This window comes from Bos indicus x Bos taurus, chromosome X, assembly GCF_003369695.1.
Source record: "Bos indicus x Bos taurus breed Angus x Brahman F1 hybrid chromosome X, Bos_hybrid_MaternalHap_v2.0, whole genome shotgun sequence".
NCBI classification, from domain to species: Eukaryota; Metazoa; Chordata; class Mammalia; order Artiodactyla; family Bovidae; genus Bos; species Bos indicus x Bos taurus.
In genome coordinates this window covers 56,150,249-56,294,427 of record NC_040105.1, presented here as the reverse complement: position 1 = coordinate 56,294,427, position 144,179 = coordinate 56,150,249, and the positions used below count along the sequence as shown (strand labels likewise).

At 41.6% G+C, this 144,179-nt stretch overlaps 2 protein-coding genes and 1 pseudogene across 7 annotated transcripts; 1 reads left to right on the top strand and 2 right to left on the bottom strand.

Moving 5' to 3' along the window:
• Positions 1-26,209: 26,209 nt before the first annotated feature.
• Positions 26,210-26,521, bottom strand: LOC113886690 (annotated as a pseudogene).
• Positions 26,522-50,675: 24,154 nt separating this feature from the next.
• AKAP4 (A-kinase anchoring protein 4) lies at positions 50,676-69,279 on the bottom strand. Of its 3 annotated transcripts, none has more exons than XM_027534536.1 (6): positions 69,109-69,279; positions 67,346-67,441; positions 55,279-55,329; positions 54,952-55,053; positions 51,270-53,411; positions 50,676-51,040 (listed from the first exon to the last, which is right to left on the bottom strand). In XM_027534536.1, the coding sequence occupies exons 1-6, from the start codon at positions 69,142-69,144 to the stop codon at positions 50,885-50,887; spliced, it is 2,583 nt and encodes an 860-aa protein (XP_027390337.1). In that variant the 5' UTR covers positions 69,145-69,279; the 3' UTR covers positions 50,676-50,884. The 3 variants fall into 3 exon arrangements, with proteins under 3 accessions (XP_027390337.1, XP_027390338.1, XP_027390336.1); XM_027534537.1 differs by lacking the exon at positions 69,109-69,279 and adding an exon at positions 68,333-68,503; XM_027534535.1 differs by lacking the exon at positions 69,109-69,279 and adding an exon at positions 67,863-68,117.
• Positions 69,280-74,085: 4,806 nt separating this feature from the next.
• On the top strand, positions 74,086-134,875 carry CCNB3 (cyclin B3). 4 transcript variants are annotated; one of them, XM_027534389.1, is made up of 12 exons: positions 74,086-74,143; positions 89,858-89,986; positions 94,221-94,307; positions 104,157-104,287; positions 106,034-108,809; positions 109,598-109,693; positions 110,939-111,031; positions 126,400-126,537; positions 130,005-130,160; positions 131,247-131,396; positions 134,217-134,347; positions 134,570-134,875. In XM_027534389.1, exons 2-12 carry the CDS (start codon positions 89,894-89,896, stop codon positions 134,640-134,642), a joined length of 3,924 nt encoding a protein of 1,307 aa, XP_027390190.1. In that variant the 5' UTR covers positions 74,086-74,143; positions 89,858-89,893; the 3' UTR covers positions 134,643-134,875. The 4 variants fall into 4 exon arrangements, 3 of the variants coding, with proteins under 3 accessions (XP_027390190.1, XP_027390189.1, XP_027390191.1); XM_027534388.1 differs by lacking the exon at positions 74,086-74,143 and adding an exon at positions 85,495-85,603; XM_027534390.1 differs by lacking the exons at positions 74,086-74,143; positions 110,939-111,031 and adding an exon at positions 85,502-85,603.
• The last annotated feature ends 9,304 nt before the right edge of the window (positions 134,876-144,179 follow it).

Sequence of the window (144,179 nt, the reverse complement as noted above, 5' to 3'; positions counted from 1 at the left end):
AAAACAAATATACTAACCTAAAAATGCATAAAGCATAAATGTACAGCCAAAAGTTATTATAAAGTAAACATCATGTGATCACCACCCAGGCAAGAAATATAGCATTGCCAACAGCATCCCAGAAGTACCACCTGGGATGGCCAACTCTCTTGATTTGTCTTGAACTGTTATAGTTTAGGAAGTCCTAAAGTTCAGCCCAGGTGGTGCTAGGGGTAAAGAATCCGCCTACCAAGGCAGGAGACAGAAGAGATCCGGGTTTGATCCTAGGGTTGGGAAGATCCCCTGGAGAAGGAAATTGCAACACACTCCAGTATTCTTGATGGAGAATCCCATGGACAGAGGAGCTTGGGAGGCTACAGACCATGGGGTCACAAAGAGTTGGACATGACTGAGAAACTAACACATTGACTTTTACTTTCAAATCTCAGGAAACCCCTCCTTGGGATGTAAAAAGTCTCGATTTTCAGTGATGGTTGCTAAAGATTGTCGGAGGTGGGGAGGTGGGGTATAAAACCTGTATGGTAACCACCCAAAACAGAGAGTGAAAACAACACAATTTTTAGTGTTAAATGGATATGGTATTGATTATCTGCCTTCCGTAGTTGTGGCTGATTTTTTCCCCTGGCTGCTGATATTGATAACCATGATTTTGGTCCACAGTAATGAATCATTCACTGTTGCATCACTCTGAATGAATAATGGATGTTTCATTGTTGCATCACTCTGAATGATGCCACTTCAGTGCATTATAATCATGAGCATTAATAGTTTTTGACTTTGCCTGTACTTTGTTGTCTTTTGTATTGAAATAGTGCTAGTTTAACCTTTAACATTGTTAATATTGTCACCATGTGCCTTAGTCTACTTAGGCTGCAGTAACAAAATACACATAGACTGGCTTAAGAAAATAGAAATTAATTTCTCATGATTTTGGTGGCTAGGAAGTCCAAGATCAAGATGTAGGCAAGTTTATTTTCTTCTGAGGCCTCTCTCCTGGCTTGTAGATTGCTGCCTTCTCCCTGTGTCCTTACATGGTCTTTCCTCTGTAAAGCATGCATTTCTGGTATCTCCCCATGTGTCCAAATTTCCTTTTGTTATAGGGGCACAGTTAGATTGGATCAGAGCCCACCCTAACAACCTTAATCACCCCTTTAAAGGTCCTATCTCCACATACAGCCACATTCTTTGATACTGGGAGTTGGGCCTTCAACATACGAATTTGGGAGGAATGCATATTCTGTAAGAAAGCAGATAATGAAAATGAGAACCATTATAATACCAATGCTAGCATCACTGAAAAGAAGGATAAACTATTGTGTTGTTTTAGACAGATGAAAAACACTTACAGTTGGATTAGGGAGGCAAATAACCCAAACAGGACCTATTATGCAATATAAAGAATTTGGGACTGGGCATGGTGAAGAAGGCTGTGTGAAACCATATATGGAGACTGAGACTTGTAAGGCCTGGATGAGACTGGCCAGTGCTTCAAAAGTTTCCCCCAAAGATGTCACCGCTCAGTTGAAAATAATAACCACTGAATTAGCATGGACATACAGCACAAATGAACATTCGTTATCATGTTATCCCTTTGTTTACTCTATGAAACTGCCTAGATTTACATACCCTGATTCAGACGTTGCAATTCTAGGCAAACAAAAGGGGGACATTTTGATGACAGATATGTTGGTCCCTTGACAACAGATATGTCGGTCGCTTGGGTTTCCCTGGTGGCTCAGATGGTAAACAATCTGACTGCAATGTGGGAGACCCAGGTTTGATTCCTGGATTGGGAAGATCCCCTGAGAAGGGAATGGCAACCCACTCCAGTACTCTTGCCTGGAGAATCCCATAGACGGAGGAGCCTGGTGGGCTACAGTCCATGGGATCACAAAGAATTGGACACGACTGAGCGACTAACACACACACGCACATGTTGGTCCCTTACAGAATGCTTTTTACAGCGTATCAAATGATGAGTCTGATCTCAGCAAGAAAAAATATTCCTCTTAGTCATTAGGTACTTCAACGTTTTTAAAAAAGTAGAATTTCCTATTGTTTTTTGATAGCTGTGAAGATGTTAATGAAACCACAGAAAGCAGAATAATACAAACTAGATTTTGCTCATATATCTGCATATTCAGCACACAGTACACACATAAATTTTGAAAAGTCCATTCAGTCTATAAATTTTCTAAAGAAAATGAAAATATTTTGCCTGTTCAAAGTCCTGCACACCCCATGCACAGTGCTGCTTAAAAGGAGGGTGTTTTGCTTACTTGTGAAATTAGAACTTTCATAATGAAAGTTTTGAGTCATTTTCAATTTCTTCAAAACATGCAGAAGCACATAATGAGATGTCTTAGTTTATAGAAATGGAAGGAGACAGCCTCCTTACATGTGCTGACAAGATACCTATGGTTGTTAATCATGGGAAAGGTGCTAAAATGTCAACCTGGCATAATGTCAGAATTTCAAAGTATAGGACAAGAAGTATGCTGCTGCTGCTAAGCTACTTCAGTCGTGTCCGACTCTGTGCGACCCCATAGACAGCAGCCCACAAGGCTCCCTCGTCCCTGGGATTCTCCAGGCAAGAACACTGGAGTGGGTTGCCATTTCCTTCTCCAATGCATGAAAGAGAAAACTGAAAGTGAAGCTCAGTCGTGTCCGACTCTTCGTGACCCCATGGACTGCAGCCCACCAGGCTCCTCCATCCATGGGATTTTCCAGGCAAGAATATTGGAGTGGGTCGCCATTGCCTTCTCCGGAAAAGAAGTATGTCTTTCTCTATTTTAAAAAGGCCCTGCAGAATGTGAATAGAGAAAAAGATGATAATAAAATATAAATGAATTTGCTGTTTCTCTGAAAATGTCTGAAGATCTTTGAAAAGGTCATTTGAAGTATAGAAGATGATGAACTCCCTGCACCCCAGCTGTTCAGTGTTATGTGTTCAGTTCAGTTCAGTCGCTCAGTCATGTCCGACTCTTTGCGACCCCATGAATCGCAGCACACCAGGCCTCCCTGTCTATCACCAACTCCCGGAGATCACCCAGACTAATGTCCATCGAGTCAGTGATGCCATCCAGCCATCTCATCCTCTGTCGTCCCCTTCTCCTCCTGCCCCCAATCCCTCCCAGCATCAGAGTCTTTTCCAATGAGTCAACTCTTCGCATGAGGTGGCCAAAGTACTGGAGTTTCAGCTTTAGCATCATTCCCTCCAAAGAAATCCCAGGGCTGATCTCCTTCAGAATGGACTGGTTGGATCTCCTTGCAGTCCAAGGGACTCTCAAGAGTCTTCTCCAACACCACAGTTCAAAAGCATCAATTCTTCGGTGCTCAGCCTTCTTCACAGTCCAACTCTCACATCCATACATGACCACAGGAAAAACCATAGCCTTGACTAGACAAAACTTTGTTGGCAGAGTAATGTCTCTGCTTTTGAATATGCTATCTAGGTTGGTCATAACTTTTCTTCCAAGGAGTAAGTGTCTTTAAATGTCATGGCTGCAGTCACCATCTGCAGTGATTTTGGAGCCCCCAAAAATAATGTCTGACACTGTTTGCACTGTTTCCCCATCTATTTCCCATGAAGTGATGGGACCGGATGCCATGATCTTCATTTTCTGAATGTTGAGCTTTAAGCCAACTTTTTCACTCTCCACTTTCACTTTCAGCAAGAGGCTTTCTAGTTCCTCTTCACTTTCTGCCGTAAGGGTGGTGTCATCTGCATATCTGAGGTTATTGATATTTCTCCCGGCAACCTTGATTCCAGCTTGTGCTTCTTCCAGTCCAGCATTTCTAATGATGTACTCTGCATATAAGTTAAATAAGCAGGGTGACAATATACAGCCTTGACGAACTCCTTTTCCTATTTGGAGCCAGTCTGTTGTTCATGTCCATTTCTAACTGTTGCTTCCTGACCTGCATACAGATTTCTCAAGAGGCAGATCAGGTGGTCTGGTATTCACATCTCTTTCAGAATTTTCTACAGTTTATTGTGATCCATACAGTCAAAGGCTTTGGCATAGTCATTAAAGCAGAAATAGATGTTTTTTTGCAACTCTCTTGCTTTTTCCATGATCCAGTGGATGTTGGCAATTTGATCTCTGGTTCTTCTGCCTTTTCTAAAACCAGCTTGAACATCAGGAAGTTCACGGTTCACATATTGCTGAAGCCTGGCTTGGAGAATTTTGAGCATTATTTACTAGCATGTGAGATGAGTGCAACTGTGTGGTAGTTTGAGCATTCTTTGGCATTGCCTTTCTTTGGGATTGGAATGAAAACTGACCTTTTCCAGTCCTGTGGCCACTGCTGAGTTTTCCAAGTTGGCTGGCATATTGAGTGCAGCACTTTCATAGCATCATCTTTCAGATTTTGAAATAGATCCACTGGAATTCTACCACCTCCACTAGCTTTGTTCATAGTGATGCTTTCTAAGGCCCACTTGACTTCACATTCCAGGATGTCTGGCTCTAGGTGAGTGATCACACTGTCGTGATTATCTGGGTCGTGAAGATCTTTTTTGTACAGTTCTTCTGTGTATTCTTGCCACCTCTTTTTAATATCTTCTGCTTCTGTCAGGTCCATACCATTTCTGTCCTTTATCGAGCCCATCTTTGCATGAAATGTTCCCTTGGTATCTCTGATTTTCTTGAAGAGATCTCTAGTCTTTCCTATTCTGTTGTTTTCCTCTATTTCTTTGCATTGATCACTGAAGAAGGCTTTCTTATCTCTTCTTGCTGTTCTTTCGAACTCTGCATTCAGATGCTTATATCTTTCCTTTTCTCCTTTGCTTTTCACTTCTCTTCTTTTCACAGCTATTTGTAGGGCCTCCCCAGACAACCATTTTTCTTTTTTGCATTTCTTTTCCATGGGAATGGTCTTGATCCCTGTCTCCCGTACAATGTCACGAACCTCAGTCCATAGTTCATCAGGCACTCTATCTATCCGATCTAGGCCCTTAAATCTATTTCTCACTTCCACTGTATAATCATAAGGGATTTGATTTAGGTCATACCTGAATAGTCTAGTGGTTTTCCCTACTTTCTTCAATTTCAGTCTGAATTTGGCAATAAGGAGTTCATGATCTGAGCCACAGTCAGCTCCTGGTCTTGTTTTTGTTGACTGTACAGAGCTTCTCCATCTTTGGTTGCAAAGAATATGATCAATCTGATTTTGGTGTTGACCATCTGGTGATGTCCATGTATAGAGTCTTCTCTTGTGTTGTTGGAAGAGGGTGTTTGTTATGACCAGTGCATTTTCTTGGCAAAACTCTAATAGTCTTTGCCCAGCTTCATTCCGTATTCCAAGGCCAAATTTGCCTGTTACTCCAGGTGTTTCTTGACTTCCTACTTTTGCATTCCTGTCCCCTATAATGAAAAGGACATCTTTTTTGGGTGTTAGTTCTAAACGGTCTTGTAGGTCTTCATAGAACCGTTCAACTTCAGCTTCTTCAGTGTTACTGGTTGGGACATGGACTTGTATTACTGTGATATTGAATGGTTTGCCTTGGAAATGAACAGAGATCATTCTGTCGTTCTTGAGATTGCATTCAAGTACTGCATTTTGGCCTCTTTTTTTGACCATGATGGCTACTCCATTTCTTCTGAGGGATTCCTGCCTGCAGTAGTAGATATAATGGTCATCTAAGTTAAATTCACCCATTCCAGTCCATTTTAGTTTGCTGATTCCTAGAATGTCGACATTCACTCTTGCCATCTCTTGTTTGACCACTTCTAATTTGCCTTGATTCATGGACCTGACATTCCAGGTTCCTATGCAATATTGTTCTTTACAGTATCGGACCTTGCTTCTATCACCAGTCACATCCACAGCTGGGTATTGTTTTTGCTTTGGCTCCATCCCTTCATCCTTTCTGGAGTTATTTCTCCACTGAGCTTCAGTAGCATATTGGGCACTTACTGACCTGGGGAGTTCCTCTTTCAGTATGTGTATGTTGCAACAAAAAAATTCATATGGCAAAAAAGAGACTCATTTTTGGGGGGGAAAAATTATGAAGAGATGTTCCACAGAAGGGCAGCCACATTAAACAGGACTTCCTTAATTTCTTTAATAAAAGTGTAACTTATCTGGAATCCAACTTCAGCTTTTATTTCATGCTTTTGAACCATTTTTCCTGAAAAAAGGGATATTTATGACATCTAATTTGTTTCAGAGAATTAAAAAATGATAGCCTTGTTAAGACAAATAGTCCATATATAAATTTAAAGATGCCAAAGACCTAATTGACAAATAGCTGATTTCCCCAAAACACTTTTTTTTAGTCCTTCTGCTCCAGAAGTCTTAATTCAGCTCTGACTTAGAGTGTGAAGGTGGAGGATGAAGTGTGTACTAAAATGTGGCTTGCTAGTGATCTCAGGAGGCAAGTTTATACATACCTCCATCTAAGGACAGTTCTAGTTATGAGCAAGCTGGGAATCAATAGTTACAGCCTTGGATTCTATTACTCCCCATCTGAGCTAACCTCCGAACTTCTGTTGACTCTGTTCTCACATTAGTCAAAGGCAGATCCCCATTTCCCTCTAAGAGCTCAGAAATGGAGAGGAGTGTGGGGATGGGAAAACAAGTTCACTGCTCTTGATCTCTTCCTTCTCTCTTCCTTCTGAAAATTATCTCTTCTACTTTGGGAATCACTAGATATTTATTCAACAAATCTAGATTGGAGCCAGAGATTCTTTTTCACTCTTTAGAAATCAAAGTTCTCATTGGGCAGGGAGCCAAGTGTCTGTGTATGTTGGCCTGTAAGGGATGGAAGGGATGAGGTAGCTGGGGTTGGTGATTAAGAAAAACTTGGTTTCTTTCTTTGGCCAGTACTCAGGTTAGCTTATGGGAAAGTAGGTTTGTTTCCTGAGGTCTGCCTACAGGAGGGAAATAAATTCTGTCTTCAGAGGAAACCGACAAGCCCTAGGAACCAGGAGTGAAAACATAGAAGTCCAAGAAGCAAGCCCCGCTCTGCAGGCTGTTTTTCCCTTCCAGCCATCGTAGTTGCTTCCATAGAACAGCCCTGCTATCCTACTGTCCCGGAATTGTGTTTTCCTTGGTTCTCTGTTGCAGACTGTAAAGTGGAGTGGGCACTCGTGAGGAGACTGGGGAGACAGCCTTTTACGCACTCACTCCATCCCTCAAATCACACCCCACCCTTTTCCCTGTCTTGCTCAGAGATGTATCTGCAAAATGGGGCTGATGATACCTTACTGGGTTGTTGAGAGGATTAACTGCAAGTGTAGTTGAAGTGCCCAGGCCCCAGATTCCCAGTGCCTGTAGGTTCTATGGGAATCAAGAGATGCCAGGCCCAGGCCCTTGAAAACTAAGAAATTTGCCCTCCTTTCCATCTACAATGAAAATGATAGTAAACATTTATCACTTTACATACGTTAACACATTTCAGTCTCCCTAACAGCCTTCTGAGTTAGGAACTATTATCCCCATTTATGCAGAACCCATGATGTGAAACTTGAGACCCAGAGAGGTGAACTAACTTGGACTCACACAACCAGTAAGTGATAGAGTCACTATTTGGACCCAGCTAGTCTGGCTGCAGTGTCTATTACCTGGGAGGCTCCCAGGCTGAATGCATCTTCTGCTCTTGCCCCTATCTGCAGAGTTCATTCCCAGGATGTGACAGTACCTACTGTTCCCACCTCAGGGATGGGAGCACACAGAGCACCCAAAAGCCCCACTTTGCCTGCTGGTCCTTTCTGAGCAAAACAAATAAGCTTAGTTCCATTACCACCACTGTTTACCCACGAGACAACAGTTAAGCCAAGATATGAATCTCAGACCTGCCCAAATTCACATTTGGGTCATAGAGAAGGAACCTCAAAACCCAAGTCCTTCAGGAGTAAAGTATGGAGGGAGTGAGGTTATGGCTGGAGCTAATGAGCCTCAAGAATGTGAAGATTAACTCCTGCTGGTGCCAGACCCTCCCCATGGGTGCCAGTGGTCCACCCTCTAGGACTCCCAGTTTCCCTCACCTGAGAAATGGCATGGCAAAATATACAAACAGGTGAGTGATGGAGGCATCCTGCAGCACTAAACGGGTTTTGGTTGCTCTGATGAATCCTAAGGACTAATGCGACTTTGCCCCCTCCACCACCAGGCCTGCGCTGCCTCTTCCTGTCCCTTGTTACTGTAGCCTGCAGGCATATGAATCTTTGCTAATACTGCTGGCAGATGTCTTGAGGCAGGAAAGGGAACCCCAGCTGGGAGGGAAACTGCAATCTGAAAGGGACCCTGGCAGTTGCCTAGCAACCATCAGACCATACAATAGTCTTGAGAAGTGTTTGTCTCCTTTGGCTGTCTGCTCACAGGAAAGCAGACTGGGAAAATGTAGGGGGTTGGGGTGGGAGGACTAGTGTCAAAGAGTCTTTCTTTGACCAAACTTTAGTCGCACTCCAACTATCTTGTCAACTAGGCCCTGACTTTTTGAGCTTCTGTGTTCCTCTGTGCAGCATCCAATTTTAGCAAGAATCCTGCTAAGTCTGTTTAACCAGAATGCACCTCCTATCTGATCACCCTCAATATTTGATGGAATTCTGCATTCTCTACCACCCCCCAGGTGATGTCTGATCACCCAGACTGCTTTCAGTTAGATTCCTGTTGGTTCAGTGTAGCCAGTATCCCCCCTTACCCATGATGTTTCCTCTTAGTTGTTTTTCATCTGCTGATATACCAGCCCAAACCCTGTTCCTTGATTACAAATCCTGACTTTTTCTTGTTATATTCCAAGTTAAGCCCAATCTCTCTCCCCCATGGCTGACTCCATTGTAGTAATTCCTCAATAAAGTCTGCCTTGCTGTCTTTAACAAGTGTCATGAATATTTTTTTTCATGAATACTTGCAAGATAAGGAGCTGAAATCACCAAGCACAGAGTGAGGCTTTCCTCAGAAAAAGCACCATTTGGTGAAGTTTGTATATGGTCAAATAATTTTTAACAGCTAACTGGAGTAGCATTGCTAGCCAGCTAGCTAGACGTAGACAGCTCCTCTTGCTCTCCACAGGTTGCCAGACTTCTAGAAAATTAAGAAGCAGGCTGGGTCCTTTCTCCACATGTACAGCTTTTTCTGTTTGAGATTATTTCCTGTCTTATTATTACATCATCATCTTGGCTACAAGGTCTGCATTGGGCACTTTCCTACCGGACGTGGATCTCAGCCAAGTGATGGGAAAAAGAATAAAGGCTTTGTGTCTAGAATATATAAAGACCTCTTACAACTCAATAATAAAAAGATAAATAACTCAATCAAAAGATGAGCAAAGAATTTGAATGTACAATTCTCTAAATGAGATATATGAATGGCCCCAAAACAAAAGATGCTCTGACATCATTAGCTATCGAGGAAATGCTGCAAATCAAAATTACAGTGAGATACTACTTTACATCTACTAGGATGGCTAGAACAAAAAAAGATAACAAGTGTTGACATGGAAGAAACCCCCAGTAAAAATGGCCATCATCAAAAAATCCACAAACAATAAATGCTAGAGAGGATGTGGAGAGAAGGGAACCCTCCTACACTGTTGGTGGGAATGTAAACTGGTACAGCCATTATGGAGAGCAGTGTGGAGGTTCCTTAAAAAACTAAAAATAGAGCTACCATATGACCCTGCAATTCCACTACTGGACATAAACCCAGAGAAAAACATGATCTGAAAGGACGCATGTTCCCCAATGTTCATTGTGGCACAGTTTACAATAACCAAGAAATGGAAGCAACCTAAAAGTCCACTGAAAGAGGAATGGATGAAGAAGATGTGGTACGTACACACAATGGAATATTATGCAGCCATTAAAAAGAGTGAAGCAATGCCATTTGCAGCAACATGGATGGACCCAGAGATTATCATACTGAGTGAAGTAAATCAGAGAAGAAGAAATATGACATCCCTTATGTGTGGAATCTAAAAAGAAATGATACAAATAAAAATGATACAAAAAAAGAACTTACAAAATAGAGACTCATAGACTTAGAAAACAAACTTATGGTTGCAGGGGGGAAGGATGGGAGGAAGGGATAGTCAGAGGGTTTGGAATAAACATGTACACGCTGCTATATTTAAAATGGATAACCAACAAGGACCCCTATGGTATGGCACATGGAACCCTGCTCAATGTTATGGGGCATCCTGGATGGGAGGGGAGTTTGGGGGAGAATGGATCCATGTATATGTATGGCTGAATCCCTTCACTGTTTGCCTGAAACTATCACAACATTGCTTGTTAACTGACTGTGTGTGTGCTCAGTTGTGTCTGACTTTTTGTGACCCCATGAACTGTAGCCCGCCAGTCTCCTCTGTCCATGGACTTTTCCAGGCAAGAATACTGGAGAGGGTTGCCATTTCCTACCTCAGTGGATCTTCCCAATCCAGGGATTGAAGCTGTGTCTCTTGTGTCTCCTGCACTGGCAGGCAGATTCTTTACCATTGTGTCACATGGGAAACCCAATACAAAATAAAAAGTTTTTAGAAAACACTAAAAAGGTAAAAATAAAGCTATCAAATCAATCCAATTAAAAAAAGAAATAGAAACACTTATACACTGTTGGTGGGAACATAAAATAGTATATCCACTTTGAAAAATAGTCTGGTGGTTCCTTGAATGATTGAACGTAAAGTTATCATATGACCCAGCAATTCCACTTCTAGGTATATACCCAAAAGAAATGAAAACATATGCCTGCACATAAACTTGTACATGAATGTTTCAGTTCAGTTCAGTTGAGTTCAGTCACTCAGTCGTGTCTGACTCTTTGCGATCCCATGAATCGCAGCACGCCAGGCCTCCCTGTTCATCTTCAACTCCCAGAGTTTACTCAAACTCACGTCCATCGAGTCGGTGATGCCATTCAGCCATCTCATCCTCTGTCGTCCCCTTCTCCTCCTGCCCCCAATCCCTCCCGGCATCAGAGTCTTTTCCAATGAGTCAACTCTTCGCATGAGGTGGCCAAAGTACTGGAGTTTCAGCTTTAGCATCAGTCCTTCCAATGAACACCCAGGACTGATCTCCTTTAGAATGGACTGGTTGGATCTCCTTGCAGTCCGAGGGACTCTCAAGAGTCTTCTCCAACACCACAGTTCGTTTACAAGAGCATTATTCATAATAAGAAAAAGGTGAAAACAACCTAAATGTCCATCAACAGACAAATGGATAAGCAAAATATGGTATCCATGCAATGAAATATTATTCAGCTATAAAAAGGACTGAAGTACTGATACTTATGCTACAACATAGATGAATCTTGAAAACATATGCTAAGTAAAGGAAGCAAGTCACAAGAAAACCTGTATACTATATGATTCCACTCATATGAAAGTTCAGAAAAGGGAAATACATAGAGACAGAAAGGAGATTAGTAGATGTTTAGGGTTGGAAGAGGGAATGGAGATATGGAGGGATGGTTTCTTTTTTTAAATTATTTATTTATTAATTTAGCTGCCTGGGGTCTTAGTTGCAGCATGTGGGATCTTTTGCTGCAGTGCATAGACTCTCTAGTTGTGGCGCACAGGCTCAGCGGTTTAGTGTGGACTTAACTTGCTCTGTGGCATGTGGGATCTTAGTTCCCTGACCAGGGATTGAACCTGTGTCCCTTGCATTGTGAGGCAGATTCTTAACCATTGGACCACAGGGATATCCCTAACTGGTTTCTTCTTGATGTGATGAAAATGTTCTAATATTAACTGTGATGGTTATACATATCTGTGAATAAGTCACTGAACTGTACATAGTTTATTACACACACACACACACACACACACACACACACACACACACACACCTAGTAACTCCATAATATGCCAATCATGAGCTAGTTTTCAGCAGTTACCTTCCCTTGATCATAGCTGAATAACAATGTAATTAATTGGAAAACAGGGAAACCAGAGACATGGCTAGAAATGACCTCACACAGCCTATACCATTGCAATATAATCGTCAAGTTCAGTGGAGTTTGTAAAGCTGGTTCAGTTCTGCTCCCCTTGGCAGAAATTCTCACGTTTGTAAAAATGGGATCAATAAGTTCCTAGTTTGAATTGTCAATGGCTTTATCCAGAATATCACTGGCAACTGGTTACTGTAACACCAGCCCAACTTTTTCTGCCCCCATGCTGAGGCACTTCCAATTGTAGATAATACTGTAGGTTGCTGTCCCCATACTGAACTTGAACTTCTCCAGGAAAGTTTTGTTCTCCATAAGATTCACTGCATTGAACACGTCAAACCCTTTCATTTTGGTGAGAACGAGGGTATTACTCATGAGTTCTAGAAGAGGGGTCTGAGTATGAACATTGTAGAAAGAATATGCAGACTTTAGACTCTTGTGAGGCAGATGGTTCATGATGGTGAGCAGAAGTGTATAAAAGTTCAGGAAATCTATCACCTCACTATTCACATTCTCCACCACAAAACTGTTAATGATAGAACTTCGACAATGTTCTGTAGAACCAGTGTTCCACATCCTCCTGGCTCATGACTGTTGTGACCCAAAACTGCTTCAGGTACTGGGTGAGGAGCTGGTGCACTACGAGTATGTTCTTTTTTCCCATTGGTCACACCCCAGCTGTCTTGAGAGTCTCTGGCAGCTGGTAGAGCTTCATAGTGCACTGCATGGTCAGAATTCAAGTGGAAGAACTTCACTTCAATCAGCTTCCATGGGTTTAGGGACCAAGGCCAGTACCTGCAGGTGCCAACAGGCTTTGGTAATACCATTGTGGCCGTGTAAACAGCTTGGAAGATGCCTTCCAGGTAAACCCATCAGGTTATCTCATGGATCAGGACTGGAACCACCTTCTTGGAGTACAGCTTCTGGTGGACACACAGGAAGTTGATCTCTACCATCTTCTTCTCTGTGTAATATGTATGGATGTTTGCTGGGATGGCAGTGATGAATCCAACCCATTTCTGACTTGAGACCACCCGAACCCCACAGTGCCACTGGGAAAGCCAGCTAGGTGGCTGGAGAGCCCACAAAACAAATTCTGGGGAATAATCAAATCAGAACATGTTGTCATCATCTTCCACATAATTCTCATTCAGGAGGGTGTTTTTTGCAGATTCCTTGACCCAGTGAAAAAGACCTGAATGGCCTTCTGTGTTTCCTGGGTCTTCTGCTGGCAAACAGTTCATCTGATGAACAGGCTGATCCTGAGCTGAATCTGTCTCACTGCCTTCCTCTTTCTGCTTCTTCTTTTCAGTTTCTTTTTCTCCTTTTTGCTCCACTGTCATTGGATAGACTCAAGCCATCCTGACTATAGCTGGTGTCCTCCTCCTTCTTGCAATCCCTGCAGTGCTCTTGGGCCTTTCCATTCCCTTCCATCATCTGCAGCAGTGGAAGTGCCAGTGGTTTCCCTGCTGTATCACTCCCATCCACCTTCTTGAGTTGCCTGTACATACACTTTTAATGGGTGAATTTTATGATATGTGACATGTGACTTATATCTCAAGGGATAAAAGGAATGAGAAATACTTAACTAAATCCAAATAAAAGTGAGCAATAGAAGGCCTTTCTTCACCTCCTACACACACGCACACATACTGCCCTTCCAACTCATCCATGGTACCTAGAATAATTCTTGGCATATATAGTAGGTACTCAAATATAGATCAATGGAACAAAATAGAAAGTCCAGAGATAAACCCACGCACCTATGGACACCTTATTTTTGACAAAGGAGGCAAGAATATACAATGGAGAAAAGACAATCTCTTTAACAAGTGGTGCTGGGAAAACTGGTCAACCACTTGTCAAAGAAGGAAACTAGAACACTTTCTAACACCATACACAAAAATAAACTCAAAATGGATTAAAGATCTAAACATAAGACCAGAAACTATAAAACTCTTAGAGAAGAACATAGGCAAAACACTCTCTGACATACATCACAGCAAGATCCTCTATGACCCACCTCCAAGAATATTGGAAATAAAAGCAAAAATAAACAAATGGGATCTAATTAAAATTTAAAGTTTCTGCACAACAAAAGAAACTATAAGCAAGGTGAAAAGACAGCCTTCAGAATGGGAGAGAATAATAGCAAATGAAGCAACTGACAAACAACTAATCTCAAAAATATACAAGCAACTCCTGCAGCTCAATTCCAGAAAAATAAACGACCCAATCAAAAAATGGGCCAAAGAACTAAATAGACATTTCTCCAAAGATGACACACAGATGGCCAACAAACACATGAAAAGATGTTCAACATCACTCATTATCAGAGAAATGCAAATCAAAACCACAATGAGGTACCATTTCACACCAGTCAGAATGGCTGCGATCCAAAAGTCTACAAGCAATAAATGCTGGAGAGGATGTAGAGAAAAGGGAACCCTCTTACACTGTTGGTGGGAATGCAAACTAGTACAGCCACTATGGAGAACAGTGTGGAGATTCCTTAAAAAACTGGAAATAGAACTGCCATATGCCCCAGCAATCCCATTGCTGGGCATACACACCAAGGAAACCAGAATTGAAAGAGACACGTGTACCCCAATGTTCATTGCAGCACTGTTTATAATACCCAGGACATGGAAGCAACCTAGATGCCCATCAGCAGAGGAATGGATAAGAAAGCTGTGATACATATACACAATGGAGTATTACTCAGCCATTAAAAAGAATACATTTGAATCAGTTCTAATGAGGTGGATGAAACTGGAGCCGATTATACAGAGTGAAGTAAGCCAGAAAGAAAAACACCAATACAGTATACTAACGCATATATATGGAATTTAGAAAGATGGTAATGATAACCCTGTATGCGAGACAGCAAAAGAGACACAGATGTACAGAACAGTCTTTTGGACTCTGTGAGAGAGGGAGGGGGGAATGATTTGGGAGAATGGCATTGAAACATGTATAATATATAAGAAACGAATCGCCAGTCCAGGTTTGATGCAGGATACAGGAAGCTTGGGGCTAGTGCACTGGGATGACCCACTGGGGAGGGAGGTGGGAGGGGGATTCAGGATGGGGAACACGTGTACACCCATGGCAGATTCATGTTGATGTATGGCAAAACCAATACAATATTGTAAAGTAATTAGCCTCTAATTAAAATAAATAAATTTAAATTAAAAAAATAAATATACATGAAGTAGATACTCAAAAAATATTTGTCAAATTAAGGAATATAGTTTATATCTACGAATGGATGTATTGGAGATGGATGAAGGAGTAATACAAAACTGAAGGATGTCCAGAACAGGGGCTAGCTGGGCCTGAGGTTTTGGGGAATGGTCACTATAAGTTCTCTCTCTGTATATATTTTGTCAACCTGGTAGACAAACTACTTTCCTGAAATCCAGTGAGACACATCAGTTTTTAGCTGCTCCATCCTAGACTCAGTCACTACTTCCTCTAATCATATTCTGCTCTTCCCATAGCCACCATTTCCTTTTCTCTCTTGCAATCCCACTACCTGGATTACTACAATCCCACTAGGAGTACAGCAGACTCAACATTAAAAGCGCTCTCTTATGAGGTAATGAGCTTCATGTCACAAGAGGATGAAGACCTACTATTAGGATTCTATAAACACCATTCCTATATAAGATTCCATCACATACTATATAAGCATGGTCAACATACATAATGTCAATTTCAATTTCCTCATCTGCATGCACACATAAACCCCCTCAGACTTAATTCAGATAGTCCCCACTTTAAACAAATTCACAATAAGCTTTCAAAGGCACAGGAATGGTATATACATATATATTTAAATAGTCAATAATAATCCAAATAATAACTAAAAACATGAAACACATGATTCCATACTGATATAAATAAATGATTGAACAAATAAATAAATAGAGGAGAAGGAAAAAAATCTTTCTTACAGAATGATTCCAAATAGTATACATATTCTCTTCTTCTAGGTGGTGGAGCTTAACATCCTTCCCCTCAAGTATGAGCTGGACTTAATAACTCAGTTCTAACCAATATGTGTACAGAATAGAAATATGTATAGAGATGGGAATGTAGTAACTTTTTGATGGAGAAATTTGGTGGAGACTAACTTAGAAAGGTGATAAAAGTTCACATTACCAGTGATGTCCTGTGGATGTTACCTCCTCCCTGATACCGTGAGATAAGAAGGGCACTTCACCTTGGTGATGTTCTTCTCCCAAGCCAATCACCCCAGCCTAGTTATAAGGAAAACATCAGACAAACCCAAACTGAAAGACATTCTACAAAATACTATTCTAAACTGTTGAGGTCATGAGAACCAAGGCGACTGACAAACTGACAGATCAGAGGGGACTAAGAGAACATGATGACTAAAGACAAAATGGTAGCCTGGACTGAGTCCTAGAACAGAAAAAGAGCATTAGTGGAAAAGCTAGTATAATACAAATACATTCTGTAGTTTAGTTTACAGTAATTTGGGTTTTTATTTTTTATTATTTATTTATTTTTTATTTTTTAATTTAAATTTATTTATTTTAATTGGAGGCTAATTACTTTACAATATTGTATTGGTTTTGCCTTTAAATTTTGAAACAAGGAGTCACAGGAATGTAGCACGCTGACATAAGGGGAAACTGGGTGAATTTTTGATACTATCCTTGCAGCTTCTATGTAAATCTAAAATTGTTCTAAAATACAGAGTTTATTTAAAAAGAAACAAAATAAATATTCTCAAGATTCTTTTAAAGAGATTTAAAGGATCTTAGCATCACTGACTCAACGGACATGAATTTGAGCAAATTCTGGAAGACAGTGGAGGGCAGAGGGGCCTGGTGTGCTACAGTACATGGGGTTGCAAAGAGTCTGACCCTGTTTAGCGACTGAACAACAATAATAAAGGATCTTAATTCAACCATCCATCCAGGATTTTTGTTGAAAGAGACACTAGAGCATAATGGTTAAGAATTGATTGAGGGCAAGTGCACCCATGTGGACTCCCCAGGTGGCTCAGTGGGTAAAGAACCTGCCTGCAATGCAAGAAACGCAGGAGGTATGGGTTCAATTCCTGGGTCCCCTGGAGAAGATCCCCTGGAGAAAGAAATGGCAACCCACTCCAGTATTCTTTCCTGGAGAATCCCGTGGACAGAGGAGCCTTGCGGGTTACAGTCCATAGGTCGTAAAGAGTCAGACACAACTGACTGCAGATGATGATTGCAGCCATGAAATTAAGACACTTACTCCTTGGAAGGAACGTTATGACCAACCTAGACAGCATATTAAAAAGCAGAGACATTACTTTGTCAACAAAGGTCCATCTAGTCAAGGCTATGGTTTTTCCAGTAGTCATGTATGGATGTGAGAGTTGGACTATAAAGAAAGCTGAGTGCCGAAGAATTGATGCTTTTGAACTGTGGTGTTGGAGAAGACTTTTGAGAGTCCCTTGGACTGCAAGGAGATCCAACCAGTCCATCCTAAAGGAGATCAGTCCTGGGTGTTCATTGGAAGGACTGATATTGAAGCTGAAACTCCAATATTTTGGCCACCTGAAGCGAAGGGCTGACTCATTTGAAAAGACTCTGGTGCTGGGAAAGATTGAAGGCAGGAGGAGAAGGGGAAGACAGAGGATGAGATGGTTGGATGGCATCACCAACTCAATGAACATGAGTTTGGGTAAACTCCGGGAGTTGGTGATGGACAGGGAGGCCTGGCATGCTTCAGTTCATGGGGTCACAAAGAGTTGGACATGACTGAGTGACTGAACTGACTGAATTGAAGCTCTGAACATGTATGCACGCATGCACATGCGTGCCTGGCACACAGACTACAGCAGTTGCCTATGTCTGTGCAAGCTCTCCAGGCTTGGTGGCTCCTGGTTAAGCGTCCATCTGGCCCTGCCACTCATGGACATCCCTTCCTGTAGCACCCACACACATCCTGGGCGGTAATCCCCAGCCCTGTGCTGCATGCTCAGGCCCCAGCCCAGATCCAACATGGACGATGTCCTGCAGCATATCATGGCCATCACCGACCAGAGCTTGGAGAGGCACAGGCCAGAAAGCATGCTCTGAATTGCCATCCAATGAAGCCTGCTATCTTCAGTGTGCTCTGTGAGATCAAGAAAAAGACAGGTGAGCAGAGTGAAGGTCCGGAGAGAGAGAATTTCACCCCAGTAACCCACAGCCAGGCTGCATGCTGCCCCTCCAGACCCTGTAATGGCTCAGGGAGGAAAGCCTGCACCCACAGGCCCCAGGCACTGTCTGTGCATCTGCTGCTCTACCACATCCATGAAGGCTCCTGGCCTCTGCCATCTGTTTCTTCCTCTGAGTGCAGGGTCTAAGATGCCCTGTGTCCTAGGACTGCCCTGGTACCTGGCACACAGTGTACACATCTTATATTTTTGTTGAATGAAGAATTGTTTATAGTGACTGATACCTGTTAGGTGAAATCCTTTTTATCCTGTGCACCTGACAGAGTTTAGGAAGACTGAGTGTCTGGGGCCTGACTTAGAAAACAAGGCTTATCATCATATCATCCTGAAAAGAAAGCTATCCTCCATGTAAACCTAGCGTTGCTGGACGTTCCTGGAAGCACTACCCTATGAGTTCCAAGAACTACCCTCTGATGCCTCCTCTGACCTGTGGGATGGACGCTGGTGAATCTTCCGTGGTTGATATGTGGGGGCTCCGCCTGTATTCTCCTCTGTGGTGTCTGAGTGGTCCTGCCTGCTGCAGTTTCTGAAAGCCAAGGATACCATAGGAGTACACCCTCCTCCCAAATCCTTCCCTTGAAAGAGTTCTCCTTCTTGGTATTGGGAGGAGCTGTCCCGAGGAGAACAAAGAAACACTTTTTTAGAGAGCTTTGAATTTAGCTGGGGGAACCCAATACTGGCCCAGTCCCTTTCCTGAAACCCTTCAGGGCTGAGTGTATTAGAGAATTCAGAATTGTTTGGGTTTCAGGTATGTGGTGTTGGCAAGGACTGAGGCAGAGCCTGTGTTCATTGACTTTTAGCCTCAGAACATGAACAGTTGCCCACAGTGGTGTGGGTCGGGCTTTGCCTCCAAATGAACTTGAGTGCCAACTTGCATAAAAACTTTGTATCTTGGATTGCAGCTGGGCAGGCCCTTGAGGAGCTGCCAGGCTTCCTGGGCAGTTCACACTAAGGGGCCTGTTCTGTCTTCTCTGAGCTGTGATTGTCCCCTGCTCGGGCCTCACGTGCACATCTGTGCCTCACTTTGGTCAGTTCTGAGTTTGCTTCATCTCTAAGGAATAAGAAGTTCCAGCTCCACCAGACTTGCTCTCAGGCCAAGGGGCCCTTGCTATGCTGAGGGAGCACAGGCAGCTGCTGTCAGTGGGAGTAGATGTGAGTAACTCATCACACAAGGGAACACCCTCCGATTTCCTCACCACTGTTCTTGGGCTGGGCTTGGATTGTCAGGCATAAGTAATCCAGTGATTTTTAAAATAAAATTTTCTTTTACTGTAGTTGCTTTACAATGTTGTGTTCGTTTCTACTGTACAGCGAAGTGAATCAGCTATACATATACATGCATCCCCCCCTTTTTGGATTTCCTTCACACTTAAGTCACCACAGAGCACTGAGCGTGTTCCCTGCACTACACAGTAGATTGTCATTAGTTACATATTTTATACACAGTATCAATAGTGAAAGTCGCTCAGTTGTGTCTGACTTATTGTGACTCCATGGAATAGTCCGTGGAATTCTCCAGGCCAGAATACTGGACTGGGTAGCTGTTCCCTTCTCCAGGGGATCTTCCAAACCCAGGGATCGAACCCAGGTCTCCCACATTGCAAGCGGATTCTTTACCAGCTGAGCCACCAGGGAAGCCTTAGTATCAATAGTGTATATTTGTAAATCACAATGTGCTTCCCTGGTGGTTCAGATGGTAAAGAATCTGCCTGCAATGCAGGAGACCCAGGTTCCATCTGTGGGTCGAGAAGATTCCCTAGAGAAGAGAATGGCTACCCACTCCAGTTTTCTTGCCTGGGAAATCCCATGCACAGAGGAGCCTGGCAGGATACAGTCAATGTCCCAATTCATGCCACCCCTCCTCTTTTTCCCTTGGTATCCATACATATACATCAACAGAGGAATAAATAAAGAAAATGTGGTACATATATACAATGGAATATTACTCAGCCATAAAAAGGAACAAAACTGGATCATTTGTAGAGACTGTAATACAGAATAAAGTAAGTCAGAAAGAGTAAAACATATATGTGAAATCTGAAAGAATTGGTATAGACAATCTTATTTATAAAGCAGAAATCCAGTGATGTTTTACCTCTCTTTCCATTTCTCCTTAGCCACTCAGGTTTGTTGCAATTGGAATATCATGATTAGTAGCTTCAGCCTTCTGGTTGGGGTCAATGTGTGACTTCTTCCAGAATTTGGATCCCTTTTGTAATTGGCTAGACCCAGGGCTGAGACCCATGTCCAGTATTTCATCGTGACCATGTGGCTTACCCTATGGGAGTGATTTACATCTGAATTAATTAAATTCAAGTATAATTAAATAAGGCATTCTTCAGCCACACTAGCCACATCTCAAGTGCTCAGTAGCCACATGTAGCTGGAGGCTCCCGTATTAGATAGTACAGATCTAGAACATTCCATTATTGGGACATTTTTATTGAACAGGCAAGTGGATTAGTATAGCCAAATCAAGGATTATGAAAAAAAAAATCTAATGTCCATGATGATGACTAGAGAAACAAAATATGGTCCATATATTCAATGGACTGTTATTCAGCCATAAAAAGGAGTGAAGTTTTATGACACGAGGTACAACATGGATGAACCTTAAAAACTTTATGCTAACAACAAGGCCCTATTGCATAGCACAGGGAACTATATTCAATATCTTGTAATAACCTATAAAGGGAAAGAATCTGAAAAAGAATATGCATACACACACACATACACACAACTGAATCACTTTGCTGTATACCTGAAACATTGTAAATCAACTATACTTCAATTAAAAAAAAAAAAAAACCTTTATGCTGAGTGAAAGTAACCAGACACAAAAGTCCACAATAATGTGTGAGTTCATTTATGGGAAATGTCGAGTAGGTAGAAAGAGATTAGCAGTTGCCAGGGCCTGGGGTGGGGAAATGAGGAGTGACTACTAAGAAGGACAGGATCTCCTTTTGAGGTGGTGAAGAAGTTAGGTGGTAGTTGCACAACCTGGTGAATGTACTGAAGACCACTGAATTATTCACTGGAAATGGGTGAATTGTATATCACATGAATTATATCACAATAGCTGTTATAAAAACCAAAATAAGGATTGATTGAACTCCAGTTCTGGTTCTTATCAGCTTTATGACTGTGGGTAAGTGACTTAACCCCTCTGTGCCTCAGTTTACTCATCTCTGAAATGAGGATAATAATAGCACTTACCTCATAGGTCAATGGAGAAGGCAATGGCACCCCACTCCAGTACTCTTGCCTGGAAAATCCCACGGATGGAGGAGCCTGGTGGGCTGTAGTCCATGGGGTCGTTAAGAGTGATTTCACTGTCACTTTTTGCTTTCATGCATTGGAGAAGGAAATAGCAACCCACTCCAGTGTTCTTGCCTGGAGAATCCCAGGGACGGGGGAGCCTGGTGGGCTGCCGTCTATGGGGTCGCACAGAGTTGGACATGACTAAAGCGACTTAGCAGCAGCAGCAGCACAATATCTAGCACTTGTAAATGCTATATAAATATTTGTTGAATAAAATATAAAGTAACACTTATGAAAACTTCTGCACAGACCCTAGCAGTGCAGCAGCCCATCATATATCTCAGTACATGCTCATTGGATTCATATAACATACCCTGAATATAATTTAGGGATGTTTATGAACCTACTAACCTGTGAGATGGCATTTACAATCCCCCAAAAGGTTACCAGAGAAGCTGCTTTAGAATAACAGGCTGCTTTGGGGACCCCAGATGCAGACTGGCAGTTATTGATGGATGATGGATGGTATGTCAGGAAGAAACCTACTAGACAACGGTGTGCACAGGGAAATACTTATATTTCTTCCCCCACAGATTCACCTGGGTTGCTTTTTTCTCCCAATGCTCTTTCCACTCACTCTCTGATTAAGACCTTCCTTTCTTTACCATTCAACTTAAATCTTACCTTAGCTCTGAGGCCTCCAGGGCAGTCTTTCCTCTGAACTCCAACAAAGCTAGTTGATTCTTTCATTTGGCCTGGAGACTCTGCTGTCTTGTGCATTTTTTTCTCTCCTCCTTCAGATCACAAGTACCTGAAGGGCAGACACTGACCTTGTGTCCCTCACAGGACAGCTCCCCCTCCGTGGGAGGTGAATTGATACTTAGTGTTCAAGACCAAACAGAAAGTCCACCCCTCCCTTACTGAGTGGTGTTCCTCAGATACTTACTGAGCTGTGTGCTTGGAGCAGAGGATCTGGAGGATGAAAGAGTAGAGTCACTGTCCTCAGGAAGGCAACAAACTTGAATCAAAACTTTATGTGTTAAATTCATAATATCATTAGTCTTTGGTGGGAGTTGAGAAAAATGGGATGGGGTTGGGGCAGCAACAAAGGAGCCTTTGTTTAACCTTCTCAGTAATGTTCTTTTATACATAATTTAACTACCTGGTGGAAAAGAAAGGCATCAAACTGAGGCAAAGGTGGAGGAGAGAGGGCAATTCTAATAGGAGAGAGAGAGGAATTTGTAGTGTGGGAAAAACACAGGACAGGGCTTCGGAGAGAAGCAGGAAGGGAGAGACAGGAAAGTATGACCCTTCCCTTAGTCCCTCTACATCTTCAGTAGATTCTTCTCTCCGCCTCTGATTTATTTTTTAAAGATTTTTTTTTTGATGTGGACCATTTTTAAAGTCTTTATTAAATTTGTTACAATATTGCTTCTTGTTTTATGTTTTAGTTTTTTGGCCACACAGCATGTGGGACCTTAGCTCCTTGACCAGGGATGGAACCTGCACCCCCTGCATTAGAAGGTGAAATCTTAAACATTGGACCACCAGGGAAATCCCTGTGCCTCTGATTTTTTAAAAATAAGAGTCTTTATGCAGCTGAATTGCTTGTGGGAACCAGAGAGAGCGTATGTAATACAAAATGAACGTGCCCTCCGCCCACCACACGCAGAGTTCAGCCACAGTGGTTTTACACGAATAACTGTTAAAACCACTTCTATGCAGTTGTGGACTTCCCAGGCGGCACAGTTGGTAAGGAATCTGCCTGCCAATGCAGGAGATAAAAGGGATGTGAGGTCAATCCCTGGGTTAAGAAGATCCCCTGGAGTAAGAAATGGCAATCTGCTCCAATATTCTTGCCAGGAAAATCCCATGGACAGAGGAGCCTGGTGAGCTTCAGGCCATGGGGCTGCAAAGAGTTGCACCTGACTGAGCACACACGATCTATGTAGGTACTCAGGCAGGAAGCAAGGTATATGGTGCCACCTTCCTAAGGCTCCCAATCTAGGGATGAGACAGATAGTAAACAAGCAGAAAATACATAATTTCAAATTGTGATCACAACCAGGAAGAAGAAATATCAAGAGAAAGTAATGGGCAGATGGCGTACTTCAAAGTTGGTACATAGAGATGGCCTCTCTCAGAAGGGATTACCTCAGCTGAGACCTAAGCATTAAGCTGCCAACAGTGCAAAGCCTGGAGTGGGAGTTGGGGGAGTGCTCCAGATGAGGGGGGCAATGAGAGAGAGAAAGATTAAAAGGAAGAAGAAAATGTGAGGGGAAATATTAGTAGGAGATATTACATCCACTGAAACTCAGGGTAAATGATCTGCTCAAAATTACAGCACTAGTTAGTGACAAATGAGAGGATTTGACTAGTTAGACAAATGAGAGGATTCTAGAGCTCTATCCTGAGAAATAAAACTGAACAGAAGGCATCTGGGGCTTCAAGGAAGCATCTAGAGACCTAGGGACAAAACAACAGGGATAGGGACTCAGAGCACTTTCTATGACTCTAGAAATTTTATCAATATTCCAGTTGTAGTAATTTTTGTTAATCCCTTTCTGTTTCCTGAAGGGGCTGACAGCAAAATCTTTGAATGAAAATCATAAATATCAGATTAGTAAATGTTTCCAAGTTGCCAGGTCATGGCCCCTTGTCTCTGGGGCAGGCCTGCAGGCCTGGATTCCATATCTCAGTCAATCCTGGAAAAGCTGAATCCCAAGGCAAAGAGCAAAGGCTGACAGCTCCCAAAGGAAAGAAAAGCAAGTTGAATGCCCGGGTTTGTGGAACAATCCAAAGAAGCAGGGCCAAGTGGTTGAATACATGGTGGAGAATTGAAGGAATGGAGAGGGCTCAACAGTTTATCAGAAGGTTCAGAAAGAGGTTAACTTGCTCAAGGCCACATAGCAAAGCCAGGAGTGGAAGCCAGGTCTGACACATTCTAGCCTTTGTATGAAATCACTTGAGATGATTCCTCCACAACTCCTCTTTAATGTTGCTGGTAAGTTGTTTTTAGAATGATGATGTTTAAAAGTGTGAGTGTAAGAGTAAGAAAAATGTGAGTGTGTGTTGAAGAGAGACCTAATGAGATTGATGTGCTTCTGCTGTTTTATTTGTGTACTTTCTCTGTGTCTACCTATGACTTGGTAGAATTATTCCATAAATGCATTTCTTGCTGATGAGACAACCTAATTCCAGTTCATGGAAATCCCTGAACCTGAACAGAGGGGCCTGAAGAATATTGAGGATCCCCTACTAACCAAACCTTTTGGATTCTTGGGACAGCTGAGCAAGGGCAGAGAGGAAGCAGCCAGTGGTGTCAATGGGCAGCAATCCTGAGCTGTAGGCTGGGCCTCCATGATTGAGGTTTTATGGGAATGTAAACCTGGAAGCAAAGTCAGACAGTTGTGTCTGATTTTTTACAACCCATGGACTGTAGCCCTTCAGGCTCCTCTGTCCATGGAATTCTCCAGGCAAGGATACTGGAGTGAGTTGTGATTCCTTTCTCCAGGGGATCTTCCTGACCCAGGGATGGAACCTGGGTCTCCCACATAGCAGGCAGATTGTTTACGATCTGAGCTACCAGGGAAGCCCCTACCTGGTTTCATAAAGATGCTGTATGTGCTAGGAGTAGCCCTGAGGGATACCCGCTCAGTATTGGAGGTACAAACATCACTTCACAACTCTGAGGGATAAGAAATATCACATCTCTTTGTACATCAGAGTTAATTCTATTTTGAACTCCCAATCCCATAAGTACAGAGGGAAACTCAACCTGTGCTTTTTGGGACCCCTGACTCATAGTTATACATCAGTTCTGGAATTTTATACACACAAGCACATAGCAGTATGGCCCTCCAGTCATCAAGCCATTTGCTTACACTGGTAAATGTTGAGATATCCATTGACCCCTGTTCTGGTGGGAAAGATCCCCTGGAGAAGGAAATGGTAACCCACTCCAGTATTCTTGCCTGGAGAATCCCATAGACAGAGGAGCCTGGCAGGCTACAATCCAGAGGGTCACAAGAGTTGAACACGACTTAGCAACTAAATCATCAACACCAGGGCCCTTCAGGTCCAGCAGCACTCTGATGCTTTTGTGAAAAATTTTTGCTTCTGGTTCCAACTTCCCAGATTCCCTACCTCATGACTTCTCACTAGGGCCTTCCCCATATGCTGCCTAGAAGCCAGGCCAGGCTCTGCTGCTCTGGAATTCACAGAGCTCTTTCTCTTCTTCCCTTACACTGGAGAAATCTCTTTTTTTGATCTGAGAAAAGCCTCTCTCCTTTTTATTTCTTCTAAGATGTTTTTTTCTTTACTGGCAATTTTTTTCCCTCCCTCTGGGGCTCAAAGCTCTTGTGAACAAAAGTCACAAAGTGTTGTGGGAAATGTCAATTTTCTGCCCTTCTACAACCCTCCTGGTGGCCAAGAGGGCCAGAACCAGCTACCTACTTAAGTGAAGAAAATAAAAGGAGGAATATATGGAGATAAAAATATATACAAACACATTAATCTCTTAAAGTATTATCCAACTATAGAGCAACAGGAACTCTCATACATCACTGGTAGAGTTTTAAATTGGTACAACCTCTCTGGTAAATTTACAGTATCTATTAAAGATGAACATATACATGTCAGAAATATCATTATCAAGTATATAGCAAGTATAAATGAATGCTTTTGGCCACCAAAAGACATGTATAGGAGTGGAGTATTTGTAGGAGCACTCTTGTTTTTTTTTTTTGAAGGGGGACAGGAGTCACTTTTTTATTGGCTTGGTGTGGGTTCTGCAGTAGAGATGCTTTGGGTTTAAGAGCATTCTGCTGTTTCCTGTCTTCTTTCTGCAACTTCCCCTGCTGCCTGAGCTGCCATGCCTGTAATCCAGCATCCATTTCCTGTGACAGCAGTACAACTCATCTTGCAAACTTTTCCCTTTGAGTTTGTCTTCAAAGCTGGCCTTTCACTGGAGGAGAAGGGCGGCCATCTGCCTAAGATCAGTCTGGGAGCTCCGTAAAGGGCTGGTAGCCAGAGGGGCTGGCAGCGACCCTGCTGGAGTTGCCACTGGCTGCCCATGTGAGCCTCGGGGCTGCAGTGCAGCCTCGGGACACCCAAAGCAGCCATGCTGAGGCACAAGAGCCGGAAGTGGGTGCGGTCTCGGTAGCCAAGGGCGATGCTGTGTGGGAAGCTATAGCAGCAATATTCTTAGTAAGCCACACTGAAAACAATCCCAATGTTTATCAACCATAAAATAGATGATATAACATACAATGGAATATTATACAGCAGTGAGAATAAAACAATGTGCAACATGATTGACTCTCACAAATATAATGTTGAGCTAAGGAAATTAGGCACAAGAAAATTATACAGTATGATTTTATTTATACATAAAGTTTTTTAAATGGCAGAGACAAGCTGTGGTGTTGAGAATCGGTATAGTGGTCACCTACGAGAAGAAGGGAAGGGGTAGTATTTTAAAGGAAGCACAAAAGAGGGGCTTTGGGATGCTGGTAATGTTCTGTTTCTTGACCAGGGTAAGTCCAGCTTGTGATAACATCAGTAATACATTGGGCTTAAGACATGGAAACACTCTAAATATCCATCAGCAGATGAATAGATAAAGAAGTGGTACATATATACAATGGACTATTACTCAACTGTTAAAAAGAATGAAATAATGTCATTTGCAGGAACATGGATGGACCTGGAGATTGTCATGTGTTAAGTAAAATAAGTCAGACAGAGAAAGACAAATATCATATATCACTTATATGTGGAATCTAAAAAGAAATGATACAAATGAACTTATTTACCAAATAGAATCACAGTCATCGGAAACAAACTTACCATTACCAAAGGGGATAGCGGGAGGGGGAGAGGTAAATCTGAAGTTTTGGATTAACATGTACACATTATATATAATAAAGAGCTTCCCTGATGGCTCAATGGGTAAAGAATTCACCTATAATGCAGGAGACACAGGAGATATGGGTTGGATCCCTGGGTCAGGAAGATCTCCTAAAGGAGATAATGGCAACCCACTCCAGTATTCTTGCCTGAAAAATCCCATGGACAAAGAAACCTGGCAGGCTACAGTCCAGAGTCACAAAGAAATTATTTATAAAATAGAAACAGATTCACAGTCATAGAAAACAAACTTATGGTTACCAAAGTGGATATCAGGGAGGAGGAGAGATAAATCAGGAGTTTGGGATTAACAAATACACACTACTATATATAAAATAGGAAAAACAACAAGGACCTACTGTATAGCATAGGGAACTATAGTCAATATTTTATAATAACTTATAATGAAAAAGAATCTGAAAAAAGAAAAATATATATATAAAACTTTGGTATACAGTTGAAATAAACACAACTTTGTAAAGTAATTATACTTCCATAAAAATGCATTAAAATAATATATTGGCTAATGATTTTCTGTTTTTGTGTATACAGCCAATAAAAAGTAGAAAGTTGAATTTTAAAAAAACAGCCTGTCACACCAATTAGCTGACTACAGCAATAATCCAGGTGGTAAAGAATAATGGCCTGAATAATTTAAGATTGTGTAAATAAGGAGGGAGAGTGAGTGAAAGTCACTCAGTCGTGTCCGATTCTTTGCGACCCCATGGACTATACAGTTCATGAAATTCTCCAGGCCAGAATACTGGAGTGGGTAGCCTTTCCCTTCTCCAGGGGATCTTCCCAACCTAGGGATCAAACCCAGGTCTCCTACATTGCAGGCAGATTCTTTACCAGCTGAGCCACAAGGAGGGAGAAGCAAGGATCAATGAATGACTGGATGTGAACAGCATAGAGGGAAAGGAGTCCAAGACAAAGCCCAGGATTTGGGCTCGGTTGTTCATTGTTGTTCAGTTGCTAAGTTGTGTTTGACTCTTTGCGACCCCATGAACTGAAATACGCCAGGCTCCCCTGTCTTTCACTATCTTCCGGAGTTTGGTCAAATTCATGTCCATTAAGTTGGTGATGCTGTCTAACCATCTCATCCTTTGCTGCCTGCTTCTCCTTTTGCCTTCAATCATTCCCAGATCCAGGGTCTTTTCCAAAGAGTCAGCTCTTCGCATCATGTGGCCAAAGTATTGGAGCTTCAGCTTCAGCAACAGTCATGACAATGGGTTTAGACAATTAGGTAAATGATGGTGGGATTAGTTGAGATAGGGATCATTGGAAGAGGTAAGACTAAAGTGAATGAATAGGTAATGAAGTCTGATTGGCACATAATGAGCTCATAAGGTCTATGGGACATTTATGTGGAGAGGCGGTGTGGCATAGGGTTTTAAAAGTTAGGGTTGATTTTTGATTCTGGATATAATGTAATAAACACACACCTCTTTATCTGCTACACACCTCTTTATCTGCCACTTAGCTTGACTCTAAAACTTGTACAGAATACATGAGCAACTCTTTGAGAACTCAATACATATCAGCAGACAGATCAGAGAACCATAGAAATAAAAGTAACACCAAACTGGTGGAGAGTTTACCACTTTTGTTCCTCCAGCATCTCCCACCACAAACTCAACACATTCTAAAAACTGGAAGTGAGCACAGTGATGCAAAAGGACCTAACTGAAGCAGAAGATATTAAGAGGTGGCAAGAATACACAGAAGAACTATACAAAAAAGATCTTCACGACCAAGATAATCACAATAGTGTGATCACTCCCCTAAAGCCTGACATCCTGGAATGTGAAGTCAAGTGGGCCTTAGGAAGCATCATTACGAACAAAGCTAGTGGAGGTGATGGAATTCCAATTGAGCTATTTCAAATCCTAAAAGATGATGCTGTGAAAGTGCTGCATTCAATATGCCAGCAAATTTGGAAGGAGGAAGCTGCTAGTTTTGCATGGAGGAGCAGCAAAGGGAAATCCTAAGCTCCAGACAGAGTGCAGGACACACACGGGTACTCTCTCCCCCTCCCCTTTTTTTCTGTTCTCTAGTGCCCCAGTCACCAGGTAGTCCCACAGTGGGGGTGGAGGCAGAGGCAAGGAGCAGCCGGAAATGGGAAATGGCAAAAGCCAGAATTCTGAAGAACTTTCCTCTCTCTTCAATACACCTGCAGCTCTAAGAGGGAGGGGCCCAAACCCAGGGCTTTCTTTTTTAGTCTCTGTCTACCCCTTCCTTGTCCCCTCCTAGTCCCAGCACAATTCTGGACATGGGTTCTTTCTAGCCATGAAGGAACCATGAGAACCAAACATGGAAGCCTGGGAAACTAGGAAGTACTGGAACTCAGGAAAGCTGCCAATAAAGCTGTTTACTCTCAACCTCTGGGTGCATTTTAACTGCTCCTAATTAGCATAATGCAGATGGAAAACTGAACTAACAGTACTTTGTGAAGGCCCAAATGACTCTTGGTTGGTGAATATATAGGAAAGACCTGATTAGTGGTGCACAATTTAAAAAACCCCAACGGAAGTTGGAAACACAGCCTCCAGAAGGAACAAAACAAAAATGACAACATTATTCATAGGAGGGAGTGAGGTGTGGTGACTATAAAGGGAGAACACCAAGGTGTTTAGGGGGATGATAGAACTGTTCTGTATCCTAGAACCAAAAATCAAATGAATAATAGTTTTAAACATAAAGTGAAAAAATAAAAGTGAAGGCCCTGGAGCCAGACTGCCTGAGTTCAAATTCTGGAACTGTACATACTAGCTGTGTGACCCTAAATAAGTTACCACCCCACTGGGCTTCAAGTTTCCTCATTCATTAAATAGCGGCAATCATTCCTAATTTAATAAATTAGGAGTTTGGGATTAAGGGATCCACACCGCTATATACAAAGTAGATAAACAATAAAAGTTAACTATACAGCATAGGCGGAGAAGGTGATGGCACCCCACTCCAGTACTCTTCCCTGGAAAATCCCCTGGACGGAGGAGCCTGGTGGGCTGCAGTCCATGAGGTTGCAAAGAGTTGGACAAGACTGAGTGACTTCACTTTCACTTTTCACTTTCATGCATTGGAGAAGGAAATGGCAACCCACTCCAGTGTTCTTGCCTGGAGAATCCCAGGGACAGGGGAGCCTGGTGGGCTGCCATCTATGGGGTCGCACAGAGTTGGACACGACTGAAGCGACTTAGTAGCAGCAGCAGCATACAACATAGGGAAATATATTCAATATCTTGTAGTAACTTATAATAGGAAAGAATCTGCTATATATGTATGTGTTTAAAGCTGAATCACTTTGTTGTACAGCTGAAACTAACACAAATCAACTATACTTCAATTAAAATAAAAATAGGGACAATCACAGTTCTTGCCTTCTAAAGAGTCTGTTGTGGTAAAGTGTAATGAGGTAAATGTGCTTAGAAGAGTGCTTGACACATGGCATATGTTCAATGCATGCCATGACCAATCAGCATAAGGCTCTGGGGCATAGGAGTCAGGTGAGAGGACTCAAGAAATCACCCTGAATCACTATTGGGTGTATTTCAGTGTTTGTAATCCTGAGAAGAAGAGCTGCTGTGACCTTTTATTTTTAAGCCATTCAATCTGCCCAGCCACCACCCTTCTTCACTACCCTTCTGACCTCCTTTCAGTTTTCATGCAGTTCCTGAGTCTCTGTTTTTGGCTCTAGGCCTGCCCTTCAGTTCATTAACTTGTGATCTCTCCAAACTAGTCTCTAAGCTGTTCTTTACCTTGGCTGTATGTCAAAATCTCTCAGATATTCTTCGAAACTACTGGCCTGAACTCAAAAAATGTCAGCGTCATGAAAGACTAGTGAAAAGGCTGGGGAACTGTTCTAGATGACAGGAGACTAAAGATAACTCCATGCAACATGTGGATTTTGGAGGGGGTAGAGGAGAATGTCTGAAGAGGCCATTATTAGGATATTTAAGGAAAACTGTATATGAACTCGGAGAAGGCAATGGCACCCCACTCCAGTACTCTTGCCTGGAAAATCCCATGGACGAAGGAGCCTGGTAGGCTGTAGTCCATGGGGTCGCTAAGAGTCGGACACAACTGAGCGACTTCACTTTCACTTTTCACTTTCATGCACTGGAGAAGGAAATGGCAACCCACTCCAGTGTTCTTGCCTGGAGAATCCCAGGGATGGGGGGAGCCTGGTGGGCTGCCATCTATGGGGTCGCACAGAGTCGGACATGACTGAAGCGACTTAGCAGCAGCAGTATATGAACTATATGTGAAAGAATGTCCTTGTTCCTAGGAGATACACACTACAGTACTTGAATATCCTAATGTTTGCAACTAACTTTCAAACGGTTCAGCAAGATACTAGTTACTATGTTATATGATAATAATTACACACTCATCATTTTAGTCAGTTGTGTGCTAGATAGACAAGCAAGATGGCAAGACATTAACAGTTGGTAAAACTGGATAAAGGGCACTTGTGCTAATTTTATAACTTTCTGCAGGTTTTCTTTTTTTTCTTTTTTTTTTCAAAATAAGAAGGAGTGATAGACCATCTCTTGAAGATTTTTTCAAAACACACATGCCGTGTTGCAGTCCTAACTGAGGAATGAAGACTTTCCCTGGGTGGGATCTAGGAATCTGCATTTTAAAAGTTTTGGGATCCTCCTCTCCCCAGAAAAGAAGCACCACAGAGAAACTTCATCTCAGACCCACCTCTACCTCCTTTGGCTCCTGGTTTCCTTCAGGACCCAAACCTCAACACTAAGGTTTGTTTGGCAAACCTTAAACAAAGTTCTGTTTGGCAAGGTTACAGCTGGGACTTTCTCCAGCCCTTTGCAAAGCTGGTGCAGCCAGGGAGTGGGAGTGGTGAGAAAAGGTGAGGGTGGATCTCTGTGTACTCCAACATTCATCACATGAGTAGATAGGGTTCCATGAGAGACTGAGAAGGAAGGCCAGGGAAATAGGATGAAAACCCCAAGAATATACTCAAAGGTGGATAAAGATACATGGCAAATTCTAGGAGTGCCTGCTCTACAAGAAGCATCAGGGTGAGAAGTAAGTTGCTGTATCAGTGCAGAAGTGGGCCCTTTGTTGCCAGAAGAGATTTTCCTGGCAAGCCCTCTCTTTCCTACATCAGACAGTCCCCCACCCCCACAGGGCTGGCTGACAGGCGTCTGAGATCTCAGACAGGAGAAATCTCTTTTTTCAAAAGCAGGGTTCCTGGGAGACAAATGCTATCAAACCCTTCGAGAGGAAGATTTGCAGGTCAGGGTGTTTGACTTTGCTTCTCCCTCCTGCTGAGTTTGGAACAGGATTTATAGTTTCTGGGAAGTGTTGTGTGAAACCCCTTCAGGGTCAGAAAAAATACACCCATTTGTCATTTGGGGGTGGGGGGCATGGAATCTAGAGTTGACTGTTCGTTCCTAGCATCTGGTGAGAGTGAGAGTGTGAAATACAGACAGTGAACAAAGTGCAGCCATAGGGAAGGCAAGTTAAAATCTACCACCCTTCCCTTTACCAGTTGGCTCCATCACAGCAGAGGTTTTCCTGTCAGTCATCCTTACCTCCGCCACCTGCCTTACAAGGGATGGGTTGGCCTGCGTGTGGATAAATCCTTTTAACCATCAGTAAAGTCCAGTGAAGTTGGCATGATGTATGGAACAGTCTTATGGACTCTGTGGGAGAGGGAGAGGGTGGGAAGATTTGGGAGAATGGCATTGAAACATGTAAAATATCATGTATGAAACGAGATGCCAGTCCAGGTTCAATGCACGATACTGGATGCTTGGGGCTAGTGCACTGGGACGACCCAGAGGGATGGTATGGGGAGGGACGAAGGAGGAGGGTTCAGGATAGGGAGCACATGTATACCTGTGATGGATTCATTTTGATATTTGGCAAAACTAATACAATTATGTAAAGTTCAAAAATAAAATAAAATTAAAAAAAATAAAATAAAAATGAAAAATGAAACAGAGGAACAACCAGAAATAAACAAAGGAAGTAAATAACAGTTGAGCAGCACTCCATCCAGTACATCCGTCCCACAGCAGACCAAGTGAACATTCCAGAACATAAATCTCACCCTGAAACTGCCGGGCTCCAACCTTTCAAATGGTTTCACATTGGCCTTAGAAGTGAGTCCAAAATTTCAAACACGATATACAAGGCCCTTTGCAATCAAATGCCGGCTGAATTTTCTAGCTTTATTACCCGTCAACTCCCCTTCACACACTCTGCATTCCAGCTACATATGTCTCCCCAGTTCCTAAACAAGCCACATTCTATTCATCTCTGAACTTTTGCACATGTATGGCCACCTACCAGTCACTTAAATCAAACACAACAGTTAAGAGTACAAACTCCAAAATCAGGCTGCCTGTTGTGGGCCAGTTTCTGATTTTATTTGCCTTCATTTCTTCAGTTGCAAAATGGGGTTTCCAATAGGGGTGCCACAAGGATCAGATGAGAAACCTGGCACAGAATCAGCACACAACCCACATTAGCTGTTACTCAAGAAAACATCGATTGGCCAACTGCCCAGGAAGTGGGGGGCCCTTTTTATCCATTTATTATTACATGCTACTTCCAGTCTAGAGGAAAGACAGACATGTAAACAGGACGTTATAATACAACATGATCAAAGTGAGGATAGAACTCTGTGAGCCACAAGGAGAAACTCGTGGGTTCCTTCCATTCCACTCTTTCCTCAGTTGGATTCACGTCAGATATCTCAAATTCAGTTTTCAGCCAGGCCCTGAGGCTTGAGGAAGATAGGAGAAAGTAAAGAATTTCAAACCTAGGGCTGGCATTCAGGCTTTAGGCACTGGACAACCCTTCAGTTCAGTTCAGTCGCTCAGTTGTGTCTTACTCTTTGTGACCCCATGAATCGCAGCACGCCAGGCCACCCTGTCCATCACCAACTCCCGGAGTTCACTGAGACTCACGTCCATCAAGTCAGTGATGCCATCCAGCCATCTCATCCTCTGTTGTCCCCTTGTCCTCCTGCCCCCAATCCCTCCCAGCATCAGAGTCTTTTCCAATGAGTCAACTCTTCGCATGAGGTGGCCAAAGTATTGGAGTTTCAGCTTTAGCACCAGTCCTTTCAGAGAACACCCAGGACTTATCTCCCTTAGAATGGACTGGTTGGATCTCCTTGCAGTCCAAGGGACTCTCAAGAGTCTTCTCCAACACCACAGTTCAAAAGCATCAATTCTTCGGTGCTCAGCTTTCTTCACAGTCCAACTCTCACATCCATACATGACCACTGGAAAAACCATAGCCTTGACTAGACGGACCTTTGTTCGCAAAAATATTATTAGCTGTTAAAATATTGAAATAACTTTCATACTCATTGGCAAAGGCCCTAAGCACCCCTAGTGTTCCATAATGCCTCCTCCCCCTTGCCTCTTGCAGCCTGACTCTTGGAAACATTGAATGGACACCATCAGGGACCACCCTTGTTCCCCAAAGAGCACATGCATGCCAACTTGTCTGGAGCTGTTTCACTCTGGTTTCTCCCCCATCCCTCAGGACCCACCCCCAAGTAGTGGGTTTGGGGACTGTGAAAAAATGTGAATTACCAGTTTGTTCCCTGAGTGTGTATTTTGAGTATCTCCTCTGAACTTAGGGGTATTGCCTGTTCCATGAGTCCCAGGAGTTTTGTCTGCTTGTTTGTTGAGATACCTGCTGCTTTGGGGTATCTTTTGACCTTCTTGTGGACCTTGGCTTATGCCTGCAATACCCTTTGTAAATCTCTGCCCACCCACCAGCTTGGATTTCTTCCAGCCAACCATCCACTCCACACCAGAGGTTCCTGTCACCTCCTAGATGTGTCTACTCCATTCTGCACTATGCCGGGACTTATCCTGACATGTGGCATAATGGACAAGGTCTTGGTATTCTATGAAGCAGAACAGAATGGGGGTTTAGGAGCCAGGATTATCTGTGTTTGAATGCCAATTCTACCACTCCTAACTGTGTAAACTTGGGAAAGTTCTTCAGATTCTCTGGGTCTCATTTGTCTCATCTTTAAAATGGTATAATAAGAGTACCTAACTCATAAGGTTGTTGGGAGGACTAAAGGACAACATAGTGGAAAGCACTTAGATGAATGCCTGGCACATAGTAAAGGTTCAGTAAATGTCAGGTATTTATTATTTTCCATGGAAACTTTAATGAGCACATTTAGGTATATTTTTCAACATTTTCACCTGGTTTGTTGACTCTTTGATCTGTACAACAGCTCCAGAGAGGTAAATATTGAAAGGTATTGGTTAGCATCTAGATTTTTGGGATGAGGAAATTGATACTTATGTACTATATTTAGTGATGAAGTGGTATTAAGTGGCCATGGTTAATGACAAATTTTCTGATTCCCCAATTAGTTCTTTGTCCCCATCAGGGAACACTGAAATAGGTAGGTTGCTATTCATTCAAGAAATGCTTATTGAAGAGATACAGACATAGAGAACAACTGCATAGACACCAAAGAGGAAAGGGGGTGGGTGGGTGGGAGGACTTGGCAGATGGGGATTGACACACATACACTACTGATACAATGTATAAAATAGATAACTAATGAGATAGTTATACTGTGGAGCACAGGGAACTCTACCTAATGCACTGTGGTGACCTGAATGGGAAGGAAGTCCAAAAGGGAGGGGTATATGTATATATATGGCTGATTCATTTTGCTGTACAGTAGAAACTAACACAGCATTGTAAAGCAACTATGCTTCAATTTCTGAAATAAATTTGGAAAATTTATTTCCAAAAATTTTTTTAAGAAAATAAAGGACTTCCCTGGTAATGCAGTGGATAATAATCCATCTGCTAATGCAGGGGGCAGGGGTTTGATCTCTGGTCCAGAAAGATTCCACATGCCACAGAGAACTAAGCCTGTGTGCCATGGCTACTGAGCCCCATGCGCTGCAACTACTGAAGCCTGTGCACCCAGAGCCTGTGCTCTGCAACAAGAGAAGCCACCACATTGAGAAGCCTGTGCACTGCAAGGAAGAGTACCCCCTGCTTGCCCCAACTAGAGAAAGCCAAAGTGCAGCAATAAAAACCCAGTGCAATCAAAAATTAAAAAAATACAAAAAGATGTATTGAATGGCTGCTATGTACCAGGCACAGTGCTGGGTGCTGAAAATATAGTAGTGAACAAAACAGGTAGGTCCTGTGCTCCTGGTGTTACTGTTCTGGTGGGAAGAGACAGTCAATAGGCAAATAGATAATGATGAAAAGGATGTATCAATTAGTGTGATGAAAATAAGGCAGAGTCATATAATAAAGAGTAACTGTGGGAGACAGGGTGGTGGAAGAAGGCTTTTCTGAGAAGGAGACTTTTATGACAAGAAAGAGGTGAGCTGAAAAACCTTCTCCCTTTGGATATGTAGCTGGGATCTGGGAGGGAAGTTCTGATAAAGAGAGAGCTTCCAAAGTTCTGTTCTGAGCCACGACAGACAAGAAGAAGCAGCAGGAGGGAGGGCTGCTCTTTAAAGGTACCCCAATGTTCATCGCAGCACTGTTTATAATAGCCAGGACATGGAAGCAACCTAGATGTCCATCAGCAGATGAATGGATAAGAAAGCTATGGTACATAAACACAATGGAGTATTACTCAGCCATTAAAAAGAATACATTTGAATCAGTTCTAATGAGGTGGATGAAACTGGAGCCTATTATACAGAGTGAAGTAAGCCAGAAGGAAAAACACCAATACAGTATACTAACGCATATATATGGAATTTAGAAAGATGCTAACAATAACCCTGTGTACGACAGCAAAAGAGACACTGATGTATAGAACAGTCTTATGGACTCTGTGGGAGAGGGAGAGGGTGGGAAGATTTGGGAGAATAGCATTGAAACATGTAAAATATCATGTATGAAACGAGATGCCAGTCCAGGTTCAATGCACGATACTGGATGCTTGGGGCTAGTGCACTGGGACGACCCAGAGGGATGGTATGGGGAGGGAGGAGGGAGGAGGGTTCAGGATGGGGAACACATGTATACCTGTGGCGGATTCATTTTGATATTTGGCAAAACTAATACACTTATGTAAAGTTTAAAAATAAAATAAAATTAAAAAAAACAAATACAGGTAGCTCATTAAAGGTAAACAATAGAATGGGAAAGGCTAGAGATCTCTTCAAGAAAATTAGAGACACCAAGGGAACATTTCATGCAAAGATGGGCTCGATAAAGGACAGATATGGTATGGACCTAACAGAAGCAGAAGATATTAAGAAGAGGTGGCAAGAATACACAGAAGAACTGTACAAAAAAGATCTTCACGACCCAGATAATCACGATGGTGTGATCACTCACCTAGAGCCTGACATCTTGGAATGTGAAGTCAAGTGGGCCTTAGAAAGCATCACTACGAACAAACCTGGTGGAGGTGATGGAATTACAGTTGAGCTATTCCAAATCCTGAAAGATGATGCTGTGAAAGTGCTGCACTCAATATGCCAGCACATTTGGAAGACTCAGCAGTGGCTGCAGGACTGGAAAAGGTCAGTTTTCATTCCAATCCCAAAGAAAGGCAATGCCAAAAAATACTCAAACTACCGTACAATTGCACTCATCTCACATGCTAGTAAAGTAATGCTCAAAATTCTCCAAGCCAGGCTTCAACAGTATGTGAACTGTGAACTTCCAGATATTCAAGCTGGTTTTAGAAAAGGCAGAGGAACCAGAGATCAAATTGCCAACATCTGATGGATCATCGAGAAAGCAAGAGTTCCAGAAAAACATCTATTTCTGCTTTATTGACTATGCCAAAGCCTTTGACTGTGTGGATCACAATAAACTGAGGAAAATTCTGAAAGAGATGGGAATACCAGACCACCTGACCTGCCTCTTGAGAAATCTGCATGCAGGTCAAGAAGCAACAGTTAGAACTGGACATGGAACAACAGACTGGTTCCAAATAGGAAAAGGAGTATGTCAAGGCTGTATATTGTCACCCTGCTTATTTAACTTATATGCAGAGTACATAATGAGAAATGCTGGGCTGGATGAAGCACAAGCTGGAATCAAAGTTGCCGGGAGGAATACCAATAACCTCAGATATGCAGATGACACCACCCTTATGGCAGAAATTGAAGAAAAATTAAAGAGCCTCTTGTTGAAAGTGAAAGAGGAGAGTGAAAGAGTTGGCTTAAAGCTCAACATTCAGAAAACTAATATCATGGCATCTGGTCCCATCACTTCATGGCAAATAGTTGGGAAACAGTGGAAACAGTGGCTGACTTTATTTTTGGGGGCTCCAAAATCACTGCAGATAGTGATTGCAGCCATGAAATTAAAAGACACTTACTCCTTGGAAGAAAAGTTATGACGAACCTAGACAGCATATTAAAAAGCAGAGACATTACTTTGTCAACAAAGGTCCGTCTAGTCAAGGCTATGGTTTTTTCAGTGGTCATGTATGGATGTGAGAGTTGGACTATAAAGAAAGCTGAGCACTGAGGAATTGATGCTTTTGAACTGTGGTGTTGGAGAAGACTCTTGAGAGTCCCTTGGACTGCAAGAAGATCCAGCCAGTCCATCCTAAAGGAAATCTGTCCTGAATATTCATTGGAAGGACTGGTGTTGAAGCTGAAACTCCAATACTTTGGCCACCTGATGAGAAGAGCTGACTCATTTGAAAAGACCCTGATGCTGGGAAAGATTGAAGGTGTGAGGAGAAGGGGACCATAGAGGATGAGATGGTTAGATAGTATCACCGACTCAATGGACATGAGTTCGAGTAAACTCTGGGAGTTGGTGATGGACAGGAAGGCCTGGTGTGCTGCAGTCTATGGGGTTGCAAAGAGTCGGACATTACTAAGCGACTGAACTGAACTGAACTGATAGTCTGAAGTCAGAAAGACTTGCTGAATTGGAAACTTTCTGGAAAGAGACAGAAGAGCAAAAAACTTGTGAACAGTGGAAAGGGAATTTTTTCCCTAAGGTATTCCATTTAGATATATTTAAAAATATAATTCCCTGGTGGCTCAGACAGTAAAGAAGCTGCTTACAATGCAGGAAACCCAGGTTTGATCCCTAGGCCAGGAAGGTCCCCTGGAGGAGGGCATAGCAACCCACTGCAGTATTCTTGCCTGGGAAATGCCATGGACAGAAGAGCCTGGTGGGCTACAGTCCATGGGGTCGCAAGAGTCAGACATGACTGAGTGACTAACACTTACGTACTTATGTTTTAAAAAAATATATATATATATATATATTTATATATATATATATATTAGCAAGCATTATATATATTAGGAAGCATCATTATGAACAAAGCTAGTGGAGGTGATGGGATTCCAGCTGAGCTATTTCAAATCCTAAATGATGATGCTGTTAAAGTGCTGCACTCAACATGCCAGCAAATTTGGAAAGCTCAGCAGTGGCCACAGGACTGGCAAAGGTCAGTTTTTGTTATAATCCCAAAGAAGGGCAATGCCAAAAATATTCAAACTACTGCACAATTGCACTCATTTCACATGCTAGCAAGGTGATTCTCAAAATCCTTCAAGTTAGGCTTCAACAATACGTGAACTGAGAACTTCCAGATGTACAAGCTGGGTTTAGAAAAGGCAGAGGAGTCAGAGGTCAAATAGCCAACATCTGTTGGATCATAGAAAAAGCAAAAGAATTCCAGAAAAACATCTGCTTCACTGACTACACTAAATCTTTTGACTGTGTGGATCACAACAAGCAGGAGGAGGAGGCAGGATTGAAGGCAGGAGGAGAAGGGGATGACAGAGGATGAGATTGTTGTATGGCATCACCATCTCAAGGGATGTGAATTTGAGCAAACTCCAGGAGATGGTGAAGGACAGGGAAGCCTGGTATGTTGCAGTCCATGGGGTTGCAAAGAGTTGGATACAACTGAGCGACTGAACAACGATATATATTTTAAAATAAATTATTGATATAATTTAGATAGAATAATGTTCACTAATTTTAAGTGTGCAATTTGATCAGTCTTGAGAAATACATACACCTGTGTTAAATGTATACATATCTCCTATCAAGATATATAGTTGACATTTCCATAACTCTAAAATGTTCCCTCGTGAACCTTTGGAATCAATTGTGGTCATCTGGTTAGCTATTTTGTAGACTGTCCCTCAATTAAGGTTTATCTGGTAGTTTCTCATAATTAGATTGCTGTTATGGGTTTTTGGCAAGAATGCCACAGAGGTGACATGCCCGTCTGTTGATGTTATATCAGGAGGTGCATGATATAAATATGTCTTCACTGATAATGTTAAACTTGATCACATAATTCAGGTGTTACTGGTAGGCTCATCCATTGGAAAGTTGCTCTTTCCCCTTGGCAAGTAATAGCTATCTTGCGGGAGATACTTTGAGATCATCCCAAAAAGATTTAAATTGGCATTATATGAAACATATATTGAATTAGAAAGTGTTTTTTTTTTTTTTTTTTTTTTTTACTTAGTTTTACTAGTCAGGGGCATGGCCTATTTTTCTATTTATCTATCTATTCAGGGGCATGGCCTATTTTTCTATTTATCTATCTATTTTCCTTTCTTTTTCTCACTCATGTATTATAGTTGTTTAATAAACATGGATTCAGAATTAGTGGGAAGACAGTGTAATAAAAAGGAAAAAACATAGGATTTGGCATGAGGCAAACCTGGATTTGAATCCCAACTCTCCTGCTTACTGATTGTATGACTTTTAAAAGGGTCTTTAAACCTGACCCACTAATTTCACGGCTGTATAAAACAACTAATAACAAACCATCTCACAAGGTTTTTAAAAGTAGTGTCTGGCACGCAATAAGTGCTCTGTAAATAGCATTTCTTGCCTTCTTTAATACCTAGGTGTTTAATATTATTGTCACTAAGGTAATTAGCCTTTCTTCTTTCTGTTTGGGTGGCTCTAAGATATAGAAATTCAATCGATTCTTTCAGATTTTTTCATGTTCTGACACCACAGAGACCTTAGTGCAGGGGAGCTGCTGGACTTTTTACATGTCTTCAAGTCAGTGGGGAGGAAAGCAACTGGAATTGTTTTATAGTTGATGGCAAACTCTTACAGCTCATAAGTGTTTTCTATCCTATACCTTTTCAAAGCTCATTCATTACCTCTTGTATTTGGGGATTTGATTTTCATGGATGTACAAACATATCATTTGCTAACGTGTCATTTTTATTTCTACTGCCCCTATATTTCTACTTTTTACTTATTTTTCTTCTTTCATTATCTGAACTATTTTAAACGAGAATTTTAATCAGGGCAATCTTGTGTGCTTCCTGTTTTTAACCAGGATTAATCTAATTCGAGCTTTGGTTTGGACAGATATGTTATTGCTATTTAGTCGCTAAGATGTGTCTGAATCTTTTGTGACCCCATGGACTGTAGCCCACCGGGGTCCTCTGTCTGTGGAATTTCCCAGGCAAGAATACTGGAGTGGGTCACTATTTCCTTCTCCAAGGGATCTTTCTGACCCAGGGATCAAACCCGCATCTCCTGTCTCTTGCATTGGCAGGTAGATTCTTTACCACTGAGCCACCAGAGAAGCCCTTGGAAAGATATACTCAAATTAAGCAAGAGAGAGAACATGCAATACCCCTTTCCTCATCCTTGATTTTTTTTAAAGGTTTAAGTGAAGCTTTGCCTTTTGTTTTTTTTGTTCTTGCTCCAAATTTTATTTCTCCTTTCCTAAGCTTGTTTGATGTGTTGTTTGTTCCCTCCCTAAGTTCTTTAGGCAGTAATTAATTGTTGCTTTTTTGTACTGATGCAGGCTTTCAGGGCTATACATTCTCTAAATACTGCCTTGGCAATCTCTCATAAAGTGGTCCCTCCATAAAATGTCTTACCAGTTTTTCCTTTTACCTCATGTTCATAATGTTTTGTCCTAGCATTATTACTAATCCTTCGTATCACCGTTTTTGACATTTTGATACCCTACATTAATTGTGATTTTTAAATGATGCATTAAAATTATTGATTTAGGGAATTTGGGATTAGCAGAGGCAAATGATTATATACAGGATGAATAAACAATAAGGTCTTACTGTACAGCACAGGAAACTATATTCAATGTCCTCTGATAAACCATAATGGAAAAGAACATGGAAAAGAATATATATGTATATATGTGTATGTGTGTGTGTGCTTAGTCGCTCAGTCATGTCCAAGTCTTTGTGATGCCATGGACTATAGCCTATTAGGCTCCTCTCTCCATGGGGATTTTCCAGGTAAGAATACCAGAGTGGGTTGCCATGCCCTCCTCCAGGGGATTTCCCCTCCCCAGGGATTGAACTCAGGTCTCCCACACTGAGGGCAGATTCTTTACCATCTGAGCTACCAGGGAAGCCCAAGAATACTGGACTGGGTAGCCTATCCCTGCTCTAGGGAAACTTCCCAACCCAGGGATCGAACCAGGGTCTCCTGCATTGGAAGTCGATTCTTTATCAGCTAAGCTACCCGAGAAGCCCAATCTGAGTCACTTTGCTGTACAGCAGAAATAAACACAACATTGTAAATGACACTACCATTACGGCAGAAAGTGAAGAGGAACTAAAAAGCCTCTTGATGAAAGTGAAAGAGGAGAATGAAAAAGTTGGCTTAAAACTCAACATTCAGAAAACGAACATCATGGCATCTGGTCCCATCACTTCATGGGAAATAGATGGGGAAACAGTGTCAGACTTTATTTTTTTTTGGGCTCCAAAATCACTGCAGATGGTGATTGCAGCCATGAAATTAAAAGACACTTATTCCTTGGAAGGAAAGTTATGACCAACCTAGATAGCATATTCAAAAGCAGAGACATTACTTTGCCAACAAAGGTCCACCTAGTCAAGGCTATGGTTTTTCCTGTGGTCATGTGTGGATGTGAGAGTTGGACTGTGAAGAAAGCTGAGCCCCAAAGAATTGATGCTTTTGAACTGTGGTGTTGGAGAAGACTCTTGAGAGTCCCTTGGACTGCAAAGAGATCCAACCAGTCCATTCTGAAGGAGATCAGCCCTGGGATTTCTTTGGAAGGAATGATGCTAAAGCTGAAGCTCCAGTACTTTGGCCACCTCATGGGAAGAGTTGACTCATTGAAAAGACTCTGACACTTGGAGGGATTGGGGGCAGGAGGAGAAGGGGACGACAGAGGATGAGATGGCTGGATGGCATCACCAACTCGATGGACGTGAGTTTGAGTGAACTCCGGGAGTTGGTGATGGACAGGGAGGCCTGGTGTGCTGAAATTCATGGGGTTGCAAAAAGTCGGACACAGCTGAGCGACTGAACTGAACTGAACTGTAAATGAACTCTACTTCAATAAATTTTTTTAAAAGAACATTTTGATTACTGAGGTTTTTTTTTGTGTGTGCCCCCCTCATATTTTGTCCCTGAGGCAAATGCCTCTCTTTGCCTCACCTTGGCCTAGGCCTGGCCCTGTGGTAACCTCTCAGATGAGTTTTGCTCACAACTTTGTGAAATGGAGGCCAGATGTTCAGAAAGACTAAAACTGTCAGAAATATCAAACCAGTGATGCTGCCTGCCAGGAAATAATCATGTTTTCCTTTTCTTACTCCTGTCATCCCTCTCCTACTATTTGCTAGGCTTTCAGCTCAGCAGAAGCCCTTGTCCTTTTCTAGCTGCTGACACTGAGCACAACCACATTGCTAATAGGATGCCTGGGATCACTTCTCCATTTAGAGAGGTGAAAGGCCAGGGTCTCACCCTCCAGGAATAAACCCAAGGACTGTTGAGCTCCTCCAGACTCTTGTCAGGGCCCTTTCTGGCCCAAAGCATTCCTTTCTCTGCTGGAGTCTGTCAGCTCTGGCAAAAATCAAGTTTCCTCACCCTGATCTTACCTCATCCACACAAGTTTCCCTGAGAAATTATGGAAGAGAAACTCTTAGAATCCTCAAATATCAGAGTTGGAAGGGTCTGTAGAGACCATTTTGCCCCAACGCACCTCATTTAACAGAACATATAGCTTCCTTTGCTCTACTTCCATGTTCCAAAGAATCCCCAAGGCAGCCTCATAATAAAAATCAAGAGTAAGTCAAGAGCCAAGTTAATCAATAAAGTAAATTACTATGGGACCCAGCTGTGCTCAGGGAGGATTGAGTAATCAGAAATGTAGCCCTGGTCCCAGGATTTGTTTATTAAGGATTTTCTTCAAGGACAAAGAGAAGGATCTGTGGTGGCTCAACTCCAAAACTTTTCATGGAGTGGGGATATGACTGGAAAATGTTTGATTAACTTTATCAGGGCTGGGGAGTTTTTAAAGTCCTGCTTTGAAGAGGCCTGCCTTTACTTCTGACTAGTCCAGACACTGTGAAGAAGTTGTGAAAGTTAGTTTCTTTGCTTCTTACCTCCCTCAAAATGTGCTTTTCTAGGTCCCACATTCAGAGAATCTTGCTTTCAGTTTTGGAGTGTATCAAGAGCACTTGCAGCTGTGTTACCATGGGCTGTGAGAGGTACAGCTTCCATTCCATACCTCATTTGTAATAAGATTCTTCTTGCAAAGATTTATAGAAAGAACTTTTCGAATGGGATCAGATACTTTATGACTGACAACCAGGGGATTGCACATACTGAAAAAGACATAGGGCTTCCCTGGTGGCTCAGTGGTAAATAATCTACCTGCCAATGCAGGATACATGGGTTCAATCCCTGGGTCAGGAAGATCCCCTGGAGAAGGAAATGGCAACCCACTCTAGTACTCTTGCCTCATGGGAAATCCGATGAGGAGAGGAGTTTGAAGGCTACAGTCCATGGGGGTGCAAAAGAGTCAGACTAAACAGCAACAGCAAAAAGACATAATTTAGAGGACTATCTCCAACCTGAATGGAAGGATCCTTTTCAGGTACTCTTAACTATCTAAGTACAGTGAAACTGATGGGAATTGACTCTTGAATTAATTTCCACTCACAAAGGGCCCCTGCACTGGACTGGACTATGGAGAGGAAATAACTCTCAAAGAGAGGAGAAACTATCCTTACACCAGGACAAGAAGAAGACAATATCAGAAATAGATAGCTTGCCCAAGATCCTCAACTTATGACTTGTGTGATCATTTATGTTTTCTTGACTTCTTGGAAATTTGCATATGAATCAAATGGTTTTCTATCATAGGCGTGATCCTAAACTATTTTTAGAAATCAATCCAATTGTTGGGTTTGTGGCCAATTAACCTGTGTCTAGTCCTTCTGGGTTACCTTGGTGAATTCCAGTACTCCAAGGCTCTAATTGGTTGGCCCTGAGAAAATTTACCTTAAAAGGAAAATTATAGTTATATTCAGGTCACTGTTGATATTACCAGATAGAATTCCCTCACCTGGCCAATTAATGCCTGCTCTGACTCTGGCTGTAAATATATTTTCTTCTATTACTTAAGCTCAATCAAAGCAACAAGCAAAGTTTCAGCCAAGGAATAAAATATCCCACAATTATGGGATGGATTTATGTAGATAACATCAAGCCATGGTAATTTAAGTTTAAAGTCTCTATGTTGGGAACAATTAAATCATACTAAGGGTAATCAGTCTAGTGCTTAGTTGCTCAGTCATGTCCGACTCTTTGCGACCCCACGGACTGTAGCCTGCCAGGACCCTCTGTCCATGGGGATTCTACAGCCAAGAATATTGGAATGTGTTGCCATGCCCTTCTCCAGGGGATGTTCCCAACCCAGGGATCAAACCCAGGTCTCCCACATTGCAGGCAGATTCTTTACCATCTGAGCCACCAGGGAAGCCCAATCAGTCTAGTAACACTAAGAAACTGGGCTGTGTGCATTGTGGACAATGCCAATATATAATTTCTCTGAAAGATCAAGGTTGGAACAGAATAGACCAAGTCAGGTGACGTGGGATATTATTGGGATGGACCTAATGGAAGTTCTTGACTTAATTATTACTTATGATTTTACTAATACTGCTAGCTATGTTATGTATATTTCACCTGTTTTATAAAATTGATCTTTCTTACATTACCAAATGTGTTACTGAGCCTCGGATACAGTAATATATAGTTCCATATGAGATCAGTGATTGTAACATTGTAACTCTAGATTTGGGAACAATAAGAGGAAATATTTTCCTAGGCCAGAAGAGGCTTATACAGGCAGGTGGCCCAGAGAATTTTGGATATTGTTTTATGGCCTAGTCCACTAACAACACATTGAGTTACCTTTGTCACACCTGGGAAAGAACATTCCCAGCACTGTGGGATGAAATGGTCATGAAATGTGCCCCCTCCCATCTCCCTGCAAACCATGGTCAAATTTATTACCATGAAGAGGTCCTTGCCATCCGCCTCTGCAAAGATTAAATCATGGTCACTGTAGCTGCTGACCTTCAACACCCCCTGAAAGGAGTTCAGGGTGGAGATCAAGAATGAGGCACTCTTCAGAGAGTTAGATATTTTCAGAAGATTTTATGAGTCCCAATTCTTACAACCTCTTATACCTAGAGAAATACTAACATGGTTAACAGTGACATCTGCTTTGGCTATTGAGAATATTACAACTAAAAGTAAAAATTGTGTAGTTATGGTTCAGACATCCAAGGAAATAACTAGGTAACACTATGCATGTAATTTCAGGCAGGTCCTTGTATTGCTAAGAACTTGAATTTTCTGAGCTGTGTTCGATTTGGATGCCGCTGGATGCCACCCACATTCTCAAAACAATGTCTGCTGGAAGCTAGTAATTGCAACCTTATTTTTTAAAGGTCTCCTCTTGTAACTATTATATTTCTAGACAAGGAAATTGCTTTAGATCATACATTAACAGAAAGAAGAGAGATGTATGATAACTAATAGATCCTATTTGTGGTGGTAGTTTCATCCTAAGCCTTATCTGACTCTTTGCGAACCCATAGCACCTATAATCTATATGTTAATACTCCATTAAAAGTTAAAACCTACTCATAAGACTAGACAACTGGCTACCTGGCTACAAGTCTCCCCAAAGTGCCAGGTCCAGACTGGGTTTCAAGCTTATTCTCCTGAAAAGAAATGAAATTTGTCTATTAAAATTCCACTTGTTTTTCTTCCAACTATTTGTAATTTGGTCTGTTACACCACAATCACAGGCAAGGGATTGAGATTTTAGTCATACAAGACTCAGATCCAGCACTTGGAAATCAGAAATACTTGCAATTCAATGCCTGTTCTCCAAATTGAGCCAGCACTATGCTCCATCTTCTCCATGGAGAAGGAAATGGCAACCCACTCCAGTGTTCTTGCCTGGAGAATCTCAGGGATGGGGGAGCCTGGTGGGCTGCCATCTATGGGATCGCACAGAGTCAGACACGACTGAAGCGACTTAGCAGCATGCTCCATCTTGACAGGAAGTTGCCAGAGCCATAGTTGCCCAGTTCCCTGAATTAAAACTGAGCAAGACTCTGGGGCTCTGGACTACAAATCCTTTCTGTGTCCCCATTTTTTTGGTAGGATATGGACTTCATTCAACGTCCTGACCTTCCCTGAGTTCCAAAAGCCAGATTCAAACAGTTGCTAATCAGAGAAGGGAGGGGATACAGAAACAGGGGAGGAGCAGTCAAGTGGTGTTACAGCCTTGGGGCAGGATCCTAGTTCATAATCAAGGAATATGTATAACAATATCTTTGAGTTGTGTAGAACTGGGACCCCACCCAGGTGGATGATGGAAACTTCAAGCTGAATGCTAGATTCCTGGAACACTATAAGATCCACTGAAGAAGGAAATGGCAAACTACTCCAGTATTCGTGCCTGGAAAATCCCATGGATAGAGGAGCCTGGTGGGCTATAGTCCAAGAGTCGGACACAACTTAGCGACTAAACTACCACCACCACCCTATTACTTCACCACCAACCATTCAGAAGAAAGTCACACCATGCCAAGTCACACCTCATGCCAAATTTTGCCTTCCTTTTCTGGGGCCCAGTGATGACCATTCTGTTAGGCCTCCTGTTTGGCCCCTGTCTGTTTCATCTCTGACAGGGTCCAACAGTTTCAGGCTAAATTGTTGTTACTATGAGGTGAATGTTGGTTTTAGGCACAGAATACCTCTGTTTAAGTCAGGTGGAGAGAGACTTCTGCTCTACTAGGCAGGACTACATATGCCCCCTGTCAGCTGAAAGTAATTATAGAAGAACCAGCCCTCTGCCTCAATTCCCAAGAAGTATCTTGAGTATAGGGCTTCCCTTATGGCTCAGCTGGTAAAGAATCCGCCCGCAATGTGGGAGACCTGGATTTGATCCCTGGGCTGGGAAGATCCCCTGGAGAAGGGAAAGTGTTAGGCGAAGCACTCTGACTAAAACCGCCACCCTGGTCAGACACAATAGTAACCATTTGCATGAGTTGTTTTACGCAACAGGAGGTCCTGGTAAGGAACAGGGAACTAACAAGCCACCACCAACCGGAAGAGTTCTGGAAAGGTCAAAAGGAGATACCACATGTCTGACCACCTCCCAGAGTCCTTCTTGCTGGCATACATCTCGGCTGAACAAGTCCTGCACCACCAGGAAGGACTCTGAGCCAGAATGATTGGCTAAAGACAACCCAGAAACGAATCCTATCACCATAAAACTTGAGACTGTGAGCCACATGGCAGAGCAGTTCTCCTGGGTTCCCTTAACCCTACTGCTCTCCACCCAGACACTCTTTCCCAATAAAATCTCTTGCTTTGTCAGCATATGTGTCTCCTCAGACAATTCATTTCCGAGTGTTAGACAAGAGCCCAGTTTCAGGCCCTGAAAGGGGTCCCTCTTCCTACAACAACTCCAGTACTCTGGTCTGGAGAATTCCATGGACTATATAATCCATGGGGTCACAAACAGTTGAACATGACTGAGTGACTTTCACTTATCTTGAGTATAAAGTATCTCAGGGGGAGTTGTGAGGGGAAACTGACTCAAATCATCTGCCCTGGCCAGGTACCATAGTAACCATCTGCATGAGTTATTTTCAATAGGAAGTCTTGGTAAGGAACACTGAACTAAGCAGCCACCATCAACTAGAAGAGTTTGGGAAAGGTCAAAAGGAGATGCCACATGTCCTACCGACCTCCCAGAATTCTTGCTGGCATCCATCTTAGCTGAGCAATGCACGTGCTATCAGGAAGGACCCTGAGTCAGAATGATTTGTCAGAGACAACCCAGAAACTAATCCCATCACCATAAAACTGGAGACTGTGAGCCATGTGGCAGAGCAGTCTTCCTAGTTTCCCTTACCCTTCTGCTCTCTCCTCAGGCAATCCTTCTCAACAGTCTCTTGCTTCGTCAGGAAAAAAAAAAAAAATCTTTTTACAGAGCATCATCACATCTATTCCTGTAGTTTAATCTTTAAACAGGGAAGGTAACTTTGTCTACGTTTTGTGTGTGTGTGTGTGTGTGTGTGTGTGTGTGTGTGTGTGTGTGTGTGTTAGTCTCTCAGTCGTGTCCGACTCTTTGCAACCCTATGGACTATAGCCTGTCAGGCTCCTCTGTCCATGGGATTCTCCAGGCAAGAATACTGGAGTGGGTTGCCATCTCCTTCTCCAGGGGATCTTCCCGGCCCAGGGATTGAACCCCAGTCTTCTGTACTACAGGTAGATTCTTTTACTGTCTGAGCCATCTGGGAAGCCCTGTCTACATTTTACAGGTAAATAAAAAGACTCAGAGTCTACCTAGATGATTCTAAGGCCATGAAACTAAGTAAGAGTCCAAAGCTTTAACTTTTGAGTCCAGAATGATGCAAACTAGCCAACAGAGGACCACAGGGCTGGAAACACTGTCTTGATCTGATTTGTAATGAATTATAGCATTGTGATGGACTTCTGAGAAGTATACAAGAAATCTAGGAATTTAGTGCTAGTCTCAAAGGAGATATTGAGATTCACATAGGGTGGCTGTGAAGAATTTATCATTCTATAGCTTTGTTCTCTGCAAATTTTTTTCAAACTGCTGGAAAACAAGGAAATCTCATCAGTTGAAGGAAATGACTTATAAGGAAGCTTTGTGTGTGGGGAAGGATTGGATCCTGATGTAGTTCTGGGTGGTATTTAGCCATGTGTAGTGGACCCTGGGAGTGTATGTGTGTGCGTGAGTAATATGCTTTCTGAAGTTTGTTTTTCATCTAGGCTCCTATCTTCAAACTCTTAAGTGACCAAGAAATCTGCATTCTTGGGATTATAAGGGGGATTATCAAGTTATGTGCATAATTCAGGAAGAACAATAACTTGTGGACTGAGATTTGGATAAGCCAAATGACTTAGGAACTTGGACATGGGTTATACCCCTGTGTCTTGGTTGCTTAGAAAATAAACCAGGGTGAGATATGGATACAAGTCCAACACTGTTATCACCATTCCTTGAAACTGGACCCAATTGCCTTAGATATATCTGACAAAGAAAACACTGGCACCATTTTTCATTTTAATTTTTTTTATTCATTTTCTTTCCCAGCTTGTTGGGACACCCTGTATTTGCACAGTCCAACTGCTGATGTATTGGGAAATACAATCATGTAGAGTGCAGTTCACTGGCTTGATGGTAGGGGGTGTTCCAGCTGGGATGGAATGCTGCTGGGGGCGGGAAGTAAACGGAGAGGGAGAGGAGGCAAAGGAGTTGTTGGCTCACAGGTTAGCGAGCAGCCAGTCTAGCAGTTGTTTTCTAGCCATGTTTCCCACGGCTTCATCCAGTTGTCGTTCCTTGGCAAACTTCATGACCTCTTGAAGAAGATCTCCTACGCTGTACCCCTTCTCTGCTGCCTTAGCCGAAACTTCAGGAAGCTGCGCGAGAGCAGAGATAGCTTGAATCATGTGATGCTTTTAAAGCCAGGACCCAGAGGGAGAAAGTCACCTACACCCCACCCATCTTTCTGCCTATGATTCTTGGATTAAAGGCTGAAAAGATAGACTGAAAAAAAGAATGGACTGCTCTGAGTACAATACTACCTCCCTGCCCCTACCCACTCCAGCCCCCTTTCTTCTTGTTCCTTGTCGTGTCGCTATCGCTTACCTTCTCCAGTTGTCCATCATCATCTCCCATGAAGTAGAGCATGGGTACATTAAATTGTGAGGCTGCAATCCACTGCAGGACAGCTTGGAGCTGCTTTTGCAAGCTGCTTGTTGAGCACTGATTATTGACAATGACTTCAGGCCCGTGAGAGTCTTGGTAGCTCTGAGACATCCCAGCTTCGTAACTAGATCTGGGGCCACTGGTCTGGTAAAAATTAGAGTTGTTGGATGAGGATGCTTGTTCTTCCAAATCAGTGAGGGCTGCCTCGTTGTTGCTATACTTAGCCATGATAAGGCACAGCTTCATCACAGATTCTACCAGCTGATCTATAAATTGTCGGTTCACTTGCTTCATCCCACCGACAAAGTCAACTTCTCGATTGTCCTGGCCTTGTTCTTCCTCTCTGTCAGACTTCTTGAATATGGAGGTTGATTTGTTTGTCCTGATCTCGGAATGTTTGTTCTCACCTTCACAAAGATCTTCACAGTTGAAGGGGCTCTCATTAAGCAGTTTTTGAATAAGTGATAGAACCATGTTTGACATATCCAGCTTCTGGGAATCCAGATGTTGATTGTCCTTCATAGAGGTGGATGGTCCAGGTGCTCCACGAGTTTCTAGATGTTTCATTGAAAGTGCCTTGGCACTTTGGCTACCTCCGCACTTTTCATATTGGGCACTCTGGGTCATATAGCTCGTGGTACCAGGTGGACAGTCATCTTCACATGCCTCTTTGCCCTTGGCCTGCTGGGTCAGATGGTACTGGATCAGCATAAGGGCAGAGACAATCAAGTCCTTTGCCAGTGAATCTGTGGAAGGGCTGATCTTCTCTCTCTTTTCCTCCTTATGGGGACAGGTTTTGCTAGGCATCTTGCCTTGATTACACTGCTTTTGGTTCCACATAGTCAGACTCTCCTTGAGGATATGTTCACTGACTTTCTCAGCACTGGTCAAAGACTTGCATTCCTCTTGTTTCACCTTGCACTTGTCCTTTCCTTTCATCTCAGCCTTCACAGATGAAAATTCAAGACTTTGGTTTTTGCACTTGGCATCATGGGACCCGGCTTTCAAGGATGTATATGACAAACACTGAGATTTAGTTTCCTTTTTTTCACCAAGAAGAGCGCTGACCAAACGTTTCAGCATAGCCTCCATGATATCAGCAGCATTTTGTTTCCCATGATTGAACAGATTCCTCTTGACAGCTGAGACAAAGTCTGAGTCAGTCATCAGGACCCCAGTGATGTTATGTAGGTTCTTCATGCAGGAATCAATCAAATCTGACACAATTTCTTTGGTATGTTTCAATAGCACCCTCTTCAGGACCACACAAGCTGGAATTGGTTTCCCAGAGCTATGAACTTTCAAGGTCTTCATAACAGAAACCATCATATCGGATGCCACTTGATTGGCATAAACCATGAGTCCTTTGCTGATGGAATCTGCAAAGTCTTTGCTGTCTCTTTGGCACATTTGTTTGTCTCCGCCTTTGTTCTTGTTGGATAATTCACTATACAGAAAGGTTTTTCGACCACCATCCCTACACTCCTCCCCAGTGCCCCGCATTTCTGCAGAGGTCACTTCTACAGCATCATGGGCCATTTCAGAAGCGATCTTGCTCACAGCACTGCGAGGGCTGTTTTTCCCTTTGTCCCCACTGGGTGGATAGATCGAATGATGAAGACATTTGCTCCCATTTTCTAATTTCTCCTTGATTTCCTTACGGGCCATCTGGATTACCAGAGAAGATAATCGATTGACATAGAAGGAGAGATCATCCATAGAACATTCTCCATCAGGGGAGATAACTGCCCTCTGATTACTAGGAGATTTGCCTGGAGGAGTAGAAGGACTCTGGTTATTGTTGGTGTTTTTGGCTGCTGTCATTTCCAGACGTAGGCTCTGAGGTTCGTTGTTCACACAATCCATGTTCAGGTGATTGGCATAGATGCTGTAGCAGTTCCCAGAAGACAATTTTTGACAGTTTCCCTCTGTCTCTCCTACTTTATGTTTACAACTGGAGGCTGAAGGGCTCAGTGCATGTTGGAAACCTAGGGCATACTTTTGAAGATCATTCAGAAGCCAGTTGAAGACACTTAAAGGATCAGAAGGAGCTTGTTTGAAAAGGCACACTGACCCCTCCGTCTAAAAAAAGAACAACGCCCATCCATAAGAGTTTGGATAGGTACTTCTTTACCCTATTTAGAAAATATATCTCTGAAGTTTCACAGATTAAGGATTTGGCCTTTAGAATTTTCATGGGCACATATCATACAATTATATACATTAATACACATTCAAGCACAAGTGGCAGTGACAAAAGCTTAGTGTATATACATTTGTACATTTAACTACATATAAGTGTTATCAATATATTTGTCAATTTCATTTGAGTATGTGAATTTATAACAATATATGTCAAAAATGTGTCAGTGTCTCTGTTGTGTGTGTATATGCACATTAATATATCAACTCATGAGTGTGAATGTGTCAGTCAATATTGTGTGTGAAAATGTGCCTGTGTGTATGTGTGCACATGTGTGTCAGTGCACATGTGTGATGTCACTGTGTGTAAGCATGTGTCATAAGGTACTGACATCATACTCATTGTATTATGTCATCTGTATAGGCCAGCATGTGCATGGTAGTATGAATATTCAGTACATATGTGTGAATGTAAAAATATGCATGTATATCAGTGTGTCTCTTAATATGCTTGTCACTGCCACATGTAGCTTAAGTTACAATCAAGGAGACCTACACTGTGTGTTATAAATATGGGCTCCTCTTCTAAAAACAAACACCAGGTGTATCCTTTCTATTAAGACCCCAGAGTGAAGTTGGCCACCCCTAACTGAACCCAAAACCCTTTGGAAAATATTTTATAACTGGTTTTCCCTGCCTTCGAGTCTACTTTCATCATAATACATGTAAAAAATGCTTCAAAGGCATCTGTGGTCAGAAATTATGTTTCTGATCATAATATGAGCCTAGGAACACAGAACAAGGAATATTTAAGTCTTTTGCACTGAAACCAGATATCTTGTTCCAATTATCAGCTACTCTAGGCTTCTAGGACTGTGAGAATTATCATGTGTGCTAATGCCTACCCCAAACCAGCTTACCAGGTGTAATTTGGAATATTTACACAAAAACAAAAAAATTCCATATGTGATAGTGGTGTGCAAATGTAATTGATTCAAACGTTATGATACCCACTAGCCTAGGTAATCTCTTAGACAACAGGGTGGAGACCAGGCAACTACAGTGTTTGATTGTTGTGGATTCTCTCTTCTCCATATCTTCTCTATTGTTTTGGACACTGGGCAATGTGAGACACACAAGTCCATTACAAACCAGCAAAGAACATTGCAAACGATCTTGCTTATAAGCCCGTGTCTTTGTTAAGAAAAGCACAGCAAGATTCTATTTGCAGGAGCTACTTGAAATCAAGAAAGGGCATTCTGAGCCTCTGTGATTAGTGTCATTGTGAGATACTGTGAACTTACTGGGGGCATTGAACTTACCATGACTCTGAACTTAGGCATGTGTTCTCTAGAATGCCATAGTATTAAAATTTTGAGTCTATTTGACAATAGTTCTCTTACTATCTCTGAACCAGAGCCCTCAGATTCAGCACTGAGCTCTGGGAATGAGAAAGGCTAGACTCAGGGGCTGTCTATACCTTAGACTGGTCTTGCTTCTCAGTATCCTTGATCACAATAATTTCTTTTTCTTCTAGATTCTCCAGGTTTAAGTCACCTTCTGAACTACAACCAGCAGCATCCTGTGGAATTAAGAGATAAGATTCTTGTGAAAAGTTGCTTTTTTGAGATTTTTTCAATCTGCCCCCCTAGGCTACTACTTCAAACCAAGAATGATGGCTTCCCACCTGAGTCCCCTCCACCTTTCCCCCCTCTGCCACAACCTTTCCCTTCTCATGCTGTCACTGATAACCCTTCTTGGCAGCTTCCCGCCCATTCCAACTCTGAGGGGAGGAGAGGGTACCCACCTTAGAATCTTTATCTTCCATGCTCAGGGTAGACACATCGACAAAGCATATCTGCATCAAATTAGGAGGGTTAATTCAGAAAAATTCCAGAGAAAAGGCATTAATTTTCCTGGAAGATGATAGTAGCACCTACCTTATCAGTTCTTGTGAGAATTGATTGAGATAGTGTGTGTAAAGCTTTTAGGAGAGTGCCTGGATATAGTTAAGTATGCAATAAACAACAGACAAATAATTTTTATTAGGCAGATAGAATCTTAATGTTACTACATTTCCTAAGTGAGAATACTTGTGAAAGAGAAAGAGTTCAAAATACAGCACCCACATTTACTGAGAAAACCAAAAAGAGAGATGATTTGCCCAACTGACATAAACTCAAAGGTATAACTTGTATTATAACTGGCTCCCAGTTTGGAGCACTTTCTACTGTTGCCAAAATGTGGTGTTTTTACTATTGATAACATAGATTTTAGGTGGCCCATGGATAAAAATTTTTGTGTTTAATAGGTAATTTTTAATTGTTATTCATTAGGAAAATACACACTAGAATATCAAATCTATCATATTATGGATAACAGTGTTTAGAGTGATGGTAATTTTTAAATGTAAGTCATTTTTTAAAACATTGTAGAGGAGGCGGTCCTAAGATGGTGGAGGAATATAGGACGGAGAGACCACTTTCTCCCCGACAAATTCATTGAAAGACCATTTGAACGCTGAGCAAATTCCACAAAACCACCTCTGAACGCTGGCAGAGGACACCAGGCACCCAGAAAGGCAGCCCATTGTCTTCGAAAGGAGAACAAAGGACTGAGCGAATACTAGAGGAGAGCTAGCCGGCTCTGGACTGGCCCATCCCCGACTGGAGGCAGGGAGACAGGTGGGCAGCAGCCAGAGCTGGAAAGGGGCAAACTCGGCCCTAAAGATGGCACCCTCTACCAAACTGCAAGCAGGCTTCCAGTATCCAAGACTTTCTGGGATTCTGGATGGTTAACATCCGCCAGGAGGATTGTAGCCAGAGATCAGCTCCCCAGAAGACACACACAGCACACCTGAGAGGGCGTGCCCACTGCCACCCAGGAAATCCAGCTGCTGGGATCAGGGAGGCGATAAGACACACTGCACCTGGGGAGAGCGCGCTCGCCAAGCACCTGGTTGCCTGAGCTACTCAGACTTGGGAAGGGAACAAAACGCAGGCCCAACCAAGTCTGCGCCTTTGTGGAGTACCCAAGAAACTGAACCTGAGCAACTAAGACCTGGGAAGTGCACACAACCAGGGCCTGCTTCAGACAGTTCCACTGCAGAGCAACCTAAAGCCTTAGCAGTGTAGACTGGAAAAGCACATACGCTGTGAGCAGGCACAAACCCAGTGTGGCTGAGACACTGTGAGCACTCCCCACACACGCCAGTGATATTTGTTTGCAGTGTTCCTCCCTCCCCACAGCACAACTGAACAAGTGAGCCTAAATAAGTGACCACCTTCACCCCCTTGTGTCAGGGCAGAAATTAGACACTAAAGAGACCTGCAAATAGAAGAAGCCAAAATAAACAGAGGGAATCATCTTGGAAGTGACAGGTGCAACAGATTAAAACCCTGTAGTTAGCACTGACTACATAGGAAGGGGCCTATAGACCTTGAGAAGTATAAGCTGGAACAAGGAACTATCTGAAACTGAACTGACACCACACTGCCCACAACAGCTCCAGAGAAATTTTTAGATATATTTTTACTATTATCATTTTTTTAATTAAAAGTTTTTTTTAAATTTTAAGTCCTCTATTACTGCTTTAATTTTCATTTTTATAATCTACTATTACCTTGCAAAAGAGAAAAAAAGACCCTATTTTTAAAGCAAACTTCAATATATTTTTTATAATTTTTGTGATACTGTCTTGTTTTTTTAATATTGTACTTTTGAGAGTATAACCTCTACTTTAAATTTTAATCTTTGCTTTGTGGTATTTGTTATCAAATTTGAACCTTTAAGAATCCAATCTTGAGTACCCGTTTTTACTTAGGAGTGTGATTACTGGCTTGATTGCTCTCTTCCCCTTTTGACTCTCCTTTTTCTCCCCCAGGTTACTTCTATCTCTTCCCTCCCTCTTCTCTTCTCTACCCAACCTTGTGAATCTCTGTGGGTGTTCCAGGCTGTGGAGAACACTTGGGGAACTGATTACTACCTAGATCTCTCTCCTTTTGATTCCCCCTTTTCTCCTCCTAGTCACCTCTATCTCCTTCCTCCCTCTTCCCTTCTCTATGTAACTCCATGAACCTCTCAGAGGGTTCCAGATTGTGGAGAGCACATAGGGAATTGATTACTGGCTAGATTGTTCTCTCCCCTTTTGATTCCCCCTCTTCTCCTCCTGGTCACCTCTATCTGCCTCCTCCCTCTTCTCTTCTCCATGTAACTCTGTGAACCTCTCTGGATGTCCCTCACTGTGGAGAATCTTTTCACCATTAACCTAGATGTTTTATCATAGGTGCTGTATGGATGGAGAAGTCTTGAGGCTACTGTAAGAACAAGACTGAAAACCAGAGGCATGAGGCTTAAACCCCAAACCTGAAAACACCAGAGAACTCCCGACTCCAGGGAACATTAATCAATAAGAGATCATCCAAAAGCCTCCATACCTACACTGAAACCAAGAACCACCCAAGAGCCAACAAGTTCCAGAGCAAGACATGCCATGCAAATTCTCTAGCAACACAGGAACATAGCCCTGAGCTTTGGTATACAGGCTGCCCAAAGTCACACCAAATCCACAGACATCTCAAAACTCACTACTGGACACTTTATTGCACTCCAGAGAGAAGAAATCCAGCTCCACCCACCAGAACACCGATGCAAGCTTCCCTAACCAGGAAACCTTGACAAGCCTCTGTTCCAACCCCACCCTCAGGGAGGAACCTCAACAATAAAGGGAAACCACAAACTGCCAGAATACAGAAAGGCCACCCCCAAACACAGCAATCTAAACAAGATGAAAAGGCAGAGAAATACTCAGCAGGTAAAGGAACGGGATAAATGCCCACCAAACCAAACAAAAGAGGATGAGATAGGGAGTCTACCTGAAAAAGAATTCAGAATAATAGTAAAAATGATCCAAAATCTTGAAAACAAAATGGAGTTACAGATAAATAGCCCAGAGACAAGGATTGAAAAGATGCAAGAAAGGTTTAACAAGGACCTAGAAGAAATAAAAAAGAGTCAATCAATAATGAATAATGCAATAAATGAGATCAAAAACACTCTGGAGGGAACCAACAATAGAATAACGAAGGCAGAAGACAGGATAAATGAGGTAGAAGATAGAATGGTAGAAATAAATGAAGCAGAGAGGAAAAAAGAAAAAAGAATTAAAAGAAATGAGGACAACCTCAGGGACCTCTGGGACAATGTGAAATGCCCCAACATTCGAATCATAAGAGTCCCAGAAGAAGAAGACAAAAAGAAAGGCCATGAGAAAATACTTGAGGAGATAATAGTTGAAAACTTCCCTAAAATGAGGAAGGAAATAGTCACCCAAGTCCAAGAAACCCAGAGAGTCACAAACAGGATAAACCCAAAGTGAAACACCCCAAGACACATACTAATCAAATTAACAAAGATCAAGCACAAAGAACAAATATTAGAAGCAGCAAGGGAAAAATAACAAATAACACACAAGGGGATTCCCATAAAGATAACAGCTGATCTTTCAATAGAAACTCTTCAGGCCAGAAGGGAATGGCAGGACATACTTAAAGTGATGAAAGAGAAAAACCTGCAACCCAAATTACTGTACCTAGAAAGGATCTCATTCAAATATGAAGGAGAAATCAAAAGCTTTACAGACAAGCAAAAGCTGAGAGAATTTAGCATCACCGAACCAGCTAAAGGATCTTCTCTAGACAGGAAACACAGAAAGGGTGTATAAACTCATACCCAAAACAACAAAGTAAATGGCAACAGGATCATACTTATCAATAATTACCTTAAATGTAAATGGGTTGAATGGCCCAACCAAAAGACAAAGACTGGCTGAATGGATAAAAAAACAAGACCCCTATATATGCTGTCTAAAAGAGACCCACCTCGAAACAAGGGACACATACAGACTGAAAGTGAAGGGCTGGAAGAAGATATGTGATACAAATGGAGACCAAAAAAAAAAAAAAATGCAGGAGTAGCAATACTCATATTAGATAAAATAGACTTTAAAACAAAGGCTGTGTAAAGGGACAAAGAAGAACACTACATAATAATCAAAGGATCAATCCAAGAAGAAGATATAACAATTATAAATATATATGCACCCAACATAGGAGCACCACAATATGTAAGGCAAATGCTAACAAGTATGAAAGGGGAATTTAACAATAACACAGTAATAGTGGGAGACTTTAATACCCCACTCACACCTATGGATATATCAACTAAACAGAAAATTAACAAGGAAACATAAGCCTTAAATGATACAATGGACCAGTTAGACCTGACTGATATCTATAGGACATTTCACCCCAAAACAATGAATTTCACCTTTTTCTCAAGTGCACACAGAACCTTCTCCAGGATAGATCACATCCTGGGACATAAATCTAGCCTTGGTAAATTCAAAAAAACTGAAATCATTCCAAGCATCTTTTCTGACCACAATGCAGCAAGATTAGATGTCAATCACAGGAGAAAAACTATTAAAATTTTCAACATATGGAGGAACAATATGCTGCTGAATAACCAACAAATCACAGAAGAAATCAAAAAAGAAATCAAAATATGCATACAAACAAATGAAAATGAAAACATAACAACCCAAAACCTGTGGGACACTGTAAAAGCAGTGCTAAGGGGAAGGTTCATAGCAATACAGGCATACCTCAAGAAACAAGAGAAAAGTCAAATAAATAACCTAACTCTACACCTCAAGCAACTAGAAAAGGAAGAAATGAAGAACCCCAGGGTTAGTAGAAGGAAAGAAATCTTAAAAATTAGGGCAGAAATAAATGCAAAAGAAACAGAAGAGACCATAGCAAAAATCAACAAAGCCAAAAGCTGGTTCTTTGAGAAGATAAATTAAATTGACAAACCATTAGCCAGACTCATCAAGAAACAAAGGGAGAAAAATCAAATCAATAAAATCAGAAATGAAAATGGAGAGATCACAACAGACAACACAGAAATACAAAGGATCATAAGAGACTACTATCAGCAATTATATGCCAATAAAATGGACAACTTGGAAGAAATAGACAAATTCTTAGAAAAGTACAACTTTCCAAAACTGAACCAGGAAGACATAGAAAATCTTAACAGACCCATCACAAGCACGGAAATTGAAACTGTAATCAGAAATCTTCCAGCAAACAAAAGCCCAGGGCCAGACAGCTTCACAGCTGAATTCTACCAAAAATTTAGAGAAGAGCTAACAACTATCCTACTCAAACTCTTCCAGAAATTTTCAGAGGAAGGTAAACTTCCAAACTCATTCTATGAGGCCACCATCACCCTAATACCAAAACCTGACAAAGATGCTACAAAAAAAGAAAACTACAGGCCAATATCACTGATGAACATAGATGCAAAAATCCTTAACAAAATTTTAGCAATCAGAATCCAACAACACATTAAAAAGATCATACATCATGACCAAGTGGGCTTTATCCTAGGGATGCAAGGATTCTTCAATATCCGCAAATCAATCAATGTAATACACCACATTAACAAATTGGAATATAAAAGCCAAATGATTATCTCAATAGATGCAGAGAAAGCCTTTGACAAAATTCAACATCCATTTATGATAAAAAAAAAAAAACTCTCCATAAAGCGGGAATAGAAGGAACATACCTCAACATAATAAAAACTGTATATGACAAACCCACAGCAAACACCATGTTCAATGGTGAAAAATTGAAACCATTTCCCCTGAAGTCAGGAACAAGAAAAGGGTGCCCAATTTCACCACTGCTATCCAACATAGTTTTGGAAGTTTTGGCCACAGCAGTCAGAGCAGAAAAAGAAATAAGGAATCCAAATTGGAAAAGAAGAAGTAAAACTCTCACTGTTTGCAGATGACATGATCCTCTACATAGAAAACCCTAAAGACTCCACCAGAAAATTACTAGAGCTAATCAATGAATATAGTAAAGCTGTAGGATATAAAATCAACACACAGAAATCCCTTGCATTCCTATACGCTAATAATGGGAAAATAGAAAGAGAAATTAAGGAAACAATTCCATTCACCATTGCAACGAAAAGAATAAAATACTTAGGAATATATCTTGGAGAAGGCAATGGCACCCCACTCCAGTACTTTTGCCTGGGAAATTCCATGGATGGAGAAGCCTGGTGGCCTGCAATCCATGGGGTCACTAAGAGTCGGACACAACTGAGCGACTTGACTTTCACTTTTCACTTTCATGCATTGAGGAAGGAAATGGCAACCCACTCCAATGTTCTTGCCTGGAGAATCCCAGGGATGGGTGAGCCTGGTGGGCTGCCATCTATGGGGTCACACAGGGTTGGCTGCAACTGAAGTGACTTAACAGCAGAAATATATCTACCTAAAGAAACATGGTGATAGTAGCAAGGTCTGATGCTGTCAACAGCAATATTGCATAGGAACCTGGAATGTCAGGTCCATGAATCAAGGCAAATTGGAAGTGGTCAAACAAGTGATGGCAAGAGTGAACATCGACATTCTAGGAATCAGTGAACTAAAATGGACGGGAATGGGTGAATTTAACTCTGATGACCATTATATCTACTACTGTGGGCAGGAATCCCTCAGAAGAAATGGAGTAGCCATCATGGTCAACAAAAGAGTTTGAAATGCAGTACTTGGATGCAATCTCAAAAAGGACAGAATGATCTCTGTTCGTTACCAGGGCAAACCATTCAATATCACAATAATCCAAGTCTATGCCCCAACCAGTAACGCTGAACAAGCTGGAGTTGAATGGTTCTGTGAAGACCTATAAGACCTTTTAGAACAAACACCCAAAAAAGATGTGCTTTTCATTATAGGGGACTGGAATGCAAAAGTAGGAAGTCAAGGAACACCTGGAGTAACAGGCAAATTTGGCCTTGGAATATGGAATGAAGCAGGGCAAAGACTAATAGAGTTTTGCCAAGAAAATGCACTGGTCATAGCAAACACCCTCTTTCAACAAGATAAGAGAAGACTCTACACATGGACATCACCAGATGGTCAACACCGAAATCAGATTGATTATATTCTTTGCGGCCAAAGATGGAGAAGCTCTATACAGTCAGCAAAAACAAGACCAGGAGCTGACTGTGGCTCAGATCATGACCTCCTTATAGCCAAATTCAGACAGAAATTGAAGAAAGTAGGGAAAACCACTAGACCATTCAAGTATGACCTAAATCAAATCCCTTATGATTTTATAGTGGAAGTGAAAATTGATTTAAGGGACTAGATCTGATAGATAGATTGCCTGATGAACTATGGACTGAGGATCGTGACATTGTACAGGAGACAGGGATTAAGACCATCCCCATGGAAAAGAAATGCAAAAAAGAAAAATGGTTGTCTGGGGAGGCCTTACAAATAGCTGTGAAAAGAAGAGAAGCGAAAAGCAAAGGAGAAAAGGAAAGATATAAGCATCTGAATGCCGAGTTCCAAAGAATAGCAAGAAGAGATAAGAAAGCCTTCCTCAGTGATCAATGCAAAGAAATAGAGGAAAACAACAGAATGGGAAAGACTAGAGATCTCTTCAAGAAAATTAGAGATACCAAGGGAATATTTCATGCAGAGATGGACTCGATAAAGGACAGAAATGGTATGGACCTAACAGAAGCAGAAGATATTAAGAAGAGACGGCAAGAATACACAGAAGAACTGTACAAAAAAGATCTTCATGACCCAGATAATCACGATGGTGTGATCACTGACCTAGAGCCAGACATCCTGGAATGTGAAGTCAAGTGGGCCTTAGGAAGCATCACTACAAACAAAGCTAGTGGAGGTGATGGACTTCCAGTAGAGCTATTCCAAATCCTGAAAGATGATGCTGTGAAAGTGCTGCACTCAATATGCCAGCAAATTTGGAAAACTCAGCAGTGGCTGCAGGACTGGAAAAGGTCAGTTTTCATTCCAATCCCAAAGAAAGGCAATGCCAAAGAATGCTCAAACTACCGCACAATTGCACTCATCTCACATGCTAGTAAAGTGATGCTCAAAATTCTCCAAGCCAGGCTTCAGCAATACGTGAACCATGAACTTCCAGATGTTCAAGCTGGTTTTAGAAAAGGCAGAGGAACCAGAGATCAAATTGCCAACATCGGCTGGATCATCGAAAAAGCAAGAGAGTTCCAGAAAAACATCTATTTCTACTTTATTGACTAGGCCAAAGCCTTTGACTGTGTGGATTACAATAAACTGTGGAAAATTCTGAAAGAGATGGGAATACCTGACCTGCCTCTTGAGAAATTTGTATGCAGGTCAGGAAGCAACAGTTGGAACTGGACATGGAACAAAAGACTGGTTGCAAATAGGAAAAGGAGTACGTCAAGGCTGTATATTGTCACCCTGCATATTTAACCTATATGCAGAGTACATCATGAGAAACACTGGGCTGGAGGAAGCACAAGCTGGAATCAAGATTGCCGGGAGAAATATCAATAACCTCAGATATGCAGATAACACCACCCTTATGGCAGAAAGTGAAGAGGAACTAAAAAGCCTCTTGATGAAAGTTAAAGAGGAGAGTGAAAAAGTTGGCTTAAAGCTCAACATTCAGAAAACAAAGATCATGGCATCTGGTCCCATCACTTGATGGGAAATAGATGGGGAAACAGTGCAAACAGTGTCAGACTTTATTTTTCTGGGCTCCAAAATCACTGCAGATGGTGACTTGCAGCCATGAAATTAAAAGACACTTACTCCTTGGAAGGAAAGTTATGACCAAGCTAGATAGCATATTGAAAAGCAGAGACATTACTTTGCCAACAAAGGTCCGTCTAGTCAAGGCTATGGTTTTTCCTGTGGTCATGTATGGATGTGAGAGTTGGACTGTGAAGAAAGCTGAGCCCCAAAGAATTGATGCTTTTGAACTGTGGTGTTGGAGAAGACTTGAGAGTCCCTTGGACTGCAAGGAGATCCAACCAGTCCATTCTGAAGTAGATCAGCCCTGGGATTTCTTTGGAAGGAATGATGCTAAAGCTGAAACTCCAGTACTTTGGCCACCTCATGCGAAGAGTTGACTCATTGTAAAAGACTCTGATGCTGGGAGGGATTGGGGGCAGGAGGAGAAGGGGACGACAGAGGATGAGATGGCTGGATGGCATCACTGACTCGATGGACGTGAGTCTGAGTGAACTCTGGGAGTTGGTGATGGACAGGGAGGCCTGGTGTGCTGTGATTTATGGGGTCGCAAAGAATCAGATACGACTGAGTGACTGAACTGAACTGAAAGACACAAAAGACCTATATATAGAAAACTATCAAACACTGATGAAAAAAATCAAAGAGGACACTAATAAATGCAGAAATATACCATGTTCATGGATTGGAAGAATCAGTATAGTGAAAAAGAGTATAGTAACCAAAGCAATGTATAGATTCAATGCCATTCCTGTCAAGCTACCAACGGTATTTTTCACAGAGCTAGAACAAATAATTTCACAATTTGTATGGAAATACAAAAAACCTCGTATAGCCAAAGCAATCTTGAGAAAGAAGAATGGAACTGGAGGAATCGACCTGCCTGACTTCAGGCTCTACTACAAAACCACAGTCATCAAGACAGTATGGTACTGGCACAAAGACACAAATATAGATTAATGGAACAAAATAGAAAGCCCAGAGATAAATCCATGCACCTATGGGCACCTTCTCTTTTACAAAGGAGGCAAGAATATACAGTGGAGAAAAGACAATCTCTTTAACAAGTGGTGCTGGGAAAACTGGTCAACCACTTGTAGAATGAAACTAGATCACTTTCTAACACCATACTCAAGAATAAACTCAAAATGGATTAAATATCTAAACGTAAGACCAGAAACTATAAAACTCTTAGGGGAGAACATAGGCAAAACACTCTCCGACATAAATCACAGTAGGATCCTCTATGACCCACCTCCCAGAATAGTGGAAATAAAAGCAAAAATAAATAAATGGGACCTAATTAAAATTAAAAGCTTCTGCAAAGCAAAGGAAACTATAAGGAAGGTGAAAAGACAGCCTTCAGAATGGGAGAAAATAGTAGCAAATGAAGCAACTGACAAATTAATCTCAAAAATATGCAAGCAACTCCTGCAGCTCAATTCCAGGAAAATAAACGACCCAATCAAAAAATGGGCCCAAGAACTGAACAGATATTTCTTCAAAGAAGACATACAAATGGTTAACAAACACATGAAAAGATGCTCAACATCATTCATTATCAGAGAAATGAAAAGATGCTCAACATCACTCATTATCAGAGAAATGCAAATCAAAACCACAATGAGGTACCATTTCACGCCATTCAGAATGGCTGCAATCCAAAAGTCTACACACAATAAATGCTGGAGAGGGTGTGGAGAAAAGGGAACCCTCTTACACTGTTGGTGGGAATGCTAACTAGTACAACCACTATGGAGAACAGTGTGGATATTCCTTAAAAAACTGGAAATAGAACTGCCATGCTGCTGCTGCTGCTAAGTCACTTCAGTTGTGTCCGACTCTGTGTGACCCCATGGACGGCAGCCCATCAGGCTCCCCTGTCCCTGGGATTCTCCAGGAAAGAACACTGGAGTGGGTTGCCATTTCCTTCTCCAATGCATGAAAGTGAAGTCACTCAGTCGTGTCCGACTCCTAGCGACCCCATGGACTGCAGCCTACCAGGCTCCTCTGTCCATGGGATTTTCCAGGCAAAAGTACTGGAGTGGGGTGCCATTGCCTTCTCCGAGAACTGCCATATGACCCAGCAATCCCACTGCTGCACATACGCACTGAGGAAACCAGAATTGAAAGAGATACGAGTACCCCAATGTTCATCGCAGCACTGTTTACAATAGCCAGGACATGGAGGCAACCTAGATGTCCATCAGCAAAAGAATGGATAAGAAAGCTGTGGTACATATTCACAATGTAATATTACTCAGCCATTAAAAAGAATACATTTGAATCAGTTCCAATGAGGTGGATGAAACTGGAGCCTATTATACAGAGTGAAGTAAGCCAGAAAGAAAAACACCAATAGAGTAGTATACTAATGCATATATATGGAATTTAGAAAGATGGTAATGATAACCCTATACGTGGTACAGTGAAAGAGATACAGATGTATAGAACAGTCTATTGGACTCTGTGGGAGAGGGTGAGGGTGGAATGATCTGAGAGAATACCAATGAAACATGTATATTATCATATGTGAAACAGATCGCCAGTCCAGGTTTGATGCATGAGGTAAGGTGCTCAGGGCTGGTGCACTGGGATGACCTAGAGGGATGGGATGGGGAGGGAGGTGGGAGGGGGGTTCAGGATGGGGGACACACATACCCATGGCTGATTCATGTGACTGTATGGCAAAAACCACTACAATAATGTAATTTAATTAGCCTCCAATTAAAATAAATAAATTAAAAAAAAACATTGTAGAAATACATATTAAATAACAATATGAGTGGTGCTTGAACATGATAAAAAATATGAAGTACTATGTAAATCACTCTTAGTTTTGGAACATAGCATTAAGTATTTTGCCCCCCTGAGGGAGTCCAACTTTGGGGCAACTTACTGGTAGCTAGGCAACATCATTATGACTTCAGAGGTGTGAGGTAGTGAAGGCTGGTAACTAGGCAACCACCACCCCTCACTCTCCTCAGCCTCCCTCCCCAGCCTGCCCCCCCCTCCCAGATCCTTTACATCACTCACCGCCCCCCCCCCAGATCCTTTGCACCCCGTCCTTTAATTGTGACTGTGTTATCCATGACCTCACTGATCCCCCACAGACCTTACTGAGCTTGAATCCTTGGAGAGGTCACTATCCATTAGCCTATCCTGGGCTCCAGGATATCTATACCCAAACACCAATCCTTTCCACTCCTTGGTAGGAGTCATTTTTGTGTCTTACCACTTTCCGGTCCTGATCTTGTTGTCCTCTTGGGCTGTAGAGATCAACCTTGCACACGCCCCTGCGGCTGTGTAACCAGTCAATATCATCAGACATCTGGAAAGAGAAATAAAATAAATCTTAAAGTCTAATACATGATTTTAAGAAACTGAATTGGTAAAGAATCCCTGGAGGGCTTTCTGAAACCCATCTGTGTTTCATATAAGTTTTAGGTTGGGAACTGATAGGGTAAGCCATGGGGGAAGGACACTCTGAAATGTTTGGACCTGAAGATCAAAATCTTTTAGCTCAGTCCATGGTCTTCTTTAATTTAGATTCCCCACACCAACTATTTGAAACCAAGGGAGTATCATATTGACCTGGGAAAATGCCAGTCAGGAAAAATGACAGCCTGGGAAACAAATTTAAAAGGGGGTCTACACACTGTAGGGGAGTCAAGTTCACCTCATTCCCTTTAACTGAATTTTAGCTAAACCTAGTCTAACCCATGCCTTCGGTTAACAGCTATAATACTTACCACATAGGGCCACTGGAGAAGACCAAGGTCAATACTAGTAAAGTGAATAAAGATTTCAACATATAGAACAAGTTTCTGAACATTGAGACCGCTCAGTCTAATAAGTATAACTAAGAGACAAATGTCTGAGGGAAGATCAGACCCTGATCCCATAGGACAAAGTTTAATTTTACTTTTGAAAGAGAGAATAAACTCTGCCAACTTCCTTCAAACCCCTTGACACCTCCCACACTTTTCTCTCCCTCCTTTCCTCCTCTTTCTCTTCCTCCCTTCCACCTTCCCTCCTTTCCTCCCTCTCTCGTCCTTCCTCCCTCCTCCCTGCTCTTTCTCCTTTCCCATCCTCCCTCCCTCCCTCTCTCTCTTTCCCTCTGCCTCTCTCAGTCTCAACATTTTAATAACTATCTTCTGATGGCTAGCCTTCACAGGATACTAAAAAAAACTGTAAAAAATAAAATTTATAAACTCATTACCTTGATAATGAAGTTATTTTAGACTTCGGCTGAAGATGTGCCACCTAGAAGGGAGATGGGCCCCTTGAGATGGAAGTGGGCAGTGCCAAGTTCTTGGGCACGTGCAGCTGGCTGCCACCCCGGTCAGCTGTTGGATGAGACTGAGGGAGCCAGGCTCTTGCCTGCTGCTTTTGACCCTGGTGTGTGACATCAGGGTTTGTTGAATCATAATGCCTGAAACCATAGCAACCCAGCAGAGGCGGGGCAGGCTGGCAAACTCAGTAGCCCTCCATGTCAAAAGCATATCAGTTTATCTACTGTACAACACATCTTTTTCTGTTCTATCCAGAAGAGTACACATATTTCTTTTATATTTTGTCCTACTCACAACTCCTTAAGACTTCCCTTCACATTCACAGATCCTTAAGGCCTCCCTTCTCGTTCAGAATGCCTTAAGATCCCCCTTCTCATTCCTTTTCAGCCTAGACTTCCAGTACCATCTAGTCATATTAGTTACCAGTGTGGTGGGGTCTATTTTTCATATTCAGATTGACCACCAGCCTCTCTGAGCATAACAGTATTAATTTTCATAGCTTATTTCCCTTTGGAAATTCAGAGTTATGTGGCAATAAATCTTTGGATGTATGTAGAAATAGAGAAACATTAAAGTCCTTTCTGGGTATCCTGAATAAAAATACGAAAGAAAATTTGAGGCAGCCTCAGCCCCTTCTGTAGTTTCACCTCACCATTAGGACATCCCAGTAGCTAGTCAAAAAGAAGGAAGAAGATGCCCTTACCTTTGTAGTATCAGAATAGGCTATCTTGTAGGACATTGGAATGGCTTTTTCTTTTAAATTTGGATGGTGTGATGACCCTTTCAGTTTGGCTCAAGATGGTGCTGCTTTCCTCAACCCTCCATACCCTCCTAAAGACTTGATTGCCAGTTGGTACCAGAACTTATACTTCATGACATCACTGTTTCCATGGAGAACAGTGACAGCACAGTCAGGGACTTTGTCCTTAGGATTCTAGTGTCTACTTCGTCCAATAAGCTTTAACCTTTCTTCATGAGACATTATTAGCCCCCCCCCCCCCCACCCAAAGCCAATCCACTTGGGTCAGGGTCAGCCTTTCACATACTCCTCAACCAATCAAAAGACCTGAGCCTCACTTATTATTTTCCATTATGGTCAGTGACAGATTGCTGGCTACAGTGTTTCTTAAAGCAATATCCACCCATTTGAGATGCCTTCAGGTTAGCCCCAGTTTGGAAGCATTAGCCCATAACCAAATCCTCTTATTGTGTCCAAGTCTTATCTTGGTTTTTCCTTGTCCTTTCTCCACCAGCCTTCACCTTAACCTCATGGGAACAAATGTATCTAAATTAAAAATCAGTTAAGATGAACACCTAAATCATAGTTTCAAATCCTTGGTTCTACCTTCATTTCTTCTTTTATCTGTTCCCTCAAATCACATGTCTTAACCCTCCTGTACAATTTTGATATTGTCAGTTCATGGCATCAGAGACAAACAGAGCTGGACCTTTGTTTGAGGTGGCAAAACCTATTTTATTCAGGCTACTGAAGTAAGGGAGATAACTCAGATGAACAGAGCTCAATCCACTGAAACAAAAGGCCTTTAAAATGCTGGGAAGTGCTAGAGGAAGTAAAATCTTGGTGGTGCAGTGGTAAGGAATCTGCCTGCCAGTGCAGGAGATGCAGGAGATGTGGGTTTGATCCCTGGGTCAGGAAGACCCCCTGAAGAAGAAAATAGCTACCCACTCCAGTATTCTAGCCTGGAAAATTCCATGGACAGAGGAGTGATGAGGGAAATCTGTGTGGTGGGAGGTTAATCAATGTGATCAGGACATCTGTGTTTGCTAACTGGTGCTTATCAAAGTTAGATTCCTACCCTTCCATACAGACTGGGAGACAGGGGCCCTGTCTTTCTTGATGATTACATTTCAAAGGGATGACTCCCAGGCCTTCGAGAAACATTTTCCTGGGTTATAGAGGATACTTTCCAAAGGGACAGAGAAAAGATTTACAATCACAAGTTTTCTAATGTAAATTTCTGAGTAAAGGAAGATCAGGGGGCTACAGTCAGGTTTTGGCTGAAATAAACAGTAAATTCTTTTGGCACTTTTGAACTTTCTCAGACAGGCATTTTAAAGAGGTTGGTATCATCATCCCACGGACATGGCCTTGAATTGATAGAAACTATGCTGGTGTTTGTTCAAGTCTCTTAATGTAGAGAGTGGATGAAATTGTTTGTGCTGAAGGTTATAGTTCTTTCTAGGCCAAGGTTGTGGAGAAGGCAATGGCACCCCACTCCAGTACTCTTGCCTGGAAAATTCCATGGACAGAGGAGCCTGGTAGGCTGCAGTCCATGGAGTCGCAAAGAGTCGGACACGACTGAGTGACTTCCCTTTCACTTTTCACTTTCATGCATTGGAGAAGGAAATGGCAACCCACTCCAGCGTTCTTGCCTGGAGAATCCCAGGGACAGGGGAGCCTGGTGGGCTGCTGTCTATGGGGTCACACACGACTGAAGCGACTTAGCAGCAGCAGCAGCAGACCAGGGTTGAGGCCTAGTTGAGAAGGCAGCTCAGAGGAACCTGACTATATCAAACCATCATGTTATATACCTTAAATATATACAACTTTACTAAAAAATAAGTTTGGGTCAAGGAAGGTGTCTTCATCAATGGTTAGAATACTTAATACAAGACTTGTTTTTCCTATACTACTCTTTGGTCAGGGGAACTTTTGATGATTAAAGAAAAAGTTGGAGCTCCTGTGTCTGGCTCATGTCTGTGGAATAAGAAGCAAAGAAAGAAAATGTTTACTTATTCTTCAATCACAAGAAAGTATACCCTAACATAAAAACAGACAGACAACAGCCACACACACACACACACACAAAGCTATAAAACACCCCTCACAGCCTAGAAGAGAACAACTGTGATCTCTGTCTGGAAAATGTCTGATGAAATCACCTAACTGATAAAGAGGGAACTATTATGGATAATTAGAGGCCTGTCCCTTGGCATCCCAATCCTGTCATCTTGGAGGCTAACCAGGAACAAACAAGAGCAGCATTTGGATGGGATGGGAAACCAATAATGAAACGTAAGGAAGTTTAGTCATAGGTTACAGTATATCCAACAAGAGCTTCTCTCAAGTTGCTGAAGCTCTCAGACTGGTCTGTACTGACTTGAGATGGGGATAGATGGGGGAGAAGGGATACTCAAAGAGTCAAAAGAAGGAATATGCTGTGTTAGTGTGTGAATATGTCTGAAGTAGTATACACTTAGGTTAGCCTTTAAGAATCAAACATAGAGATGTTAAGCACACAACCTTTGGTTATCATTCTCCCTCCCAATCATCATCATCTGTTTTCTAACCTTGTTTATTCTACCCAAACATCTCTTGCACACAAACTTGTGAATAATTATACAAGTCAACACTTTAAATATGCTTTCAGTTTGCATTTGGTTTGAAAGAGCTATTAAGATAATAGAAATGGGACCTGTGCCTATAATGTAATTACTATGAATAATGGCAAAATGAAATTTAAATAAGCGGAACGATCAGCCTTTATTAAATCACTCTGCCTGTTAGTACCACTAATGATCTTCCAGACTTAGATTTAGCCTACTTAATTTAGCTTATATGATGACACTGTGACCATTTGGAAAATGGCCGTGATGCTAATGATTATCAGACATTGTTTACTGTGAACCAATACAAATGGAAAATCCATTTCTTTTTCTCCTGAATTGTTTTCCAACCATGAGAATACACAATGTCATTTAGAGCAGCTTCATGCAAACATACTATGATGAAAAATTAGTTATTTTGACATCTTGGCAATGGTGCTGCATAATTACTTCTGTCAAGCATTTATGTCTGTACTGTGCATATCTGTCTGTCCTTTCCTATGAGTGATTGAAGCAGTGGAGGGAGAAAATAAAAGACTTTAAAAGCTATAAACATTCTCATTTTTTTTTTTTATTTCAAGGGGCAGCTGGTAAAGGAAAGCAGACTCCTAGATATTTTGTGATTTTCTTTTAGGCAGGGGCTTAATTAGGCAGCTAAGATCTGTTCTATTGCCTTGTAGAAAATGACTTACAGGTATTTTGAGGGGTGGGCTTGGCTTGGCAGTGAACATTTCTAGTCAGGCCCTCCCCCTTATAATTGTGAAATTTCCCTCCTGTGATTTCCTAGAACATTTGTTTATTGTCTGTATAATTTATCTGACATTGACTAGATCTGGCCTTGTAGAGTTAATTAACTTTCCCTATTCCTAGATCACCTACATTGAAAGCCTGGAGGGCAGTTTCTCTGTCTCTTTCTCACTGTTTCTGTCACAATACTGGGCACACAGCTGGGCTCAAGAAACAAACGATGGCTTTGAATTTCAGGCGGGTAACAAGCCAGAAGCCATATAGTCATGAAATCTGTAATAATGACAAAAATCTTGGTTAGTTACTGGAGGGAGCAGCCTTCTTAGAGTAATAATTCTTACTCTTGAGTGTGCCTCAGAATCACCTGGAGAGCTTGTTAAAATAGAAGGTTAGGGAGCTCCCAGGATCAAGAGGGTAATGTACCTGAAAAGGGCATGAAGGTTCTGCATACACCTACCCCCACCCCATGTCTTGCCTTTTACATCCCTTCTTTTGGCTATTCCTGAGTTATAAACCAGTAAACATCAGTAAGGGCTTCCCAGGTGGTGCTAGTGGTAAAGAACCCGCCTGCTAATGCAGGAGACATAAGAGATGCCGGTTGGATCCCTGGATTGGGAAAATTGGGAGGGTACGGGCAATCCACTCCAGTATTCTTGCCTCGAGAACCACATGGACAGAGACCACGGCGGGCTACAGTTCATTGGGTAGCAAAGGGTCGGACTTGACTGAAGCGACTTAGCGCGCATGCGCGCGCACACACACACGCATGTGCACACGCACGCGCATGCGCACGCACGCGCGCGCACACACACACATAACAGTTTTAAAGTTAAACAAACAGATAGTTGGGCCCCATCCCAGAGTTTCTAATTCTGCAGGTCTGCAATGAGGCCTGAAAATTGCCCTGTACTGTGTTTTGCATGCATTATCTCATTTAATTCTCACACAATCTTCTGAAGTAGGTACCTTTCATACTTTTTCTCAGGGAATTTCTCTTCTGCATCTTGGATCTGCTGCTGCTGCTGCTAAGTCATTTCAGTCTTGTGACTCTGTGCGACCCCACAGACGGCAGCCCACCAGGCTCCCCTGTCCCTGGGATTCTCCAAGCAAGAACACTGGAGTGGGTTGCCATTTCCTTCTCCAGTGCATGAAAGTGTAAAGTGAAAGTGAAGTCGCTCAGTTGTGTCCGACCCTCAGTGACCCTATGGACTGCAGCCCACCAGGCTCCTCCGTCCATGGGATTTTCCAGGCAAGAGTACTGGAGTGGGGTGCCATTGCCTTCTCCGATCTTGGATCTGAGAAGAAACGGCCATTTTGGTGGTAGTCTCACACTGGTCACTACCATTATCCCGGACGTGGGTGTCTGTGTGTGCACAGAGATTCGTACCCCACCCCCCCTTTTTTTTTTTGGATTCTTCTCAGGTCCAAGATGCAGAAGAGAAATTTCCTGAGAAAAAAGTATGAAGGGTACCTATTCTGATCTTTTGGCCCCATCTGGTGGTTTCAGGTTTGACTGAATCAAATACTGCTCCCCCTGCTGGTGAGAATGGTTGGGTCTGTCAGAGGACCTCTTTTCCTGAGGTGGTTTTTTTTCTGAAGAGGTTCTGCTGAGGCGGTTGTTCCGAGGCGATTATTCCGAAGCGGTTAGTATTCCCCCACTCTCTGCCCCTTTTCTGGATTTTGTTTGTTTTGTTTTCTGTTTTCGTTTCTGATTGATGGGGAGCTCCTATTCAATGTAAAGCATTTATTCCAGTCCCCCTGTGACATGTTAAAGGTAAACATATTTTTCTAGGTATTAAGAGTCTTTTGCCATATATATACATACACACACACATATATAAACATATAAATATATAATTATATCCTGTGTCAGAGCTGGAGATGTGGCTGAGGGAATTCGGCTGTTAATCGGATTTTTTTTCTCTGTCAAACCCACAAACTTGTCTCGGACATCCGACAAAAATACTTAAAATATAGTATTAACTGGAGACAGAGTTTTTATCCTTCCCTCCAGATAGTGTCATTATCAGCGAGTGAATGTTTTAAACAAAGATCTTGGAGGAGAGGAAGGGGATCTTGGAGCACGAAGCCTCTCCGGTTCCCTCACAGACCCTGTAGGGGATTCCCTCCTCTCCCAACACGCACACTTAAGGATGATTAAAATAGGGTGAAGACTACCCTAGTATTCTGCTTTGCGCGTGTAGTGTGGCCCCGCGGGGCTCTCAGGCTTAGACCTTCTTTTGCCTTTTTCAAATCAAGATGACACAGAGGGTAATGAGTTCATGTGACCACCAGGGGGTCTCAGCTGCTTGGAAAACGTGTTTGTACACAAGCCTGCTTTGCCAAGTGAAGTGAAAGTCGCTCAGTCATGTCTTTGCGACTCTTTGCGACCCCATGGACTATACAGTCCTTGGAATTCTCCAGGTCAGAATACTGGAGTGGATAACCTTTTCCTTCTCCAGGGGATCGTCCCAACCCAGGGATCGAATCCAAGTCTCCGTCATTGCTGGCGGATTCTTACCAGCTGAGCCACAGGGAAGCCCAAGAATACTGGAGTGGGTAGCCTATCCCTTCTCCAGCGGATCTTCCCAACGCAGGGATCAAACCCAGGTTTCCCTCATTGTAGGCAGATTCTTTACCAACTGAGCTATAAGGGAAGCCCTCAAAGTGAAAATCGCTCAGTCTTGTCCGACTCTTTGCTACCCCATGGACTGTAGTCCATGGAATTCTCCAGGCCAGAATACTGGAGTGGGTAGCCATTTCCTTCTCCAGGTGATCTTCCTAATCCCGGGATCGAACCCAGGTCTCCTGCATTGGTGAGTCTCCCAAATTGGTGAGTCCCTCCCTGCTAGACTCACTCCCCATCCTAAAAACTGTTTGTATATGTTATATTTATTTATACGTTTCCTTAATGGCCCCATCATAAAAATGTGTATAGGTTCAAGGAGACAGCGACAGTCCAACTCCGTAGAGAAACTAACAGGGCCTCACGTACTTAGCCATTCAGTAATCACTCTTGGTGCTATCAGAGTGATTTTGACAGTAGTGATTGTGTTACAGTAATCACTCAGCATGTGTCCTCTGAAGCCTGTTTTAGTTTTATATTCAGCTTGCTTTGGGGCTTATCACACTCTGCCTTGTGTTGTAGTTATTTCATTAGGCACTTTATCTTTCCAAATACAGAAATGCTTCGGAGAATGACTCTGTTTTACTCATTTTCATTTACACTGTAAGAGATAGCACTAGGCTGGTCTATATTAGTGAGTGCTTAAGGATATTTACATAATTGAACGTTAGTGTGTACACCTGAAACTAATATAATGTTATATAATAATTCTTTTTCAATAAGGAAAGAAAGACAACCACTGGTAATGGTTGTCCAAGAATTGCTATGCCCAGAACCAGACAGAAGTGCCTCGCCACGGCCAAAAATACTGGATCATGTTGGTCCAAAATGCCTGGTTTATTTCAATACCTTCCTAACTAGTTCCACTGAGTGTTTCCTTCCACTCTTCAATAAAATATTTTTTAAAAGAACCAATATATTTTATTAGCCACTGTTATAACAGCTTTATTGAAATGTAATTTAGATACCACATACTTCATGTAAGTGTACAATTCATTGATTTTTAGGATACTCACAGAGTTGTGCAAATATCACCATAATAAATTTTAGAACATTTTCATCACCAAAAAAGAAACCTTGTACCCTTTAGCTATCATACCTCAGTTCCCCCAACCCTGTACCTCCTCAGCTTTAGACAGCAACCATTCTAATTTCTGTCTCTATGGATTTGCCTGTTTTGAACATTTAATATGTGGAATCATACAGTATGTGGTCTTTTGTAACTGACTTCCTTCACTTAGCATAACTTTTTTCCAGTAAAGAGTTGTGACAACACATGTGAAATGTTGTTCATGAAGGAAGGAAGCTCATTAGAGACTTGGTATCAAGGATTTTTGTTGGGGGCTGGTCATGCAGGCACCCTCTGCCTAGAACATACCAAAACTCCAGAGTCCCAGGAGGAAAGATGGTGTTCATCAGAAACCACGTTGTTTGCACAAACAGTGCAAGTATAGTGAGCTATTCTTGTCAATTAAGGTGGTGGGAACCCTCCCCAAATCCAAGTTCCCAGATCCTAGCCAAGGGCCAAACTTACCAACAGGATTTTCAAATGATAACATTCTCAGGCCTGTTATATTAACTCTTTTCTACACAGATTTTGATAGGGATTGCATTGATCATTTTGAGGGGAATTGCCATCTTAACAATATTAAGTATACCAACCACTGAACACGGCATGTCTTTACATTTATTTAAGTCTTTAATTTCTCTCAAAGATGTTTTGTGGTTTTCAGTGTGCAAGTCTTGTACTTCTTTGGATAAATTTATTTTGGACTATTTTATTCTTTTTGACACCATTGTATTCATTTTCAGATTGTTCCTTGCAAGTGTATGGAAATACAATTGAGTTTTGTATATTGATCTCGTATCCTACAACCTTGAGCTCATTTGTTAGCTTATTAAGTTTTCTTTTTGTGTGTGTGTGGATTTATTAGCTTGTTAATATGGTGGATTATATGGATTTTTAAAAATTGAAGTATAGTTGATCTACAATATTACATTATGCAGATGTATAATATAGTGATTCACCATTTTAAAGGTTATACTCCATTTATAGTTATTATAAAATATTGACTATATTCCCTTTATTGTACAGTATATCCTTATAGCTTGTTGTGTTGTTTAATTGCTAAGTTGTGTCTGATTCTTTTTGACCCCATGGACTTCAGCACACCAGGCCTCCCTGTCCCTCACTATCTCCCAGAGTTTGCCCAAGTTCATGTCCATTGAATTGGTGATGCTATCCAGCCATCTCATCCTCTGCTGCCCTATTCTCCTTTTGCCTTCAATCTTTCCCAGCATCAGGCTCTTTTCCAATGAGTGGGCTCTTTGCATCAGGTGGCTAAAGTGTTGGAGCTTCACCTTACTTCAGCATCAGTCCTTCCAATAAGTATTCAGGCTTTATTTCCTTTAGGATTGACTGGTTTGATTTCCTGGCTATTCAAGGAACTCTCAAGAGTCTTCTCCAGCACCACAGTTCGAAATCATCAATTTTTCGGCACTCAGCCTTCGTTATGGTCCAATTCTCACATACAAACATGACTACTGGAAATGCCATAGCTTTGACTATATGGACCTTTGTTGGCAAAGTAATGTCTCTGCTTTTTAATACACTGTCTAGGTTTGTCATAGCTTTCCTTCCAAGGAGCAAGTGTCTTCTCATTTCATGGCTGCAATCACCATCCACAGTGTTTTTGGAGTTCAAGAAGAGAAAATCTGTCACTGCTTCCACTTTTCCCCCTTCTATTTGCCATGAAGTGATGGGACTGGATGCCATGATCTTAGTTTTTTTTAATGTTGAGTTTTAAGCCAGCTTTTTCACTCTCCTTTTTTGCCCTCATCAAGAGGCTGTTTAGTTTCTCTTCACTTTCTGTCATTAGAGTGGTATCATCTGCCTGAGGTTGTTATTTCTCCTGGCAATCTTGATTCCAGTTTGTAACTCATCCAGCCTGGCATTTCACATGATGTACTCTTCCTATAAGTTAAATAAACAGTGACGATATACAGCCTTGTCCTACTCCTTTCCCAATTTTGAACCAGTCTGTTGTTCCATATCTGGTTCTAACTGTTGCTTCTTGACCCACATACAAGTTTCTTGGGAGACAGGTAAGATGATCTGGTATTCCCATCTCTTTAAGAATTTTCTACATTTGTTGTGATCCACCCAATCAAAGGCTTTAATGAAGCAGAAGTAGATGTTTTTCTGGAGTTCCCTTGCTTTCTCTATAATCCAACAAATGTTCGCAATTTGATCTCTGATTCCTCTACTTTTTATAAATCCAGCTTGTACACTTGGAAGTTCTCAGTTCTTGTACTGCTGAAGCCTAGCTTGAAGAATTTTGAGCATAACCTTACTAGCATGGGAAGTGAGCACAATTGTCCAGTAGTTTGAACATTCTTTAGCACTGCCCTTGTTTGGGATTGGAATGAAAACTGACCTTTTCCAGCCCTGTGGCCACTGCTGGGGTTTTCAAATTTGCTGACATATTGAGTGCAGCACTTTAACAGCATCATCTTTTACAATTTGAAATAGCTTAGCTGGGATTCTATCACCTCCAGTAGCTTTATTGGTACTTTCTAAAGGCACTTGACTTCACACTCTAGGATATCTGGTTGTAGGTGAGTGACCACATTATTGTGGTTATCCAGCTCATTAAGATCTTTTTTTGTGCAGTTCTTCTGTGCATTCTTGCCACCTCCTCTTAATCTCTTCTGCCTCTGTTAGGTCCTTACTGTTTTTTGTCCTTTATCTTGCCCATCCTCGTATGAAATGTTCCTTTGATATCTCCGTTTTTCTTAAAGAGATCCTTATAGCTTATTTCATATATGATAGTTTTGTGACTCAATTCCCTACCCCTATATTGCCCCTCTCCCTTCTCTATCCCCATTGGTAACCACTAGTTTGTTTTCTATATCTCTGAGCCTGCTTAATTTTTGTTATATTTACTGTTTTTTTTTTTTTTTAGATTTCACATATAAGTGAATCATATACAGTATTTGTCCTTCTCTGTCTGACTTATTTTACTTAACATAATACCCTCCAGGTCCAATCATGTTGCTGCAAATAGCAAAATTTCATTCTTTTTATGGCTGAATAGTATTCCATTTTGTGTGTGTGTATGTGTGTGTGTATCTCACATCATCTTTATCCATTTACCTGTTGCTAGACACTTAGGTTGCTTCCATACCTTGGCAATTTGTAAATAATGCTCCTGTCAACATTAAGGTACATGTATCTTATCTTTTTGTGTTAGTTTTGTTTTTCAGATATATACCCAGAAGTGGAATTGCTGGGTCATATGGTAGTTCTGTTTTCAGGTTTTTTGAGAACCTTCCATACTGTTTTCCAGAGTGGCTGTACCAGTTTACATTCCCACCAACAGTGTACTAAGGTTTCCTTTTCTCAACATCCTCACAAACACTTTGTTATGTATTGTCTTTTTGATGATGGCCATTTTGACAGATGTGAGGTGCTATCTCATTGGGGTTTTGATTTACATTTACCTGATGATTAGCAGTGTTGAGCATCTTTTCATGTACCCATTGTCCATCTGCATTTCCCCTTTGGAAAAATGTCTATTCAGGACTTCTGCCCATTTTAAAATCTGAGTTTTTTGGATGTTGTGTTGTATATAGCTTTTTTTTTCAGTGCATGTTCTAATTATTCCATTATATATACACAACATATCACAGTCTACTGTAGTTGACATTTTATCAGTTTGAGGGAGTGTAAAACTTTTCCTTCCTTTATCCTCCTACATCGATATTATTGTTTTAAACATTTCCTCTACATATATTGAGAACTGCATCAGATAGTGTTATACATTTTGCTATAACTCTCAGACATAATTGAGAAAGCAGTATCAGAAGGAGGGTCAGTTGTATCTACCTGTATTTTTACTCTTTCCACAGTTCTTTCTCCCTTGTGTTGTTAATACAAAATTTCTTCCATGACTATTTTTTTTACCTTGTAAACTTTCTATTCTTTTAAGAGGAGCATCTGAGAATGACTTCATTTCCCCTTCACTTTTGACGGATATTTTCCTTGGATATAGAATTCTCAGTTGCCAACTGACAGCTCTTTCCTCTTAGTATTGGAAAAAACACTGCCACCTTCTTCTGGCCTGTATGGTTTCTATTGTCACTCGACAAAATTTTGCTCTATTAGAAAGGTATCATTTCTCTCTTGCTGCTTTCAAGGTTTGTTTTTTTTTTGTCTTTAGTTTTCAGAAGTTTGTTTTTGTTTGAATTTCTTTGGGTTTATCCTCTTCGGGGTTTACTTACCTTTTTGAATGTAGGTTTATGTCTCTCTCAATTTTGGAAAACGTTCAGCCTTATTTCTTGGAATAAATATTTTTGTAGAAAAGATTACCAGAAGTAGAATCTCCCATCAAAATATACAATTAAAATTGATGCAGTTTTTTGTCTATATATCATACCATGATAAATTTGATTTTTAAAAGAACTCAGAAGTGGCAAGCAACAATTGGAAAAGGAAAGTATTTAATTTTAGACTCTGAAAAGATGTAAAGCAAATATAGAAAAGCCCACAAATATCTAAATTGTAAAGAATGACAAGAGTTTTAATAAAAATCTACATTTACTGAGGGAAAAAAAAAAAAAGAAGTAGAATCTCTGGGTAAAATGGTTCAAATTTTTAAAAGTCACTATATCTTTTCAAATAACACTCCTAAAGTTGGTAGCAGTTTTTATTTCTGCTGAAAATGTAAGTGCCTGTTTACTCACCCCTTTAGTAACAGAAGTTATTACTAATCTATCAAAATTTTGCCAATATTCTAAACAAAACAATGCATTGCTGTTTTAATCTACATGTAGTTTTAGTGAAACAGCATATTTTTATGTTTATTGACCATTTATATTCTCTAATTGTTCATTTCCTTGTCAGTTTTTTTTTTTTTTTTTTGGTGGATAGTTCATCTTTTTCTTGTTGATCATGAAGTTCTCTTTGTACATTTTGGAAATTATTCCTTTGTCACTTGTGTTGACAATGTTTTTAGCCAGTTTGTTGTTAGATTTTTTAAACCTTGTTTTTGTTTACTTGTTTTGCCAAATACTACTTAATATTATTGAGACTTTTGCTCAAAAATCTCTAAATTTTTGTCCTGTTTAGAAAGGTTTTCTTTTTTTTTTAATTTTATTTTATTTTTAAACTTTACATAATTGTATTAGTTTTGCCAAACATCAAAATGAATCCGCCACAGGTATGCCCGCGTTCCCCATCCTGAACCCTCCTCCCTCCTCCCTCCCCATACCATCCCTCTGGGTCGTCCCAGTGCACTAGCCCCAAGCATCCAGTATCGTGCATCGAACCTGGACTGGGAACTCGTTTCTTACATGATATTTTACATGTTTCAATGCCATTCTCCCAAATCTTCCCACCCTTTCCCTCTCCCACAGAGTCCATAAGACTGTTCTATACATCAGTGTCTCTTTTGCTGTCTCGTACACCGGGTTATTGTTAGCATCTTTCTAAATTCCATATATATGCGTTAGTATACTGTATTGGTGTTTTTCCTTCTGGCTTACTTCACTCTGTATCATAGGCTCCAGTTTCATCCACCTCATTAGAACTGATTCAAATGTATTCTTTTTAATGGCTGAGTAATACTCTTTATTCAAGATTATAAAAATATTTTTTATATTTTATCTAATATTTCCATGGTTGCATTTTCACAATTAAATGTTGGATCCATGTGAAATATATTTTCATGTTAAAGTGAGGTAGATAAGAGCAGATGTTTCCTACCAGGTTTTCATACAGGAATGTAGTGGGTGGGGGAAAGGAGAGTTCATGACAATTTTGTATGCCTAGGTTGGAGGGAAATATTGGAAAATGGCAGTGTCAAGAGCTGTCTCCTCTTTTCTTAGTAGTCTCTCTGAGTGCTGCCCAAAGGAAAGGTTAAGTCAACTGGAGTTTTGAAAGTTGAGAGAATTTTTTTTTTTAATTTTTGGAAAAATTATAATTTTTACTCAATAACTGTTTAATTTTTGTGAAAAACTGGAAGGAAATAGGAAAAATAAATTTCTCGTTTGTGATTTTTGTGTTGCTGTTGTTTTGGTGGATGTACTTTTTCCTCTTTTGACTAAAGAAGATCTGTAGTGATTTGTGTTAATACTATATTTCCTTTATAGTGCATCCCAGTAGGATGCTTATCCACAGCGATGACCCTTAAAGGAAGATAACCCATTTACTTGGTTAACAAATATTTTCCACTCATCTGTCCAGGAGACAGGTATGGGGTAGTGCTTTGTCTTTGGTCTCTGGAATCAGACTGCATGGGTTTAAATCCCAATCTAATAGCTTACTAGCTGTGTGATCTTGGGCAAGTTACTACAAGCTCCTCTTCTGCAAATGTGCTGTGTGCTTAGTCACTCAGTTGTGTTCGACTCATTGTGACCCCATGGGCTATAGCCTGCCAGGCTCCTCTGTCCATGGGGATTCTCCAGGCAAGAATACTAGAGTGGGGTTGCCGTGCCCTCCTCCAGGGGATCTTCCCAACCCAGGGATGGAACCCAGGTCTCCTGCATTGCAGGTGGATTCTTTACCAGCAGAGCTACCAGGGAAGCCCTTCTGCAAAACAGAAACTGTAACAATTCATTGTATTGTTGTGAGTGTCAAAACAGTGTTACACATACAGTAAGCAGTTGATAAATGTGGACATATTAATGCTAATCACTGAAGATAGAGCACAATGCCTGTGGTCCTTACAGTTGTGGAGTTTGCATTCTTGAGTGATGAGGTAGGTTCAAAAATTAAAAATTGCAATAATTACTCTAAAAGAAATGTAAGGGTTGAGATAAAGTATAAGCGAGTGGGAGAAGAATCCTACTCTAGATAACATGGTAAAGGAAGGCCTCTCTGAAGAGAGGATAGTTAAGCTGAGACTTTAAAGCATGAGAAAAAAAAGTGATTTAAAGAAGAGAGGGAAGAATATTTCTGACAGTGGGAATATCATGTGTGAAGATCCCGAGGAGTGTGATTTTCTGTATATTCAAAGTTTGGGAAGAAGATCATTATGGCTGGAATGGAGTAAATGAGAAAGAGAGTGGTATGAAATGAGGTTGGTGAGATAGATGGGACTTGTAGTCCAGGGTAAGGAGTTTGGATTTTAATTCTGTGGGTACTACAAAAGCAGGAGAGGGACATAATTTTTGTTTTTTGTTTTTTAAAAAGGTTGATCACATCACTGTATTGTATTTGCATTATAGACGAGCCAGATTGGAAAGGGGTAGAACATCTTGGAGGCTTTTGACAGTGGTCCCATTGAGAGATCATGGTGGTAGTGGAGATGGAGAGAAGTGGATGGATATAATATATATGTATGTATATATATATATATATTTTTTTGCAACAAAGTTGGTTTATTTTCAAATGTCTCCTATGTTTAACTTACTTCTATCAAAACAGGATTTTTTAGAATGGTGTATTGAATTCTTTTTCAATATTCCCTTCCTCATTTATTATTTTATTTATTTATTTATTTTAATTGGGGGCTAATTACAATATTGTATTGGTTTTGCCATACATTTTGAGGTAGAATCAACAGGACTTGCTGAAGGATTGGATTTGGGAGGTTAAGGTGGTGGGAAAGAGTAGAATCAAGGATGATACCCAGGTTTCTGACTTGATTAACAGACTTGATATGGTACCAGTTTCTGAAATGGGGGGCATTGGAGGAAGGATCAGATTTGGTGAGGTTGTGAATATGTTGAGTTTGAGATATCTATTAGACAGCTAAGTGGAGATGTGGAATAATCAGTTGGATTTATGAGTCTGGAGTTCAGGGCCAGCTTTTAGGTGATATTTAAAGTCATGGATTTATATGTGATAACCTAGGGAGATTAAAAAGAGACGAGGGCTTGGGATCATACGACTATTTTCCCTTTAATGTAAAAGCTATGAGATACTATCAGTAAAAGGAGAATGGACTAATAATAAAGGTAAAAATGTAGTTTAGTAATAGAGCATCTGTATATGCAGGAATTCTTAGATTTTATTCCTGGTATCTCCACTTTTCTCTTTCCCTCCTCAGGACATAGAGCAGGGTGATAAACTCTTCAAGTCTTTTATCAGTTACTCATATATTTTTTCTAGCTCCTGGACCAAAGCAGGTGCTCAATAAATGTTGAATGAATTAATTAATGTACTAATGAAATAAACGAAAATATCAATGGTAGTACCTGCTTTGCCACAATGCAGCATTTTGATATTGGGCAGTTAGCAAGCATGGGGCTTCACTGGTGCCTCAGAGGTAAAGAATCTGGCTGCAATGCAGGAGCTGCAGGAGACACAAGTTCGATCCCTGGGTCAGAAAGATCCCCTGGAGGAGGGCATGGCAACCCACTCCAGTATTCTTGCCTGGAGAATCCCACAGACAGAGGAGCCTGGCAGGCTACAGTCCATAGGGTCACAAAGAGTCGGACACAACTGAAGTGACTTAGCACGCATGCAATTAGCAAGCTACAGTTTTCTTGTGTCTGTAAAATGACAATAATAAAAGCACCTACTTTTGGGGACAATGTTTAAAACAATTTAAAAAGTTATAGCAATCACCAAGAGTTAGCCCTCAATTAATGTTTTAGCTACTATTAGTTATCTGCACTATGGGTGCTATCCATGAAATAGGGGCAATAATTTCTGCTCTGCTTCCATCACAAGGCCATTTGTGAAGCCAGCAAGAGTTCACGTTTGACTCTATAAAAGCTTATTATTGTTGTTGTTGTTATTATTTGACCGCCCTGTGGTTTTCGGGATCTCGGTACCCCCACCAGGGATTGAACCTGGGCCAGGGCAGAGAAAGCAGCGAGTCTTAACCCAATGGATCGCCAATTCTCCAAAGCTTAATAATGTTTTAATTGCTCAGGACTTCACCACGTAATGCAGCCGCTCTCAATCCTCTGGCAGGGTTATTTAAATAAAAACACGTCTTTAAAGGGACCCACCATGGGGTCGCTGGAGTCGGACACGACTGAGCGGCTTCACTTTCACTTTTCACTTTCATGCAATGGAGAAGGAAATGGCAACCCACTCCAGTGTTCTTGCCTGGAGAATCCCAGGGACGGGGAAGCCTGGTGGGCAGCCATCTATGGGGTCGCACAGAGTCGGACACGACTGAAGTGACGCAGCAGCAATACTCCCTTTGTCAGTCTAGTCCGGTCTAACCAATGGTACTCGAAACCACGCCCCATTGGGGAGTCTATTAGCCTCAGAGTTCACTTTGAAAATATCCAGCCCGCCCCTCCTTGCTAGGCGACGCGACTCAACGGCACGCTGATTGGCCCCTCCTGGCCAATCACCACTGCTCTTCTTCCTGGGCTGTACTTTTAAAAATTAGCTTGGCTAAATTGAGACGGACGCCGGTTGCTGCAACGCGGAGCTCCGGTCATTTCCCTGGCCTCATAAGGCCTAGGAGTGCGTCCGTGATCTTTCCTGTTCTGCCCTCAATCTCGATATGAGGTAGGCGCCTTTGAACTTGTCCTACTGACTCGAATGTCCGGCTCTGTCGCCCGCGGGTGGGTCCTTGAGGCTCACTCCAGTCCCTGTAACTTTTGCCGGAATGCGTCCTGCCACGAAATTTTTGCTTTCTCCTGTCAGTCAGCAGTCTGCGGAGAGAGTCCTGTCCAAGGTTGGGCAGGGAGTGTGTACTAGAGGGTGAGATGGCAAAACAAACAAACCCCAAACTGGTTCCCGGCTTTTAAATGGAGCTACCGCTGCAACATTCCTGAATCTGAGTACATTTCCGTAGTCTTTTCACAAGTGAAGGTGTACAGGACCAATTTAACCTACAAAACGTACTTAAGTTAGAGAATGCAACGTGAGAGATATCTTGAACTACAGGTGGAAGGATATGAAGGGGGATGGAAACGTGCCTTTTCTCCCTTGTCTCCAGTCAGTCCGTCAGTTGTGTGCTCAGTCGTGTCCGACTCTTTGCGACTCCATGGACTATAGCCCCCCAGGCTCCTCTATCCGTGTAATTTTCCATGCAAGAATACTGGAGTGGGTTGCCGTTTCCTCCTCTCGGGGATCTTCCCGACCCAGGGATCGAACCCAAGTCTCTTGTGTCTCCTGCATTGGCAGGCGAGTGCCTCACCACTGCGCCACCTGGGAAGCACCGTTGTCTCCACTAGCTAGTGATAGAAGAGAGTTAGTGAGACTTAAGATTTTCACTTTCAGTCCCGTCCAGCTCTGGCTTTGTCATGGCTCTCTGCTGTGGACCTCCTGGGATCCTAGAATGTCAGAGGTTGAAGGGATCCAAGAACAATACTTAAAGTGCATACAAATCACCAGGGGAAGTTAACTTCCACGTTCAGATTTGGTAAAGCCTAGTTTGGGGAGTGGGAGCAGGCAATGGCAACCCACTCCAGTACTCTTGCCTGGAAAATCCCATGGACGGAGGAGCCTGGTAGGCTGCAGTCCATGGAGTCACGAAGAGTCGGACACTACTGAGCGATTTCATTTTCACTTTTCACTTTCCTGTATTGGAGAAGGAAATGGCAACCCACTCCACTGTTCTTGCCTGGAGAATCCCAGGGACGGGGGAGCCTGGTGGGCTTCCGTCTATGGGGTTGCACAGAGTCGGACACGACTGAAGCGACTTAGCAGCAGCAGCTTGGGGAGTGAGATTTTAAATTGCTAACAAGCTCCCAGGTGATGCCAATATTGCTGGCCCATTGACGATGGTTAAATGTCCAGGAGACTCTGGTCTCACTATCTCATTTTCTTAGGTGAAGGAAGGAAGCCTGGAGATGGTAAAGGGACCTGTCCAGTGTCACTCAGCCAGCTAGGGACAGGATCAGAACTACACTTTAGGCATCCTCCCCAGCTCAGTGCTGCTTTCATTGACATCATCCTGCTTTCTCTCCCCAGTGTCTTGCTGTCTGTAATCTGCCTTTGTATATAAAAAGAAGTTGCTACTGTTTCCTGAGACTGTCCTGATCTACAGTTTTGGACTCTGAGCAGTTGGGCTTCTGAACAAGCCTACTTGTCCCTGTGTGGGTTTCAACACCAGCCCTGGGGTAGAGCCTTTAACACTCATCAGGGTGTATGTAGTGGAGAAGGAAAGTCTGGAAAGTGGAGAGGGTTCTAATTTTCTTGTCTAAGTAAGGCTAAGGGTTCTGTAGGTAGTAGAAGTTGAGAGTGTTCTGCAGAGTGTCCTTTTATGAAAACATGCTTTTGGTGGTGTAATCCCCTCCCCTCTCCTAGTGGCAGGGAAATTAGTTACTTGAGCCAGATTATTGTTCAGGATAATGAAAGTGATAAATGACCATCATCTGAAAACTGATTTTCTCTGAGGTTTAGTCATGCTGTGATGTCATCAGCCAAAAGTTTTCTGGCCTGTTGACTCCAGTTTGATGTTTTTCTTTCCAGTTGAAAGATAAAGATTTCAGAACCCAAGTCTTTGGTTATCCATAAAGAATTGTATGAGGTGTGAACAATAATAATGGAGTGAGTGGTTTTCATACAGTCCAGTTAAGGCTGGGTTCACTCAATTTAGCTTTATTTCTGCTTGGCTGAGTTTTGAGGGATGAGATGGAAAATGGGTTTGGATTTGGAGGAAGAGAAGGAGAGTAAGATGCACCATTTATTCTGAGGACGTACCAGGTTAAGCTTTGCACATGCAAATTTACATTTGAGCCATACGATACCTCTGCAAGTAAGAGGTGGTACATAGCTCTTTTGCAAATAAGGAAGCAGGCGCAAAGATGCTAAATTGGCTGATTTAGAAGCCCAATTGCTTCTTTAAAAAGAAGTCTGTGGTCGTTCTAACTCCTCAGTACTCCTCATACTACCACTCTGTGGTCTTTAACTTTGTTCTGTGGGCTGTTCTGGAATCTTTTCACATACAATCAGAGAGGCTTCATGGTATTTTAGAGAAGAGCCCTGGAAAGAGCTGGGTGATCTATGCTGCTTAATAGTTTGTTCTGTGTAGTAAATAACTTTTAACTCATCTGAGACTATGAAGTGGAAAGAATTGTACTTGCCCTGCTTACTCTCACAGCTTGGGGAGGATTAACTGACATAATAAATGTGAAGGCACTTATTTGTACTGACTTTTCCTCGCCAACAAAATGTTTAATATTGTCCATCCAAAGAAAAACCCAAGTTAGCCTTTCTCTTTTCTTCAACCTTTCTCTCAAACTGCAATCTTCTCTGCAGTCTTCACAGAATGGTCCCAGCCTAGCTCTCAGCCTCTTTCTGACTCCTTCCTACACATTATACTTCACACTCCGGGCAACCTGGATGTTTCCAAACCTGCTGTGTTCTACACGTTCAAGCCTCTGCCTGGGCTCTGGCTTTCTTTGCCTGGAAAGCTCACCTGTCTACTTGAGAACCTTTTTATCATATTAAGTCCAGATCAAATATAGGAGGAAGGTGAAGCCTTTCTCCACCCCTTGTCTCCCACAAGATTACTGACTTTACGTTATGTTTCTAAAGTATTTTGTGTCTACGGTTATTAAATCATTTGTCACATTTATGTGTTGCTGTTAGAGCTGTGCCTGTGAATACTTCTAGAATAAGATCCGTGATTTATTTGTGTTTGTCTCCACTGCCTGATGTATCTTGTACATAAGTTTGTTGCATTGCCTTTAGGGTCTCTCTATGGAAGCCTGTTCTTTGTCAAATGTCATTGAACTTGGAGACTGAATATGGGTGGGTTCAGAAGAGCAGTTGTATCTGAGTGGGAAGGGTCTCTTTTATATTCAAGAACTGATTCCTCCTAATATGCATCACTGACTCGATGGATGTGAGTCTGAGTGAACTCCTGGAGTTGGTAATGGACAGGGAGGCCTGGCGTGCTGTGATTCATGGGGTCACAAAGAGTCGGACACGACTGAGCAACTGAACTGAACTGAATGTGCTTGTAAGCCACTTAAGTGTATCATAACATAAGACACTTAAGTATATCATAAGTTATGATAGTGAGTTCTTAGTTTAGTTTGAGAACTCACAAGCTAAAAGACCCTTAAGGAGTATAGAATGGGGTCCCACACTGAGGTGGGGTGAAGGTAGGACTCCTAAGTTCTGTAATGACTGTTAAATTTTATATGTCACATGATTTTCACCAAGTAAGTTCCTTCTGCTATTATCTTTTTTTTTCCCACCAGTATTATCTTTTGATTTTTTTTTTTAACCAGATGTCTGGAACTGGACTGCAGTTTCTTGATTGAATGCAGCCTAGAATACCCTCTGGCCTATTCTGCATGTGTGTGTGTGCAGTGCATTCTTTTGCCTTCTCTGTAGCATCATTATTGCTGGGGCCAGGACCCCATGCCTTTTAAAGAACATTAACCCTACCAGTGAGCCTCCATACTATATGATTTGTCATGCTCTTGATTATTTTCAACTGTTAATTTTCCTCTAGTGTTCCTAGGCCTAAGCTAGGGGCTAGGCCATAGTCCCAGTACCCACAGGGGGTGACAGGCACTGTGCTTGGCTTTTTACACAGAGTATCTCATTTAATTTGAACAGTGCCCTGCAAAGATGTATATACTTACCTCCATCTTGCAGATGAGATAATTGAAGCCCAGGGAGGTTAAGTCACTTGCCCATGGTTAAGTGTGGTACAACCAAGATTTGATCCCAGATCTGCTAACATTGAAGTCTGTTTTCTCCTAGGGATGTTATAGAGAGACTGGGTTTTCTCAAGGATCTCCAGAGAATCGGTGATGTTTCTGGTGAATGTTTTAAAGAGTCTTTTTCTGATTGCAGCCCTGCCTTGGATAGACGCTGCTGAATCTGTAAGAAATGCCGCTGCCACTACCATCCCACCACTCCAAACATGAGACTAGGAAATCTCAGTCCAGCATTGTGCCCAGTGATCGTGAACCATCTGAAAAGGTTAGAGCAAGCTGTCCCTCTCAGTAGTGTCTCATTTAGCCTCTTTTCTGTGTTGGCTTAGTCCTTATTCTTCCCTCTGTATCTTTTGGAATATGTGTGGTTAATCTGAAAAAATGAGAAGGCATGGCAAACCTTGTAGTTGGAGGAGACCAGCAAATTATAACTTGGGGAGAAAGCATAAACTCTTCTTTCCGATAAGTGCATGGCTAAGATGAAGGGTGTCCTCCACAACTTTCAAAAGCAAACAATACTCAGTTCTCATTAGTGATCCCATTTAAACTCTTACTGTCTCCGAGAGGCTCAAAGCACCTTGCCAGGTGGCTGCTTAGTACATCCAGGGGAGAGTATGATGATTAGGTCAACAAATGTATTATACTGCTTTTTACAGCTATTACATTTGAAGAATGGGTCCATTTTGAGCCTGCTGTTTTGACCTTGTGAATAGTTTGACATTGACATTCCAAGCTTGTGATGTTCTGTGTTTGCCATCAGTCATATTTTAATCAGAATTTTACTAATACTGATGAATTGTTGCTAAGAAAGTGTTTCCTGGAGCAAACATCATTAGGCCAATTTAATTTCCTTGATTGGTTTTCTCTCAGCACAGATAAACACGTTCTAATCATTTTCATTTTTGTCTCACTAAAATGGTTTTCTTGGCGGTTAGGGAAAACAAGTGTATTTTTCCTATGTAAATTTGGCAAGAAAGATTTGCTATATTGATCAAATTTTTGTTCACATCAAATTTTATGATTAGAGTTCTGCCACTGTACATTTTCTTTTGTGGCAGTTATTTTTCCAAATCCAACTTTCTCAGGGTGTATTTTTCAAATATAAATTTTATAGGATTCAGTTTCACCAATAATTTTATTTGGGGCTGGTTATTTCTGCCAGTAATATTAAGTAGGAGTGGGATAGCAGACCATAGTTAATTTCTTAGCTAATTTGTGAGAAAATAATAATTTATTCTTTGCTAATTATTTCCATTAGGATTATTTATCATGAACTAGATGAAAGACTAATAGTTTACTTATTTCTTAGCTTAAACAGTTAAAAAACAGAAGTAATTCTTCTCAGCTCTTTCAGAATTGCTCCACTGTACTAGAATTGGTCTATTGTAATATGAATCTAACTCTCTAAGTTTCTAATCACTTACTGTGTCATGTACTAACTGTACATAATGTTAAGAGAGAAACGGAGAAAATAAATGGTCTGACCTCAGTGTTCTGTTTCACATTATAACAACTTGCTGACATAGGTAAGGCAGAGTTCTCAGTTCATAAAGGAAATCTGATACATAGGACACTTTCACCAAACAAAAACTGTTAGGGAATAGAGAAACCCTACAGTGTGATTTACCTTAACCTTTAACCCCATAGAGATAGTCTTGCTCATTTGGTAGTGGGATAAGGCATTTCAGATAAACACTAGCTAGAAAGAAAGCTCCCTTTGCTCCAAAATATTCTCCCTGCCTCCTTTTCCCCATTCTTCCCTTATATACACTAAAAGGGATAAATATGAATTACCAAACTCCTTTCTTAAAATACAGAATTTTCCTTATGAGTTTTAAAATCACACTGGACCATGTATTTTTAAAATACTATTTCTGCCCATTTACAGCTTATATAGATTTTTGAAAAACATGTATTCTCTTATTTGATCCTCAAATAAGGTAGGTCATCTTTCCAGTTTTACTGATGAGAAGATTGAGGTTCAAAAATTAAGTGACTTTTCCAAGGTCAATCGCTAGTAAAGGACTGATCCTGGATCAGTATCTAGGTATGTGTGTGATTATCCTTACTGAGAATGTCTTAACTAACATAAGAGAGGTTCGTGACATTGTACAGGAGACAGGGATCAAGACCATCCCCATGGAAAAGAAATGCAAAAAAGCAAAATGGCTATCTGGGGAGGCCTTACAAATAGCTGTGAAAAGAAGAGAAGCGAAAAGCAAAGGAGAAAAGGAAAGATATAAGCATCTGAATGCCAAGTTCCAAAGAATAGCAAGAAGAGATAAGAAAGCCTTCTTCAGTGATCAGTGCAAAGAAATAGAGGAAACAACAGAATGGGAAAGACTAGAGATCTCTTCAAGAAAACTAGAGATACCAAGGGAACATTTCATGCAGAGATGGGCTTGATAAAGGACAGAAATGGTATGGACCTAACAGAAGCAGAAGATATTAAGAAGAGACGGCAAGAATACACAGAAGAACTGTACAAAAAAGATCTTCACGACCCAGATAATCACAATGGTGTGATCACTGACCTAGAGCCAGACATCCTGGAATGTGAAGTCAAGTGGGCCTTAGAAAGCATCACTATGAACAAAGCTAGTGGAGGTGATGGAATTCCAGTTGAGCTATTTCAAATCCTGAAAGATGATGCTGTGAAAGTGCTGCACTCAATATGCCAGCACATTTGGAAGACTCAGCAGTGGCCACAGGACTGGAAAAGGTCAGTTTTCATTCCAGTCCCAAAGAAAGGCAATGCCAAGGAATGCTCAAACTACCGCACAATTGCACTCATCTCACACACTAGTAAAGTAATGCTCAAAATTCTCCAAGCCAGGCTTCAGCAATATGTGAACTGTGAACTTCCTGATGTTCAAGCTGGTTTTAGAAAAGGCAGAGGAACCAGAGATCAAATTGCCAACATCCTCTGGATCATGGAAAAAGCAAGAGAGTTCCAAAAAAACATCTATTTCTGCTTTATTGACTGTGCCAAAGCCTTTGACTGTGTGGATCACAATAAACTGTGGAAAATTCTGAAAGAGATGGGAATACCAGACCACCTGATCTGCCTCTTGAGAAATTTGTATGCAAGTCAGGAAGCAACAGTTAGAACTGGACATGGAACAACAGACTGGTTCCAAATAGGAAAAGGAGTACGTCAAGGCTGTATACAGTCACCCTGCTTATTTAACTTATATGCAGAGTACATCATGAGAAATGCTGGACTGGAAGAAGCACAAGCTGGAATCAAGATTGCCGGGAGAAATATCAATAACCTCAGATATGCAGATGACACCACCCTTATGGCAGAAAGTGAAGAGGAACTCAAAAGCCTCTTGATGAAAGTGAAAGAGGAGAGTGAAAAAGTTGGCTGAAAGCTCAACATTCAGAAAATAAAGATCATGGCATCTGGTCCCATCACTTGATGGGAAATAGATGGAGAAACAGTGGAAACAGTGTCAGACTTTATTTTTGGGGCTCCAAAATCACTGTAGATGGTGACTGCAGCCATGAAATCAAAAGACGCTTACTCCTTGGAAGGAAAGTTATGACCAACCTAGATAGCATATTCAAAAGCAGACACATTACTTTGCCAACAAAGGTTCGTCTAGTCAAGGCTATGGTTTTTCCTGTGGTCATGTATGGATGTGAGAGTTGGACTGTGAAGAAGGCTGAGTGCCAAAGAATTGATGCTTTTGAAGTGTGGTGTTGGAGAAGACTCTTGAGAGTCCCTTGGACTGCAAGGAGATCCACCCAGTCCATTCTGAAGGAGATCAGCCCTGGGATTTCTTTGGAGGGAATGATGCTAAAGCTGAAACTCCAGTACTTTGGCCACCTCATGTGAAGAGTTGACTCATTGGAAAAGACTCTGATGCTGGGAGGGATTGGGGGCAGGAGGAGAAGGGGACAACAGAGGATGAGATGGCTGGATGGCATCACTGACTTGATGGACATGAGTTTGGGTAAACTCCGGGAGTTGGTGATGGACAGGGAGGCCTGGCGTGCTGCGATTCATAGGGTCGCAAAGAGTCGGACTCGACTGAGCGACTGAACTGAACTGAACATAAGAGACACTTAAATTTTGTTAAATTATTGAACTAATTTACCTGGAAAGTCCATATTAAATGAATGATTGGGAGTTGCAAGGTGGTGGTGATGGTCATGATTAATCTTGGGTAGGATAGCCATAGATATGAGAGGAATAAGAGAGAAAATTAGCTTCACCAAGCTATTTTGCTCATTTTAAGAGTTACACTGAAGGTCTTCCTGTCTCCTTAACAGCCTTGTCACCATCATCAATGATTACTACCTCCTTTAGGAACACTCTAAGCAGCAGTGAGTGCCAAAACTTTCTTTTGTTGTAATTTATTAGGGTTTATTTTAGGCATTCCCAATTGCTTGGAGATTCAGGCGTTTCCCTGTTGAGCTCCAAAGATGACCTGAAGTCCCTGAAAAGATTGTTCACAATTGGATATACTCATTTACCTTTTTTCCTTTTTTAGAAAGATGAGAAGTACCAAGCAAAGATATCTCCATCTTCACCTCAGGGACCACTCAAAAAGAGATCAGCTTTTGAAGATCTCACCAATGTGAGTATGCTAGTCTAATCCTATGGTGTTGCATAAGGTTCAAACAACCTCTTCCTTGAGGGACCTTTCTAGTTTACCAAACCCTGACCCTCTGTAGAATGCTGAGAGCCAATTTTACTGGCTGAGAGCCAATTCCAATTTTATTTGGAGTCAGTGACCCAATTTCAGAAACTGTAGGGGCTTTTCTGCTGGCACATACCATCTGTTTTAATTGGTGGAGCTCGCTGAAAGCCACAGACAGAATGATGATCAGATGTGAACTTGTAGACAGATATGAGAACTATGGAATCTTGCATTTAGGTAAAGTCCAGAGATGGCTCGACTGGCTGCCTCGGCCTTGGAGGCAAGTGTCAATACAATGGTGGGTTCATTGTAGTCTAGGGCAGTGTTTATCAGTTCAGACACTATGGGCATTTTTGAATAGGACAGCTTTTCTACTGTGTAGGACTGAATGACTGGGAGTTGCACCACCTTGCAACTCCCAGTCATTCAACCAGCATTCCTGGCCCCTGGCATTAAGTTCCAGCAGCATCCCAGTCATAGTGACAATCAAAACTGCCCTCTGATGTACAGAACCATGGATGACCACAGTTCCATGATCTGGTTTTCGACTAGGGATATCTAGAAACTCAATTGTGACTAGAATTCTTGAGTTTACTTCCAAGTTACCTCCCTTCTGGTATTACTAAGGTACTAGCAAAAAATCAAATTTAATAGTTAGAATGTTACTAATTGAATATAGATAACCTTTGGTCTTAGAAATCAGTAATGACTGATAGCTCCTGAGTGTTTACCACATGCCAGGCACTATTCTAAGCATTGTCCCATGTATCCACCCACTTAATACTCATAAAATTCTATGAGGCAGACACTAAAACTATAACCCCTTTACAGATGAAGACATGGCTAGTGTTGGTTTTGAAGTTCATTTCATCTAGGATACAGACAGCCCTAGTGAGGCCTGTCCTGCCCTCTATAATAGAGTGTTCTTTTGTGGCTACCAGAATTCTTAACATTTACTAGATAATATTTTACTGCCTTGGGCAGGGTTGGATAAGCATTGGCAAAGTTCTCTCCTTTGTATCTCTGCTCTTTAGATGCCATGTGACTACTTTTGTGTTAAACCAGTCTTTCCCCCACACAGATTACAACATGTGTAATTGTGTTACAGCTTCCTGCATAATCAGATTTACTATATACTGGTTGAAAGAGCTGCCTCCCACACAGACCTGTAAAGTTAAATTCATTTCCTGACTTATTTTACCATGGCTCTTGAAACTGTTGAGATAAGGTAGCTACATAAGTCAGGAGCAGATGCAGCCTATCTTAGTGTAGCTTCCCTTGGCCTCCAGAGTCCCTGATAGTGCAAAGAAAAGTCTAACAGCACATGAGAAACTTTCCTGCTGTGTCTCAGTACTTTTTTATTTGTGAAATTTATGTCATCATCGATAAAGAACAAACAAATTAATAGGAAATACATGCTAGGACTCTCGGTTCTCCAACTGAATTCACCATCTGTTAGGTCACATACTCCTCCAGGGTAGGGAAAGCAAGGCATCCCTGGGAAGTATCTCTGCCTCTAGCTTTTCAGAAGCTCAGAAAGCCCATTTCCCCTTTTACCTTCAAGTTCTGGTCATTTTGAATTGTCCTTGGTGCTTTCCAGAGAAAGTTCTGTGATTACAGTATACCTAAGTCATTCCAGGATTGAGCATTTCTGCAGATGTCTGAGCTCATCTCTTTGAGGGTTGAGGACTCCTTTCTCTCTGAATTTTGGGGATTCCCTTTATGATTTTGCTTCTTCCTGTCAGTATTACTATGTCTTCATGTCCTCATATCTGTCTTCTCCTCAGCATTCACCACAGTGAGGTTCTGGCTGGCCAAAGGAGCTGATCTGTTTTAGTTATTTAGTCTGCTGTGAGTTTTCTTTTTCCTCTCCTTTATCCTTCCAGCATGGGAAGGAGTTTTGATTTGTTAGAGCTGATCCTGAGCCATTGGCTGAGGAGATAAGGTCTATTTCCTAAATTATGTTTTGTCAGTAGGATTTTCATCTCTATTTTCCTATTTCTCAGTGAAAGAATTATGGGGAAATACTGGTAAAGGACCCTTGAGCTTACATCTGAAAATATTAGTACTTTGAACCTTCACATATGGCAAGTAGAAAGTTTTGCTCTGGGAATTAGAGTCTCCACCTCTCTCCTGCCAAGAATGCACATCTTTTCCAATTGTGGATCTCGGCTGGACAAAGAAGGAGTTTGTAAATCTTTAGGTGATTTTCAAATACAAACTGTGCCAAACTCTTCGAAGAGCAGAAGTGGACAAAAACCTGAGGGCCTAAGAAGGAATTCCCTGCTGGATTGTAGTAGCTTATTATGATATGATGATACAAAGGCATATTTTTTTATATTTCATTTGGAAATAATTTCATTTATAAGTTGCAAAAAGAATAATACAAAGAACACACATATACCTTTTACTTCAGTTCAGTTCAGTCGTTCAATTGTGTCCAACTCTTTGCGACCCCATGAATCGCAGCACGCCAGGCCTCCCTGTCCATCACCAACTCCCAGAGTTCACTCAGACTCATGTCCATCGAGTCAGTGATGCCATCCAGCCATCTCATCCTCCGTCGTCCCCTTCTCCTCCTGCCCTCAATCCCTCCCAGCATCAGTCTTTTCCAATGAGTCAACTCTTCGCATGAGGTGGCCAAAGTACTGGAGTTTCAGCTTTAGCATCATTCCTTCCAAAGAAATCCCAGGGCTGATCTCCTTCAGAATGGACTGGTTGGATCTCCTTGCAGTCCAAGGGACTCTCAAGAGTCTTCTCCAACACCACAGTTCAAAAGCATCAATTCTTCAGCACTCAGCCTTCTTCACAGTCCAACTCTCACATCCATACATGACCACAGGAAAAACCATAGCCTTGACTAGACGAACATTACATTTGTTGGCAAAGTAATGTCTCTGCTTTTGAATATGCTATCTAGGTTGGTCACAACTTTCCTTCCAAGGAGTAAGCATCTTTTAATTTCATGGCTGCAGTCACCATCTGCAGTGATTTTGGAGCCCCCAAAAAATAAACCCTGACACTGTTTCCACTGTTTCCCCATCTATTTCCCATGAAGTGATAGGACCGGATGCCACGATCTTAGTTTTCTGAATGTTGAGCTTTCAGCCAACTTTTTCACTCTCCTCTTTCACTTTCATCAAGAGGCTTTTGAGTTCCTCTTCACTGTCTGCCATAAGGGTGGTGTCATCTGCATATCTGAGGTTATTGATATTTCTCCTGGCAATCTTGATTCCAGCTTGTGCTTCTTCCAGTCCAGCATTTCTCATGATGTACTCTGCATATAAGTTAAATAAGCAGGGTGACAATACACAGTCTTGACGTACTCCTTTTCCTATTTGGAACCAGTCTGTTGTTGCATGTCCAGTTCTAACTGTTGCTTCCTGACCTGCATACAGATTTCTCAAGAGGCAGATCAGGTGGTCTGGTATTCCCATCTCTTTCAGAATTTTCCACAGTTTATTGTGATCCACACAGTCAAAGGCTTTGGCATAGTCAATAAAGCAGAAATAGATGTTTTTCTGGAACTCTCTTGCTTTTTCCATGATCCAGAGGATGTTGGCAATTTGATCTCTGGTTCCTCTGCCTTTTCTAAAACCAGCTTGAACATCAGGAAGTTCACGGTTCACATATTGCTGAAGCCTGGCTTGGAGAATTTAGAGCATTACCTTACTAGCATGTGAGATGAGGGCAATTGTGCGGTAGTTTGAGCATTCTTTGGTATTGCCTTTCTTTGGGACTGGAATGAAAACTGACCTTTTCCAGTCCTGTAGCCACTGCTGAGTCTTCCAAATGTGCTGGCATATTGAGTGCAGCACTTTCACAGCATCATCTTTCAGGATTTGAAATAGCTCAACTGGAATTCCATCACCTCCACTAGCTTTGTTCATAGTGATGCTTTCTAAGGCCCACTTGACTTCACATTCCAGGATGTCTGGCTCTAGGTCAGTGATCACACCATCGTGATTATCTGGGTCGTGAAGATCTTTTTGGTACAGTTCTTCTGTGTATTCTTGCCATCTCTTCTTAATATCTTCTGCTTCTGTTAGGTCCATACCATTTCTGTCCTTTATCGAGTCCATCTCTGCATGAAATGTTCCCTTGGTATCTCTAGTTTTCTTGAAGAGATCTCTAGTCTTTCCCATTCTGTTGTTTTCCTCTATTTCTTTGCATCGATCGCTGAGGAAGTCTTTCTTATCTCTTCTTGCTATTCTTTGGAACTCTGCATTCAGATGCTTATATCTTTCCTTTTCTCCTTTGCTTTTCACTTCTCTTCTTTTCATAGCTATTTGTAAGGCCTCCCCAGACAGCCGTTTTGCTTTTTTGCATTTCTTTTCCATGGGATGGTCTTGATCCCTGTCTCCTGTACAATGTCACGAACCTCAGTCCATAGCTCATCAGGCACTCTATCAGATCTAGGCCCTTAAATCTATTTTTCACTTCCACTGTATAATCATAAGGGATTTGATTTAGGTCATACCTGAATGCTCTAGTGGTTTTCCCTACTGTCTTCAATTTCAGTCTGAATTTGGCAATAAGGAGTTCATGATCTGATCCACAGTCAGCTCCTGGTCTTGCTTTTGTTGACTGTATAGAGCTTTTCCATCTTTGGCTGCAAAGAATATAATCAATCTGATTTCGGTGTTGACCATCTGGTGATGTCCATGTGTAGAGTCTTCTCCTGTGTTGTTGAAAGAGGGTGTTTCCTATGACCAGTGCATTTTCTTGGCAAAACTCTATTAGTCTTTGCCCTGCTTCATTCCGTATTCCAAGGCCAAATTTGCCTGTTACTCCAGGTGTTTCTGCAGGCCATTGTGTCGCTAAGAGTCAGACACTACTGAGTGACTTGACTTTCACTTTTCACTTTCATGCATTGGAGAAGGAAATGGCAACCCACTCCAGTGTTCTTGCCTGGAGAATCCCAGGGATGTCGAAGTCTGGTGGGCTGCTGTCTATGGGGTTGCACAGAGTCAGACACGAATGAAGCGACTTAGCAGCAGCAGCCAGATGTTTCTTGACTTCCTACTTTTACATTCCAGTCCCCTATAATGAAAAGGACATTTTTTTTGGGTGTTAGTTCTAAAAGGTCTTGTAGGTCTTCATAGAACTGTTCAACTTCAGCTTCTTCAGTGTTACTGGTTGGGGTATAAACTTGGATTACTGATATTGAATGGTTTGCCTTGGCAAAGAACCAAGATCATTCTGTCGTTCTTGAGACTGCATCCAAGTACTGCATTTCGGACTCTTCTGTTGACCATGAATGGCTACTCCATTTCTTCTGAGGGATTCCTGCCTGCAGTAGCAGATATAATGGTCATCTGAGTTAAATTCACCCATTCCAGTCCATTTTAGTTCGCTGATTCCTAGAATGTTGACATTCACTCTTGCCATCTCTTGTTTGACCACTTCCAATTTGCCTTGATTCATGGACCTGACATTCCAGGTTCCTATGCAGTATTGTTCTTTACAGCACGGACCTTGCTTCTATCACCAGTCACATCCACAGCTGGGTATTCTTTTTGCTTTGGCTCCATCCCTTCATTCTTTCTGGAGTTAGGCACCTACTGACCTGGGGAGTTCCTCTTTCAGTATCCTATCATTTTGCCTTTTCATACTGTTCATGGGGTTCTCAAGGCAAGAATACTGAAGTGGTTTGTCATTCCCTTCTTCAGTGGACCACATCTTGTCAGATCTCTCCACCATGACCCGCCTGTCTTGGGTTGCCCCATGGGCATGGCTTAGTTTCATTGAGTTAGACAAGGCTATGGTCCTAGTGTGATTAGATTGACTAGTTTTCTGTGAGTATGGTTTCAGTGTGTCTGCCTTCTGCTGCCCTCTTGCAACACTTACCGTCTTACTTGGGTTTCTCTTACCTTGGGCGTGGGATATCTCTTTACGGCTGCTCCAGCAAAGCGCAGCCGCTGCTCCTTACCTTCGACGAGGGTATCTCCTCACCTCTGCCCCTTCTGACCTTCAACGTGGGATAGCTCCTCTAGGCCCTCCGGTGCCTGCCCAGCCACCACTCCTTGGACGTGGGGTTGCTCCTCCCGCCTGCAGCCCCTGGCCTTGGGTGTGGGGTAGCTCCTCCCAGCCGCAGCCCCTGGCCTCGGGCGTCGGGGCGTGGGGGCGTGGGGGTGTGGGGGCGTGAGGGCGTGGGGTAGCTCCTCCTGGCCGCCGCCCCTGGCCTCGGGCGTGGGGGCGTCGGGTAGCTCCTCCCGGCCGCCGCCCCTGACTTCAGATGCGGGGTAGCTCCTCTCGGCGGCCGCCTCTGACCTCGGACTTGGAGTAGCTCTTCTCTGCCGTTCCTGCGCCGTCTCAGCCTGGCACTCTCGGCCACTGCCCCTGACCTCGGATGTGGGGTAACTCCTCTTGGCCGCCGCCCTTCGGGCATGGGGACCTCCTGGTTTCTGCCCCTGACCTTGGACGTGGGGTAGCTCCTCTCGGCCGCGCTTAAGTGCGCTGAAGTGCGCCGGTCGCAGCTGCCCGCGCCTATACAATCTGTACCTTTTACTTAGGTACCTATTATTAACATTTTATCCCATTTTCTTACATACATCATTGCCCTTTACCCCTAAGTACTTCAGTGTATATTACCTCAGAGAAGTAGTCTTATATAACCATAGTGCAGTCAACTTCATAAGTTTACACTGATGTAATGTTTTTATGTAATTTATTGCCCATATTCCCATCCTTCCCATTGACTTTGTAAATTCAACATTATAAGCATTTTTCCCCCTCCAGGGAAGGATCCAGTCTAGGGTTGTTTACTTGTCATGTCTCTAGCTTCTTTTAATCTGGAATGCTTCCATAGCTTCTCTTTGTTTTTTATGACATTTTTTAAGAATAAAGTCCCACTCAACTCCTCTTTTAAAAATAGAACATTCCTCATTTTATGTTTTTCTAATGTGTCCATGGGATTAGATTGGTGTTATACGTACTTGACTGGAGTACTGTATAGGTGATGGTCTGTCCTTAGGGTATCACAGCTGGAGGCATACAATGTCCATCTGTCACTCACTGGTGAGGTTAATTTTGATCACCCAGTCAAGATGTCTGGTTTCTCTGCTGTATAATGACTGTTTTTTTCCCTCTTGCAACTGTCTGTGGGACACACTCTTAAGAGCCTGCAAATAACTGCTTTTCATCAACATGCCCCCTAGATTTAGTATCCATTGATGATTTTTGCCTAACCCAGTCTTTATGGTGATTTTTCCAGCTATAGCTCTTGCTCCCCATTTACCAATCAGCCCTTGGCATTCTATAAGCAGAGCATTCCCTTCTTCCCTATTTATTAGTAATATAGACTTACGAATTTTTATTTTTCAGTGGTTTGTTGTTCATTATTATGTTATTTTGGTGTTCAAATTGGCCACTAGGGTCCCCTTGAATCTAATTATTGTGTCTTGGTGACATACTCTCATCATTTTTTTGAGCATTTTCATTCCAGCGTAACAGGATGTCTCAGACTCATCATGTGCCTATTTTTATCTCAGACAGGGAGTCAACTGTTTTTCCAAAGAATTCCTGCTCCTTTGAGTGGGGAATAGTACTAGAGACCAAGCTCTCAGTATTAGGTGTGCTACTGGGGTATCTGCTTTTTCTGCCCTTTTTGCGGAGAGTTAGGAAATATCTGGATGTAATACATATATTTATTGTTCTTTTAGTCACTAATTCATGTCCAACTCCTTGTGACCCCATGGACTGTAGCCTGACATGGCTTCTCTGTCCATGGGATTCTCCAGGCAAGAAAACTGGAGTGGGTTGCCATTTCCTTCTCCAAGGGATCTTCCTGACCCAGGCATGAAACTGGGACTCCTGCATTGGCAGGCAGCTTCTTTAACTGCTGAGCCACCAGGGAAGCCCACATATACATTATACATACACACATATCTGTACTTAAAGATATACACACACACATATATCTATATATACAAGTAATACACTCCTATATATTCAGATGTATATATATATCATAATATATAATATGTATCATATATCACATATATATGATATATCATATATATCTATATCATTACATATACCTGTGTAAGAAATCATGAGTCTACACAGCTCCCATTCCAATGCACAGGATTCTTTCTTATATTCCTCAATCCATATTTGTATGTTCCTTCTTTACAGTGAGAACAATGGTTCCTAAGATCATCAACATATTTACTCAATAGTATAATACATCTAAAAGTTTCAGAATTACTTGTTCCACACTACCATAATAAACCCACCTATTAAAAAGAGTTCCAGATTTATTTGTGATATTCCCTACCACCCCAGAAACCCATCCTGATTGAGAATGTATATACTGAGGGTATATAACCTGTGTTTACTTGGATTAGCTGTTTCTTGTATTTTCTTCTGTTTTCTTTCATTTGTCCTTCAGTGTAGTTATGGTATTTATTTGGAATATAATTAGATTCAGTTTGTTTTATTTTAAAGGCATAACCTTTAAAATGATTTTTTAATTGATGTTATTCACAGTCCCATGATTTCTTCTACTGTTTAATAGAATTAGTCATGATTAGAGTTTTTGGTGGAGCTCCCCAGAGCCCCATGTTAAATAAATATCCCCTCAGTGGGATGGGATAGATGTATCACAGATAGTGATGTGTTAGAGGTCTACCCTGAAATGTTAGTTGATCTTGGCATTCTCAGGCAGCAAAGCCAGTTATATGGTCTTTTCCCCCCTCTGAACGTCTTATGGGGTCAAATGGAATGTGACGTTTACAGAATATCTTTTTGGGAATTTGCCAGCTAGTATGGAGATCAACACTATATCCTATATATCTTGAAATTACTGAGTGTTGCTATATAGCTAATATGTACCAGGATGAAAGTGAAAGAGGAGAGTGAAAAAGTTGGCTTAAAGCTCAACATTCAGCAAACGAAGATCATAGCATCTGATCCCATCTCTTCTTGGGAAATAGATGGGGAAACAGTGTCAGACTTTAATTTTTGGGGCTCCAAAATCATGGCAGATGGTGATTGCAGCCATGAAATTAAAAGACGCTTACTCCTTGGAAGGAAAGTTATGACCAACCTAGATAGCATATTCAAAAGCAGAGACATTACTTTGCCAATAAAGGTCCGTCTAGTCAAGGCTATGGTTTTTCCTGTGGTCATGTATGGATGTGAGAGTTTGACTGTGAAGAAAGCTGAGCGCTGAAGAATTGATGCTTTTGAACTGTGGTGTTGGAGAAGACTCTTGAGGGTCCCTTGGACTGCAAGGAGATCCAACCAGTCCATTCTAAAGGAGATCAGTCCTGGGTGTTCTTTGGAAGGAATGATGCTAAAGCTGAAACTCCAGTACTTTGGCCACCTCATGCGAAGAGTTGACTCATTGGAAAAGACTCTGATGCTGGGAGGGATTGCGGGCAGGAGGAGAAGGGGACGACAGAGGATGAGATGGCTGGATGGTATCACTGACTCGATGGACGTGAATCTGAGTGAACTCCGGGAGTTGGTGATGGATAGGGAGGCCTGGCGTGCTGCGATTCATGGGGTCGCAAAGAGTTGGACACGACTGAGCAACTGAACTGAACTGAACCAGGACTATTGTACCGCTAGCTTCCATCATGATTAGTTGGCACCAGAACCATACTGGTTGAGAGATATTTTGATTGGTGTTTCTGAAAACACTCAAACAAGGCGTCCAGGGTGAGGACGTGGGTCAGGACTTTCCTATAAGAACCACTTTCTGAATAATTTGAAGTTTTCTCTCTCCATTTCCTTGTTTCCTTCTCCTGATCACCACCCCCCACCTTTTTTTTTCAGGCTCCTCAAAGTCAACCTGTCCAGCCCAAGAAGGAAGCCAATAATGAGTTTGTTAAAGATACTTCCAAGAAGAGAAACAGGAACACATCTGCTAATAGGTTGCCTGAAAACAATAAGATGAATATAAAAAGGTGAGTAGAGGGAACTCAGATGGCATTGCTTTAGATGTTAAAGGAGAGGGAGTGACATCCTTTTGACTGCCTTTTGTTCCCATTGAGAACATTGTTAGTGAGCCACAAACCCTGGGTGCTTAGATGGTCTAAGTTGCTAAAGAATTTCAGGCCTCTTGTCTCTCCCTCCCTCCCTCCCTCTGCCGCTCACCCCCATGTTGTGTGCATATTGAAAGAGCTGTTGTCGTTGAGGAATTTGCCAAGAGATCTTGTGTTCATATTTTCTCTCTTTTGGTGATTCAGTCCCTGATTAAGCAAGTCTGGGCTCGAGCCAATTTTCAGGGGATTCTCAGCAGCTGATTAATAGCTTGCCAGTCTGCTTATCCCATAAGAAGCCTTAGGGGGAGGCTTGTTTCTTGTTACTCTAGAGAAATTACTGTCTCCTTAGGCCAAAAATGTGTATTTTCCAGCTGTTTTTAGGGAACTGATCACAGGTTCTGCAAGTAGATATGAGTATTCTCACCTAGGATTTGGGAAAAAGGATTTACTCCTAGGAAAACTTTTATTGGAAGAAGAGTTAGAAAGTGGAGTAAGACCTTTCTATATCTTTTCCTATTCCAGTGGGAATTACTTCTTTTAGGAAGAATAGATTTCCCAGTCCCCCTTTCTGTCTTCCTCCCCACCCCTTCCCAGCTCCAGACACCCACCAGTCTACTATCTGTTATGGATATACCTCTGTGGATATGTCTTCTCTGGATGATTCGTATAAATGGAATCATATAATATCTAGTTTTTTTGAGGTACTTTTGTTCAGATCGATCATATTTACCAATAATTCTCTTTTCTTGTTCTGATTTTTAGTCATCCAGTGATTTGGTCACACCAGGTTAATCATTCTAATTGAAGTGCAGTCCTATTCAAAACAAAGCTTTGCATCTGACACATGTCAACAAATGTTTATTTTGGTCTTTTTATTACCTTCACTGGGAAAGCATCTTGTGAATGGCCTAGGGTGAAGGGAATATGATTAGATACCATGAGCATTAAGTACCAGACCAACTTTCTCTTATAAGCTTTCATAAGCCTTTTATAAGCCTCTCTCTTATAATCCTCTCTCATAAGCCTGAAACAATATTAATTTCAATCTGAATTTCACCAGATGTCTAGTGCTGATAGACAAAGACAAATGCAGCTAGTGACAGAAACTGATACATAAGCAAATCACTCATACAGTGTGCTAAGTATTATAATAAAAGCCTTTTTATATAAATAAAGGTAATAAGTCATATATGAAAAAGCAAGATAAGGATTTCAGGGGGAATTTTTTAAAGAAAAGTGTGAGGACCTAGATCATAGAAACTATACACTATGCTACTTAGTAGATTTACTGTGTTACCCATTGATTTTTACCCTCTAGTCTGTCTCTTGGGGTTGCAGTCCTTTCCCTTTCCATACATTTAGTAAGTGTAGTGACAAAATGTAGTGAACACTTCCCTGGTGGCTCAGATGGTAAAGTGTCTGCCTACAATGCAGGAGACCTGGGTTTGATCCCTGGGTCGGGAAGATCCCCTGGAGAAGGAAATGGCAACTCACTCCAGCATTCTTGCCTCGAAAATCCCACAGACGGAGGAGCCTAGTAGGGTACAGTCCACGGGGTCACAAAGAGTCAGACATGACTGAGCGACTTCACTTCAGTGACAAAATGAAATGATAGGTAAGGATTCTAGGAACTACATTCTTCTCACCCAGACTTTGTTTCCTTTGCAGATGTAAGGTAGAACTCTCACCAATAGTAGTGTCAACCACCATGATGCCAAATATTATAGATAATCTGCTCACTCTGGGTATGTCTACCAGCTCCAAGACACCCAATACTGAGGAAGCATCTCTTTTCAAAGAGCCATTCATTTTAAAAGAGGAACCCACTTCTGAGGATGCAGTCCTCATGAAGAGGTCATTATCTTCAAAGAAGTGCACAGATCAGGGGGTAGTGTCCCTCTTGCAGAAGCCACTGTCCTTGCAGGGGAAGAGTGACAGTGATGTTGTACAGCCAATGATTTTTGGGAAGAAGTGTAAAACCGAGGAGACAGCCATCACCAACAGGACATTATCATTAAAGAATATGTGCCCATATCAGGGAAAGCAGTTCTGCTCAGGGGAGGAGTTGGCCTTGCACGATGTCAGTGTTGAAGAGGATTCTTCCTTTATGGAGCTCCAGAATGTTAGGAAGAAGCCTAAAACTGAGGAAGCAACCTTCACCAACCCATTATCATCTTTAAACAAAAAGTATACCACTCAGAGGAAGATGTCCTGTAGCAAAAATCCTCTAGTACTGCAGAAGACCACCTCTGAAGAAAAGCCACTTACTAAGGAGTCTTTTAAGAGAAAGCCTACTGCTGAGAAGGAGTCCTTTTTCCAGGAACCACCTGCATTGCAAGAGAAGCACACCTCTGAACAAGAAATATCCATCTTGAAGAAATCATTGGCCTTTCAGGAGAAGATTGACACTGAAGACAAATCACTTTTTAAGGAACCATTGGCTTTTAAGAAGCAATCTACCACTGAGGAGACAACCTTCACCATGAGGCCATTACCTTTAAATAAAAAGTGTACTACTCAGAGGAAGAGGAAGATGACCTACTCAAAGATGACCACCTCTGGAGAGAATGCATTCATTAGCCAGTTGCTGTCCTTTAAAAAGAAGCCGACCCCTAAGGAGGAGTCCCTCTTCCAGGACCTCTCAGTGTTGCAAGAGAAGCATACTGATGATGGAGCAGTGACACTTGTGAAGAAGCCATGGGCATTGCAGAAGAAAGATGATGAAGATGATTTTCTTATGGAGCCACTTTCCTTTAGGAAGACTCATACTACTAAGGAGGCAACACTTCCCAAGAAGCCACTACTTTTAAAGAGGAAGTGTACTACTCAGGAGAAGATGTACCACTTGAAGAAGCCACTAGTATTGCAGAAGGTCACATCTGAAGAGAAGTCACTCGTTAAGGAGCCATTACCCTTTAAGAAGCCGCCTACCACTAAGGAATCCCTTTTCCAAGAGCCATCAGCATTGCAGGGTAAGCACACCATTCTAGAGGAGGCATCCATCTTGAAGAAGCCCTTGGTCTTGCAAAAGATTCCAACTGAGGAGGAATCACTTAAAAAGGAGACTTTGATTTTTAAGAAGTTTACCACTGGGGAGGCAACCTCCACCAATATGCTGTTATCTTTAAAGAATAAGTGTACCACTCAGGCTAAGTCCTGTTTGACCAAGCCACTAGTATTGCAGACCATTTCTGAAGAGAAATCACTCATTAAGGAGCCTACCACTGAGGTGGAGTCCCTCTTGAAGGAACCATCTGCACTGCAAGAGAAGCACACCACTCAGGGGGATGTGGCCCCCTTGAAAAAGCCATGGGCATTACAGGAGAGAATAGACAGTAAAGATGAATTTCTTATGGAGCCACTATCATTTAGGAAGACACATACCACAAATGTGGCAGTCTCTACCAAGGAGTCATCATCTTTAATGAAGCAAACGTGTGCCACTCAAACACTAATGTCTATCTGGCAAGAACTGTTGGGGTTGCAGAATATGATTGGTGAAGGTAAGAATTCCTTTATGATGCCAGTATCATCTAGGAAGAAGTCTTCAACTGATGAGGCAGTTCTTACCAAGACACCATTATCTCCAAAAATGAGGCAAATCACTCAGTGGAACACCGTCATAGAGAAGACCACCTCTGAAGAGGAGTCACTCTTTAAGAAGTTATTTCCCTTAAAAAAAACGTCTACAACTGAAGAGGAGCTCCTCTTCCAGGGTCCATCTGTATTGAAAGAGAAACACACCTCTCTGCAACAGGCATCCCTCTCAAAGAAGCCATTGACCTTACAGGAGAATATCGCCACTCAAGAAGAATCATATATCAAAGAACTGTTGACCACGGAGAAGTCCTTAGTCTTGCAGAAGACCGATACCAAAGTGGACTTCTCGACGTCATTGGCTTTGCAGAAGAAAAGCACCACTGAAGAGAAATTCTTTTTCGAGAAACCATTGGTTCTGAAGGAAAAGCTCTCCCCCAAGGCAGCAGCCAGCATAGAGGGACAATCATCTTTTAAGAAGCAGCCCACTGCTCAGGGGGAGGTGTTCCTCTTGAAAAAGCAGTCGACCTTGCAAGAGAACATCACCAGTGAAGAGGAGTGCATTATTAAGCAGCCACAGGCCTTGCAGGAGAAGTCCAGCGTTGAAAAGGAGACGATCCTGAGGGAGTCCTTGGCCTTGCAGGAGAATTCCACGATTGAGAAGGACGCTGTCTGGAAGGAGCCATTGGCCTTGCAAAAGACTCTCGCTCACAAAGAAAACACCTTTCTCAAACATTGCACCCTGCAAATTGAAACCAGCCCAGATGTGTCCACCACCATCCCTGAATCTGGAACAGGCTTGTCCAACACCATCACCATGTCTTCCAGTATCATAAGCAAGTCCAGTACTTGTGAATCCAATTCCGATAAACCTTTCTCATCTTCCGACAAAAAATCACAGCAAGAGGTATTCTGCTTTCTTTCTTCTTAAATTAGATGAAGTGTTCTTTGTTGTCTTGGAGGTGGCTGCTAGCAAAGAGATTTTTTTTGCCTTCCTAAGCAATTGAGTTGTATATAGTAAGTGATATTAAACCAAACTGGCCTTGTAGAATCTCTTGACTTCATGATTGGCATAGTGATATACCTGAGCCACTAGAAAGTATTTATTCCAGGGACACCCTCAAGGGTCTGGAATACTCTGTGTGTGTGTGTATTTCAGTAGTGGTTAGATAATTTCAGGAAATTGCCTTTCTTAGTAATTGCAATCTGCATTACATAGGACCTTAGCTAAAGATGAGTTAAATTCACAGAGGCATCTTCCAAGGAAGATTGTTTATAAGTTGTAAATTAGAAGGAAAATGAGATGAGATTTGGTACCTGGGAGGAGAAACAACCTGGATGTAGGCAAAATAACTTGATTAAAGATATAGAAGGGAGGAAAAAGCTAACAAGATGAACTGGGCCCGATCAAAGCATTGAAACATGACAGGTGACATAAGCTGGAAGATTGTAAGATCACAGTGTTTTTCTTGGAGAATCTTGTGCTTACCTGTAATAATAGTGCCTGGTTCTTAGGGCAGAGCAGGTATGTACAAGGATTAAGTATTTCTTGGTTACTCAACAGTATGCAGATTACAGGGCAAAAGCTTGAGCTGAAGATACAAGTGGGAAGAAAGGAGTAATTTTTTATGTGTGTGTGCTAAGCTTCTCTTGGAATCTTTTCCCTAATGTATCTTTTTGATGATTTCCAAACAGGTGATCCCACTGGGGAATACTGACATAGACTGCAGTGACCCATTTTTCAGCTCAGTATATGCTAAGGATATTTTCAGTTACATGAAGAAAAGAGAGGTATGTAGGGGATGGGGGTGAGGGGAAATGATTTTCCAGTTCTCATTTCCTCCATCCTTCAAATGCAGCTTTAAAGGGGAGATAATAATGATGAGGAAAATAATAACAGTAGCAACTGATGTCTCCTGGTAGCATACTATGAGTTAAACATTATGCTAAAGGATTTATAAACATTATCTTCTTTAATTCTCCCAATAGCTTCATGATGGTAGGTATTATTATCTCCTTTTTATAGTTGGGGGAAACTGCTCAGTCAAAACAACTAGTGTGTAGTAGATCTGGGATATGAACTAGAGTCTGATTACCTTAGAAACCATAAGCCCGCACCTCTAATTGCTTAGGAGGTAATCTCAGACACACAAATTGTCAAGTGAGCTCTTTCTGAGTGACTGTTCTTAGAGATCTTTCCCCTTCTTTATGCAGTTTTCTGGCATTGCATATAAAACCAGACTCTTTGTTCCAGCTTTCCAACCTGGTGAAATGTTCTTTCTCCTTTCAAATCTGCCAGTCTCCTTTACCACTAATGTTCATCAATTCCAAATTTTCTTCTCTCTCTCAGTGGAACAGATGGAACCAGGGTTATGTACTAACTAGAATTTTAGCAGGCCATTCATAAGAGGAATGATGATTGTCTCATCTTCTCTCTAGAGATGTGGTAATAGATGAACTGACTCCAGAGCCTGTACTTTGTCTAGTATATCTTGGAAGAAGCAAGAGATAATTTTGCTATACTAAAAGTGTGGGCCTTAGCTCAGCAGTATTGGTTTCACTTAAGATCTTGCTAGAAATGCAGAAACCTAACCTCACCCCAGACTTTCTAAATTTTAAAGATCCTCAAGTACCTTTCAAATATGTATGTTAGAGTTTGAGAACGACTCCTCTATACAGCATGGTATTGTGCTTTTGATTGAATTGCAAAGAAGGGGCAGAATCTTGTTGGTATTCATCTATAGTCATAGGTGTATTTCTGCCTATATTTCATATTCTGCTAGACTCCTCAATATCCACCCTGACACTTGAATATCATGTGTGTTCATTTCCCAAGGATAACTGACCTTGTCTGGGAAAGGATACTTTGCTCTGGCTCTATCTGATACCAGCTAAAAATAATGAGTTAGAACTATAAAGAAATTACTTATGTTGTTATAATTTGTTTTTAGATATTAGTTGCTTATAGCTTTTCCTAAGTTATAATTTTGAACTACAAGAAGAGTTTATCTGTTAATATTTCTTTCTTACTGCCAGGAAAAGTTTGTACTTAATAAATATATGACCAGGCAGACTGATATCGACAGTGACATGAGGGCCATTCTTGTGGACTGGTTGGTGGAGGTGCAGGTAAGCCTGACAACTGCTGCCTTAAGGGGCTGCTATTCTCTTTATTGATTATTCACTCAGCATTGCCAGGTCTCAAACAGTAAAAGTTTACTGGGTCTCCAGAGCTGAATAAGCCAGGATTCCTGCCCTCAGGAAGCTTATGACCTAGGGGACAAGATAAGACATGCAGGCAGGTAAGAATAATACAAAGTAGAATATACTAAGTAATGTAAGAATGCTATTAATAAGACACTGTGAGAAACCAGTGGAAGGAGAGAGATTTATAGAAAAGGTAATCATGGCATGGTAGTTCAGTCATTCTCAAAATCTTGTAAAAGTATATGTAGTGATTGGATAAGGGTCAGTGACAAAGTCTTTCAAGCTTTGGATGGGATGAGTAATAGGAAGGACAGTATAGCCCCAAACAGGGCAGATGGCTGTTTGTTCAGAGTTGACTGTTGAGGGAATATTGTTGTGAATACTTAATTATTACTTTACACTAATGAAGGTGTAATAGTACCTGGATGTTGTAGGTGTCAGTGAATATTTGTTGAATGAATAGAATTGAAGGAGTTGCTCTGGAGTTTGCAAGGACATAAAAGGCATAGTCTGTGCTCAGCAGAAGAAAAGGTGATATTGTTAAACATCCTTTAAATACCAGAGTAATGGCTCAGGCTCACTTTGGAGTGACAAACCAGGGAAATGTGGTAAACATTGTATATTTGAACATCAGCAAAGCATGAAAATGTCATTCTATGGAAATGATGAAAAATAGTAAACTAGATAAAGTAGAATCTGAGTAGATCTTAAATAAGTAAAATTGATCACAAATATTGCTGATCATTACCAAACAAGAAAGAGATTTCTAGTAGACTGCCAGTGGAATTTGTTTTGATTGACATTTTTTCTAAATGATATAGAGGAGAACGGAGAGGATCATCTCATCAAATTCACAGATGGCATGAAACTAGGAGTAGTTGTTTGTTGTTGTTTAGTTGCTAAGTCATGTTTGACTGTTTTAGAGATACCAGCTGGAATGAAGAACTGAATTTTTTAAAAAAGGTTTTTGTTATTTTTATTGCACAAAAATTCACATTTATTATAGCCAAGTAAGAAATTATAATTACTTATGATCCCACAACCTACAAAGAGTGTTAATATTCATGTGTGTTTATTATGCCCCCATTTTAAAAATGGTACACTGATCACAGAGTCAGATGCCCAGGTCCCGTCTGAGACTTATCATATATTTTTTAAGTTCCATAAGCCATGCTAATATATACTTTTGATAGAGAATCACAGTTGTAGAAAATGTGTTCCTATATATATTACTTTTATAACTTTAATTTTTATATCTTAAAATAATTAGTAAAATTGACTTTTGGTATACAGTTCTATGAACTTTTAATATTTTTAAATAATAGATTCACAAGAAGGTGCAAAAAAAAATAGTATATAGAGAGGTCCTGTGTACCCTTCACCTGGTTTCTCCCAGTGGTAACATTTTGCATAACTGTCATATAATATCACAGTCAAGGTCCAGAGGCTTTATTTATATTTTACCAGTTTACATGCTCTTATTTCTGGAGAAGGCAATGGCACCCCACTCCAGTACTCTTGCCTGGAAAATCCCATGGACCGAGGAGTCCATGGGGTCGCTAAGAGTTGGACATGACTGAGCTACTTCACTTTCACTTTTCACTTTCATGCATTGGAGAAGGAAATGGCAACCCACTCCAGTGTTCTTGCCTGGAGAATCCCAGGGACCGGGGAGCCTGGTGGGCTGCCGTCTGTGGGGTTGCACAGAGTCGGATACAACTGAAGTGACTTAGCATGCTCTTATTTCTGTGTGTGTTTAGCCTATATAATTTTATCACACATGTAAGTTTCATAAGCACCATCAGATCAGATCAGAGCAGATCAGTCGCTCAGTCGTGTCCAACTCTTTGCGACCCCATGAATCGCAGCACGCCAGGCCTCCCTGTCCATCACCAACTCCCGGAGTTCACTGAGACTCACGTCCATCGAGTCAGCGATGCCATCCAGCCATCTCATCCTCTGTCGTCCCCTTCTCCTCCTGCTCCCAATCCCTCCCATCATCAGAGTCTTTTCCAATGAGTCAACTCTTCGCATGAGGTGGCCAAAGTACTGGAGTTTCAGCTTTAGCATCATTCCTTCCAAAGAAATCCCAGGGCTGATCTCCTTCAGAATGGACTGGTTGGATCTCCTTGCAGTCCAAGGGACTACCACAGTTAAAATACAAAATTGTTCCATCACCAGAATGATCCCTTGTTTTACTCTTTTATAGCCACAGCCATCTCCCTCCCCTCACCTTCCTGTCCCTGGAAACTTCCAATTTGCTTTCCATTTCTGTAATTTTGTGATTTCAGGAATGGTATATAAATGGAATCATATACTGTGTAACCTTTTGGGATTGACTTTTATCACTTACCATAATTCCTTTGAGATCTATACAGGTTGTGTGTATCAACAGTTCATTCCTTTTTATTGCTGAGTAGTAGTCCATGGTATGGATGTACCAAGGTTTGTTTAAACCTTCCCCCATTAAAGGACATTTTGAGTTGCTTCCAGTTTCTGAGACTGTGAGAAGAATGTCTATAAACATTAATGTACAGGGTTTTATGTCAATATAAGTTTTTTTTTTTCCAACATCAACACCCAGGAGTGGGATTTCTGGGTCATATGATAAATGTATGTTTAACTTAATTAGAGAGTGCTACAGAGTGACTATCATTTTGCATTCTTACCTGCAATATATGAGAGTTCTAGCTGCTCTGCATCCTTGTTAGTACTTAGTATTGTTTGTTTTTAAACTTTGACCATATAGACGTATAGAGGAATCTCACCATAGTTCTAATTTGTGTTTCCTCAAGGGCTAATAATGTTGAACATACTTGTTTGTATGAAGTCATCTTTGATGAAATGTCTGTATCTTTTGCCCAGTTTTAAATTGGATAGTTTATTTTCTTTGTGTCAAGTTATGAGAGTTCCTTATATGTTCTGGTTACAAATCCTTTGTTGGAGGTGTGATTTACAAATATATCCCACCAGTTTTTTTTTTTTTTATCTGTGTCTTTCATAGAGCAAAAGTTTTTAATTTTTATAAAGTTCAATTTTTCTATGTTATCTTTCTATGCTTAGTTGCTCAGTCATGTCCAACTCTTTGCAACACTATGGACTGTAGCCCGCCAGGCTCCTTGGTCCATGGGGATTCTCCAGTCAAGAACACTGGAGTGGGTTGCCATGCCCTCTTCCAGGGGATCTTCCCAACCCAGGGATTGAACCCAGGTCTCCCACATTGCAGGCGGATTCTTTACCATGTGAGCCACCAGGGAAGCCTTGTGCTTTTTGTGTCATGTTTAAGAACTCTGCTTAAACCTAGGTCATGAAATTTTTTCCTATATTTTATATGAATGTTTTAAAGCTTTAACATTAAATCTATAATCCATTTTGAGTTGAATTTCTATAAGGTATGAAGGTTTTGAAGTCAGTTCATTGTCTTGCATATGAATGTTTAACTGTTCTAACACCATTTGTGGAAAAATATACTTCTCCACTGAATTGTTTTTGGACCTTTGCCAAAAAACAATTTGCCTCATTTGTGTGGGCCTATTTCTATACTTCTTTCTACATTCTGTTTCATTGATCTGTGTGTCTTTCTCTTTGCCAATATCACAGTCTTTAGTTCTGTAGTTTTATAATAAATCTTAAAACTACATAATGTGATTCTTCCAACTCTAGTCTTTTTTTTTTTTCAAAATAGTTTTAACCCCACTTAGTTTTAGAATATCATTCTTATATATTTCTGGATTATATTTGCTAATATTTTGTTGAGGATTATCGCATCTATGTTTATGATGGATGTTGGTCTGTAGTGTTTTTTTTCTGTTTTTTGGTACTGACTTTCTGGTTTTGGTATGAGAATGATACTGGTTTTATGAAATGATGTGGAAAGTATTCTCTTCTATTTTCTTGAAGACGTGTAGCATTGATGTTTTATTCTTTCAATGTTTAGTAGGATTCACAAGTAAAACCATCTGGGCCTGAAGGTTTTTCTTTTCTCTGAAGAATTTTCTCTAAGAATATGGGCCTGAAGGTTTTTCTTTTCTCTGAAGAATTTTCTCTAAGAATATAATTTCTTTAATAGTTATGTGATTTTTCAAGTTATTATATCAGATGACTTTTGGAAGTCTGTGATTTTCAAGGAATTGGTCCTTTCATTTAAGTTGTTGCATTTATGTTCATAGCATTTGCTGATTATTTAGTCGTTCATTCTTGATATTTAGTAATTTGTGTCTTCTCTCGCTTTATCAATCTTGCTAGGAATTTATGATTTTTATTGATCTTTTCAAAGAACCAGGTTTTGGTTTCATTTGTTTTCTCTATTTTTCTGTTATCAGTTTAACTGATAGCTGCTTTAATTTTCACAGTTTCCTTTCTCTTGCTTTGGATTTAATTTGCTCTTTTCCTAGTTTGAGGTAGAAGAGTAGATTATTGATTTGGGACTTCTTTTCTTCTTTAAAAAGATTTATTTATTTATTTTCGGTAGTGCTGTGTCTTGGATGTCGCGCAGGCTTTCTCTAGTTGCAGTGAGCAGGGGTACTCTCTAGGTGGAGTGCATGGGCTTCTCATTGTGGGGGCTTCTCTTCTCGTGGAGCATGGGCTCTAGGGCAAGTGGACTCAGTAGTTGTGACACACTGGTTTACTTGCCCCGTGGCATGTGGGATATTACCAGACCATGGATCAAACCATGTCCCCTGCATTGGCAGGCCGATTCTTAACTACTGGACCACCAGGGATGTCTTAGGACTTTTCTTCTTTTCTAATATAAGCACCTAATTGCTATAATTTCTCCTTAAGTACCACTTTTAACTGCTTGAACTATTTAGAAGTTTGTTTAATCTCTAAGTGTTTGGAGATTTCACTATTATTTTTCTGTTATCGATTTGTAGTTTAATTCCACTGTGGTCAAAGAAAACAGTTTGTATGATTTTTAATTATTTAAAAAAGTTTAAGGTTGATTGTTCAGGATATGGTCTGTCTTGGTGAATGTTACGTGTGCACTTGAGAAGTATTCTGCTGTGTTGGATGGAGTGAGTGTTCTATAACATGTCTGTTAGATTCAGTTGGTTCATGTTGTTAATTTCCTTATTATTTTTGCTGATTTTCCGTGAACTAATGCCGTTACTGAGAGAAGAGTATTGAAGTTTTCAACTATGATTATGAATTTGTCTATTTCTCTTTTCAGTTTTGTCACTTTTTTCTTTGTGTATTTTGAAAAATCTGTTGTTCAGAGCATATGAGCATATATTTTTAGGATTATCATGTCCTCTTCATAGTTCTTTATGACTTGCTTTTTTTTCTCATGTAACAATGCTCATGTAATTGCAAATATCTTTCTAGTTAAATTGACATTTCTACATCAATTTTGTCAACTGTGAAGTATTCTGTTTTCCCATCTAAGTACTAACCAGGCCCAACCCTGCTCAGCTTCCAAGTTCAGATGAGATCGGGTGTATTCAGGGTGGTATGGCCTTAGACCGTAGTATTCTGTTCTTCAACTGGCATTATTTACTCAGTCTCCTATTAATGGACATACAGGTTATTTCCAATAACCCTGTAGTGAACAGGCATACATTTGCATTGCTCATAAATGTACTTTTGTTTTTCTGGAATAAATACTAGGAATAGAAGTATTAGACCAACAAAATGCATATTTAAAATTTTTGTGGGTGTAGGAAACTATTTTGGGGGGCTCTCAATAAATATCTACTGCTTTAAAAAATTGAATTTATCCAATTGTGTATAGACAACTATGCTTCTGAAGTGTCTTGCCCAATTGTACTTTTCAGTTTGGTCAGTTCAGTTGCTCAGTTGTCCGATTCTTTGTGACCCCATGGACTGCAGCACGCCTGGCCTCCCTGTCCATCACCAACTCCCGGAGTTTACTCAAACTCATGTCCATTGAGTCGGTGATGCCATCCAACTATCTTATCCTCTATCATTCCCTTCTCCTCCTGCCTTCAATCTTCCCCAGCATCAGGGTCTTTTCAAATGAGTCAGTTCTTTGCATCAGGTGGACAAAGTATTGGAGTTTCAGCTTTCAGCAACAGTCCTTCCAATGAATATTCAGGACTGATTTCCTCTAGGATGGACTGGTTGGAACTCCTTGCAGTCCAAGGGACTCTCAAGAGTCTTCTCCAGCACCACAGTTCAAAGCATCAATTCTTTGGTGCTGAGCTTTCTTTATAGTCCAACTCTCACATCCATACATGACTACTGGAAAAGCCATAGCTTTGAATAGATAGACCTTTATTGGCAAAGTAATATCTCTGCTTTTTAGTATGCTGTCTAGTTGGTCATAGCTTTTCTTACAAGGAGCAGGTGTCTTTTATTTTCAAGGCTGCAGTCACCATCTGCAGTGATTTTGGAGCCCCCCAAAATAAAGTCAGCCATTGTTTCCACTCTTTCCCCATCTATTTGCCATGAAGTGATGGGACCAGATGCCATGATCTTAGTTTTCTGAATGTTGAGCTTTAAGCCAACTTTTTCAGTCTCTACTTTCACTTTCATCAAGAGGCTTTTGAGTTCCTCTTCACTTTCTGCCATAAGGGTGGTGTCATCTGCGTATCTGAGGTTATTGATATTTCTCCCGGCAATCTTGATTCCAGCTTGTGTTTCTTCCAGCCCAGCGTTTCTCATGATGTACTCTGCATATAAGTTAAATAAGCAGGGTGACAATATACAGCCTTGACGTATTACTTTTCCTAAAGAACAACATTAGAACAATACAAAAAAGGAAGAATATATATATACACACACATATATGTGTGTATGTGTGTGTGTGTGTGTGTATAGGGGGAGAGAGAGAGAGGTAGTAAGAAGAATGTGCTCTAATTCCTCCATTGTCCTCTCCACACAGTGAACACCAGCCAGTCTGTGTACTGAGGAAGTCCTCTTATATTTCTAGGAAGGTCTCTGGACCTGCTGTGGGGTCAGCCCAGTCTCAGATCTGGCCTTACTCCAGGTTGTGCTTGCTCCCAAAGTCCACAATTGCCTGCAAATTCCACAGTCTCAGCCTAATTGCGTGCGTGTAATCCGCTGCAGCTGTTCAGATGGTAAAGCGTCTGTCTACAATGTGGGAGACCTGGGTTTGATCCCTGGGTCAGGAAGTTCCCTGGAGAAGGAAAAGGCAACCCACTCCAGTACTCTTGCCTAGAAAATCCCATGGACAGAGAAGCCTGGTGTCCATGGGGTCGCAAAGAGTCGGACACAACTGAGCGACTTCACTTTCTCTTTCCTCTTCGCTCACACAGCCCCTGGTGCTCTGCTTTGATTTTAGACCTGCCTCTGCTTGTAGGCCGCCCTGTTGTGTCTGTTCCCCACCCAAACTAGTTGGGGCAAAGGTAGCAGCTTTTTAGGGCTCACTTGCTCAGTTGGGCTGTGGAGAGGGAGGGTTATGAAAGCCACAGTTGGGGTGTTTGGAGAGTGTTTGCTGGGACTCAGGCCTGCAGGAAGTTGCTAAAGTCGGAGGTGGTTCATGCGCTCTCTCACAGGAATTGGCCTTGAGTTGTATGTCCCTTGGCAGAGCCAAGCAGTTTAGGCTCCCCAGAAGGTGTGGGCAGTAACCTTTGCCTGCTTATGGCTTGGTGGCAGCTACTACCTCTGTGGTCAGGACTGCAGTGGTGGTATTTAGTCCCTGTCTCAGGCACTCCCCCTGGCTTTGAGGCTTCAGCAGTGGCCAGTCAGCTTGCATTCTCCCTCTGGGATTGTAAACTGCAGTCACATCTAGTTCCACCTCTGGCACTCTTGCTGGCTTGGCATACTTTGGTGGTGGCCAGGCATACCTTCCTCTGGGGTCACGCAGCTCACAGCCCTTGCTTACCCCACCTATGGCATTCTCGGAAGTGGGTTCCTGGGATCTGTGAGCTTGGGGAGTGAGAGGTTCTTGCAGCAACAAACTCTTGCCTCTCTGGGAGGCCCAGGCTTTTCCTGGACTCCCTCAGCTGTGTTGTACTAGCCCCTCAGAGTATCTGCATAGTAGTCAACCCCAGTTCTCTCCCTGTGGCCTGAGCCCTGAAGTCTTAATCCTCAGCACCCAGCCCCTCTCTTGCCACGGTGGGTGTGCAAGCTGCTTCTTGGCTGGGAAGTGCTGGTTGGCAACATCTCTGTGGTGAATTCTCTCTGTTTTGCCTTCCAAGCACCCATTGCTGCATTACCCTTGAGGGTCTGAAGCTCCCCCTATCCCTACCCGTGCTGGGGTGTCCAAATGTGCAGAAACTTTTCCTCCTTCATGGCTCGCTCCCTGGGTGCAGGTCCCTGTTCCAAACTCCTTCGTCTCTTTTTATCTTTATCTTTTGCCCTACCTCATTCTGAGGAGATTGGCTTGCCTTTTTGGAAGTCTGAGGTCTTCTGCCAGCATTCAGAAGGTGCTCTGTATGAGTTGTTTCATGTGCACATGTATTTTTGATACATTTGTGGGGAGGAAGGTGATCTCCCCATCTTCCTCCTCTGCCATCTTGAAAGTTTCACACCTAAGGTCTTATTACTCTTCTTGAGTCATTTTTGTAGTTTATATTTCATTAAAAATCATTGATTTCATGGATATTTTCACAGATATTACTATAGATTGCATATGGTATTCTTTTACAATCCTTTGAAATTATTTCTTTTCTCATTCAAAATGTGTGTGATGTGTTATCTCTCTCCCATGTATTTCCATGCCTTTTTTTCCTCAGTTTTCCTCAAAAAAGATTGATTCAGTCCTCTGGTCAAAGAACCAGCTCATGGATAAATATATAACTCTTTCTTTTTAATGAAATTTATTACCATCTGCTTTCATCTTTTTTATTTTATTCTTATTTTATTAAATTTTATTTGCTGTTTTTCCCTGGCATCTTAAAATGAGTGCTTAGTCTAATTTAAGTTTTTCTGACTTCATAATAAAAGCCCCCAAACTATATATCTTTTTCTAAGTAAAGTTCTGACTATATCCTACCAGTTTTGAAAGATAGTATTGTAGCTATCTTGTTTTTCCTCAATAATTTGCAATTTTTATTTTCCCTTTGAGCAAGGCTTTTTTCTTTAAGAATAATGCTTATGATTTTTTCAAATGCATTGCTTGTCTTTAGTTTGTTTAGTTTATCCTTTTATTGCCAATATCTAGATTTATTGTATTGTGTATTGAGTATGTGACCTGAATGATAATTTCTTCTTTTAGTTAATGAGATTTTCTTCATGGCTTCAGATATAATGGGTTTTTGTAAATAGTTCACTGATGTTTGAAGAAAATATGTATTCTCTTTAGGGTACAAGAATCATTCTATCAATTAATTTTGGCTTAATTATTGTATAATTTATATGCTAATTTATTTTTTCTGCTTAACTTATCAAAGTCTAAGAGCAATGTGATAACCACCCATAATCATTGTTTAATTAATTTATCCTGGCCTTTCTTCACCTCCTCCATCTCACTTTGACCACTCTGTTCTATACAATTTTTTAAGCTACAAAATTATTACATGTTTAAAATATGTATTCATACGTTTGTGTGTGTGTATGTACAAAAACAACTGTTTTACCCTATCCTTATTTCTCAGAGATAACTATAATTTAGGATGTATCTTGTCTTATCACTTCTATTAAGTTTTTGACTATCCTTTCTTTAAAAATGTTGAATTATGTGAATACATGAATGCATATACATACACACATATATAAAAATATAGCTTTTTACTGAGTATGGGTTTTTTGATATCTTTTGTTGCATGACTAGGTCATGTGCCACTTGCTCTTTTCTCTTAATAAGCCTTAATAATCTTTCCATATAAGTAGATCTATACTTATAGATAATATTCTACCATATGGATATTGTTGTTGCTTACTTAACTAACCCCTTTGGACCTGATCTATTAATTGACTCTCAAGAAAGATGAGATAACCTGCATACTTTTAGTTTATTTCTTCTCCTGTTTTTAGTCAAAGCAGTCTAGACTTTTAGATTCAGATTATTATTTAATATATTACCTTCCCTATAAATAATTATTTTTACATGTCTATATGTAGATCTGTTTTCCTTAATTTTATCTGGTATATTGTGGGTCCTTTCACTCTAAAGGTTCAGTCTTTCTTTGGCTCAGAGAAAATTTTATTTATTATTTTTCTCTCATTTTGATTTCCCGTGTGTGTGTGTGTCTCTCTCCAAAATCTGTTCTCCTTGAGTCTCAAGTTTTTATTCATTATCCTCAACTTTGTTTTACCTCTCAGTTCTGGAAAAATTTCTTAAAGTGGCCTTTGAATCATTGGTTTGGTTTTTTTCATAATCTAATATACTGTTCACTGCCTCTATTGCATGTTATTTATGTAGCTACTTTTTCATTAGAATTAGTCTTTCTAGATCCTGGAGTATTCTCTTTTCATAGATTGAGTGTCCTCTCAGATCTAGTTGAGAGTTTACTTTTTAAAACAATTAATTTATTTCAATTGGAGGCTAATTACTTTACAATATTGTGGTGGTTTTTGCCATACATTCCCATGAATCAGCCATGGGTGTACATGTGTTCCCCATCCTGAACCTCCCTCCCACCTCCCTCCCACCTCCCTCCCACCTCCCTCCCCATCCGATCCCTCAGGGTCATCCCAGTGCAAGACAGCAAGAGACACAGATGTAAAGAACAGAGTTTTGGACTTGGTGGGAGGTGGTGAGGGTGGGATGATTTTAGAGAATAGCATTGAAACATGTATATTACCATATGTGAAGTAGATTGCCAGTCCAGGTTTGATGCATGAGACAGGGTTCTCAGGGCTGGTGCACTGAAAGTTTACTTTTAAAAAGTTTATTCTGTATCTTTGGAGTGAAAAGATTTCAATACGTAAGACACTTGCTCTGGTTCCTCAAAGCATTTCTCCTTGAAAAATTACTTGTTCTTTTTCACACATCTGGTAGATTTTTTCTGTAAATTACTTGTTCTTTTTCATATATCTGGTAGATTTTCTGTTTATTCATCTTTATAGAAGGTGGTCTTTGAGTTTTGGAACTTGGGATGAATTTTATCATATATGCTTCCTAACATATATGAATACATACACACATATTTAAAACATATATTAAGTTCAATGTTAAGAGTAATCTTTCTATTTTCTGTAGTTTTGATTGATTTATCACTTCCTTTGGTTTCTTCTTATCCATTTCCAGATATGGAAAAGAGTTGTTTTTGAAGAATTGGAAGGATATGCCTGACAAAGGCAGTCATGAGGGAGAGAACCTTGCTCCTATGATGAAAAGCTTCTTGTCCTCATTTTGTGTAGCTGGTTGGAATTACCCACTCTTCTCTAACTGGCACAAAGTTAGGCTCCTGATTTGAAGCCTGATTCTGAGCAGTCAGAAAAACTGTATCATGTGAAAAATAGATGAAGTCAAGTTATTTGGTCTAGAATGAAGATGTATAGGAAACAGAATAACTAAAACAGTAGCTGAAGGGCTGTCACAAGAAGGATTAGACTTGTTCCATGTAGTCCCAAGTGGTAGTTATGTTAGCAGAGTCTCGTCTCACATTCAAGGAAGGAAGAGTGCTGTAACTGACACAGCTGCAAATTTAAATATTTATTGACTCCACATTTCAACAATTCATTCAGATACTACCTATTTTTGATGTTATCATTTGATAATGATGTACTGATGGGTGGCCAGGTGCCTATGTGAGGTACTGCAAGGAGGCTATGCATCCACTAGCCTTGTTGTTTGCTCACAAAGGCATCCTCAGAGAATTGCTGTTTTTCATTTTTACATTTTTTTCCCTGTTATTATATGACCTCAATTTCTTGACACTTAGAGGTGATAGTCATTCTCTTCATCTGCATGAACTTTCCCCATCCCTTTCTTATATGTCCCTTTGGAAAACGTAGTAGGCAGAATAAAATGCCTGCATCCTAATCCTCAGAATCTGAGTATGTTACCTTATGGGAATGGAAAATTAGACTATGGAATTAAGATTATAATCAGCTGAATTTAAGGTAGGGCGACTATACTAGGTTATCCAAGTGGGCCCAATTATAATCACAAGTGTTAAATGTGGAATAGATAGGCAGAGAGTAATGCAGTATGAGAAAGACTCCGCCGGCCACTGCTGGCTTTGAAGATGGAAGGGGCCACAAACCAAGGAATATGGGCAGTTTCTAGAAACTAAAAAAGATTCTCTACTAGAACCTTCAGAATGAAACATAGCCCCACTTTGCACTTTGATTTTTTTAGTTTAGCAAACCCAGTGGACTTATGACCAACAGATCTGTAAGGTAATAAATCTGTATTGTTTTAAGCCACTAGTGAATTTTCTAGGCCAGAATACTGGAGTGGGTAGCCTTTCCCTTCTCTAGGGGATCTTCCCAACCCAAGGATCGAACTAGGTCTCCTGCATTGCGGGTGGATTCTTTACCAGCTGAGCCACAGGGAAGCCCAAGAATACTGGATTGGGTAGCCAATCCTTTCTCCAGCGGATCTTCCCAATGCAAGGATCGAACCCAGGTCTCCCTCATTGCAGGGTGGATTATTTACCAGCTGAGTGTGATAATTTATTGCAGAAGCAGTTGGAAACTAATAAAGCCAGATTTCTGAGAACATCCAGGCCATATCCCAGGAACAATAAGAAAAGCTTCATGGTATTTGTTATTCAGAAATGTAATATATCTATCGCTAAACCAGTGTATTCAATCATTATCTGGTAATTATTTGCCCATCCAGTTATATATCCACTTCTCCAGTGCTTTTTATGGACCTCCATTTGGTTATCTAGCCTCCGGTCAGTAATATTAGCCAATGAAAAAGGAGGCCCAAAGAAGTAAGTAAGCTTACATTAAGGGTGATATCTACTTAGTAGAAAGAAGAATTTTCTGTTAAAACCAGGTTCTGGTTTCTGTTAAAGCCAGGTTATATTTGGAGGTTCTGTGGCAGAAACTGAGTAACTATTTGGTGGAGATGTTAGAGGGGATTCACACATTGTTTAAGGTGTTGGACTGTTACCAAGTCCAAGCTCATTCTGCAGTAAATCAGGAGATGAGGTGTTGGGGCAAGAAATAGTGACCTTTATTCAGAAAGCTGCAAGTCTGAACCATCTTGCCAGGGTCTGGATGCTAGTTTCTTTGATGAAACAAAGAGTAGGTGAGGTGAGAGGTCAAGTAGGCGGCCATAAGTGGGGGAGATGAGAGGTAAAGTAAAAGGTCATAAGGTGTTGCAAATATGTCCTGATTTCTGCCAGGGGAGGTATGTTAATTTCTTCTTTCTGGCAGTCTTTTACAGGTGGGCTGAGTTAGGATGTTTCCTTTGAGCTGAATTTATTTTAGTTTCAGGCCTGGGAGGAGGGCAGGATTCCTGCAAATAGGCCATTGTGTATGCTTTAAGCTATAGGCAACATCTCTGAACAAGTTACAAGTTAATCAACTTGTAGAATAAGGAATAGAATACAAAGGTTAAAGTAAAAAAAACCAGACCCAATATGGAGTCAGATCTGATAGATTGTATTGTTTTTGACTCCTAAGAACCCAAGGTGGTGTAAGGAAGAAGCCTCACCGATACATTGTATTGTTTTTGAATCCTAAGAACCCAAGGTGGTGTAAGGAAGAAGCCTCAGTGAGGATTGTGTAGGACCACCATGAGTGCAAAGTGTGCCTACACACAGCTTCCAGGCAAGGCAAAAGCAGGCGTGGAATCTAGCTAATAGCCTTATTTGCTAAGCTGTGCATTCTGACTATGGGGTTGCTAGGCCTGAGGCAAAGGCACCTTTTGCTAATTTATATAAAAGTATTGTCTACTTGATAAGATGTGTGCCTGTAGGGCTGCATTCACCCAGAGAGACTCCTTTTTTCTAATTTGCACAAAGATGCCATATGGGCTAGCACAAACTGTGGGACTAGGGCTATAGGAGAGTTTCTTGGAGTTGGTGAATGCAAGAATAAGGATAAATAAGAGAAAGAAGGAAAGGAAGGTTATGCTACTAATGCTTTAATCTCTTTCTGGGTTCTTTAGCCCCTCAGCTCACTAACAAACTGTGCTATTGGTACTTGCTCCCAGTCCATATATTCTAATAGCATATCTAGTTGGGAAGAGAAACTAATGAATGAATAAACTAATAAACAAGTCCCTTTATTTCAGAGCTAAATAAACATCTCCTTTGGGAGTTCACTGTATGAGGTTATAGTGTTTTTTGTGCTGGTCTCAGCCTATCAATAACTAATGTCATGGCTGGACTACCCTCTGTGGTTCGTGTTATGATAGCGGAACACCCTTCAGCAATAACCATAGGAAACTTTGAAAAAATACAGGTTTATTACTTACAGGGCTTGGAAATTACACAGCACAGCTGGGTCCACATGGTGAGGTTGAGGTTGGAGGGAAGGAGACAGAGAAACAACACACATGTAAACATGCAGGCCAGGGGGTTCTGCTTTTACTGGGTCAGAGGTGCGGGCCTAGGCTTTCTGGTGCTCATTCTTTATTGGCAAATTTAAAGCCTGGGAAGAGAAAAAAAAAACCAGTCCAAATGATCAGTTATCAAAGCCAACCAAGATCTTTAAAACAAAGAAGCCTCAGTGGGGAAGGTGGCCTGGCTCTTTGTCTCGTCTTGTGACTGGCAGTCTGTTCATTGGACATAGCCATTCTTGAAGTGGATGTCTCTTTGAAGTGGATACTTTGGCAATCAAAACTTAAGCCAGGCGCTGGCATTACAAAAAGTCCATGCTTAGGGTTTACACTGTTGCTGCTAAGTCGCCTCAGTCATGTCCGACTCTATGCGACCCCATAGACGGCAGCCCACCAGGCTTCCCCGTCCCTGGGATTCTCCAGGCAAGAACACTGGAGTGGGTTGCCATTTCCTTCTCCAATGTATGAAAGTGAAAAGTGAAAATGAAGTCGCTCAGTCGTGTCTGACCCTCAGTGACCCCATGGACTGCAGCCCACCAGGCTCCTCCATCCATGGGATTTTCCAGGCAAGAGTACTGGAATGGGGTGCCATTGCCTTCTCCAAGGGTTTACACTATAACGTAGCAAATGCGGAGAGCAAGAATCTAAGTTTTGGAGGTGAAAGAGAGAGGATGTGTTCACCCAAGGTGCTCATAGAGAAGGCAGAGCATCTCCCTCTGATGTAAGATTTGTCATTTACCCAAATGTGTAGGGATAGGTATTGCCAGGGTCCTCAGAGGCACTAGAGATACAGCCAGGCACCTAGCTGAAGCATTTCTTGCACTCAGAGCAGTTTCAGCTGGCTAGGTCTTGTAGTTACAGTGTCCTCAATACCACAGACCAGGTAGTTAGATCATCTGGATATGCCTTTGGAGTTGGACAACACTCAAATTCGTGCCTTGTTTGTGTATTCCTCCAGATGAGCTTTGAGATGAGTCATGAGACCCTGTACTTGGCAGTGAAGCTGGTAGATCACTACCTTATGAAGGAAATATGCAAGAAGGACAAGTTACAACTCCTTGGTTCCACTGCTTTTCTGATTGCAGCAAAATTTGAGGTGAGCCCAAATCCATGGGACTTGGAGAAAATTAATCAATTTCTGTCCAAGCCATATATGTATGTATGTACATTTACATATGTATGTATATATGTGTGTGCATGTGTATATATATTATATACATGTATACTACATGTATGCATGTGTATACATTTGCATATATGTGTATCTCTGTGTGTATACAATTACATTCATGAACACAATTAAGTTTTCCTATCAAATTTTTGTCTATCTTCCATAGCAGGGAAGCTGGTATTGGGTGCAAATGGTGGTGTATTTGATTCCTGGCATCAACAAAGTTCTCCTGTTTCCTCTTTGAAAATGTGTGTATGTAGACATATTCCTAGTTAAATGAGTTGTTCTTTTTAAAGCTTACTTCTGGACCATAATTCTCTGTCCTCACCCACTTTTCTTCCAGCAACTCCATCTCCCTCTGGTGGAGTCTTGAATTGCATGTATAAGGAAGCGTTTCCAAATCTAGGTGCTGGAGACATTTAAGAGAAAATGGCCTAGTGTAGATGGTAGTGAGTCCACGTAAATTACTTTTGAAGTAGCATTATAAAAGCAAGTAGTTGGCCATAATCCATCTAACTATCTGATTCTTTCCTCTTCCTCAGGTACTAAATGGTCTTGTTCAACTCTCATTTTTCCTTCAAATAGGCTAATAGTATAAAACCTTATGGTTTAGGAACAGAGAAGTAGTAACTTCTACTGAGTGCGAAAACCTTTAGAACTGTGGATTTGTTTTTGTGTTCCCTCCTCAGCTGTATCCCTAAATAGCTTTCCACTTCCCTTCACTCTCTTCTTCACTCGCTAGCTCCTACCAAGATCAGTACCTCCCTCTCTAACTCAAACTCTCCCTCCTTTGCTCCTTACTTGCTTCCTTCTTGCGCCAGTTCTGGCCCACATCCCCGCTTCTGGCTTCACTCCATTTCTGCCCTTACTCTGCTTCTGTGCTCATTACACTTCCGCCCGTGCTCCATAGCTCCCTTCCTCCCTCCAGCCTTCTTTCAGTTCCTTCCTTGATCCCTCAGTCTGTGCTTTGAACACTCACTCCATGCTGAGCTTCCTCCCTCCCTCCCTCCCTCCATCTGCCCACCCACTTCTTTCTCTTTCCAGCCCTCATTTTCTTTATCTTTCTCTTGATTTCTCCTCCCCTCCTCACTTGCTCCCTCCTTCCATGATCCTCTCCTTCCTACCCTGGTTCTATCCCTCATTCCTCCATGCCTCCCTCCCTCCTACCACCTTCCCACCCTCCTACCCACCCTGTTTCTCTCTCCATCTTATGCTCCACCCTCCCTCCCTTTCCTTTGTTTACTCTCTTTTCTCCTTCCCTAGCTAACTCTCTTCCCTCTGTCCCACACTCTTTCTCTTGCTCTTCCTTCTCTCTCCTTCCTGTTGCTCTGCTGGTGCCTGCTCCCCTCTCTCTTTCTCCCCTCCCCCTTCCCCTCTTACCCCTTTCCCTTCTCCCCCTTCTTTTTCTGCTGGTTCCTTCTCTCCCCTCCCCACTTGCTCCTTCCCTTCCTATCTCCCATCCTTGCTACATGGTACCCTGGCAACATGACCCCCCCCCGCTTAACTTCCTTCCACCTTCCTTCCCTGCTGCTAAGTCGCTTCAGTCGTGTCTGACTCTGTGCGACCCCATAGACAGTTCTACAGGCAAGAACACTGGAGTCGGTTGCCATTTCCTTCTCCAATGCATGAAAGTGAAAAGTGAAAGGGAGGTTGCTCAGTCGTGTCTGACTCTTAGCGACCCCATGGACTGTAGCCCACCAGACTTCTCCATCCATGGGATTTTCCAGGCAAGAGTACTGGAGTGGGGTGCCATTGCCTTCTCTGAACCCTCCTTCCCTGTTTGCTTCTTTTTCTTCCTTCTCTCTCTTCTCCCTCCCTCCCTCCCTCGTTCTCCTGATGTTTTTCCTCTCTGACTCATTTCCTTCCCTACTCTCTTACTCCCTGGTTCCCTTATACCTCCTCTCTCCTTGCTCCCTCTCTGCTCAACTCCCTCTCACTCATGCTTGTTCCTTGTTCCACTCCATCCTCTTTTCCTTCCTGACCTCTTCTTTCCCTGGCTCTCCCCCTCATTACTATCCTCCTACCCTCCTTCCTGCCCTTGCTTCCTAACCTTTTTGCTTTTCTTCCTCTTTCCCTTCCTCTTCTCTCACTCTCTCCCTTGTTCCCTGCTTCCTTCTCTAGCTCATTCCCTTCCCTGCTCACTGGCTTCCTAGTCCATTCTTTGCTCCCCTTCCTCTCTCTTTTTCCTTCTCTCTCTCCCTGCTCCTCCCTCTGCCTACCTAGGGATGTCCTTGGGAATTGAGCAAGTATTCCCTGCCTCAACCTCAAGGGGGTTAAAAAGAAGCTAGGGATCCCTGGCCAGCCAAGCACAGGAGGGAGAAGGAAAGTGCAAGGTGCTCTTGTTAGCAAATTTTGGAACCAGGAGTGCCTGTCCTTTGGTTGTCAGGACAAAGGACCCCCACTAGGTTTTTTTGGAGCAGGAGTGTCTTCCCCTCACAAGACAGAAGTACAGAAAGACTTTTGCAAGGGGAGGTAAGGAGATGATAGGAGAAGAGAAGAAAGGAAGGAGCCACTGGTAAGTAGAGCAGTAGAAGGGAGAATTTCTTGTTCTGGTCTTGTCACTAGGTGGCTGTGTGACCTCAGGCAAGTCTCTTTCTCTCTCTGGGCCTCAATTTCCTTGTCTGCAAAACCAGAGGATTGGTCCAGTTTGTGATCTAAAGATAGAGAAAGTTGTGACAAGAATGCTGGAGTGGGCAGTGAGGTGCAGCTAGAGAAAGGATTCAGGGGTCTTCCTACCTCCTCTTCCTCACCCCAAAGCTCAATTTCAACCTGCAGAGGGCGGGACATGGGAAGGTGCTCCTGAATGGGGAGAGAGGTGTTGTTCTCACCCACCATCTGCCCTGGATCTTCCCAGTCTAGCCCCCCTTGCATGTCCTCCCACCGCCTTCAGTCTCTGCTTGGGTTCCCTCTGTGCCCTTCTCTCTGTCTCTCTTTCAGTGCCTTTTACCCCAACAGTGCCCCCTCCCAAACATCCTTATTCATTCCTTAGACTAGGAAACAAAGTGTGGGCTTAGTTTCCATCTCTAGCTCCCCTTTTTGTGGCCTCTTTCCTTCCATTCCCCTCAGAGCAGGCCTCAGAGTTCCCATTTCTGGCTCTCACTTATCAGAAGAGAGGTCAGTGCTTCCAGTCCATGCGCTGTGTTGTGCCACTTGCAGTGCTGTAAGACTCTACCCAAAAAGGCCTTGTCCTCTCCCCCTGTGTCTGATTTTGTTTTTCAGATGGACTGCTCACATCAACCAGATGCTGGCTCTCAGAGCTACCCTGAAGGTTTATTCCAGGGAACGTTATTACCTCCTATCATTCACCCCCTCTTCCCCTGCCTTGCATCTCCAAGCAGAGAAGGATGGGTTGTCTTTGCCTGTTTGTGACTGCCTCTCCTCTCCACCCACAGGAGTGCTACCCACCTAGTGTGGATGACATCCTGTACATCTGCAACGATATTTATAAGAGAGATGAGATGCTCGCCATGGAAGCCAGCATCCTGAAAATCCTCAAATTTGATATCAACATTCCCATCGCCTATCATTTTCTGCGCAGATACGCTAGGGTAAGAGGGCGGAAGCACATCTTCATTTTCCCACTGCTGAGTTAGTCCCCTCCATTCCCAGAGTAGCTCCCTGAGTGGTAGGGAAAGGGACAACTGAGGACAGGGGAGTTTCTTCAAGCCACCCTCCTAGAATGGTGATCTTTATGGAGTGTGGTGGTGGTGGTGGTGGTGGTGGGCAGAGAAAATTGCAGATTTCCATGGTATGCCTGTAAAGTTTTGAGGTGAGGGCAGAGTAGGGGAGGGGAAGAAGATTCTTTAATCAGGAAGGGACACATGAGAAGTTTAGAGGAGATGCTAGCAAAGTTCTCTTCCTTCACCTGAATATTGCTTACAAGGGAAATCATTTTGTAATTATTCACTTATTCTACAAGTGTGTTTTGTGGTAGGATTTATGTGTGTGTGTATGTACATATAAATATACATGAAAAGTGTTAATCGCTCAGCCGTGTCCAACTCTTTGCGACCCCATGGACTTAGCCCACCAGGCTCCTCTGTCCGTGCATTTCTCCAGGTAAGAGTACTAGAGTGGGTTGCCATTCCTTTCTCAAGGGGATCTTCCTAATCCAGGGACAGAACCTGGGTCTCCTGCATTGCAGGCAGATGGTTTACTGTTTGAGCCACCATGGAAGCCCATAAATATATATGTGTATATATGTGTCTGTGTGTGTGTATGTATGTAATATATATGTATGTTAAAATTATACGTGTGTGTGTGTGTGTGTAGATTCAAACAAGAAAAGATTTCTAGTCTGGAACCTGGTACAAAGATAGCAGTTGGAGGCCTTTGGCTTTTCAAAGGATGGCATATACAGAAAAGGGAGGTGGGAGGGTACCATAAGTACAGTTGGTATTTTGGCTTAAGATCCTAAAGATGGCAAATACCATTGCTGATTTCAGAATCCCCCCTCCTAAAGATTCTGTGCTTTAGGGACAGGGTCCTTAGTGTGGTCATGGTGGCAGAAGTACATCGCTCAGGCAGAGAACCATTTAGGCCCAAGGTAGGATAGCTGGAGTGAGTGCAGGGGTCATCTGCTTGGTGCCAGTGTTCTGAATTGATTGCTGAGTCAGTCTTCTTCCTGCCTCTAGTGTGTCTGTGCCAGCATGAAGACACTCACCTTGTCCCGCTTCATCTGTGAGTTGACCCTGGTGGAATATGACTATGTCCAGGAGAGGGCTTCCAAGCTCGCTGCTGCCTCCTTCTTCCTGGCGCTCTGCATGAACAAGCTCGGACACTGGGTAAACACTTGTGGGCAGTGGGGAAGACGGGGTGGGGATTTAAAAGCACAGGGTCAGCTCTGGAGGAAGGTATAAGTTAGGGTTGTGGGAGACTCTGTGACAAAACTGCTGCATATGTGCTGTTATGAATCCTTTAACATCTTGACCTCTTAGGGGCCTGGCTGCCTAAAGGTTTTCTGTAGCCCTGGTTTTGAAGTCTTTTATTTCATTTTTCTTTGTCACAGTACCATTTGTTCTAAAGACAGCTTACCTGAAATCCCAATATCACAAAACAGACTAATGTGAAATTATTTTGATTGTGGCAGGGGGTGGAGTAGACCCACTTGCCTTACCCCCATGCCACCCCTGCTCCTAGCAGTCCTCTCAGCAAGGTTGGCCCCCTACAGGAGAGCTCACTGGAACAGGATTTGGCAAGTACTGACCCAGAGAATAGAGCAGTGAAAGTAATGTCCGTGTACATAACAGGGGACTCAGACATATACTATAGTACTCTTCTCTGAAGGGGAAGGCCTCCACAGCCTCCTTCCCCAATATAAATAAAATGTATATTTGATGCTTTCTTAATTTTATGAAAAATTGTGAATAAAAACAACTTTAGAAAACTATGAACTTTTAAAGATGTAAATGAAATCCAAGTAGAAGAGTGTGTTCACAAAGGAGCATACTCTTCCCAACCTCCCCTAGGCCCCTCCAGCCTAGAAATTCTAGCATCACTACTGATGGAAAAACCTCTGTGTGCTGAGAAAGAGCCCTAAAAACAGTTGTGTGAACTTGGACAAGGCCCTGAAATGTCTTGGGACAGAGAAAGCATTCAGTAAATGGCAGTGATGATGATGAAAAAGAATATGTAATAATGGTTAGCATTTATTGAATGCTTAGATGGTGGTCTAAACATTTTGTGTATTAACTCACTTAATCTTCACAACAACCCTATGAAATCAACAGTATTATCTCTATTGGACAGATAAGAAATAAGTTCCCATGTTTGGCTAATGAGAGGCAGAGCTAGGCTTTGAGAACTACGAGTCTGTTCAAAGTATATACCTACTCTACAATCAGAATGGATGTGGCCATAGCTCTGGCGTCATGATCCTGGAGGCCCTATGCTGACCAGGCTTTGGATCCTGGGGAAGGTTGGTAGTCTTCAGGGAGGACGGTTGAGAGGCTCAGGGCAGCAAACTGCTTGCCAACCAGCATAGAAATATCTCATTATTTTAATATTTGATGTGGATGTACTAACATCAGCTAAATGTCAGTCCTGATCTGAACTCAGGTAGTCTGGCTTCACAGTCCTGTACACTGTATGTGTGTGTGTGTGTATATATATATATATATATATATATATATATATATATATACATATACACACTCCTATATACACACATACACACACACTCCTATAGATGAGAAAGGCTTCACACAGAATATGACTTTTGAGTTGGGTCTTGAAAGATCAGTAGGAACATGTGAGAAGGGACATTCTAGGCAGAGGGAAGAATGATTGAAAGGACGTGAAGGCAATAAGGAAACTGATTTTGGGGAGGCAGATAAGATATTTCCTATGGACAGAGCAGGGAACGTATTAACAGGGAATGGTGAGAGGTGAGAGCAGCATTCCAGTGACTGCCCTTTGCCTGTGGCAGTGGTTTCCAATATTCAGTAGAGCCCTGAGATTCCTGCAGAAGTATCTCAGGGCCATGTAAAAGGGAAAGGGATCCAAATTGGTGGACTTCTTATCCCCTGCCCCCAATTCCAGGTAAGATATTTGGAAAAAAATGAGTTCCGGGAGAATAATTTAAGACGTTTTAAGAAAACTCCTGCTTTGCAGAATAATCTTCCTTTCTCTACCTGTGGAACTCCCATTAGACTTTTAGCACCTATTGTAGATGTACGCTTCTCTACAAAGCTTTCTGTGGCTCTCCCAGACAAAAGTCATGGGTCCTACAGCTCTTTTCCTCTAGTGTCCCATGCTCCGTTCCCTGGTAGCACTTCCCACACATTTTGTAATTCTCTGTGTGCATGTCGTCTCTCCCACTAGACTACAGACTCCTCAAGGGCAGGAGCCTTAGTCATCCTTGTATTCCCAGCATTGTGTATGAGGCTTGGTTAATATTAATCCTAGCTCGTATGGTATGGGCATGTGCTAGACTCTGTTTCATGTGCTTTATGTATATTAACTCATTTAATCCTATTATGTAATTACCGTGATGATCCCCATTTGGCAGATTTAGAAACAGCGGTACCGAGAAGTTAAGTAGCTGGTTCAAGGTCATGTTGTAAGTGGAGCTGGAATCTGAACCCTAGCAGCTTGCCTGCAGAATCTTCGGTCTTAAACACTCTGCAATGCTCCTTTTGCCACATGCTAGGCATCCTTAAAGTTGAATGAGAAAATAAATGCGTGAAATGATAGCTGTTCAAGCCAGAGAGGAAGAACAACCTTAAGTTCCTGATGGCTGTTTTGTTGGGACCTTAAGTTTGTTCTGAGGTTTGCCTAGCCATTGGCTCTTAACCTGAGACTGCCTAAGTTATAAACTCTGTCCTGTTCCTTGAATTCTTAGTGGATTTCAGTTTAAATACCTATGACGGGGCCTTGTATCCAGCTGGTACATATGGATATAGCCATTCCACTAGCTTGCAGATAAAACATATTTTTCTAGGTAGTACCCTACAATTATTGGCCAGTGTCTGTGCTGTATGAGTCTGAATTGTTTGACTATCTTCTCTGCCTGTACTATGGATAGGAGGTTTGGACTTGGGTATTGGAAACAGGAAGGGTCTGCTTCCTATCATAAATGTTACTGTTCATGTTGCTTCTTCCAGGCTCCTATCCTGGAGTATTACAGTGGCTACAGGATCTCTGATCTTCACGCCTTGGTCAGGCAGCTGAACATCCTACTGACTTTTCATTCTTGCAATAGGCTCAAGGCTGTACGTTCCAAGTATTCGAACAAGTAAGTATCAGTCTCCAGTTGAGATTGGGTTTATGCTTCGTCATGGGGAGGCCCAGACTAACCTCACTTAAGGGGAAAGAAGGATTCAGATACTTTTTTACCTTACTTTCTGTTCCAGAGTTAAAGCAAGATAGGGAACCAAGGGCCAATGTCCCACTTATTCCATGGAGCCTCCTTGCTTTGGCCTGTTTCACACTGAGCAGACCCCTCTTCCTTTTGCAGGGTCTTCTTTGAAGTCACCAAAATCCCACCCTTGGACATGTTGGCACTGGACAGAATTTTGAGGTGTTGCTAATTCTGAGGCCGAGGGTCTGGTACTCCGGCAGCAGCCACCAGCGCTGGGCAGGCGCATAAATAGGCTGTATTTATTCTGTCTTTGGATTTGTCTTTTCTTCGCTTTTCCTCATTTTTATACTGTTTGTCTTTTCCCAAACTGATAATGTTGTAAATGTTTAAATCTTTTTGTTTACAAAAGAAAAGTTGTTGTAATATTTGATTATAAATTTAATAAAAATGATGGTTGTTGTTAAAATGACTCACTTCCCCTTTATTGCTCAGGAGCCTCATACGTAGCCCACAGATGTATTTTCCTCTGCCTAGTAAAGGCTGTGCCTCAGGGTCTGGCTTATCCAGTTTCCCTCTTTATTTGAAGGCCTTCTCTTCAAAGGAAGAGGAATTGAGCTAGGTGTACATTGATGGATGAGTCTGTAGAAGGAGCACCCTGGTGCTGGGAGAGGCAGTCCAGAGAGAGAGACCCCTTACAGACAGACAGGCCTCAGTGTTCGGATCTGGGGCAGCTGGATGTGTGGCCCAATATCCATCAGTCCCCTTTTCTGGTTGCCTGCTTTCTTTGCTGCTTCCTACATGATGAAAAGGTAGGGATCAGGATTTTCACTGAAGTGTACCCCTACTTTTGCAGTTAGGTGACTTTCTAGAGTCTAAATTTGAAAACAACTTGGCATGGTGCACTGAAATCTTTTGGTCCTTCAGTCAAGAGGAAAAATTTCCACCGGTGAAATCTGCAAGATGTCCCATGAATGGAAGCATCAACCACTTGCTCAATCCTTCATAAAGCTTTCAGGAGGTTCTACTCTCCCTATCCTATGTTTGTGGTGAGGTATACTGATACAGCACTTCCCTGCTGGCTCAGACGGTAAAGAATCTGCCATTTGAGTTATTAGCAGAGGACTTGGACATCCTCTGTGCCAGTTGATGAAGAGCCACTGCCCCAGTCTTGCCTCTAGGACTTCTAGGACCTCCCCACAATCTAGCAACTGAATCAGGTAATGTCTGTCATAGCAAGAGAGCTCCAAGGCTCTGTTCTAGTGTTGTGACTGGCAACTGTTGTGATTGCTCTGTGGCCGATTATCACTTGTCAAATATTTTGAAATTTAGTCCTGGAGGTAGGTATCTGGTAGAAGGGGGAAGTCATTGAAGACTCTCCAATTCTCACCCGAGTCCCCAGGCTAATCTGGTCATATCTCCTTCTCTGATGAGTTGGACACAGGAGGGAGAGCGTGCCATGCCTTAGATGCTTTCTTACCCATTGTGTTAATTTTCCATTCTGTCTCCCAGCTTGCTTTGTTTTGGTGACCAAGTATCATTAGGTTTATGCCTGTCCCCTCCCACTGCCTTGCAGAGTGACTGAAGGGTACTGCCAGAGAGGTCCAAGCTGCTTGGCAGTGATTTAGCTGGTACAGCCAATTTTGTATAAACATGTTAAAAGCACTAGGCTGGAAGCTGTCTTGCAAATCTCCAGCCTCACTAAAAGCAGATCTCTTGTCTGTACCCGGTTTTTAATCCTGCAGCTTCATCAGGGGAAACAATTGACTGTTTTACTTTCCGTCCTTTTTTCCACGTCTGTTGTCCTTTAGTGATGCTAATGAAACTGTTAGTCATTTTTGTTGTAGTTGTTGCACATGTCTTAAAATTTATTTTACACTCATCACTACTTCAAAAGCAAGTTAGCTCTTAGACCTGGATCTTGTTATTTAATGCCTTACTAAAGAAACACACCTATTTCTTTATCAAGATTTTGTGTCTATCTTTTGATTCCTCTGGTTCAATATAACTGATTTTCTTTGAACCTTATGCATTTTCAACAGTTTTATTGACATAAAATTCACCCACTTATAGTGTACAAGTCTATAGTTTTTAGTATATTCACAGAGTTGTATATCTATCATCACAGTCAAATTTTGGAACATTTTCATCATCCCAAAAGAAACCCCATACCCATTAGCAGTCAGTCCCCATCCCACCCCATCCCTACCCCCTAATCCTAAGCAGCCATTGGTTTACTTTCTGTCTCTGTAGATTTACCTGTCCTGGACATTTCATATGAATTAAATCTTACAGTGTGTAGCCTTTTATGTTTAACTTCTTTCATTTAACATAAGATTCATCCATGTTGTAGCATGTGTATTTCATTTCCTTTTATTGATGAAAAATATTTCATTGTATGTGCTGTGCTTAGTAGCTCAGTCGTGTCTGACTCTTTGTGACCCCGTGGACTGCAGCCCACCAGGCCTCCTCTGTCCATGGGGATTCTCCAGGCAAGAATACTGGAGTGGGTTCCCATGCCCTCCTCCAGAGGATCTTCCCAACCTGGGGGTTGAACTCAGGTCTCCTGCATTGCAGGTGGATTCTTCACCAACTGAGCCACCAGGAAAGCCCATTCCATTGTATAGATACAGCATATTTTGTTTATCTAATCATCAATTGATGGGAATGAGGGTTGTTTTCACTTTTTGGCTATTATGCATGATTCTGCTTTGAATATTCATGTACAAGTTTTTGTGTGCACATGTTTTCATTATTCATGCATATTTACTGAAGAGGGAAATTGCTGGACCATGTACTGCTTTACATTACCATCAGCAATGTATGAGGGTTCCAATTTCATTACATCCTCTGCAACACTTTTTATAATGTGTCTTTATCAGCCATTCTAGTGGGCATGAAAGTGGTATCTTCCTGTGATTTTGATTCACATTTCCGTAATGGCTAAAGATGTTGGACGTTTTTATCTTGTGCTTATTTGCCATTTGTGTATCCTCTTTGGAGAGATATCAGTCCAAATTCTTCGCCCGTTCTTATTTGGCTTATTTACTTCTATATTATTGAATGGTAAGAATTCTTTACATAATCTGGGATTATATTTATGATTTCAAATATTTTCTCTAATTCTATGAATTGTCTTTTCACATTCTTGATTGTGTTAATTGAAGCATAAAAGTTTTTAATTTTGTTGAAGTCTAAATTTATCCAAGAAACCATGGCCTGTCAAGATCATGAAGATTTACCTGCATTATTTCTTCTTGGGAGTTTTATAGTTTTAGTTCTTATATTTAGGTCTTAAATCAATTTTGAATTAATTTTTGTATATGGTGTGATATAGGCATCCAATTTCATTTTCCTGCATGTGGACACGTGACCGAATTGGTTGCCTGGACCCATGCTTGGGTCCTAGCCTGGGATCAGACCTCTTGTCTTGGCCAGGGAGGTTCTTTTTCTGATCAGATTTGCACAGCTAATAATGAAACCAATTCTGAGACTAGAACTGCTGTTGCTGCTGTTTAGTTGCTAGGTCATGTCTGACTCCTTGCGACCCTATGGACTATAGCCCGCCAGGCTCCTCTGTCCATGGGGTTCTCCAGGCAAGAATACTGGAGTAGGTAGCCATTACCTTCTCCAGGAGATCTTCTGACCCAGGGATTGAAACTGGTCTCCCACATTGCAGGCAGATTCTTTACTGTCTGAGCCACTGGGGAAGCCCCAAGACTAGAAGAGCACAAGCTTTATCTGATGGCTGAATAATGGAGAAGCAGGAATTCACTTACAAATCAACTTCTCAACCTGCTTTGGGCAGACATCATATATATAAGAAGTTCAATGTAAAAGGTGGGTAATTGGAAAGAGAGGGAGGGATATTCTTGACTTACTTTAGAGCAGGGGTGTGGTTTGGACCAGAACTGAGGCAATTCTTCTTTTTAGTCCTTGTATGGGTTTTTCTGGTGGTTGTCATGGTAATTGGGTTGGGAAGATCCCCTGGAGAAGGAAATGACAACCCACTCCTGTATGCTTGCCTGGGAAATCCCATGGACAGAGGAGTGGTGGTGGGCTACAGTCCATGGGGTCACAAGAGTTGGATACTACTTAGCGACTAAACCACCACCACCACCTGGAAAATACACAGCACACCTGGGGCCACACAGAAAGATCAAGGGTTTGGGGAGAGAGAAAAAGAGATACAGAGACAAAAAGGGAGAGGAGAGAGAGAGGGAGATAGAGTGACACAGAGACAGAGACAGAGAATGAGCGAGCAAGCTTCTATTGAAGGTGGGAACCTCGGGTTTCTGGGGCTCCCTCATTATTGGTGAATTTTAAAATGCAGGAGTGGAATTTGAAACCAGAGAAGAGAAAAAATAAGCAGTCCAAATGGTCAGTTATCAAATCAAACAAGATTGCTATAACAAAGGAGTAGGAACTGGGGTGGGGATGGCTAGCAATGTGTTTTTTGAGGTTGCTGTCTTTGAAATGGGTGCCTCTTTGAAGGGGATGTCTGGGCAATCAAGGCTTAAGTCAGACATTTGCATTACAAAAAAGAGAAAATCCAAATGCCAAGACTTATACTGCAACATGATATGTCTTTCCATTTATTGAAGTAGTCTTTTCAACAGTGTTTTACAGTTGTCAGAGAAATATTTTTATATTTCTATTGTTATATTTATTCCTAAGTATTTTTTAATGGAGCCATTAAAAAGTCTTGACCACTTTGAATTTCTTACATGTTTCAACTATGGCCTTGTAAGAGGGTCATCTCTTTGAGTCTTAATCAATTTTACCTCCCAAATATTTCTTGAATTGGCATTCTCATCATCGTCTCTATTACCAACTGCCCAGATTTGAGATCTCATCTATTACCTAGATTACTATAGTACTTTCCTAACTGATCTCCCTATCTTTAGTGTTGTTCCCTTCAAATTCACCTTCCATATCACCACTGGAGTGATTTATTTAAAATTCAATTCTAGATTATAGTTCTGGGTAAGATGGTTAAGTACTTGCTACTCTTTGTCCATCACTGAACACAGTCATAAAACCTGGACAGAATTCACGACACAGCTGTTTGAGAATACTGAAAAGTAAATAGCTGCAGGAAGACTAAAGAAAAACATCAGAATTTGAGAATCCAACAAACCAGTGGTGAGTTTCCCACTTCTCCTACCCTATTCCCCAACCTGAACTTAATCCATTTGGAAACGTGAAAGTGGTTACTGTAGTACAGTCAGAGAGTTCCAGGAGAAGCCCTCTAGTTCTTGTTTGAGAAGTGAGAGAAGGGGGAAAGTCCTCCATTTTCCCCTTTATTTCTCTTCTCTCACATCCCAGCCCTCAGGCAATCATGCAGTGGCAGCAACAGTGGCAGCAGTGAAGCCATCAGGAACCAATATTCTTGGAGAGGGGAACCCTTAGTCTCTGATGAAGCTGTGGCCATGAGAGCAGAACCACTTACTGTTGCTTTTTTTATCTCTCTGTTTTCCCACTGCTTGTTTCCAGATGTGGCACAATTGCAGAAGTGAACACTTTCCAACTGGAGGCCTGAAAGGGAAATCCCAGGGTACCACTGGTGAGACTGGAGAAGTAGGAGTTCAGGAAAATGACCCCATAATGTTTTTTGTTAATGAGCTCCTGGATACCCACCACTAACCTGTGCCTATGTTGATTAGATCCCAATGAGCATACCAAAGAACTGAGATAACTGACTTTTATCTAGATTCCAGACTGACCACTTAGTGACACATACCAGACAAATCTGAGTTAACATTTGAAAACTGAACTGACATTGAACCATCAGCCCACAGCAGGCTGGTGGGAACATATGGCCTGAACCTAATCAGATTAAGTGCTAAAGCAAAAATATAAATGCTTTCCATACTTAGAGTTTTGTAATGTCATATATGAAATGTCCAGGATATACTCCAGAATTATCAGCCATATAAAAAACCACAATGATTTCAAGTTGCATGGCAAATAAATACATTTAAAATTTTAAAAAATAAAATAATAAAAAAACAGCCACAACCAAAGGATGCAGATGTTGCACTTATCTGAAAAAGACTTTGTCAATTAACTATAAAAAATTCAAATGCATAGCACAAACACTCTTGGAACAAATGTTAAAATACAAAGCCTAATCAGATAAATAGAAGATATAAAGAAGTAGAAACTAGATGACAACTTCAGAATTGAAAAATGCAGTTGTTTAGTTGCTAAGTTGTGTCTGACTCTTTTGCATCACCATGGACTGTAGCCCCCCCAGGCTCCTCTGTCCATGGGGTTTCCCAGGCAAGAATACTGGAGTGGGTTGCCATTTCCTTCTCCAGGGGATCTTCCTGATTCAGGGATCAAACCTGTGTCTCCTGAAATGGCAGGCAGAATTTTTTTTTTTTTTTTTTTACCGCTCAGCCACTAGGGAAGCCTGAAAAATACAATAACTGACATTAAAAAAAATTCACCAGATGGGCTTAATAGCAGAAGTATGATGTTAGAGGAAAGAGTCAGTAGACTTAATTTTTTAAATTAATTTATTTAATTAGAGGATAATTACTTTATAATATTGTGATGTGTCTTCCCCAATGCTGAAACCCCCTAACACCTCCTTCCTCACCCTATTCCTCTGGGTTGTCCCAGAGCACCTGATTTGAGTGCCTTGCTTCATGCATCGAACTGGCACTGGTCATCTATTTTACATATGGTAATATACATGTTTCAATGCTATTCTCTCAAATCCTTGCCTTCTCCCACTGAGTCCAAAAGTCTGTTCTTCATGTCTGTGTCTCTTTTGCTGCCTTGCATGTAGAATCATCAGTACCATCTTTCTTTCTTTTTTTTTTTAATTGATTTATTTTAGTTGGAGGCTAAGGCTAATTACTTTACAATATTGTATTGGTTTTGCCATATATCAACATGAATCCACCACGGGTGTACACGTGTTCCCCATTCTGAACCTCCCTCCCCATCCCATCCCTCTGGGTCATCCCAGTGCACCAGCCCCAAGCATCCAGTATCATGCATCGAACCTGGACTGGCGACTCGTTTCATATTTCAATGCCATTCTCCCAAATCATCCCACCCTCGCCCTCTCCCACAGAGTCCAAAAGACTGTTCTATACATCTGTGTCTCTTTTGCTGTCTCGCATACAGAGTTATCATTACCATCTTTCTAAATTCCATATATATGCATTAGTGTATTATATTGGTGTTTTTCTTTCTGGCGTACTTCACTCTGTATAATAGGCTCCAGTTTCATCCACCTCATTAGAACTGACTCAAATGTATTCTTTTTAATGGCTGAGTAATATTCCATTGTGTATATGTACCACAGCTTTCTTGTCCATTCATCTGCTAATGGACATCTAGGTTGCTTCCATGTCCTGGCTATTATAAACAGTGCTGCGATGAACAATGGGCTACACGTGTCTCTTTCCCTTCTGGTTTCCTCAGTGTGTATGCCCAGCAGTGGGATTGCTGGATCGTATGGCAGTTCTATTTCCAGTTTTTTAAGGAATCTCCACACTGTTCTCCATAGTGGCTGTACTAGTTTGCATTCCCACCAATAGTGTAAGAGGGTTCCCTTTTCTCCACACCCTCGCCAGCATTTATTATTTGTAGATTTTTGGGTAGCAGCCGTTCTGACCGGCGTGAGATGGTACCTCATTGTGGTTTTGATTTCATTTCTCTGGTAATGAGTGATGAGCATCTTTTCATGTGTTTGTTAGTCATCTGTATGTCTTCTTTGGAGAACTGTTTAGTTCTTTGCCCCATTTTTTGATTGGGTCATTTATTTTTCTGGAATTGATCATAAACTCTAGATCACAAAGAAGCAACAATTTTTCAAGTATTGAAAGATTTATCAGTTCAGATATACAGCAAGAAAATATCCCTCAGGAATGAAGGTAAAATTTAGAACACAATTTTAGATAGAGGAAAACTAAGAAAATTCATAGCAAGCAGACCTTGTGAAAAAGAATTGCTAAAGGAATTTTTCTATCAGTTCAGTTCAGTTGCTCAGTCATGTCCGAATGTTTGCATCCCCATGGACTACAGCATGCCAGGCTTCCTTGTCCATCACCAACTCCTGGAGTTTGCTCAAACTCAAGTCCATTGAGTGGATGGAGGTTGGTTGATGGTGATGATGCCATCTAACCATCTCATCCACTGTTGTCCCAATATTTCCCAGAATCAGGATCTTTTCCACTGAGTCAGTTCTTCACATCAGGTGGCCAAAGTATTGGAGCTTCAGCATCAGTCCTTCCAATGAATATTCAGGACTGATTTCCTTTAGGATTGACTGGTTTGATGTGCTTGAAGTCCAAGGGACTCTAAAGAGTCTTCTCCAACGCCACAGTTCAAAAGCATCAATTCTTTGGTGCTCAGCTTTTTTTTTTTTTTTATGGTTTGGACCATCTCTCACATCCATACATGACTACTGGAAAAACCATAGCTTTGACTAGGTGGACCTTTGTCAGTAAAGTAATGTCTCTGCTTTTTAATATGCTGTCTAGGTTGGTCATAGATTTTCTTCCAAGGAGCGAGCATCTTTTAAATTCAATGCTGCAGTCACCATCTGCAGTGATTTTGGAGCATAAAAAAATAAAGTCTGTCACTGTTTCCACTGTTTCTCCATCTATTTGCCCTGAAGTGATGGGACTAGATGCCATGATCTTTGTTTTTTTTTTTTTTTTTTAAATTTTGAGTTTTAAGCCAGAAAATCTCTTCTGTCCTCTTTCTGTATCATCAAGAGGCTCTTTAGTTCCTCTTGGCTTTCTTCCATAAGGGTGGTGGCATCTGCATATCTGAGGTTATTGATATTTCTCTGGGCAATCTTGATTCCAGCTTGTGCTTCATACAGTCTGGCATTTCACTTGATGTACTCTGCATAGAAGTTAAATAAGCAAGGTGACAATATACAGCCTTGACGCACTCCTTTCCCAATTTGGAACCAGTCCATTGTTCCATGTTAGATTCTAACTGTTGCTTCCTGACCTGCATACAGATTTCTCAGGAGGCAGGTAAGGTGGTCTTATTTTCCAATCTCTTGAAGAATTTTCTACAGATTGTTGTGATCCACACAGTCAAAGGCTTCAGCATAGTCAGTAAAGCAGAAGTAGATGTTTTTCTGGAACTCTCTTGCTTTTTCTATGATCCAATGGATGTTAGCAATTTGATCTCTGGTTCCTCTGCCTTTTCTAAATCCAGCTTGAACATCTGGAAATTCTTGGTTCACGTACTGCTGAAGCCTGGCTTGGAAAATTTTGAGCATTACTTTCCTAGCATGTGAGATGAGTGCAATTGTGTGGTAATTTTGAGCATTCTTTGTCATTGCCTTTCTTTGGGATTGGAATGAAAACTGACCTTTTCCAGTCCTGTGGCCACTGCTGAGTTTTCCAAATTTGTTGACATATTGAATGCAGGACTTTAACAGCATCAACTTTTAGGATTTGAAATAGCTCATCTGGAATTCCATCACCTCCACTAGCTTTGTTCGTAGCAATGCTTCCTAAGGCCCACTTGACTTTGAACTCCAGGATGTCTGGCTCTAGGTGAGTGATCACACCATCGTGATTATCTGGGTCATGAAGATCTTTTTTGTATAGTTCTTCTGTGTATTCTTCCCACCTCTTCTTAATATCTTCTGCTTCTGTTAGGTCCATACCATTTCTGTCCTTTATTGAACCCATCTTTGCATGAAGTGTTCCCTTGGTATCTCTAATTTTCTTGAAGAGATGTCTAGTCTTTCCCATTCTATTGTCTTCCTCTATTTCTTTGC

What these genes read in the sequence shown, in the direction of transcription:
- AKAP4 (XM_027534535.1), bottom strand. Translation starts at nt 68,015, where the DNA reads ATGGGATCAGGGTCTGATCTTCCCTCAGACATTTGTCTCTTAGTTATA. An exon ending in TTCTCCAGTGGCCCTATGTG is followed by an intron (nt 67,442 to 67,862) that starts GTAAGTATTATA and finishes TTCTCTTTCCAG; the next exon opens with ATGTCTGATGATATTGACTG. An exon ending in AGAAGCAAGACCAGTCTAAG is followed by an intron (nt 53,412 to 54,951) that starts GTATAGACAGCC and finishes TTCTTTTTTTAG; the next exon opens with ACGGAGGGGTCAGTGTGCCT.
- CCNB3 (XM_027534389.1), top strand. Translation starts at nt 89,894, where the DNA reads ATGCCGCTGCCACTACCATCCCACCACTCCAAACATGAGACTAGGAAA. An exon ending in CTTTTGAAGATCTCACCAAT is followed by an intron (nt 94,308 to 104,156) that starts GTGAGTATGCTA and finishes TTTTTTTTTCAG; the next exon opens with GCTCCTCAAAGTCAACCTGT. An exon ending in TGAACAAGCTCGGACACTGG is followed by an intron (nt 131,397 to 134,216) that starts GTAAACACTTGT and finishes TGCTTCTTCCAG; the next exon opens with GCTCCTATCCTGGAGTATTA.